The sequence below is a fragment of the Rattus norvegicus genome, chromosome 20, assembly GCF_021556685.1.
Source record: "Rattus norvegicus strain SHRSP/BbbUtx chromosome 20, alternate assembly SHRSP_T2T, whole genome shotgun sequence".
NCBI classification, from domain to species: Eukaryota; Metazoa; Chordata; class Mammalia; order Rodentia; family Muridae; genus Rattus; species Rattus norvegicus.
The window spans coordinates 42,701,231-42,845,409 of NC_141553.1; the positions used below are offsets into that span (position 1 = coordinate 42,701,231).

Sequence of the window (144,179 nt, forward strand, 5' to 3'; positions counted from 1 at the left end):
AACCATCCCTATCACTTGTTAAGTCTCACTTTCACATATCCCTTCCCCTATCATCCCTTCCCCTTTTCTCAAAGAAGGGAACAACCCCCCCTCCTATGTATATCAGCCTACCCTATCACATCAAGTCACATCAGTACTAAGTATAACTGAGGCCAGTTGAGGCAGCCCAGCTTGGTAACAGAGATGCAAAACCACACAATACAGTCAGAAATAGCTCTTATCTCAATTGTTTCAGGACACTCATGAAGATCAAGCTGTCCATTTTTAAAAAAACATAGGAGGATAGGTCGACAAATGCATGTTCTTCGGGTGTTTATTTAGTCTCTGTAAACCCCATGGGCCCAGGTTTGTTGACACTGAGGTCTTATTATGGTCTCCTTGACCACTCCAGCTCCCTCTATCCTTCCCCCAACTCTTCCACAAGACTCCTGACCTCTGAGCTCTGTCTAATGCTTGGCTGTAGTATCTGTTTTCATTACCTGCTGAAGGATGCCTCTCAGAAAACGTTTATGCCACGCTCCTGTCTGCCAGTCTAACAGAGTATCATTAATAATGTCAGTACATCTATCATGGGCTGGGTCTCAAATTAGGCCAGTTATTAGTTGGCTATTCCCTTAAGCTCGGCTCCATCTTTATCACTGCACATTTTGTGGGCAGGGAAGATTTTTATTTAAAGGTTTTGTAAGTGGGTTGTTGTCCCCTCCTTCCACTGGAAGACATGACTGGCTATAGGAATTGGCTACTTCAGGCTTCAGATCTCAATCTGATAGGAGTCACCACCTAGACTTCCTTATCCCAGGATATCCCCTCAACAATTTCCATTCTCTCTCATAGCCCTCTCCCCACACACTCTCACTCCTGAAACATGATTTCCACCCATTTCTACTCCCAAGATACCCAATCTAATCCTGTACAATAAAAGAACTTCTGAAGGTATCACCATCACTGATTTCAAGCTCTAGTACAAAGCAATTGTGATAAAACTTCACGATATTGGTACAGAAACAGACAGGTTGTTCGACTGAATTGAATCAAAGATCTAGAAATAAACCTATGGACCTTTGATTTTTGACAAAGAAACCAAAACCATATAGTAGAAAAAAGAAAGCACCTTCAATCACATGGTGCTGGTCTAACTGAATGTCTTCAAGTAGACCAATAACAACAACAACAAAATCCATATTTATCACCTTGAACAAAACTTAAATACAGGTGGATCAAAGACCTGAACATAAAACTGAATACACTAAATTTAATAGAAGAGAAAGTAGAAAACTGCATTACATACATTGCCACAGGAGAAAACTTCCTGAACAGAATGTTAGTACCTCAGGCCCTAAGATCAGCAGTCGATAAATAGGACCTCATGAAACTGAAAAGTTTCTTGAAGGCAAAGTACAGCATCAGTTGGACTAAACAGTAGCCTATAGAAGGGGGAAAATATCACTAGCTTTACATACAACAGAGAACTAATATTTAAAATATAAATTGAAAAACACAAGGAATTAAACACCAACAATATAAATAACACAATTAAAAAATGGATTGTAGAGAAAAAGCAAGAAATCTCAAATGAAAATGAAAATCTAAAATTCCATTTGAATCTGTCATAATGGGTAAGAAAACTCAAGTGATAGCACATGCTAGTGAGGATGTGGAGTAAGGGACATTCCTCCATTGCTGCTGGGAGTACAAACTTTACAACCATTTTGAAAATTAATTTGGTGGTTTCTCAGAAAATTAGTAATAGTTCTACCTCCAGACCCAGGCATACTACTTATAGGCAAATACCCCATTGATTCTCCATCATCACAAAAGGACACTTGTTCAACTATGTTCATAGAAAATTTATTTGTAATAGCCAGAAACTGGAAACAACCTATATGCCCCTCAAGCAAAGAATGGATAAAGAATATGAGGTAAATGCATACAATGGAATACTACTGAACAATTAAAGACAAAGATGTTATTGTAAAATTATAAAAAAATATGGTGTTCTTTTACCTGCACTAGGTCCTGCACCGCCGTGCCCCAAGATATCTGGTAGATATCTTGCCTGAAACACACACCCAATTCCATGGTGGCCCAGTGTCTCTGCTGCCACACACTATCCCAGTCAAATCGCCACAAGAAAGAAGACACAACAAAATAACCTTTGATCCAATTGATAAGATATAATTGCCCACCTAAACGTACAAAGCCCTGTACACATCCATCCCTTAAGAACATTCATAACAATCTGTAAAGGTACAGCATGGAATTTTAACATCAGCCTCCATGTTCTCTTGGAATCTTCTCCTCCAGTCTCCTCCAGTCTCCTGTCCTTTCCATTCCAGTCTCCTCTGCTTCCCTCAAACTTTTCTCCCGCTCATACTTCTCATACAATGACAGGCACCATTCTAACTTGTACCTGCCTTACCTGTATTACATCATCCCACACAAAGACATCATGAAATTTTCAGAAAAGTGGGTAGAACTAGAAATTATCACCCTAAGTGAGAAAAAAATATGCATGGTATGTACCCACTTATATGTTAGTATTAGTAATGGAGTAAAGGATAATCATGATATAATTCATAGACCCAAAGAAGCTAAGTAACAAGGAGGGCCCACGGGAGAATTCTTGAATCTCATTCAGAAGAGGAAAGAAAGGAGATATTAAAGTTGGATGGAGAGAAGGCATGGGTGCAAGAGGATATATTTTACATGTTCGAGGCCATTGTTCAAAGTTGATTACTTGATTCCTTTTTCCTTTTATTTGTATTTGTATGTACAAAGGTGTGGTTGTTGGAATTAGAATGGATCTAAAAGGCTTACACATTTGAATCCTTATTCTCCAGGAAGTGACACTATTAAAAAAATTATAATATCTGGCCTTTTTAGACAAAGTGTGTCACCGGGGTAAACTTTAAGGTTTTCAAAGCCAATGCCAAGTCCAGTTCTAATTTTCTTCCAATAGAAGAGGAGGTAGCTTTCAATTACATTTTTAGAATCATGCTCACCATGCCTGCTGACATTCTTTGTAGCATGATGGTAATTTACTAAACCACTGAAACTAAGAAATGCTTTCTTTTATAAGAGTTGCCTTGGTCATGATGTCTCTTCACAACAATAGAATAGTCACTATGATGAAAGCCTACTGATTTTTGCATGCTAATTTTGTATAGTGTTACCATACTAAAAGTTTTCATCAGCTGAATGAGTTTCCTGGAATGTTTAAGAGTCATTTATGTATATGGTCTATAATCTGCAAACAAAGACACTTTGCTACTTCCTTTTTTTATTTTATCTCCTTCATTTGTATTCTTGCTCTGCTTAACACTTCAAGTATTATATATATGTCAGTGCCCTTGCCACCATGGTACCAAGAACCAGATGTAGTCCTGTGTGGTCACTTGATTTTTGACAAAGGAGCCAAAACCATCCAATGGAAAAAAGATAGCATTTTCAGCAAATGGTGCTGGTTCAACTGGAGGTCAACATGTAGAAGAATGCAGATCGATCCATGCTTATCACCCTGTACAAAGCTTAAGTCCAAGTGGATCAAGGACCTCCACATCAAACCAGACACACTCAAAATAATAGAAGAAAAACTAGGGAAGCATCTGGAACACATGGGCACTGGAAAAAATTTCCTGAACAAAACACCAATGGCTTACACTCTAAGATCAAGAATCGACAAATGGGATCTCATAAAACTGCAAAGCTTCTGTAAGGCAAAGGACACTGTGGTTAGGACAACACGGCAACCAACAGATTGGGAAAAGATCTTTACCAATCCTACAACAGATAGAGGCCTTATATCCAAAATATACAAAGAACTCAAGAAGTAAGAGCGCAGGGAGACAAATAACCCTATTAAAAAATGGGGTTCAGAGCTAAACAAAGAATTCACAGCTGAGGAATGCCGAATGGCTGAGAAACACCTAAAGAAATGTTCAACATCTTTAGTCATAAGGGAAATGCAAATCAAAACAACCCTGAGATTTCACCTCACACCAGTGAGAATGGCTAAGATCAAAAACTCAGGTGACAGCAGATGCTGGCGAGGATGTGGAGAAAGAGGAACACTCCTCCATTGTTGGTGGGATTGCAGACTGGTACAACCATTCTGGAAATCAGTCTGGAGGTTCCTCAGAAAATTGGACATTGAACTGCCTGAGGATCCAGCTATACCTCTCTTGGGCATATACCCAAAAGATGTCTCAACATATAAAAGAGACACGTGCTCCACTATGTTCAGCCTTATTTATAATAGCCAGAAACTGGAAAGAACCCAGATGCCCTTCAGCAGAAGAATGGATACAGAAAATGTGGAACATCTACACAATGGAATATTACTCAGCTATCAAAAACAACGAGTTTATGAAATTCGTAGGCAAATGGTTGGAACTGGAAAATATCATCCTGAGTGTGCTAACCCAATCACAGAAAGACATACATGGTATGAACTCATTGATAAGTGGCTATTAGCCCAAATGCTTGAATTACCCTAGATCCCTAGAACAAACGAAACTCAAGATGGATGATCAAAATGTGAATGCTTCACTCCTTCTTTAAATGAGGAAAAAGAATACCCTTGGCAGGGAAGGGAGAGGCAAAGATTAAAACAGAGACTGAAGGAACACCCATTCAGAGCCTGCCCCACATGTGGCCCATACATATACAGCCACCCAATTAGACAAGATGGATGAAGCAAAGAAGTGCAGACTGACAGGAGCCGGATGTAGATCGCTCCTGAGAGACACAGCCAGAATACAGCAAATACAGAGGCGAATGCCAGCAGCAAACCACTGAACTGAGAATAGGTCCCCCGTTGAAGGAATCAGAGAAAGAACTGGAAGATCTTGAAGGGGCTCGAGACCCCATATGTACAACAATGTCAAGCAACCAGAGCTTCCAGGGACTAAGCCACTACCTAAAGACTATACATGGACTGACCCTGGACTCTGACCCCATAGGTAGCAATGAATATCCTAGTAAGAGCACCAGTGGAAGGGGAAGCCCTGGGTCCTGCTAAGACTGAACCCCCAGTGAACTAGACTATGGGGGGGAGGGCGGCAATGGGGGGAGGGTTGGGAGGGGAACACCCATAAGGAAGGGGAGGGGGGAGGGGGATGTTTGCCCGGAAACCGGGAAAGGGAATAACACTCGAAATGTATATAAGAAATACTCAAGTTAATAAAAAAAATAAAATAAAAAAATAAAAAAAATAAAAAAAATAAAAAAAGAAATAAACACATACTCACGTCATTCTTGTTACGCAAATGCCAAATCTTTTGCGGAGATATACAGAATATATTCCCCAGGTTCACTGGGTAGAGAAATTCAGGAAGCACAGTGGAAAAACAAATTTATGCCCTCAGTAACAAAGAAAGAGGAACAAAAAACAGGAAGCATGTTATCACCCAGGTGTACCACCCAGGGCAAACAGAAAGGTCAGAGTGTTCCTTTCTTAGGAACAAAAGGCTTCCACATGTATCAGCAAGGCTCAGCAGGGTTCAAACACTGATGGGAGTCCAGGAGGGTCCAACGAGTCTGCCTTTTTAATTTATTAAGTAACACATATCTTAGGACACTTTGGGGGATAACCCCTTGCCTGTCTCTGCGAATATCTGCCAGTCTCAGAGTCCCTGTCTTAGGTAGGTATAAGTCCCAAAGAGTTGCCCATCTTTGGCTAACTTCTTCTCATAAAGGCTGAGCCAGATTTGGGCAGAGGGATTGTCTCCTGCCAAGTAGAGCAACACCTGCTTAGTTGCTACCCAAGACAGGGAGTCCTGTTTGCACATGTGATAAGAAGCACAACGCCAACTACTGTGGCATGAGAGGGCCATAACACTGAGGGCCATTGTAAGGTTTCATCCAAACATGTGTGAAAATAAGAGATCAAGCTGTTCCTATAACAGCACTGATTGTGGATTTAAATTTAGTATTCCTAATTGTCAGCAAGTCCTCCTGAAAGTTTATCTACTGTGCTTGCCTTAACATCAGATTCAGGGAGGACAATACCAGACACTGTAGCCACAGTAGCAACAAAGATGCCAAAGTCTCTCTCTTGATGGTTCAGGATCATCTAACCCTCTCCGGAATGACTGTCAGGCAAGGGAACCATGCCTGAAATCTGCACAACCAGGGCAGAGTTCCCTGGTCCTCAGCAGCTTCACGTAGATGGCATTATTGTCAAAAACAGTCAATACTACCTCTAGCATTAGCACCATTTGGATAACACACAGATCATGAATCCATTGTTCCAAATGTGTAAATCCTCTTGAATACTCAAAACATTAAAATTTTTGTTAAATGAATAACAAAAGTAAGTGTCTTAACTTCTCATGTCGAAGCAATAGTGTTATTAAATAACTATATCACTATACCAGCAATAATCAAACCTACTATCCTATAGCTTCTATTTAAGGCCTAACTCACTTCTTTCAATATTTGTAAGCCTTTTTCAGAATATCAAGGTCCTATAATACTCACAAGCAATAAAACAAAAGCTGGTACATACCAGATTTCAATGCAGTAACAAAATTAGAAAGTGTACAATCAATATAACTTACATTAAATATTGTAGAAGAAACAAAAGTAATTTTAACATGACCAATAAATAAAAGATTAGGAGTTTTAACACATACACTAACATTTGTTCAAAATCTAGATCCTGTATCAATTTTATCTACTGTAAATATAACTTCATACAAGACAATTGTGAACTTTTATTTAAAAGTCTCTGAAAATGTCCAGAACCAATCTTCCAAATGAAAACTGTTATTTCCAATATTGGATTGACCAGTCTACAATTGAGTCAGAATAACTTGTCACATTAAAGGAAAGAGAAAAGTCATAACTTCTCGTTGATTTTCTGAAGGCATTTTCCACATTCTCCAAGTTCTCTGTCTCACAAGGTCTCAAAGCTTGAAGCAAGGCAGCTTGTCCAATCTGAGACATAGACTAGTAAAGATGGGTCAGGAACATACGTCCAAAACAGCTTTCCAATCACCATTGTCAGGGCACTCAGCAAGCTCACAAGTCAACATCATTCTCTGTCCCAGCATCAGCATGTTCCAATAGCCACTCTGGCAGTTAGCATACTCCTGAAGCATCCTGCAGAAAAAAACACAAACATGCCCTCTTCCCCATATTAAATAACTGAACAGGATCATGCCATATGCTAATATGTGGATTCTTCCATTTCACCTAGGCATAAGTATGCCTAGTTATAGGGTGCCATAAACACTCAGAAAGTTCCGTGGCATCCAAATTTTAATATTTAGAATAAAAAGAGCATTATTTAAATAATTGCATGGCATACAGGGAGTTTATTTATTAAGATATTGTTTTAAAATTTTAGAATTCCTGTTTTATAAGGTCTTGTCCTTGAGAATTATAAGGAATCTCAATAATATGGGTAACATATTTGTCAAATATCATTAGGTTGTAACCCTCTTGGGTTAACTCCAGAATTGTGAGAGGAAATAAATGGGGTTCACTGGGGGACTTTGACTGACTATTTGGGCTGTTTACTCTTTAGTTACTCTATTGTGAAACATCAAAGTATTAGCATTAAGATAAAATATTCTATGTATCTGTAAAGCTTTATCATAGGCAGTACTATTTATTTATTGGAAGAACCATCAGTATCATATATAACTGTGGATACTTTTGCCTCAAAGGCTTTAGGGCAGAGGATATATACACCTGACAAATAGTAGGATTATTGGCCATTTCCTGAGATACACAACCAATGATAGCGAGGAGAAGGCTTCTGAAAATTTATGGAAGGAATGCTAAAAGCAAATCTCTCACAATTGTTAGGATCTAGTGGAATAGTAAAGAAACAATCTTTTAAGTCAAAACTATCATATGCCGATTTTTTGATATAGCTACAGGAGAAGGGAGACCAGGCTGAGTAGGTCCCATAAGGCATCATAATTTTATTAATGTCTCTAAAATCTTGTAAGAATCTCCACTTTCTAGACCCTTTTTTAATCACAAAAATGGGTGCATTTCAAGGAGAAGTGGAAGGAAAAATATCCTGTGCTAATTGATGAGCTGCCTCTAATTTTTCCTAGTACAGGGGCCACTGTGGAATCCAGACCTGATCATTTAACTTCCAGATGATGGACAAAGGTTTAATGTATGGAGGCTTATTAACAGTGAGCCTTAGGATAAATTTCCCAAGCCTGTTTTATTTTGAGGATGTTTAGTTCTACACTTACACTATTAGATTTGTCTTGTAAATTTTGCTCAATCCTTTCCCTGGGATGAACCCTTGTTTCTTTGTCATGTTTTACATAGGCTGAGTTGTTAGCACAGCTCTCACATTATTAAGTATATCTCAACCCCACAAGGTGGTAAGTGTTTGTTCTAAAACAAAAGGCTAAAGCCATCCATCATGTCCTTCATCTCTCCATTTAAGAGTCTTGTTGCTTTTTTTGAGGAGCTGCAGCTGTCCCTATTCCTTGTAAAGTACATAATGACTAATTACATTTTTTACTTGCTTCTCCTGTAAAAGCAGTTGCAACCAGAAAGTCTGAAAAAAGTCTCAATAGTCACAAATAAATATTTTAATTTTCCCAAACTAGAAATGAGTAACATCTATTTGCCATAACTTATAAGTCCTTTAGGATTACCACCATTATGTGATACAGGAAGAAATTGAGGACACTGAGGAATTGTATTTACAATTTGACTTATATACCAAAATATTGTCTCCAGCTATTACTGTTTTGATGATATAAAGAATGAGATTGTTTGGCCAACTGTTCCTATGTAAGGCCTATAATCTGCCTGGTACATAAATCTATTGTAGCATTGCCCTCGCTAAGGGGTTCAGGCAATCCGGTCTGAATTCTTAAATGGACTATAAAGGAATAGTAAATTCTCTTAAATCAGTGGTATTAGCATAAATAGTTGTAAAATTCGAGGATTGGCAGTATTTAAAAAAGGAAAAAATTTAATCAATTGCAAACCATAAGCCATACATTGGCTATCAGTGTATGAATTGAAAGCTTAATTTTTTTCAACATTTCAAAAACAGTGGCTATAGCATGTAACTTAATAATCTGTGCTGAAGCAAGGGGTAACTCAAGAGAATAAACATGTGATCCAATTATATATGTTGTCTTCTCATAAGATGAACCATCTATAAATATAGTAATCACATTTCCTATGGGCTGCATGTATAAATTTATAGGAAATACAAAAGCAATTTTCAATTTTGCCTGAAAAGTTTGTATATGTAACTGGCCAAATATCAGTATTCTGTAATAACCAATTTAATTGCTGTTTGGAATAAGGTACGTTTTATCAGCTTCTTTTTCAAAATGCTTCCATGATTCTATCTTACAATTCTGTATTAGTACAACAACAGCTTTATTTCCCTTGAGGATACAAGACATGAAGGCTTAAGTCCTCCTGTGGTAAGCTTAAGGTGAGGTCTTAGCCAATTAACATACCTTTAGAAGCTTTTAAAAATAATTTAAAGTAAGCTATCTTCTATTTTCTGTGCCACAATTTGTTTAGGATTTAACTGATGTCCCAAATATTGAAAAGGATATTGTCTTTAAATCTTTTCTGAAGCAACAACTACTGCCCAAAATTAAAAGCCTACTGTAAGAGCAATGGCTTGCAGCAAAACGCCTTCAGAGGGATCAGCTAATAAAATGTCTACATAATGAATAATATATTCTGAAAGATCCAAAGTCCTAACTTCTTGTATTGAAGCAGTGACAAAATTTTTACATACTATAGGGCCTTAAGTGATTCCTTGAGGCAAAACTTTTGAATGATATCACTTCATGGGCTCTCCAAAATTGTAAGGAAGTTCACTAAATGAAAAACTTTCACAATCACCAGGATACAAAGAAACAACATAAAAACAGTCCTCTAAATCTATAATAATTTGATACATGTTTCTTGAAATGGCAGTTGGGGTAAGCAAACAGGCTATAAAGCTCTTACAAGTTCCTTAACTTCATCAACCCTTCGTAAATCTTGTAACAATCCCTACCTGTTTGATATTTTCTTAATTACAAATATGTGTGAGTGAGAACCCTGAGCCTGTCTGTGATCAAACCGTAAACTGTAGCCAATTTAACGCTGGTAATCTTTAACCACAATCTTCAAGTTTTTCTTGTAACACCAGAAATAACCACAAGTGTGGAAAGAAAAACTCAACCTCCAACAAACATTCTAGTATCTAAATTCAAGTCTCTCCAAAGGCCAATTGAAACTGCTTTTTATTTATTTATTCCTTTTTTGAAATGAGTTTAAACTAAATTAAGTTAAATAAAATTTTAAATTTTCTTTTAAACATGAAACACAGAACAGCATTCAAGTGACGAAACAAAAATCATAAACTTACAGACATAGACAGCTAGGTGCAACCAAGGACAGATACCAGGGAAAGAACTAGATGGTGTCCCATCAAAGGGACCCAGATATAGTACCTAAAGGACCCAGAACCAGAAATAAATCTTTCTCCAATAGGAACCAGCAAGGAGGCAGGATGTCTCCTGCCTTCTTTCTGTGCCTAGGAGAGCTCCGGAAAAGCTTAAACTCATTTTCCTTCTCTTTCTCCAGAGCATCCACAGAGAGTAGAGAACAGTTTTTCTCAAACCCATTCTCTCATGCCTAGGCTGTAAACTGTGTCTAGAAAGGGTCCAAATGAAAGACCCCCGGGGCGGGGAGACCCTCACTCAAGTCTCGGGATGATGCGATCCCCCAAGAACTCACAAGAGATCGATCTTGATGCAATCAACAAGAGGTTTATTGATTGGGACGACAGAAACCAGTGCTCTGGGGTCGAGACTTGTATCCCACTCAGGGGTAGAGGAGTTTGACCTCAAATGGTTGGAAGAAGGGGTATTTAAAGGAAAAAACATACCGAATCACAAGGAAGAACCTCTTGTTTCTCATGATTGTTCTTTAACAGTTTAATCTAACATTACGGTTAACCAGTTCCTGCTACTATGGTTAGTGCTATTATGGTCAGCTGCTATTGTGGTTAGCTAGTTTCTGGAACAAAGTGGCTGAACCAGCTGGTGCAATTGCTCTTTCTGTGATCAGCTAGTTTCTGGAACAGGCAGTTCCAGGGCCTGCTTTTGGCTTCAACTTTTGTCTAGGGGGCAATTTTAATTTTTTTCCTTTCACAAAGACTTCACTTCTCTAGACTTTAACATAACTCTAAAAGAACACATATTCAAAAAACAATTTACCATTATTACCTTGTCCCTTTCTTACAAGGTTTACTCACCACTAGCCAAAATCTTTATTTTTCTTTGCATGTGCTTTCAATTCCTGCTGTGTCCTTCACTGCCTCCCACTTACTGGGGCTCCAAATTTGTGGCCTATTTATCCAATATTTCCCTTCACTTCCTTGACTGGCTCCTGGGATGACCTCGTCAGGGATTCCTCACTTTACTGATCTCTGCGGTACCTCCATTTTTTCGGTACCCATGCCACCAAGGTACTGAGAACCAGGTATCGTCCTTCAAGGGTTAAGAAACAACACATATTTGGTAATTCATGTTATGTGAAGGCCAAAATTTTACTGAGATTCACAGAATATATTCCCCAAGTTCACTGAGTTGAGAAATCCAGGAAACACGGTGGAAAAACAGGATTACACCCTCAGGAACAAAGAAAGAGAAAAAGAAAAAAAAAAAACAGGAACCAATTTAACAGTGGTACCACCCAGGTGTAGTGCCCAGGGCATGCATATATATATATATATCATTTTGATGTGTTCTTGCATTTTCTTTATAAACATTTTAAGAATTTGTATATCTATGTTCATAAGAAAAATTAATCTCTAATTCTCTCTCTCTGTCTCTGTCTCTGTCTCTCTCTCTCTCTCTCTCTCTCTCTCTCTCTCTCTCTCTCTCCTCCCCCCTTAGTTTAGTCTTTATCTGGTTTAGGTATCAGAGAAATTAAAACGTCAAAAAAATTGGGTTGTGTTACTTTTTCTTCTAGTTCATGGGCTAATTTGAAGAGCATCATCATTAATTATTGGAGAACCTGGTAGAAGTCAGCCCTAAAATATATGGCTCAGGGATTTTATTTGTTTTTATTGTTGATAGACTTTTAATTACTATTTTATCAAGGGCTACAGTTCTATTTAAATTGCTTCTCTTATCTTTACTTAGCTTAGTAGGTTTTGCGTGTTAAAATTCTATTCATTTGGTTTCAGTTTTTTAATTTGATGAAGTTCAGGCTTTTTAAAAATTATGATTCTTTCAGTTTGGTCATTGCCTCTTGTTGTGTACTCCTCTTCATCTCTAATTTTATTAATTTGGATATTTTTTTCTGTGTCTCTTAGTTAGTTTAGTTATTTTTATAAGTATTTTTCATCTTGGTAAACAAATAACTCGGTTTCACTGAGTCTCTTTGCTGTGTTTGTTTTTGTTGTCATCGCTTGTTTCTATTTTCTTGATTTGAACCTCGAGTTTGATTATTTCTTACAATCTACTCATTTTGGATATGATTTCTTCTTTTGTCTTCTAGAGATTCCAGGTATGCTATTAGTTCATCAGTATGAGATTTCTTCAAATTTTGGTGTAAATACTTAGTTGTATGAACTTCCCTATTAGAACCATTTTCATTGTGTACACTAACTTCTAAAATTTTGTGTTGTCCTTTTCATTTAATTCCAGGAAGTTTATACTATCTTTCCTGACCTACACATCTTTGTGACATCTATCTGTCTGTCTGTCTGTCTATCTATCTATCTATCTATCTATCTATCTACCTACCTATCATCTAGCTATCTATCTAATTCAGGGGAGAATTGTTTAGTTTCTTTGAGTTTATAAGCTTTCTGTTTTTTTTCCTGTTTTTTCTTTCTTTCTTTCTTTCTTTCTTTCTTTCTTTCTTTCTTTCTTTCTTTCTTTCTTTCTTTCTTTTTTTTGACAGCCAGCATTAATTCTTGTTACTCAAACAGGATACTAGTTATTATTACAATTATATTGTGACTGCTAACACTTGTTTTTTGTTCATTATATTGTCTATTTTAAAGAAAGTCTCTTGTGCTGAAAAAGGGGGTTATTCTTTCATATTAAGGCGAAATGTTCTGTAAATATATTAGTTTCATTTGGTTTATGACATCAGTTAGTTCCTGAATTTCTCTTTCTTCCTTTCTTTCTTTCTTCCTTTCTTTCTTTCTTTCTTTCTTTCTTTCTTTCTTTCTTTCTTTCTTTCTTTCTGTCTTTCTTTCTTTCTTTCTTCCTTCCTTTCTTTCTTTCTTTCTTTCTTTCTTTCTTTTGTTTATTGGTTGGGATAATCTGTCTATTTGCAAGAGTTGGGAATTAAAGTCACTATCACTGTGTAATTTATGTTGTAGAACTGTTTCTTCGATGAAATTAGGTTTCCTTGTGCATGGTGCACGAGATGTCTTGTATTACACTGTCCCCTTGGATTTTTTCCCCTTTTGTAAGTAAGTAGAATTCTTCCTAATCCCTGATTAGTTTTGAATTGAATTCTATTTTGTCAGGTCTTATGATGGGTAACTTGGCTTGCTTCTTGGGTACATTTGTTTGGAATGTCTATTCTTTTACTCTGAAGTGCTGTCTATTCTTGATGTTTCTATTGTTGGTGTTTCTTGAATACAGAATTGTAGATTTTGTTTTCTAATCCCATTTGTTAATCTCTGTCCTATTTCGAGGAAAATTGAAATGACTTTCATTAAGATTTACTAATAAACCATGCTTGCAGATTCCTATTGTTTTCTTGTCAATGTGTTTATTTACCTCTTCGAATTTTTTGATCTGGGATCATTTATTCTTTGTTTTCCTTCTCAGGTTTGATGTTTTCCTTCAAGTAGCTTTTGCATTGCTGAATTTGTAAATAGACACAGATTAAATTTGTTTTTCACACTATTATTTCTACTATTATTTTTTGCAATTATTAGTAACATTTTTCTAGGTATAGTAGTGAGGGCCAGCATCTCTGGTCTCTTAGAGTTCGACTGTTATATTTAATGGTGAATTTCCTTTCTGTCTCAATCAATTCGATGTTTTTTATGCTCCTTCTACCTGGATATGTATCTCCTATTTTAGATTAAAAGTATTTTCTTCTACAATTATATTGAGTTATTTTCCTTGTCATGGAAATGGATTTCTTGCTCCTCTTCCATTCCTATTTATTATTCATAAATTTGATAATTCAGACTGTCCCAGATTTCCTAAATATTTTGGCCTGAAATATTTTTAGATTTTACATTTTCTTTTACCGGAGTATGACTTACTTTCCAAAAATTTCCTTTCCAGTTTGACCTCAGTTTGAGTTTTCTTAGAGATTCTATTTCTATTTTCACGTATTGAACCATTTCTGTAATTTTGTCCCATTTCTGTAATTTTGTAATTTTGGTGTTTTCGAATTTCTTTAATGGATTTAATCCTATCCTCTTTCAAATCTTTGTGCATACACAGGATAGCTATTTTTAAATCTGTGCTTTGCTACAGCTATATTGCATTTTTTTTTCATAGCTTACTGTAGTAGGTGTTCTTGGTTCTGGTAGAGGTATATTGTCTTAATCTTAATCATTGTTTTTTAGTTGTTGTTGTTTTGTTTTGTTTTTGTGTGGGTATCTAGGCATCTGGGTTTAGAATAGCTGTGATTCTAGATATCAATATTTTCTCTTGCTTTTGTTGGGTGGGTTTTCTATTTGATTGCTTTAAATTTTTCACTCTACAACTTAGAAAAGTATAGTGCTTACGACTTGACTGGTGAGGAATTTCTTTGTCCCTCTTAGTTTTATCTACTGGCAGTCCAGAGTAGACAGTGTTTTGGAGCATGACAAAAAGAAAAAAATATGGGCTAGAGGAAGAAGGAACTGAATGGATCTACAGATTGGAGGAATCCTGGGTTCCCCTACCATGAGTTTCCCCAGGGAGTAGAGTCAGAGATGGAGGGAAAAAAATCCCTACAACTGGTCTGTTTCATGGAGATGAGACTAGGGAACTTCAAATTGAGGACAGAAAATAAGAAGGACGATCTTTTACTTGATTCCCAGGCTGTAGCCAGCAGGTACCCAGGGAAAGATTGTTTCTGGAGCTTACATGAAGCAGAACATCTGCAGTCCCCAACAGAATCTGCAGAGATCCTGGGCAATGGAGACATAAGCCCCTGCTGGTAGTCTGCTCAATGGATCTATTTTTGATAGAAATTCGATGCTGAATATACTTTATACCTTTATAGAATAAAAATGTTAATGATGTCAATGCTGAATTTTCAAAATGTAAGTATGTAAAATGACCTCTAACCACTAATAAAAGGGACTACCAAATAGAAAAATTAGAGTTTTAGCTTATTCAAAATATAAAATGTCAAAGACTAAGAAAATTAGAACTAAAAAGGAATAAATTATGTAATAGTATGTTTCTTTCTTCAGAATGTCAAAATGTGAACTGTATTATCAAAAACTAATGTCAAATTCAACACTATTTCAATAGCTATGACATTAGTGTACTCATTATTACTGTGTTGGTTTTAGGTAATGAAGGAAAGTTCATCATCTATTACTATCCTTATATTTAGTTGTATTGCAGCAGAATATCCTCAAGCTTTACACCTTAACAATTTTTGTCTTTATAGCTTTTGTAATGATGGAAATAGTTTGTGATTTAAAAAAATAAGGTTGCATTATTTTCAGAAATTGGAGTTAAAACAAAAAAGTTCTACAACTCGGAAATGTTTGAGCATGGTGTTTATGATTTAAATCACATCAGTGTAACAGCTTATGTATTGACAAATATATTTTATAAATTATTTACACAAAATAGTTTAAAGTTACTTATAAATTCTGCTTATGCAATTTTGAATACATAACTATTAAAATTTAATTTGAATACTTCTGTTTATAAGACTGTTCAGAATCATCCTTCTTTCCAATTGCTTTATCTTTCATTTGACCACTGAATTAAATTTGCCCATAGACTAAAAAATAAACTCATACAAAGCCCCCAACTACATGATAAGTGAACTCACTTGAAATTATGCTTTCAGATCCAAGATAACAATGGGTCACCAAAGTATGACCGTTCAAACAGACATACTCAAGAAGCAGAGATTTGAATTTTTTCCTAAGTAAAATGCTTTCTATACGGATTTTAGAGATAACAAAACTGTTATTTTTTTTAAAAATTGTGATGTTTTAGATGAGAAGAATCCCATATAGGCTCAGATATTTGAACATCTGGTTCCCAGTTTGTGGAATGCTTGTGAGCCATTTAGCAAGTTTAGTATTGTTGACAGAAGTATGTCACTGGAGGCAGCATTTGAGAGTTTATAGTTTCTCCCTACATTGAGTTTGCTTCCCCTCTTCGTGATAGCCTAAAATGACATTATCTCTAAGCTTACAGATCCTGTCATCATACTTTCTGGCAGATGCCATGCTTCCCTGTCATGATGGACTCATCCTCTGGAACCGTACATAAAAATGAACTCTTCCTTCTGTAAGTTTCTCTGGTCATGGTGATTTTTCACAGTAACAGAAAGGTAAGCGAATGCACAAATGATCGAAAGATATAATATGATATTTAAGATGCATGGTATGTCTTTATAAATGTTGATATATAAATACTAAATCTGATGTTTGCTTTGCTTCATTTTCAGTGTTGGAAAAATATTAAAAGCTGAGTAAAACAAATTTATCATTTGCTAAGGTGAATCATTAAGAAAGAACATGGGTAGCTAATTTCTGAATCAGCTGAGCTAAAGCAATTAATTTGACAAAAACATAACTGGAGAGAATGTATCAAAATTAAGTAAATGAATGCAAATGGCAAATAAAAAAAACTTGTTTTATGGACTTTGCAGAACATTTATTAAAATGGTCTGTACCATTACCTAACATGATTACACTGTATTAAATATTGATTGTTCTAGATCCAGAATACTGGTTGAGAATTATGGATATAATATTCTGGGAAGAAAATAAGACTATATATTACTAAGCAACCTGTAATTGCTGATTTAATGACCTCCATGTCTGTTTATTTTCTTCTAGAGACAAAGCCTTGTATCCCAAACCTTGAGTCTCCTTCATTACAGTACAAAAGTTAGCTTTGAAGTATTCTCTGCAAAAATAATCTTAGTTTCTGCTACCATAAAACAGATTTCAGAAGAAAAAGAACTAACAGTCTAAAGTATTGTTATTTTATATCTTTTTCCATTGTCATAGTGCTAGGCATTAGGGAACAAACTCATTTTTGTTGCAGTCAGAGAAAATACCATACAGAATGTACATCTACCATGTGTGTGTTAGTACCAATTTATTTTATTTAAATCAGTACAAACCTATTAAAGTTCATGTAATTAACTATTTTCGGGCAAGAACTAATATTCTAAAATTTTAATTCAAGCAACATTGTTATAAAATTATGAAAATGTAGCAAAATACAAAAGTAGATCATTAAAAGAATAATGAATTAAAATTAACACTTTATAGACAAAAATGTGGAAAATCAAATGATTAAAATACTATTTGTAATGCATCAAATATGCCAAATAGAAATAAAGTTATAAAGATAAATGGATCACAGTTTGTATAATGATTGATAAATGTGTTCAGGTCAGGGGAAGAAAGATATGTCACTCCAAAAGCATAAAGGGGAAAAGGTGAAGAGGGGCCTTAAATGGGGAAAGAAGGGAAGATAGTATAAAAGGAGCAAAAAGAAAAGATGAATTGAAAGATTTTTTTTTATTATACCGCTTGAATGGATCTATTCCCCAAACAGATGTAGACTATCTAACAAAACCCCAGTACTAGGTATGTGAGAAACCACTTTTTGAGTTCCTGGTAAAGCGAGTTCAAGAGATGTCCAAACCAATGCAAGCTATTGCTATTGCCCTTTGTTGCCCCAAAGAAACAGAAGTTAACTCCCTATAACTGATGATACTGCAGTTTTGGATATGATAGTCAGAGGGTTTAAAAGCAACTGACCAGAAAGCCTCCTCCATGCGAAGAGAGGGAAATAGTACCACTTCCATCTAGCTATCATGATTATGAATGACAGCGGTACAGTCATTATAAGAGAGCATTAAGTGTGCAATTAAACACTTAAAGATATAACAGTAGTATCGATAGATGGCTAACATTTTGTGATAACATTTGAAATGTAAATAAATAAAATATTCCATACTAAAGTTTTAAAAATTAAAAAGAAAATAAGAAAAAGGAAGAGACGTAGAAAGATTGTAAGGAAATCGGATGATCTGCTGTGAACCTGTGTCTGCTGGCTATGATAAGAATGTTTCACCTATAAAATCACAAGCACATGACAAACTGAAAAAGCTGCAAAAAAAATGTTAGCACTAGTTTACATTTCAGTGTAAATAAGGGTAATCCTGCACAACTCCACTCACAGATGAAGAGTTACAGGAGATTAGCAACTACTTGAAGAGGGAGAATTAGGAGGATTGTCCTTATAGATGAGATTCTCTCCCCTGAGTAGTTACCTAAAATTGAGTAATGATCTTGTGTGTATATATATATATATATATATATATATATATATATATATATATGCAGAGAGCACTGAAAGGACTCAGTAAGTTGAATTTTTATTTTGATTCATTTATATGTATATGCAACAGCAGTGGTTAAAGATGAGTAAGCCATGGAGTTGGGGGAGGTTAGGGGTAGGAGTGAGGAGAGATTGGGAAGAAATGAGAAAATTATATTTTAATGAAACGAAAAATAAGAAAAATGTAAAAGTTTACTCACGTACAGTGGTTAAGATTTGGCAAACAGTATCTTCTCTGATGAAGGATAAAAGAAGTTTGGTTTTGTGTACTCACTGATAGGTGGATATTACCCCAAAAGCTAGGGTTACCCAAGATACAATTCACAGACCACATGAAGCTAAAGGATGACCAAAGTGAGGATGCTTACGTCCTTCTTAGAAGGGGGAATAAAAATATCACAGGAGGAAATATGGAGACAAACTTTGGAACAGAGACTGAAGGAAAGGCTGTCCAGAGACTGCCCCACCTGGGGATCCAGCCCATATACAGCCACCAAACCCAGACACTATTGCTGATGCCAAGAAGTGCAAGCTGCTGGGAACCTGATATCACTGTCTCCTGAGAGGCTCTGCCAGAACGTGAAAAATATAGAGGCAGATGCTCTTGCAGTCAACCACTGAACTGAGAACAGGTTCCCAAGTGAAGGAGTTAGAAAGGATTAAAGGAGCTGAAGGGATTTGCAACCCCCTAAGAAGAGTAATAACAACTATCCAGTGACTAAACCATCATCCAAAGAGTACACATGGTCAGATCCATGGTTCCTGCTGCATACGTAGCAGAAGATGCCCTGTTGGGCATCAATGGGAAGCGAAGCCCTTGGTCCTACCAAGGCTAGACCCCCAGTGTAGGGGAATGTCAGGGCATGGAGAGGGGAAGGGGTGGGAGGGTGAGTGGGGGAATGCCCTCATAGAAGCAGGGAAAAGGTGGATGGGATAGGGGTTTATGGATGGGAAAATGGGGAAAGCAATAACATTTGAAATGTAAATAAAAATTCAATAAATAAAAGAATGGAAAAGAAATATAAATATTTAAACTGCATTTTGTGCCTGTCAATTTAACTAAACATTTAAGTGCCAAGAGCTATTGACAAATAGAGTATTTTTAAATGTTCAGTATAAAATAACTCTAGAAATCTTATATAAAACATAATATGAAATGTGGTTTAACCAAATTCTATAAAGAAATAGATATTTAATTTAATTGTTCAGTAAGCATTTTTCCAAAAGAGAAAACTACCACAGAGAAAAACCCAGAAAAAGCCATAGGAAAACTATATCAACAAAGTATTATACTAAAGATTAATAAGAAACTTGGAGATGACACAATCAGTAAATGGTTACCATTCATAAAACTATGAGTATATATCATCAACTATCATTTCAAAGAATAGGCATGATGACTCATGCCTGGAGTCTCAGGTTTGGTCAATGAGATAGGTAGATCACATAGCTGCACTATCCAATTTAGGCACTCTGTGAGCTTCTTTATTAGTGAAAGATTTCCTCTAAAAGTAATACAACTAATTGGTTGTCCAGTACCAAACGATCAGCCCAAAAAAACATACACATACAAAGTATATTATATGTACTCTACACATCTATGGGGAAAGACACAAAATATATGTCACAGCAATTAAAGAAAAGGAGGTCATGAATTTAAAGGATACAAAGGGTGGCACATAGCTGGGTTTAGATGGAGAAATGATGGAATTATATTAAAATCTCAATACATATTTCAAAAGACAAGGTGGATTTTGAAAGAGGAAGGTGCTATTGTCATCAGGATTTCTCTCTCTCTCTCTCTCTCTCTCTCTCTCTCTCTCTCTCTCTCTCTCCCATAATTAAATATATCATGAAGATACCATATGCTAAGAAAGAAAGCACTGTCAATAACAAGAAAATTGACGAAGAGTAACATGAAACAGTTCTTGTATTTTATTTGTTTATGGTTTCCAGGAGGTAAAGGACAAAGAAGAATCGAGAGAAAATAAAGGGAGAAGACAAAGGGTCCTGTTGTATCTCATCACCCAAAGTGAAAGCTTTGTGTTTCAAACCATGTGGTTCCCTGTTCATTCATGTTAACATAGAAATGCAAAAATGGAGTTTCATGACCCTTTATCTTACTGAAATATACATAGAAGGTTTATTGTCTAGAAAAGACTTTTTATATAAAATTAAAGTATAGAATTTTCCTTTTTGGCTAGAAAAGTATTCTAGGCAAATAGTATGAAGAAACAAGCTGGAGTAGCCATTACAATATGGAATAAAATCAACTTTGAACCAAAAGTTATCAAAAAAGATAATGAAGGACACTTCATACTCATCAAAGGAAAATTCTATCAAAATGAACTCTTAATTCTGAACATCTATGCTCCAAATGCAAGTGTACCCATATTCATAAAAGAAACTTTACTAAAGCTCAAACCACATATTGCACCTCACACTATAATAGTGGGAGACTTCAAAATCCCACTCTCATCGATGTACAGTTCACAGAAAGAGAAACTAAACATAGAGACAGTGAAACTCACAGAAGTTATGAACCAAATGAACTTAACACATATTTATAGAATATTTCATTTTAAAACAAAGAATATACCTTCTTCTTAGTACCTCATGGTACCTTCTCAAAACTGACCATATACTCAGTCACAAAATGGAACTCAACAAATACAAGAAGACTGAAATAATCCCTTGCCTCCTATTAGATTACCAAAATCTAAGGCTGCTCTTCAATATAATAAAACAACAGGAAATCCACATACAAACAGAAACTGGACAACACTCTACTCAATAATAACATGGTCAAGAAAGAAATAAAGAACTTGAGACTTTTTAGAATGTAGGGAAAATGAGGGCATAACGTACCCAAATTTATGGAACACAATGAAAGAAGTAGTAAGAGGAAAACTCATAACTCTGAGTGCCTCTAAAAAGATGGGAGGGAACATACACTAACAATTTGAAACCAAACCTGAAAGCTCTAGAACAAAAGAAGCAAATACACCCAAGAGGAGTAGACCACAGGAGCTGCCACTCAGAGCTAAAATCACCCCAAAATGATTATGCAAATAATTAGTAAAACTATTAGATTGTTCTTTGAGAAAATCAACAAAATAGATAAACCATTAGCCAGACTATCCAGAGGGCTCAGAGACAGTATCCAAATTAACAAAATCAAAAATGATAAGGGAGAAATAACAAGAGAAATTGAGGAATTTTTTTAAAAAAATTATTAGATTCTACTACAAAAGTCTATACTCAACAACACTGGAAAATCTGAATGAAATGGAAAATTTTCTAGACAAATACCATTTACCAAATTTAAATCAGGACCAAATAAATCATCTTTCAGTTCAATAAACCCTAAAGAAATAGAAGCAACCATTAAGCATCTCCAAATGAATAAAAAGCCCAGGACCAGATAGATCTAGTGCAGAATTTTTTCTGACTTTCAAAGAAAACCTAACACTAATACTCTTCAAAATATCCCACAAAATGGAAGCAGAAGGAACACTACTTTCCACAAACTGAACCCAAGAACACATCAAAATGATTATTCACCATGATCAAGCAGACTTCATCTCAGGGATACAAGGATGGTACAATATGTGGAAATCCATCAACATAATCCACTATATAAACACACTGAAAAAAAAACACATGATCATTTCATTAGATACTGAGAAACCACTTAACACCCCTTCATGATAAACATCTTGGAAAGATCAGGAATTCAAGGTCTATACCTAAACATAGTAAAAAGCAAGATACAGCACACCAGTATCCAATGTCAAGCTGAATGGAAAGAAACTTAGAGCAACTCCACCAAAACCAGGGACAATATAAGGCTGCCCACTCTCTCCCTACCTATTTACTACAGTACTTGAAGGCCTAGCCAGAGCGATCATACATCAATAACAAGTGAAAGGGATACGAATTTGAAAGGAAGAAGTCAAAATATCACTATTTGCAGATGATATGATAGTATATTTAAGTGACCCCAAAATTCACCCAGAGAACTCTTACAGCTTATAAACAACTTCAGCAAAATGGCTGGATATAAAATTAACTCAAACAAATCAGTAACCTTCCTCTGCACAAAGGATAAACAGACTGAGAAAGAATTAGGGAAACGACACCCTTCACAATAATCACAAATAATATAAAATACCAAGACCAATACTCAGACCAAGCAGGCAAAAGATCTGTAGGAAAAGAACTTCAAGTCTCTGAACAAAGAAATTGAAGAAGATCTCAGAAAATGGAAAGATCTCCCATGCTCATGAATTGGCAGGATTCATATTGTAAAAATGGCCATCTTGCCAAAAGCAATCTACAGATTCAAAGCAACCCCCATCAAAATTTCAAATCAGTTCTTCATAGAATTAGAAAAAGCAATTTGCAAATACATTTGGAATAACAAAAACCCAGGATAGTGAAAACTACTCAACAATAAAAGAAATTGTGGTAGAATCACCATCCCTGTACAGAAGCTGTATTATAGAGCAATCATGATAAAAAACTGCATGGTATTGGTACAGAGACAGACAGATAGACCAATGGAACAGAATTGAAGACCCAGAAATGAACCCACACACCTATGGGCACTTGATTTTTGACAAAGGAGCCAAAACCATCAAATGGAAAAAAGATAGCATTTTCAGCAAATGGTGCTGGTTCAACTGGATGTCAACATGTAGAAGAATGCAGATCGATCCATGCTTACCACCCTGTACAAAGCTTAAGTCCAAGTGGATCAAGGACCTCCACATCAAACCAGACACACTCAAACTAATAGAAGAAAAACTAGGGAAGCATCTGGAACACATGGGCACTGGAAAAAATTTCCTGAACAAAACACCAATGGCTTATGCTCTAAGATCAAGAATCGACAAATGGGATCTCATAAAACTGCAAAGCTTCTGTAAGACAAAGGACACTGTGGTTAGGACAAAACGGCAACCAACAGATTGGGAAAAGATCTTTACCAATCCTACAACAGATAGAGGCCTTATATCCAAAATATACAAAGAACTCAAGAAGTTAGACTGCAGGGAGACAAATAACCCTATTAAAAATGGGGTTCAGAGCTAAACAAAGAATTCACAGCTGAGGAATGCCGAAAGGCTGAGAAACACCTAAAGAAATGTTCAACATCTTTAGTCATAAGGGAAATGCAAATCAAAACAACCCTGAGATTCCACCTCACACCAGTGAGAATGGCTAAGATCAAAAACTCATGTCACAACAGATGCTGGCGAGGATGTGGAGACAGAGGAACACTCCTCCATTGTTGGTGGGGTTGCAAGCTGGTACAACCACTCTGGAAATCAGTCTGGCAGTTCTTCAGAAAATTGGACCCGAGGAACAAGCTGTACCACTCCTAGGTATATACCTCAAAAATCTCCAACATATAACAAGGACACGTGCTCCACTATGTTCATAACAATCTTATTTATAATAGCCAGAAGCTGGAAAGAATGCAGATGTCCTTCAAGATAAGAATGTGTACAGAAAATGTGGTATATTTACACAATGGAGTACTACCTAGCTATTAAATACAGTGACTTCATGAAGTTTCTAGACAAATCGATGGAACTGGAAAATATCCTTAGTGAGCTAACCCAGACACAAAAGAACACACATCGTATGCACTCACTGATAAGAGAATATTAGCCCGAAAGTTCTGAACACCCAAGATACAATTCACAGACCATATGAAGCTCATGAAGAAAGAAGATCAAAATGGGGATGCTTTAGTCTTTAGAATGGGGAACAAAATACTCACTGGAGGAAATATAGGGAAAAAGAGTAGAGCAGCAGAGACAGAAGGTGAGGACATCCAGGACTGCCTCACCTGGTGATCCATCTCATATGCAGCCACCAAACCCAGTCACTATTGCTGATGCTAAGAAATGAGTGCTGACAGGAGCCTGATATGGATGTCTCCTGAAAGCCTCTGCCACAACTTCACACATACAGATTAAAATCCTTACAGCTAACCATTAGACTGAGCAAAGGGACACCAATGGAGGAGATAGAGAAAGTAACTAAAGAGCTGAAGAGCTTTGTAACCCAATAGAAATAACAACAATATAAACCAACCAGATCTCCCCCACCACAGAACTCCCAGAAACTAAACCACCAAACAATGAGTACACATGGAGGAACCCATGGCTCCAGCTGCATATGTAGGAAAGGATGACATTGTCTGGCATCAACAGACATCTTGTAAAGGCTCTAAACTCCAGTGTATGGGAATGCCAGGGTGTTGAGGTGAGAGTGGGTGGTTGGGAGGGGGAATATCCTCTTTACAGTATGGGGGTGGAAATGGGAGAGAGGGGCTGAGAAAGGGGGTAATATTTGAAACATAAATTCTTTAACCAATAAAAGAAAGGAAAATGAATTTTCCTTTTTTGTCTATTAAAGATTATATTCATTCTTCAATGACTCCACATATTTCAATTTATATATCTGCTACTATTTGACAACCCTCAAAGAGCTTCTGTTTTAAAGTTTCTTATTATAACCAAAATAAAAGGAAAGTTGCATGAAGGTAATTTTCTTTTTCTTTATTTTTGCTTTTCTAATACAGTACATCCCAAATATCATTTTCAATCCCTCCTCTGTCCTTATTTCTCCCTCATCTATGTCCCCTCTCCACCAGATCCATTCCTTTTTCTTTCAGAAAAGAGCAGGCCTTCTAGTGTTATGAACAGAACACAGCATAACAAGATACAATAAGACTAGCCCCAAATCCCCATATCAGGACTGTGTGAGGCAACCCATTAGAAGGAAAATGTTCCCAAGAGTAGGTTAAAGAGTCAGAAATACCTGTAGTCCCACCATTAAGAATCTCACAAAAATACCAACTAACTACCATGACATATATGTAGAGAATCTAGCACTGACAAAGGCAGGCTCCATGATTGCTTCTTCAGTCTCAGTGAGTTTCTATGAACGCTGCTTTGCTGATTCTCTAGACTTGGAGTTAAAGTGTGTACACATGTGTACATATGTGTGCATGTGCTTGTCTTCTTTTGGTTTTGATGGCATGAGATTATTTCCCGAGTTTTCTTCAGTGAAAACTTTTTGTGTTGGAGTTTATCATTTAGTAACTCCTGTATGGCTGAATGTATTGATAGATATTGTTTACATTTGACTTTATCATTGAATATCTTGTTTTTTCCCAGAATGCTGATTGAAAAGCCCAGGCCTTTCTGCCTTTTAGAGTCATTCATAAATCATATGTAATTCTACGATATCTGTAGTTATATGTTACTTGTTATCTTTTCCTTTCAGCTTTCAGTATTCTCTTTGTTCTGCATGCTTAGTGTTTCGATTACTATGTGATGAGGATACTTTCTTTTCTGGTCAATCTATTTGGTTTTTTTAAAATCCTCTTGTATCTTTATAGGCATAGCTGAGGAAAGTATTCTTGTATAATTTTTAATGAAAATGTTTTCTGAGTCTCTGAGCTGGGACTCTTCTATTGCTATTATTTTTTATTTGGTCTTTTCATTGTGTCCGACATTTCCTGGATGTTTTCTGTAAGGAACAATTTTAGATCTAATATTGTCTGTTTCCTACGTATCAGTTTCTTCCATTGTATCTTCAATACCTGAGATACTCTATCGCATCTCACATTGTATTTTGTTGGTGATGCTCTTGTCTATAGTACCTGTTCACTTACCTAGATTTTTCATTTTCAGAATTTCTTTAATTTGTTTTATCTTTATTGCTTGACTTTTGTATTCAAGTCTTGAACAATTTTATTTTTTCCTTCACTTTTTTTCTTGACGTTTTTGGCTTTCTTTGAATTATTTATTCATTTATTTTTTAAGGACCACTATCATCTGCATAAAGTTGGTTTTTAAGTCTTTATCTTATTATTCAACTGTGTTGAAATATTGAAGCTTGCTGCATTACAATAGCTGGACTCTGGGGGTGACATATTGTCTTGACTTTTATTTTTGGTATAGGTGTGAATATTGGTGTGTATGTTGTACGTTTGTAATTTGTGTATCATGTATGCTTCTGGTATGTGCATATGCATGTGTATATCTATCTAGGGAGTGTGTATAGGTGCATGACTATGTCTGTTTCTGTGTGTGTAGATGGGGTTTATGTCTGTATATATGTGTGATGTATGTCTTTGCAGTATGTATGTTTATATGTATTTGTTTATACTTGTGCAATTCTTCATATGAAAGGTTAAGTAAGTTTCAATATTATAGTATTATTTTATGTTTTCTTTTATCCTTGAGTAGATAAAAGGTATTTTATATGTATTTTGCTTATTTTTATGTTTGTCCCTTAGATGTTAGGGCAACTTACATTTCTGTATAACAATGCAGTGTTATTTCCTCTGTTACCCCCTTTTCTGATTCTTTACAGCTTTATTTCTTTAAAATATTTCAATGGAATATTTGTGGCCGACTTTATGATTCTTTAAGGCATGATCCCATTTTAAGTTTTCCTAATATACCTGAATAACCTGCATTTTACTATCACAGATATGAGGTTCAAATGGTGTGTGTGTGTGTGTGTGTGTGTGTGTGTGTGTGTGTGTGTATGCTGGCATTTTCATGTGTGTGGTTTCATATATATTTATAATGTATGTGCAGTTTGAGACCAGAAGTCAGCTTCTGGGTTCCTTCTTGAGGAATGGTCCAACTGGTATTTGGAAATACTCTTTCAATGGTATTTGAAGCTCATCCCATTAGTCTGGGCAGAGTAGACCTCAAGTCCAGGGGATCTGCTGTATCCACCTCTTCAGAGTTTGGGTTACAAGAGCACATTACCGTTCTACCTCACACATGGCCATTTCATTAAAATTTCTCACCACTAAGAACCCAGGATGAAAATAAAATGCACCCCTAAAACACTAAAAATAAGAGGTCAAATGTTGTTTAAATTGAGGATGCTAGTACAGGGCCATGATCCTAGCATGCAAGAACTAGTGAGATTGTGATTTTGAGGCTAGACTAGACATCATGAGTTTTTGTTTTAAGGAGAAAACCAAAAACCTTTAAAGACAATTAAAGAATACTCTACTGAGATTTCCAGAAAAACACATTAATTTCCCTATAAAATCTGTGATGATAATATACACATGTGTGGAAGTTTACACAAACATATATGAGAAATCAAATCCTCAGTTCATTATTCATCAAAGAATCTCTTATTAATGGCATTATAATTTAGCATTTGAGGTCAGAGAACAGTCTAACATAATACTAAGAATGATTTTTAAGTAGGAAAGATCACAGTTCCCGTGACAGAATGGTAAAAAGCCTTTCAGAAAAACTGTTCCAGAATTTCTGTAGCAAGACTGGAGACTTTTATACAGCTTAATAGCTTTTGTATGATTTCAAAATGTAATTCTTGAGGAAGTAGGATAAATTTAACTACCTATCATTTTTTTTTTTTATTTTAGAACCTTCAAGATATTAGAGAACCTTTTGAGAAAACACTGATGACTACAGAACAGTTACTAACAGGTAACATTTTTTTACATTTGCCTTTTTTATTTGCAAGAATCTGCAGGGTTTCTGCCCCTGTCTTTGCCATTTGTCTTCTACTTTGTATTTATTATCCTCCTTACATGATGATTTTCCCCCTACATCCTGTTCCTAGTAATTGCATAACCCTGGCTTTTAGCCCTTGTACGAGCCACAGGTTTCTGTGCTCATGTGCTCAGTTCTTGTCACCTCCATTCATTTTCTTGTCCCCATGGTTTTTTCCACTTGAAAATCCCAGCATGCAGCTATACATCAGCTATGCTGGACTTCTGACCTCCTAGAGTGAACAGAATAAGAGCATTTGAATACTCACAGTAATGTGTAGACCTCAGATTGTAACGCAGCTAGGGCACAACCAGGATCTACCCAGTGAGTTTGTTGGTTATTTGCTACAAATGAGTAAAAGGTGAAGTGAAGAAAATCAAAGGAGGGTGTGTTCCATTTAAAGTTATGTTCTCCATCTCTACCCCATATCATACAAATGGCTACTGTCCTCCACAAAGGAAGGTCAAGAGAGGACTTGTTTCTGATGAATATCTGTAGGACTTTTTATGTCATAGGCAATATATTCATAACAAGAAACAGAAAAAAGTCTTAACCCACCAAAATGTAGCATCCAGAAGATACTAAAAATAATTTGCCAGTAATTATATAGAGAAAAAATTGAATGATAGAAATTGATAATCTTATACTAACTACAATATAAAACCTTTCTGTTGTCATATGAGATTAATTGTGCATGGTAGGTGGCTAGATACACAGTGTCATTTATACATTTTCTTAGATTTCTTTCTTAATATTTATGAAATGTTCTCAGAAATACTTCCAAATTCTTAAGAATTTTATTTGTTTTTCATTTTAATGCAAAAATTTTCTTTTAATTATGAATTATTATTTATTTAATGAAACAAAACCACAACTATCTATTCTTATTTGTTAATCGTGTCCTCTTTAAAATTGCATTTGCTTAAAGACTGGTTCTATCTGTGTACTATGATAATTTTCTGACTTTTTTCTCATTCTTTTACTTTTTAATTCTTTTTAATCGTGTGTGTGTGTGTGTGTGTGTGTGTGTGTCTTTGTGTCTGTGTGTGTCTGTGTGTATGTCTGTGTGTATAAGAGTGATTAGGTAAATGCTTGTGTGTTAGGTCATACATGTGGAAGTTAGAGACAACATATGGGAATTGATTCTTTCCATCCACTGTTTATATCCTGGGAATGGAATACAGGTCATCAGGTTGGCAAAAACTGCCAGGCCTTTCTGTGATCTTTTCTTTTTCTTTTTTCTCTCTTTCTTACCTGCCTGCCTTCCTTTCTTCCTTCCTTCCTTCTTTCTTACTCTATCTCTCTTTCTTTTTTCAAATTTATTTCCATTTCACCCTTTGCACCCCCTCCCCAACTTCCCAATCCTCCTCCTCTATGGCTTCCAAACTGATACAAACACACCAGACCTCCCCTTCCCTGGAGTCTCAAATCACTCCGGATTAGGCACATCTCCCACTGAGGCCAGACCAGGCAGTCCTCTGCTACATATGTGCCAGGGGCCTCAGACCAGCCTGTGTATACTGCATGGTTGGTGGCTCAGTCTTACGGAGCTCTCAGGGGTTCAGTTTAGTTGACACTGCCGTTTGTCATGCTCTCCTTCACCTCCTTCAATTGTTCCCCTAACTCAAACATATGGGTCCCAGACTTCAGTCCACTGGTTAAGAGTAAGTATTTGCATTTGTTTCAACGAGAAGCTCGTAGAATCCCTCAGAGGACAGCCATGCTTGGCTCCTGTCCGTAAGGAAATAAGTAATAGTGTCAGGCCTTGGTGCCTCTGCCTTCTGTGAGATGGATCCCAAGTTTGGCTGGTCACTGGTCTGCCTTTCCTTCAGTCTCTTCTCTGTTTTTGTCCCTGCAGTTCTTTTGGACACGAATAACTCTGGGACAGAAATTCTGACTGTGGTTTAGTAACCCTGTCCCTCCACTAGAGGCCTGTCTATCTACTGGAGGTGGAATCTTGAAGTTTCCTCTGTCTATTGTTGGGCATTTTGGCTAAGGTCACCTCCATTGAGTCCTGAGGGTCTCTCACCTCCCAGATCTCTGGTAGTTTCTACAAGATCCCCCCCATCTCCCACCCACAAAGGATGCTTTTTCCATTCATTCTAAGCTTCTCTCCTGCTCCCTTCCCCATACATGATTCTGTTTCCTCTTTCCACTCCCTATCTCCTCTCTGTTCCTACTCTCAACCAGGTCCTCTGCCTCCTGTGACTATTTTGTTCCCCTTTCTAACTGGGATTAAAGAATCCTCACTTGGGTTTTCCTGCTTGCTAAACATCTTATGGTCTGTGCGTTATATCATGGGTATTCTGTACTTTTTTGGCTAATATCCACTTATTAGTGAGTACCATGCATGTCTTTTGGGTCTGAATTACTTTACTCAGGATGATGTTTTCTAGATCGATCCATTTGCATGCAAAATTCATGATGTCTTTGTTTTTAATAACTGAATAGTATTCTATAGTGTAAATGTACCTCATTGTCTTTATCAATTCTTTGGTTGAGGGGCATCTGTGTTGTCTCCAGTTTCTAGCTATTACACATAAGGCTGCTATAAATACAGTGGAATACATGTCCTTGTGGTAGAGTGGGGCATCTTTTGAGTATATGCACAGCAGTGGTACAGCTGGGTCTTCAGGAAGAAATATTTCCAATTTTCTGAGGAACTTTCAGTTGATTTCCAGAGTGGTTGTACCAGTTTGCAATCCCACCAGAAAGAGGAACACTTTCTCTCCATCCTTGCCAATATGTGCTATTGCTTGAGTTTTTGATCTTAGCCATTCTGATTGGTATAAGGTAGTATCTCAGGGTCTTTTGATTTGCATTTTCTGATGTCTAAGGATGTTTTAAACACCCATAAACTCAATCAGTATGGAATAAATTTATTTAGTACCATGCAAGAATCTATATTAATTTTTCATATAAATATTATTTCATCATAACTGAAGTCCCAGTTGTTTTCAATGTAGCTGCAATCCTTGAGAAGTAATAGATTTGTCTGACAAGTGTGGCTAATTACCGAATCTTATCCTAGCTCATTAAATCTAATTTCCACATGGACTGTCTTCTCTTTTTCAGGAGTCGGTTGCAATATTTGCTGCCTGGTAAGCATTTGCTTTACTTCTTTTCTTTTTAAAGAGAAGCTTGGTTATAATTAGACAAAACCCCTCCATGTGAATTATAAAAATAAAAATATATTAAGCTCCCCAAAATAAAAGAACGATCTGTTGCAAGATAGTAAATATTTTCATCTCTGTGATATGAATCCTCTCTTCAATGTAAATATTCAGCTCAGTTTTATGGTTTGAACATAGTTGTAGTTAACACATAAATAAGCAACTATGCCTGCATTGACAGGCGGAAACCTGGGACCTGGGAGATTTCTTACTGTGTAAATGCTTTCTGTTCAAGAACGAGGACCTAAGTTTGGAACTCCAGCTTTCATGCCCAGCCAGGCACAGTCACATGTGTCTATAACTACAGCGCCAAGTGCATATGAACAAGTAGACTCCAGGAAGTGACTGGCTTGTCAGTCTAGACAATTCAGTGAATTCCTATTTTAAGACATACTGTAGAGACTGATAGAGGAAGACACTTAATGCTGAACACACACTATCAACTATGAGAGTGTGTCCCTATTTTTCAGTTGCTAATCATTGTGCTTCTGGCACCAAGCTAACAGGTTATATAAATATGTGTTGCTTCCTCAAATGCCCAAAACAAAAAGGCAAAACTGCCATGCAGGTCACATAGTCTTCAATGCCAAAAGGTGACACAGAGATAGATGGACTGGGCACTGTCCTGGTGCTAATTGTTTTATACTGGATGAAACAGGAGTGGATCTTTTTACATAATAAAAGAGCTGACAGCTGGAGCTGGGGCATTAAGACTGGGAAGAGGGACAGACTACAAAGGGAACAGGTCTAGGGGCTAGAGCTAGTGAGAGTCACTTGGAGAGAAGCTGTAGCAGGTTAAGTAAAATGGACTAGCTTAGGGACTACCCTAGCAAATGAGTCAACAGCCTTATACCATATATATGTCTCTATGTCTTTATTATTAGAACCCAAGTGGAACCACAAAAACACTATACCTCCATGCATGCAAGCATGAGCAGGTACATGCTCACATATATATATATATACAAATTCACATAACACACACACACACACACACACACACACACGCAAAACAAAACAAAACAAAAAAAACCTCAAACCTTAACAAAACCACCTCATGCACTAGATTTTTCACGAAGGTTGTTCTTTGTAAATCCCGGTTTACAGAAGTTTGTTCCCTAAAGAATATGTTACCTAGTGTTGCAAAGAGCTTTTATTTAATTTACATAACTATAATTCAAATACATTTGTTTTCTGAGATTGAGAAGACTAGGCTGACTCCGTGACAGACTTCAAATTGGCAGTTTAGGAGACTAGGCCTAAGAGTGGCCAATCCAGGCAAGTCAATTAGTGATAGAAAAGCCCCAGGCTCTAGACTTCTTGCCTGCAGAGTAATGGTTCTGCAATGCTTAGAGATAGAGTGAGATAAAGCTCATCTACTCCAGAATTCCAGTGTGCTTTAAAATGAGCCTGTGAGCTCAGTTGATTGTTTCTCTATCTTAGTAATGGGAGACCCCATCAGGCTGGACTTCTGCAGAATAAAACACTCTTTGCTTTTACATACTGTTTGAGTCTGGGGTATCTCGGGGAACCATGGACCCTTACATTTGAAGGCTTGTCCCAGGATTTGTTGGACATCCCCTAGCCAAAATCGTGGAGTGTTTTTCCAATTGCTAAGTCTGGGTACCAGTTTGTCTTTTGCCTTGTCCACATCTGTTGTTTCTGTTTTCATTTAATTCTGTTTTGGGTTTAATCTGAAGACTGACAGGGAAAAAGAAGATGCCCATTTTGTCATTCAGCTGTGTGCAACAAAGGATGCTCCTGACCCTCTACCAGAGCTGGAGAACTTGACAGGTTTTATCTGGATTCTGAACTGGCTATAGGTCTATGGGTCTCCCATGCACAGGGAGAAAGACTCTCTGAGACAGTCTTTAGGTTTGTTCCTTACCCATTAGGGATATTCTGTGTCTGTGTGTATTCTCTATTTGCTTTTTGTCCTCTTTTACATGTTTTTCTATGATTCCTAGGATGGGACAGGCACAAAGTACCCCACTGGGCTTGGTCCTGAAACACTTTAAGGACATTGGCAGAGGCATAGAGACTCTGGGCTGATAACTTTTTCATGCAAACTAATCATCTTTTGTAGGAATGAGTGGCCCACCTATAAAATAGGGTGACCTAAGGAGGGAACTTTCCACTTCCTCATCTTTCACAGGGTCAAAGTTTAGTTTATGAGGCCTCGGGCCACTCAGACCAAGTGTTATTGGACTCTCTGCTACCCACCCTTCTTACTCTAAAGGAGCATCAGCCTTGCCTACCTGCCTTGCTTCCTCTTTCTGCTCTTAAAGAGGATCTCTGGCCCCCTCCTTATGTTCCTGTACCAGCAGACACTGTCCCTAACCAGCCAGAACAGGCAGAGGAAAGAACAGCTCCTGACTCCCCCCTACTCTCCTGACTCCCCTTGTTGTTCACTACAAGTGAACTCTGGCTTGTACTGTCCAGAGGGCCGAGTCCGTTAAGTCCTTACCCCTCTGGGCTACACGACCGCCAGATTTCTAGGGTAGAAAGTTTGTGATGTACGTGTCATTTGCCAATAATGATCTTTATTTACAATTGGAAGTTGCAGAACTCCCCATTTCTAGAAAGACCATCAGCTCTCACAGCTCTTCTAGATTCAATTATGCTCACCAGTCCACCAATGTTCCAGATCCTCTTTATGACAGAGGAGAGAGAGAGGATCATGGGAGTTGTCCAGAAATTGGTTCTGGGAGCAAATGGCCTGCCCACACAAATCCTGGCTGACACTGATGCAGCCTTTCCTTTGACTCAACCATGTGGGAATTTTAACATTGCAGAAGGTAATGAGAGGCTCTAGGTCTACTGCTAGATTAGGATGCGGGCTTCTGAGAGGCCACAAGACAGCCCACAAATTTATCTAAAGTAAGCCAGGAGGTACAAGGAGAGAAGGACAGCCCCAGGGAACACCTAGACTTTGAGCAGCCTATATGACTTACTCTCTTTTTGACCCAGAAGCCAGAAAGCACCAGTGAGCTTTGGACATGGCTTTTGTTAACTACTCTGCCCCTGACATCCATTGAAAGCTTCAGCCACTGAGCTGCTTTGTGGCCTGACTCTGGCACCCAAATCCAGCCCCTATTTGTCTTACAATGGCACGATGTACAGAGAGGATTCAAGTGACGACTGACTTGGACAAGTCTGCCTCAAGGATTCAAGAACTCATCCAAGGCACTGCATGTGGACTTGGGTGAGTACCTGTGGGCTACCCCAAATAATGTTGCTCCAGTATGTATTGAGGATTCCCCAACTTGGGACATGCCAAGAAGCCACATGAAACCTACTACAGGAACTTAATCAATTCTGCTACCGATACCAGATAAGAATGCCCAGCTTTGGCAACTTGAAGTCACCTATCTGGGGTACATATTCAAGGGGGCGGACCAACACATGCTGTCAGATGCCCGAGAAGCAAATGATCCTTCGCATTCCAGTTCTATCAACCCAAAGGCAAATATGGGCATTTCTGAGATCTGCTGGCTTTTGTAGACTTTGTATGCTAGGTTTCATTGAGATAGCCAAACTGTTAGATGAGGCCATCAGGGGGCAAGAAGAGAATAGATCCATGAGATGCACATGGTGTTTAAAATGCTAGGAACAGCCTTATTGGAGGTGCTGGCCATGGCCTTCCTGGGCATTCACACACCTTTCCAACCAATATATGCATCAGAGAAAGGGAGTGTTCACCCAAACTTTGAGACCTTGGAAAAGAACTGTGGCTTATTTATCTAAGAAGCCAAACCCAATGGCCTAAGGATGGTCAGCCTGCCTCCAGATCATACCTGGCACTACCCTTCGAATCAGGGATGCTGACAAAATAACCATGCAGCAGGAACTTGTTATCCCCACTCTCCATGTTATTGAGAGGACCCTCAAGAATCCACTTAACTGGAGGCTGTCCAATGCCAGACAGGTACACTTTTAGGCTCTACATTTGAATCCCTCTCACATAAGATATAATTCACCATATGGCCCAAACCCAGCCACCCTGCTACCTGTCAGGTCCTCAGATAGGCAGTATGAATGCTTCATAGTTCTGGGGCACATTCGGAATATCTAGCCTGATTTGACTGAAGTACCCTGGCCAGATGTGGAACATATCTACTTCACGGAGAGGAGTAGCTTCATCCAGAATGGAACCAGGTAGGTAGGGCCAGTGGTACTAGACTTGGACTCTGTTATTTGGCCAACTGCTTTCCCACCTGGAACTTCACTTCAGAAAGCTGAACTAAAGGCTCTAACCCAGGCTTTAAAACTGACAAACTGAGCCATAGCTACAGCAGACATCCTTTTCTCTGGCACATGTACATGGATCTGTATAGCAAGAGAGGGGATTATTGACTGCAAAAAGAAAAAAATCAAAAATAAAGGAAGAAATACTAGCTTTATTGGAGGCATTGTGGTTTCCTCTCAAAATGACCATCATTCATAGCCCTCAGCATTAGAAAGAGACATCAAAAAGCCACAAGGGAGGATGCTCATACTTCTACTGTCAACATCCTGGTAGCTGTGGGACTTACCCTCACCCCTTCCCCCAGCCCTGCCCCACACTCCCACCCATCCTTGAATATACTAATGAAGACAAATGACATCAGGTAAAGGACTTTACAGAAGAGACAGATGTTTGCTGATCTCTGAAGTCTGCATCATCCTACCTAAAGAGTATGCTAAGAAACTTAGATTCATCAAGTTTCATACCTGGTCACCAAAAACTGAAGGAATTGCTATGAGGGGCAAGGTATAAAATATTTGACTTAGGATAGTTGGTTGATCAGGTAATCTCAGACTGTGCCACCTGCCAGGCTGTGAACTCCTCAGGCCCCAATCAAGGACCCACTCCAGGAACCAGAATCAGGCATCAATGACCAGGGACTAATTGGAGAAAAGATTATACAGAAATAAAACCAGGAAAACACACACACACACACACACACACACACACACACACACATATATATATATGTGCTAGTTTTTATAGATACCTTTACAGAATGGTTAGAAGCTTATGCTACAAAGAAGGAGACTGCCAACATAGTGACAAAGAAGCTTTTGGAAGACGTCATACCAGTTATGGTTTGCCTACCCTGCTTGGTTCTGACAGTGAAGCAGAACTTATCTCTCACATAACAGGTTCTAGGGACCAATTAGAAACTACACAGGGACAGCTAGAAACTACATTGTATATATACCCCAGAGTTCAGAGTAAATATAGAGGATAAATCAGACCCTGAAAAAGGCCGTGACCAGATTAACTCCTGAAACTGGTGTTGACTGGGTATCTCTCCTACCTTATATCTTATTCAGGGATAGAATACCCACTATACTTTAGGTCACCCCTCCTTTTTGAGATTCTGTATGGGATGAACTCATGATGTCTAAACTCCAGTCTGATATCTTAGCTGAATAAGACAAGCATAAGTTTTAAAAAAAATTCTTAGAAGCCTTCCACAGGGTTCAGAAGCAACTCTAACTTGCCATCACTTATGAATCTGTTCCTCTAACACCCACTGATTTGGACCAGGTGACAATGTCTAGATTAAGAGACATAACCCCAAGACTCTGGAATCTTGCTGGAAAGGACCTCTCATCATGATCCTAACAATGCCTAGAGCTGTTAAGGTGGATAGGGCCAGGACATGGATACAACACTCCCACATTAAGCCTGCCAGGAGAAAGAATATCCAGATGAGGTCCCAGGAAAGGAGACTTCCAGGGAACTGTAACAAGAACAAAAGAAAGTCACCCATACCCTGTCAATCCACTGAAACTGAGACTCCAGCACTCCTTTCTTGCTGATTAGCTTTTGCTACAGTAGCCAGTAACCCCCTCACTATCTGAATACTCCCAGGCAGCAACACAACAACCTTGTCCTCAAGTTCACAGTGGCTGTCAGGAAGGGTGGTTGGACTGCTTGTTCTGAACTCTGGACTTAACCCAGAACTGTTGGTAACGAGACAGGGACTCTGCATTGGAAATAAAGTACCCCCAATCAATTCCAACCTCTACAACCAGACTGTAATGTTTACTGTTGTACGATACATGCTGCACCCAGAGAATGCTTGATGGGCTTGTTCCTCGGGGCTTACTCCATGTATTTATGGCCTGCTTGTAAATATGACTGAGGATATTTGTGTTATAGTATAGCTTGTACTCAGAGTGACTTATTACTCTGAGAAGGATGTCTTCAACAAGCTAGCACCTCCAAACCATTGAGTTAAAAGGGTGGCTGTTTCCACTGTTTCTAGGTTCTCTCTGTGACATACGGTTGGTTGGAGGGGCCTCAGAAACATATCAAGATTTGCAATACAATGTGATTTAAGATGGACAATTACCGTAAGGGGGTGATGAGAAAACTAAGCTGATCCCATGACAGGCTTCAAATTGGCACTTAAGGAGAGTAGGCCAAAGAACTGGGTGGGCATTTACAAAACTGGTATTCAAAATGCTAAGCCAAATCATGTTTCAAATGAAACAACTCAGACAATCATTTTCTACCACATTAGTATGCATCTGACCTGTGGCAGAGAAGGTAGAATATTAACAAATGAAAGTAAAGTCTAAATTACTCTATTGCTATTCCTTTCATTATATGTAGAAATGCTTGAAGGCAGCCTGTCTCTTTTCTACTGAAAATATGTGGATTTTGTTCCTAATGTCGTTTCAATATATTAAATAAAGAACAAAATGTGTTTCCATAATTGTTCTGACTCAGAAATTATAGAAGATTTTTGCCATTCAATTGGATTTCCCTTCCAGAAAGCAGAAATGTACACGTGTTAATTTTTTAAAATGAGAAGAGTAACTGTAGTGGAAATCAAGGGTACATGGACGTTCTGTCTCATTGAATGATCACTGATGCTCTAAAGATTCTTTAGGAAGAAATTATGGTATTTTCTGCCTCAGCAAACACAAAAAATCATGCCATGCTAGCATTCAAATCAGACAGAGTTGCAATACAATGTGTCCCTGGGAAGATTATCAAATGAAGACTAAGTGACCACACACAGGCAGTCATTAGCAACAGCTCTTATTCTGGTCACATGACTGTTTCAAACTGTCCTTTCCTGCTTCCTCTCACCCTGGAAGAAGCATGGGAGAGCCCTCCCTGTGAGCTTTAGCTTCTCTGTCTAAGCAGATCTCTTTATCTTCTACCCTGCAACCTCCAATCAGCCCTGTAAGCTTTCGGCCCAACTTTGAATTTTAGTACAGAGATTCTTTTTTTTCAAAATCTTCTTTTTCATATTCATCTGACTAATATTCCATTATATTTCTGATTTTTAACATTGAATATGCATCACCATGAATAATATCACCATTAATAGTTTTTAAAAGTGTAACTTTGTTTAAAAGAAAAATGTGTGTGCGTGTGTGTCTGTGTGTGTGTGTGTGTGTGTTCATAACATATACAACATTTTATAAAATGGAATAGGTGTAGTCCAATTGGGTCATTAATTCAAGTCCCTGTGAATATATTTGTTGATGGTCAAGAAGCTGTTTCCTGTGAACAAAGAATCTGAATTAACAGTGGATCCCAGGGCACTATTTATAATTTCTCCTCATATATTTAGTGTCGCTAGTTTCTCCTGGGCTCTCTGCATTCTCAGCTTCTTATTTACTATTTTAATATGTTTTAATAAACTTACACACTACAAACTTTATTAGTGGTTTCTTATTAAATATTCTGCTACATATTTTTATAGGATTCATTAGTCATATAGTTTCTTCTGAAGTTTAGGGGGTGTGTGGGGGAGAGGAGGGAGAATTACCATTTCAATGGAATTGGAATGTGTATTTAATTGGCAAGTAAGAGCAAAGCTTCTTTTCTTTTTAAATTTTAATCTTTTTAATTTTACACTCCACATTTTGTTCCCCTCTTGGTCCACCCTCCAACTGTTCTACATGCCATACCTTCTCCCTGCCCCCCCCCGCGTGTGCCCCCCCCCCCGTCTTCACAATGATGTCCCCACCCCTCCAGACCTCTGAACTCCCTGGGCCTCCAGTCTCTTGAGGGTTAGGTGCATCTTCTCTGACTGAACCCAGGCCTGCCAGTCCTCTGCTGTGTATGTGTCTGGGCCCCATATCAGCTGGTGTATGCTGCCTGCTTGGTAGTCCGGTGTCTGAGCGATCTCAGGAGTCCAGGTTAATTGAGACTGCTCGTCTCCTACAGAGTGGCGCTCCTCCACAGATTCTTCCAGCTTTTTCCTCATTCAACGACAGAGGTCAGCAGCTTTTGTCCGTTGGTTGGGTGCAAATATCTGCATCGCTTTCAGCTGCTTGTTGGGTCTTTCGGAGGGCAGTCATGATAGGTGCCCTTTTTGTGCCCCATAGTCTCAGTAATAGTGTCAGGTCTTGGGGCCTCGCCTTGAGCTGGATCCCACTTTGGGCTTGTCGCTGAACCTTCTTTTCCTCAGGTTTATTTCCATCCCTGCAGTTCTTTCGGACAGGAATAATTATGAGTCAGAGGACTGACGGTGGAATAGCAACCCCATCCCTAAACCCTTATGTAGCAGAGGATGGCCTTGTCTGGCATCAGTGGAAGGGGAGGCACTTGGTCCTGTGGAAGCTTGATACCCCAGCGTAGGGGAATGCTAGAGGAGTAAGGCCAGAGTGGATGGGTGGATGGTATAGTATACTCTTTTCGAGGCAAAATGGGATGGGATAGAGGTTTGTGGAGGGGAGGCTGGGAAGGGGGACAACATTTGAAATGTTAATAAATAAAATAATTTTTAAAAAAAGAACAAAACTCTTATCAACGCTAAACTGAATTGTGAAGTTCTTCACAGCCACTTAACCCTTTGTCATTGGAGATCAGATCAAGCCCTTTCAATTTACTCAAAATGATTGACTAGGCACAGTAAGTATGTTACACATTCCTATGGGATTTTCACAGGCAAATTTGCGTGAGATGTCTGCCAAAAATATGACTAAGTGAATTGATTTCAAAAATGATGTGCAGCCACATTCAACGAGATTTTATTTCAAATAACGACAAAGTACATTCTTTGGAGATGCTATAGCATTTCTGTTTAGAACTTTTAAAAGGCGGCTCCTTATTATATGTTTACAATTATTTGAAATATAAAGCCTACCTTTTATTTTATTAAATACAGTATATATCTTTAAATATTCATGTTTTCAAAGATTAAAATTATGAATCCATGACCTATTCAGAGATTTTTGAAATCAATGCTCTCTGTGTCTTAAAACTGTTATTTACATAAGGGGGAAGAAGTGAGCAAGACAAAAGACCCATGTAATTCCGGTTAATATTTTTCAGACCTTTGGTAATAGAAAAAAAAGAATATAAGCCCCCTCATTTCATAGTTGAAAAAAACTGAACTTGAACATTGCTAATGTATTCAGACTGAAGAGGCCAACTTGGAATTGATTTTATTTCTTTTTATCCAATTATAATTCATTCTCTATCCCTCTAAACTTCAGCTCCTGTGTTGAGTCTCATTGTTTTTCTCTTACTTTCTATCTTCCTTCCTGGAGGAGATGATAAGAGACACTTTGGGGGTGGTCCCCCCTCAAAATTATCAAGTGTTCATTTTCCTGCTATCTATCAGATTTGGCTGTACATGTTTACATGGGTTATGTAGCTCTAAAGCCTTAAGTGAGAGAAATTTTGGAACAAGATTAAATGTTGAAAGTAAAAAAAATCTTGGGTTGGAATAGAAGGAAGGATGGGACCTCTTAGAGGTGTGACGGCCAAAAACAACCTGTCAGGATACCTGGTAGCATGTGGTGTGCTGTGAGAACTAAAAAAATCTATTCTTTTAGTAAAGGGGTGATTTTCCAGAAGACTGCTTTCCTAGAATGCATGCAAGGAGGATACTTTAATGTTCCAGAATGTTCAAGCCTTTTATCAGGGACCACAGTGTGAGGAACATTACCAACATTTTGATCATGTTTACCACTTCACTGGGTGACATTGTGTAGATCACTCTACTATGTGGCACCCTACTATTTGTGTCTAGGGATTAGTGTGTTAAATTGAGTGTTTAAAATATGAAGCTTCCACTCTATGTAATCTATTTAATACTTCATAATTACTGTTTTGATAAAAATCCTTGACTCCACATTGTTTATTAGAAGTTCAAAATGAAAGGGAGAAAGAGATTATCGCTCATTTATTTGATGCTGCATATTTGTATAAGTGTTTATGGGAATAACTATAAAAGGAAAGAATGTTTTATAAGTTCTCCTTTATATGAAGAAGCATTATCAAAGATGAGGTTAGTACCTAGAATTTAAAGAGTTGCTAGACCCATTTCTGAAAGGTCTTCAATGGGTTTTAGTCTGATATTATTCTTGATCTTAGCAGTTGTGACCAATTAGATGGTGTCATCTTGTATAATTAAGGCCAGCAGACTCACATTTTATGTAAAAGATGAGAAATAGTGATGGGAGATGCTTTTTAAATAGTTAAATACTCATAACATCTGCACTTTATTCTTCCAGTAAAATCCCTAATGGTTTTATACCTTCCACTTTCTTGTTCTCTGTCCTATTTTAATTTATTTTCCAAACTATAATTTCAATTTCTCCTGATTCAGTAGCTCAGAACATATTTCATTTCTTTATAACCCAAGTGAAATATATATATATACATATATATATATATAATACAATATATAAGAACTCTTGTTTTAGGTTGTGTGTGTGTGTGCGTGTGTGTGTGTGTGTGTGTGTGCATGTGAGTGTGTTCTTTGTATACTTCACATTTGCCTCTATGCCATATTTCTTTTTAAACATACCTTCTCATAGTCAATACTGCAGAAAAAAATGCATGGATTTATTTTTTTTAAATACCCTACAATCTTATCTGAAGTATAGCTGTTCATTTTAGCAACAGAGTTTCTAAATTCCATGATAACTCATCCACTATACTTCTCACAGGAGCTCTTAGAAACCATCCAGGATATCCCATAGGACATTATCAAACACCATCCGTGTTCTATCCTAAGTACAATTTTAATGTTACTTTTGGATGTTAATGAAGTCTAAGTTTTAAGGTATTTTAGAATCTAGCTCTTAGTCACAAAGAACTATCTTCTCCCCCAATTTCTGTGATCAAATAAAATACAAAGAATTGACATACCCTGAAAAATCCTTAGGAAGTTACCACCTCTTCCCTTATAGTCTTTTTTACTCCATGTCTTATTCACTATAAAGTGTCATACATTTAAAACTTGCTGTGAAGTGAGGAGGTCTGCACCAAATACGTTCTGTAATGTAACATAATGGCAAAGGTCTTTGATGACACTGACTTCAGAGACGATGGTAAATGTTAAAACATTTTTATGGTTCATGGTCACCTTATTAATTCTGATCTATTATTCGGTGTCAAATGAATTATAAAGCTTATAAGTGTATTTTATGATGATCAGTGGGGAAAATAGGTGCTATCTACTTTATCTACTTCAAACCTCAAGTGGAATAGTGTGGTTATGATCACGCATGATCAGAGTTCAACAGCCTCGTTCCCATCTAGCTTGAAACCAAACCTACTCACCACAGGGAATGATTTCAATCTTAGTGTCATTAAGAGTGACGTGTGGCTTAGTCCCTGGGAACTCTGGTTGGTTGGCATTGTTGTTCATATGGGGTCTCGAGCCCCTTCAAGCTCTTACAGTCCTTTCTCTGATTCCTTCAACGTGATTGTTGGGGGGAGGGTGGTAATGGGAGGAGGATGGGGAGGGGAAGCCCATATAGAAAGGGAGGGGGAGGGTTTAGGGAGATGTTGGCCGGGAAACCGGGAAGGGGAATAACAATCGAAATGTAAATAAAAAATACTCAAGTTAATAAAGATAAAAAATGAGTGAAGTGTGGGTCATGAGAACTTTCTTTATGACTTTATGTGAGATGATAAAAAAAGTGGAATATTTAGCATTCAATAGAGTACATTACAATATCATTAGAACACAGACATGATACTTTTACTATGTGAATACAACCTTCCTTTATAGAATTTTTTTGTATTTAAAATTTGCAGTCAAATTTGTCATTTGACATGTTATTATAGACTTAATGCACATTTTCTGAAAATATTGAACATAAGATTCCATAGGTTTCACTGTATGAATATTAGCTGACATTTTTATTGTTGTCTTATACGGTTTCAAAGAGCCTTATAAAAGATGGATTTTCTTAATTGTCTATCTATTTATCTGTCTGCTTGTCATTTGTCCTCAGAGAAAAAACAGATTTTAAGCAAGGTATTTATATATTTTATTTATGTATATAATCTTTTTGTCAATATGTTTTCACAAGATATAGTGTAATATATTGAAAATATCTTAATATACATCAGTAATTAGAAATATACAACTCAGTAGAAATACCATATTTTTGTCTGTATTTCACCCAAAATTCTTTTTCCCTCTTCTCTACTACCTCTTATTTCCTTTTTGTACACACACTTTCACACACAAAGACATTTCATGCTGTTTTACACAAATTCATACTTTAAATAATTATACATGAGTATTCTTACAACCACTAAAAAAATTTTAGATTTTATTCTTTATTTTACTATTAATTTTTAATTTATTTTTATTGGATATTTTTTATTTATATTTCGGATGTTGTTTCCTTTCCCGGTTTCCTGGTCATAAGCCCCATATCTCATCCCTCTCCCATTCTTCCATCCATTCTTCTATGAGCGTGTTCCCCCTCCCCAAACACCTACCCCTTCCCACTCCCCTCCCATCATTCCCCTGCACTGGGGGGTCCAGTCTTGGCAGGACCAAGGGCTTCTCTTCCCATTGGTGCCCAACAAGGCCATCTTCTGTTATATATGCAGCTGGAGCCATGGGTGTGTCCATGTGTAGTCTTTGGGTAGTGGTTTAGTCCCTGGGAGCTCTGGTTAGTTGGTATTGTTGTCCTTATGGGTTTGCAAACCCCTTTAGCTCCTTCAATCCTTTCTCTAATTCCTCCAGTGGAGACCCTATTCTCAGTTCAATATTTTGCTGCTAGAATTCGCCTCGGGATTTGATATGCTTTGGCTAAGCATATCAGGAGACAGCTATACCAGGCTCCTATCAGCATGCATTTCTTGACTTCATAAATATTATCTAGTTTTGGTGGCTGTATATAAATGGCCTGTATACCCAAGTGGGGCAGGCTCTGAATGGCCATTCATTCAGTCTTTGCTCCAAACTTTGTCTCCATATCCCCTCCTGTGAATATTTTTATTCTTCCTTTTAAGAAGGACTGAAGCATCCACACTTTGGTCATCCTTCTTGAGTTTCATGTAGTCTGTGGATTTTATCTTGGGTAATTCAAGCTTTTGGGCTAATAGCCACTGATCAGTGCCTTAATATTAATTTAATTATAAATGCATTTAAATGTATGAATATCATAAAATTATAACTCTCTCTTCTGAGTTAAAAAGAAAATTGATAAAAGTTGCCTAATTGCATGAAGAGCTTTGTTTTGGAATATATTTAAATTTCCTTTGTTTTGATTTTTAGGCTTTTTTAAAGGTCAGAAAAGTTTTTGGAGATTTATACATGTATTAAGATTTTGCACAGACTCTGGAAAATTGCAACAGAATAAGGATTCCCAGCAACACCCTGAGCAAATCTCCCTTTTATTTTGCCATTACAGGGTGCATAACTTCTCAGAATTTTATCTCTAATGGAAAGGTTTTCATGCTTTATGGTAAGATACTGCTTTTTGCATAAAATAATGTTTTATAAATAATCTTCCTGGGGGCTGGAGAGTTGACCCAGTGGTTAAGAACAGTGAATGTTCTTCCAGAGGTCCTGAGTTCAATTCTCACCAACCGCATGGTAGATCATAACCGTCAGTTATGGGATACGATGTCTTCTTCTGGTGTGTCTGATTAGAGTGACAGTGTATTCACATATATAAAGCAAATTAGTAAATAAATACAAAAAAAGAAAAAGTAAAAGAAAAAAGAATCTTTCTTATTTCTAAAAAATAATATGAAAAAGTTTCCCACACAAATAATGGAGATTTTTTTGTTTCAAAGAAATGAGTTGAAATGCATAGATATTAAAATTGAAGGACATTGACCTCACATGACCTAGTTTTCTGAAGAGTGGTCTGTGTTACTCTGAGAATTAAACATTTGGCTTTCGAGGCTGTAAAGTCTCTATTTTTTTCTTTAACATAAAGAATCCTTTAATTAGCACTTAGAAGTTCTTGGGGGAAGCTCTGTTGTTTGTCTAAATTAAGCCAAGCAATCTCTGTTTCCTTATGTGTCCTTTTAAATAATGGCCCACTCTTGGTCTTTTCTGATCCTGCTGGCTCTCCACTGACCTGTGAGAGCTTCCGACTTCCTAATTGTGGCCCATACTCCTGGATACAGGCAACAATGTGGTACATCATCAATTCCAACTTTCTAGTTTTAATAACGGTTATTTTTAAAAATATATTAGTTCTATTTTTCTCCTTTTCTATTAATTCGGTAAAGAAAACAGCCACCTTGTTCACATATAAAGTTGCAGTTCTAAAAGTGATTGGAGCATCTGAAGAGATCAATCAGTGGCTAAAGGCATTTGCTGCTCTTGTGAGAAACTGACTTGATTCCTAGCATCCATTTGGTGGCTTCCAACTCCCTACAACTCCAGTTCCAAGAAATACGACCTTTTGTGACCCTTATTGGGTACCAGACATGCTCATGATGCACAGATATATCTGTATGCCCTCACATTAATAAGCAAAATAAAAACATTGTGGATTAAAAACACTTAGAAGTCTTCAGTCAGTTCTCTAGAGTAAAATATTTAAGGGAAGGTTATTTGGGAAATTATATGTATGATATGGTAAAAATCATAATCAGTCTTTCATTAAATTTGCTTCCAAAACACTTGTATCATACTTCAACTGCAATGTGGATAGACAAATTTCAACACTGTGTGATCTGAAAGAACAGATTATCTATAAAGAGAAACTGGGATGGATTGAAATGCAAACACAGGACATCCATCCTACTAATGACAGGGTCTTTATGTGTCCTTATTTTTACCTTTCTTCTACAGCAGTTCAGCTTTTGCTATTCTTGATTCTGTTTGGGGGAAACTTTTTCTTTACTCTTGTCCATACTAGATGGTTCACAGAAAGGTAGTTTTTAACCCAAGATCTCGTATCTCCATAATTCATTGTTCTGACTTTGAACAATTGACTCCACTGAATTGTTTCTTTTTGACCCTTAAAAAGGGAATGCTTGATGGGATTTGATAGGCTTATCTGGACAGATCCATATCGTAGACACCTAAAACATAGTAATTCTTATTAAAAGAAGAGATTGCAAACAGAATTCCGATGGAATTATTCTACTCTTCAAATGATAGTCCCTGACACCATACAGCTCTTTTAGTCTAACAGATGACAATGCAGAAGAAATTTAACTTGTCTATCTCCAACATGATAGGTAACTATAGGTGTCATTTTATCCTTGTGTAAAATCACCAAAAAGAACCAATATGTGTTTACAGAAGATTCTGTCACATGATAAAGCTATGACGAGAGTGAATGGATTTTTATTATACGATGTGTTACTGGATTTAAGAAATAAGTTTCAAAAATTAAAAGAAACCAGCTCTGACAGAACATACAATAAACATGTGAGAAACCCTGGATTTTCCTTCCAGTACTGCTGCAGAAAAGATAATCAAATGCATGAATAAACTTCCTTATTCTATCCCCAGTATAATAAGAGACAGACTGGGTTGGAAGAAAAACAAGATCCTCAGAATACTACTTGTCTACTTTACATTTTGCTTTGTTAAATTCTAGTATTAACTACTATATAAGGTTATTTCATCTTTAAATCATATAATGTATTGTAATCTGGTATAAGTATGCATCTATTGCTTGCAATTACACACCATTTATTATCCAGTAATTTTATTCTCATCCCTGCATTCATTGTTAGCTGGTTAATTCATTTTATTGTTGCCTGTGTTTTTAGTTATTTCAGATTGAAACATGGTTTTGTATTTAGAGCTCCTTAGCTCATAATTTTAGGTCTTAAAAGTAAGTATTACAATAAAAATTAAGTAATTCTCTCAATAGGAACTTTGAATGTCTATATTTTTCTTAATTTTTCCAAGAATGACAGTTAAAGTAAGATTTAACATTGATAACTATTTAATCATTCCTTTCCAGTATTCATCTTTACTTCAATATATAGTAGAGGCTACCAAATATTCTTGAAGTTTCAAAATTATAGAAAAGAGTTAAGAAATTATGAAAACAAAAGAGATAAAAAAGTAGTTTCCATTTATTCTCCATATGTCAGATTCTCTCTGCACATTTCACACTCATTTAATACATTAGTATAAAGAGTTATTTAAAAATAATACAATGTTCTTTATATTTTCTCATGAGTTAACATATATAAAACTGTAATTCAAACATTTATTTATTTATAAAATATTCAGAGAACATTTTACAAAATGTAAAATAAATCCACAAGGCCCATTTTAATGGAATCTCTAAATCAGGCATGCAAAAATTAATATACATAAGAACTTTTCTATAAAGACCGAAAGAAGATATTTTCAGTGTAAAGTATTAGATACAATTGAGAGCAGTATTACTGAACAGAAACCCTAGGTATGGAAGAAGAAGCTATAAATCCTGATTTGTAAGAAACCCAGAAGCAGGACAGGATCCTTCTCATTTCTGCCTGTGCTAGGAGCTGACCTGGTCCCACAGCCCTCTGTACCCAAATCCCTAGAGGGAGAGAGCTGGACTCTCAGAATTGCAGGCAATCCTGAGAGGTCAGGGGAGACCACCAATTCTGTTCACATTCGTGACTCAAGAGGATGCCTAAGGCCCTCTGGACAAAGGAAACTAGGAGCAGTCAGGGGTAGGACCCTTCTGGTTTCTGCCTCTGCCCAGAGCTGAAAGCCAGTCACCAGGAGCCCTGGCACAACTAAGGGCAGAGGTAAGACAAACTCATTTGTTCCAAGTGGCCCAGGACACACAAACCCAGGAGCAGTCTGGGACAGGACCCTTACAGTTTCTGCTGACCCACTCCCACAATTCACTGTACTCACATCCTACTGAGAGAAAACATGTCTACAGGAGTGCTGACACATAGGCTTACAGGAGGGTCAAGCCACTGTCAGAGACAGCAAGACCAGCTAACACCAGAGACAACCTGAGAACAAGAGGCAAGCTCGGGAAACTAAGCCTTAGAAACCAAGACTACTACTAGGCACCATCAGAGCCCAACTCTTCCATCAATGCAAATACTGGATATCCAAACACACAAGAAAAGCAAGATTTGGATTTAAAATCACACCTCATGATAATGATAAAGAGCTTTGAAATGGACACAATAACTTCCTTAAACAAATATAGTACTACACAGGTAAACAAGTAGAGGCCCCAAAAGAGGAAACCCAAAAATCCCTTAAAGAATTACAGGAAAATATACCTAAACAGGTAAAGGAATTGGACAAAACCATCCAGGATCTAAAAATGGAAATAGAAACATTAAAGAAATCACAAAGGGAGACAACACTGGGGACAGAAAACCTAGGAAAGAGATCAGGAGTCATAGACATAAGCATCACCAACAGAATACAAGAGATAGAAGAGAGAATATCAGGGGCAGAAGATACCATAGAAAGTAAATATTGACACAAATGTCAAAGAAAATGTAAAATGCAAAAAGCTCCTAACACAAAACATCCAGGAAATCCAGGAAACAATGAGAAGACCAAACCTAAGGATATTAGGTATAAAAGAGAGTGGAGACTCCCAAATTAAAGAGCCAGTAAATATGTTCAACTAAATTATAAAAGAAAGCTTCCCTTACCTAAAGAAAGAGATGCCAATAAAATACAAGAAGCCTACAGAACTCCAAATAGATTGGACCAGAAAAGAAGTTCCTCCTGTCATATTATAGATGAAACACAACATACACAAAACAGAGAAAGAACATTAAAAGCAGTAAAGGGAAAAGGTCAGGGAACATATAAAGGCAGATGTATCAGAATTATTCCAGACTTCTCACCAGAGACTATAAAGGCCAGAAGATCCTGCACAGATGCCATACAGACCCAAAGAGAACACAAATGCCATCCCAAGTTACTATATCGAGCAGAACTCTCAATTATCATAGATGGAGAAACCAAGATATTCCATGAAAAAACAAATTTACACAATATTTTTCCACAATTACAACACTAAAAATGATAATAAATGGAAAACCCCAACACAAAGAGAGAAACTACACCATAGAAAACGTAAGAAAGTAATCTCCTTGCAACAAACCAAAAAGAAGAGAACTACACAAACATACTTCCAAGAAATAACAATCACTATTCCTTAATATCTCTTAATATCAATGGACTCAATTCCCCAATAAAAAGACATAGACTAACAGACTGGATATGTAAAGAGAACCCAGCGTTTTGCTGCATACAGGCAACACAACTTTGTGACAAAGACAGAAACTACCTCACAGTAAAAGGCTGGAAAACAATTCTCCTACCAAATGGTCCCAACTAAAAGAAATTATGACACGAATGGATTTAACAGATATTTATAAAATATATATATATACCTCCATTGATCTACCTGCCTGTCTCCGTACAAATGCCATATATTTTTATCACTATTGTTCTGTAAAATATATAAAAATATATGGCATTTGTACGGAGACAGGCAGGTAGATCAATGGAATAGAATTGAAGACCTAAAATTAACCCACATACCTTTGGTCACTTGATCTTTGCCACAGGAGCTAAAAGCATCCAGTGGAAATAAGGGAGCACTTTCAATAAATGGTGCTGGTTCTCAGCATGCAGAAAAATGCAAATTGATCCATTCGTATCTCCCTGTACAAAGCTCAAGTCCAAGTGGATCAAAGACTTCCAAATAAAACCAATTACATTCAAATTAATAGAAGAAAGAAATGGGGAAGTGTGTCGAACACATGGATACTGTGGAAAATGTTCCTATCAAAACACCAATGGCTTATCAAGAATCAACAAATGGGACCGAATAACATTGCAAAGCTTCTGTAAGGCAAAGAGTCACTGTTATTAGGAAAAAGCAGCAACCAACAGATTGGGAAAAGATCTTCATCAATCCTACATTCGATAGAGGGCTAATATCCAATATATACAAGAACTCAAAAAAGTTAGACACCAGGGAGTCAAATACCCCTTATTTATAACAGCCAGAATTGGAAAGAACCCAGATGCCCTTCAACAGAGAAATGGATACAGAAAATGTGGTACATCTACACAACGGAATACTACTCAGCTATCAAAAACAATGACTTTATGAAATTCATAGGCAAATGGATGGAACTGGAAAATATCATCCTGAGTGAGGTAACCCAATCACACATATTAATTGAATAATTTTATCTGTCAGTAAATGATTTGGAAAAATCAGGTGCAATTCGCCAGCCATAACTAATAATATGTATGGAAATTACACAAAGCATATACTGACTCCACATTCCATGACAAACAATATTTTAAAATTGAAACAGTTTCATTTATTTTTCTATCATTGTCATCATCATTATTTTTATTACCATCATTATTATTGTATATGTGGGTATAGCACTCACATGCCAGGGCACACGTGTAAGACAGAACACAAACTTGGGAGTGGGCTTTCTCCATCCCCAATGACTGTTAGGTATCAGACTTAGAGCAGAGAAAGGGAGATGTTCTATGGGCATCTTTAGTCAAAAAAGCTAACTTGAGAAACTTAAAATAAATTATTAGAGATAATAATAAATAAGTAAGGATAGACAGAAAAATGTATTGTTCATCTTTGCTCGGACTCTGGGTTGTATACTTTTATTAATAGCTAAGTAGGAAATTTCAGGACACAATACACTCATATTTGTGGCTTCCTTCTAAGGCACCATTGCAATGAGACACATACTGATTTTCTGCATCACTAATGATAAACCCTTACATTTATACAGCATTTCTGAGTTTATAACACATATTTATATCTTATTTAATCTCATTGTCTTCAATATTGCTGGATAATTTAATCAAGTAAGAGGTACTGGTGTCGTCTAATTAAAATTATGATCGTGGTTAACACAGGCAATCTGAACTATCTGTTAAACACAAGTTACACAACACTGGCAGTCAAGTTTTTGTTTGTTTGTTTTCTCATTATGTCCTGGATTTCCTGGTTTTGGGGGGTTAGGAGCTTTTAGCTTTTGCATTTTCTTTGACTATCATGCCAATGTTTGCTATGGTATTTTTTGCCCCTGAAATTCTCTCTTCAATCTCTTGTATTCTGTTGGTGATGCTTGTGTCTATGACTCCTGATCTTTTTCCTAGGTTTTCTATCTCTAGGGTTGTTTTCCTTTATGATTTCTTTATCGTTTCTATTTACATTTTTAGATCCTGGATGGCTTTGTTCAATTCCTTTACCTGTTTGGTTGTGTTTTCCTGTAATTCTTTAAGGGATCTTTCTGTTTCCTCTTTAAGAGTGTCTACTTGTTTACCTGAGCTGTCCTGTATTTCTTTAAGGGAGTTATTTATGTCCTCCTTAATGTCCTCCATTGTCATCATAAAATGTGATTTTTAAATCAGAATCTTGCTTGACCAGTGTGTTGGGATATCCATTATTTTCTGTGGTAGGAGAATTGGGCTCTGATAATGCCAAGTAGACTTGGTATCTGTTGCTTAAGTTCTTATGCTTGACTCTTACCATCAGGTTGTCCTTGGTTGGTTTTGCTGTCTCTGACTGGAACTTTTCCTTCTTGTGGACCTGTGAGTCTGTGAACCTGTGATCTTAGGAGTGAGGGTGCTCCTAGGAGACCAGCTCTGTCAGGGCAGGTCTGGGATCTGAAGCACTGTAAGACAGCCTCAGCTCTGGGTGCAGATGGAGACTGGAAGAGTCCTCTCCTAGGCCTCTTTGTGGCTCTCGTGCCCATGCATTCCTGGAGGGTCTCTCCTTGGACAGTCAATGGAGAGAAAGAGGGGTCTCACCTGTGGGCTTTGGAGTGAGAGCGCTCCTGGCAGACCAGCTCTCTGCAGGCAGGTTTTGTGTCTGAGGGCTGTGGAACAGCCCGAGCTCTAGGTGCAGATGGAAACCAGAAGGGTCCCATTTCAGGCAGCCCTGTGGCTCCCCAGCCCCGTGCACTTCTGATGGGTGTCTCTTTGAATAGTCAGTGGATAGAAAGTGGGGTCCCACCTGTAGACTCTGGTCTTAGGAGGGAGAACACTCCTGGCAGACTCTGTAGGCAGGTTTTGGGTCTGGGAGCTTTGGTACAGCTCCAACTCTGGGCCAAGTTTTTACTTCTAAAGCTTTAGGAAGAATGAATTCAATTACAGTATGTGAAATAAATTAATAAAAGATGCATTAGTACTTGTCAGCTTCCTAAGACAATCAAGATACATGAGGATAAAGGTTAACATACGTTTATAGTTTGGGAAGTTTTTCAAATCTAGAACGGCTGACTTGGGGATCATTCAGTACATGTCAGGGTGGAAGTACAAATGAGAATAAGCTGCTCACTGGAACTGGGAACCATAGATCCAGACATGGATACAGATGAACAGAAGGGGCTTCCAAGGCACTGTCTCCATTGATGTACAGATTCCTATAGGCATTGGGATCTCGATGTTCCACCATGCCCTATGCTGAAAATATGCAGCTTTAACACATAGACTATTAATGAAAACTCACCCAAAACACAGCACTCTTCATTTTCAGAATATGCCACTCATGACATTACTAGAAAATTGAAATGAGTCATTGGAATTTTATTAGATGAATAAAAATTTGGGAAATTGGCTATAGAATATATTGGTATATAAAAGTCAATAGGTTTCCTCATAATTTTAATAGCACATTAGAAATGTAAAAGGAAAAATATTACCTCACGGAAAATAGTAACAAAATTATACAACACTTACATAGTAGTGAAAGATATTGATAAGATTTGGCTGAAGAGCATTAAACAGGACGGCAAGCAATAGATAAATTCTGAAACAGAATAGCAAAAGGTCAGCTTGCAAAATAAAATGATTTCAATAAACATCTCTAATCACTGTAACCCTCATGTACAGTAATTTACAGAATAAATTGCACACACAAATGTGTATATCCTAGAGAGTTTCAGCTACCTACTAAATGACTTTTTCATGTAAAGAAGTTTTGTAGTATTCCAAGTTGAGAATGTCTCAAATCTGAGACAATACCATGTTTTAAGTTTTATGTAAAATAAAATTATGAATTCAATTTAGTTATTTACTGGAACATAATTTTAAAAAATCATCCACAATACTCTATCTATTGCTTTATTGTTAATTTTCTCCTGTATACATTTCTAGTCATGAATATTTGTACTATGTGGCAAATCCTTTAGCTATTCATGGTATCAGAGAGCTTAATGAATTTAAAATATACAAAGTATTTTATGAGCACATTTTATGTTTTCTTTAAATGATTTAAATCAGTTTTAGATATAATTTACACATTGGAGGATACAGAATAGAGAGATTATTATCACAAATATCATAATCGGGTAGTCACTTAAGTGTTTCAAACAATATTCTAACCTCATATCTGTTTCTTTCTCATATCTGTTTTGTTCCATTCCTACTCACATAACTCAGCAGATATTTTTCTTACTGCTCTGGGATCATGCCTCACAGCAAGAACTCTGAGGAATAAGGATTTAGTTTGGTTCAGGGTTCCTGGTGTGTCAGTTGATCATGATTGGAAATGTGTAAAAGAGAAGTGTATGTTTTAGCTATCCTGTGTTTTTCTTATTCCGAATGAATTTGCAAATTGCTTTTTTTTAACTTTATGAAGAATTGAGTTGGAGTTTTGATGGGGATTGCATTGAATTTGTTTTCAGGAAGATGGCCATTTTTACAATATGGATCCTATCAATCCATGAGCATAGAAGGTCTTTCCATCTTCTGAGATCTTCAATTTCTTTCTTCAGAGACTTGAAGTTTTTGTCCTACCAATCTTTCACTTGCTTGGTTAGAGTCACACCAAGGAATTTTATATTATTTGTGACTATTGTGAAGGGTGTTTTTTCCCTAATTGCTTTCTCAGCCTGTTCATTCTATTAGTAGAAGAAGGCTACTGATTTGTTTGAGTTAATTTTATATGCTGCCACTTTGGTAAAGTTGTTTATCAATTTAGGAGGTCTCTGTTGGAATATTTGGAGTCACTTATGTATACTATCATATTGTCTGCAAATAGTGATATTTTGAATTCTTCTTTTTTGAATTTAAATCCCTTTGACCTCATTTCATAGTCTAATTTCTCTGGCTAGGAATTCAAGTACTATGTTGAATAATTAGGAAGAGAGTAGGAAGCCTTGTCTAGTCCCTGATTTTTGTGGGACTGCTTCAAGTGTCTGTCCATTTAGTTTAATGTTGGCTATCGGTTTGCTGTACATTGATTTTACTAAGTTTAGGTATGGACCTTGTATTACTGATCTTTCTAAGACTTTTAACATGAAAGGGTATTGAATGTTGTCAAATGATTTCTCAGCATCTAATGAGAGGATCTTGTGATTTTTTTCTTTGAGTTTGTTTATATAGTGGATACAATAGATGGATTTCCATATATTGAACCATCTTTACATCCCAGGGATGAAGCCTAGTTGATCATGATGGATGATTGCTTTGATGTGTTCTTGGATTCAGATTGCAAGAATTTTATTGAGTATTTGGCCATTGATATACATTAGGGAAATTGATCTGAAGTTCTTTCTTTGTTGGGTTTTTCTATGGTTTAGGTATAAGCGTAATTGTGACTCCATAGAACAAATTGGGTAGTTTTCCTTCTGTTTTGGGGAGGAATAGTTTGGAGAGTATTGGTATTAGGTCTTCTATGAAGGTCTGATAGAATTCTGCACTAAAACCATCTGGTCCTGGGCTTTTTTGTTTGGCAATTTTTTTTTGGTTGGCAAACTAATGACTGCTTCTATTACTTTAGAGATTATGGGCTGTATAGATGGTATATCTAATCCTCAATTAACTTAGGTACCTGTTATCTACCTAGAAAATTGTCCAATTCATCCAGATTTTCCAGTTTTGTTGAGTATATGCTAGTGAAAACTATTCTCAACCATAAAAGAACTGGGGGAATCACTATCCCTAACCTCCAGCTATATTACAGAGCAATAGTCATAAAAACTGTATGAAATCTGTACAAAGACAGACAAGTAGTTCAATGGAATACAATTGAAGACCCATAAATAAACCCACACACCTATGGTCACTTGATCTTTTACAAAGATCAAAAACTCCTCCCTTGTTGGTGGGATTGCCAGCTGGTACAAGCGCTCTGGAAATCAGTCTGTAGATACCTCAGAAAATTGGACCTATTACCACCGGAGGACCCAGCTATAGCACTCTTGGGCATATACCCAAAAGATGCTCCAACATATAACAAGGACACATGTTCCACTATGTTCATAGCAGCCTTATTTGTAATAGCCCGAAGGTGGAAAGAACCCAGATGTCCTTTAGCAGAGGAATGGATTACAGAAAATGTGGTACATTTATACAATGGAGTACTTCTCAGCTATCAAAAACAATGACTTTATGAAATTAATAGGCAAATGGATGGACTAGAAAATATCATCCTGAGTGAAGTAACCCAGTCACAGAAGAATATACATGGTATGTACGCACTGCTTATTGAATGCTAGTCCAAAAGCTCAGAATATCCAAGATACAGCTCACAGACCACATGAAGCTCAAGAAGGAAGTTCAAAGTGTAGATGCTTCAGACTTTCTTAGAAGGGGGAACAAAATACTCATGGGAGGAAATATGGACAAAAGTATGGAGCAGAGACTGAAGAAAAAAAAGCCATCCAGAGACTGCCCTACCTGTGGATCCATCCCATATACAGCCACCAATCCCAGACAATATTGTGAATGCTAAGAAGTGCACACTGGCTGGAGGCTGATATAGCTGTCTCCTGAGATGCTCTGCCAGAACCTGACAAATACAGAGGTAGACACTCTAAGCCAACCATTGACTGAAAATGTGTTTCCCAATGCAGGAGTTAGAGAAATGACTGAAAGAGCTGAAGGTGTTTGCAACCCCATAAGAAAAACAGCAATATCAACCAACCAGACACTTCAGGGACTAAACCACCTAAAGAGTACACAGGGATGGACCTATGGCTCAAGCCGCATATGTATCAGAGGATGGCCTTGTTGGGCATCAATTGGAGCAGAGGCCTTGACCCTCTCAAGTCTCCATGCTCTAGTGTATGGTAATGTCAGGGTGGGGAAGTGGGAGGAAGTGCGTGGTTTGGGGCAGGAGCACCCTCATAGAAGTAGGAGAAGTGGGGATATGATAGCAGGTTTCTGGAGGGGAAATCAGGAAACATTTGAAACATTTGAAATGTAAATTTAAAAAAATTCAATAAAAGAAAAAATGAAAACCAAAGAATATTTATAAAATGTATGAACTGTACCCATTACTGTGGTTCACACTGGCATTTCAAAAGGAGAAAGAGAGAGAGATGGAGGGAGAGAGAGAGAGAGAGAGAGAGAGAGAGAGAGAGAGAGAGAGAGGAAGAGAAAGAGAGAGGAAGAGAGAGAGGAAGAGAGAGAGAGATAGAGAGAGAGGAAGAGAGAGAGAGGAAGAGAGAGAGAGGAAGAGAGAGAGAGAGAGAGAGAGAGAGAGAGAGAGGTGTATGTAAGCTGTAGATGACAGGAAGTAAAGAAGAGAAAACAGGGAGGGGCTGGACAAGAGCAAAATAAGTTGTGTATCCACCTTTGCTTCTTTTAATTTGGATTTTATTGGCCATTTGGAGACTTGGTTAAATATAAAATTATTGAATATAGTTCTATAGTGTACATTATTCCTGCTTTGATAAGGATTATAGTGAATCTGTAGATAGACATTGATAATATGATTTATTTTAGTTTTTCTATTAATTTTTACCTGTTACATTCCAGACTTTAACCCCCTCCTGATCCACCCTCTGACTGATCCACATCCCAAACATTTCCCCCACCCCATCTCCAAAAGTATGTCCCTGCCCCCCACCCCTCCAATCACACCAGACTTCCCCAATCCCTGAAGCCTCAAGTACTCTTGAACATTAGGTACATCCTCTCTGACTTAGTCCAGAGCCAGCATTTCTTAAGTTCTGGGGCCTCACATCAGCTGGTGTGTGCTGCCTGCTTGGTGGCTCAGTGTCTGAGAGATCTCAGGGGTCCAGGTTAGTTTTGACTGCTGGTCTTCCTATGGGGTCTCCCTCCTCCTCAGCTTCTTCCAGCTTTCCCTAATTCAACCACAGGGGTCCCTGACTTTGGTCTATTGGTTGGGTGTAAGTATCTGCATCTGACTCTTTCAGCTGCCTGTTGGAGCTTTAAGGGGGCAGTCATGATAGCCCACTTATTATGAGCACACTACAGCATTAATAATAGAGTCAGGCCTTGAGCCTCCCCTTCAGCTGAACTCCAATATGGGCCTGTCACTGGGTCTCCTTTTCCTCAGCCTCTTCTCCATTTTTGTCCCTTCAGTTCATTCAGACAGGAACAATTCTGGTTCAGAGGGTTTCACTGTGGGATGGCAACTCCATCTCTTCCCTTGAGGCACTGTCTTTTTATGGGACATGAGCTCTACAAGTTCGCTCTCCCAACTGTAGGGCATTTTATCCAAGTTCTCTTGCTTTGATTCCTAATAGTCTCTTACCTTCCAGGTCTCTGGTATACTCTAGAGGGTCCCCCCACGCTCTACATCTACAAGGTGCCTGTTTCCATTCTTTTTGCTGACCTTCAGGGGTTTAGTCCTGTTACCCTCCTCCAATACCTGATCATGTTCCCCTCTTTCCCACCTCGTCCCCTTTCTCATCTATGTCCTTCTCTCCCTCCCTCCTGTTACGATTGCTTTCTTCTTCCTCCCAAGTGGGATTGAGGGATCCTCACTTGGGCCCTCTGGCTTGTTAACCTTCTTGAGTTCTGTGGACTTTATCCTGGGTATTCTGTAAATTTTTAGCTAATATCCACTTATTAGTGAGTGCATAATATTCATGTCCTTTTGGATCTGAGTTACCTTACTCAGGTTCTGGTTCCATTTATTTGCCTGCAAAACTCATGATAACCTCATTCTTAATAACTGAGTAGTATTCATTGTGTAAATGAATCACAATTTCTGTATCCATTCTTCTGTTGTAGCTGTTGTTTCCAGCTTCTGAATATCACAAATGAGGCCACTCTGAATATTGTGGAACAAGTGGTTTTGTGGCATGGTGGGGCATATTTTGAGTATGTGGCTAAGAGTGGAATAGCTGGGTTTTCACGTAGATCTTTTTCCAATTTTTTAAGGGACCTCCAGATTGATTTCCAGAGTTGTACCACTTTGCGATCCCACCCGCAATGGAGGAGTGTGTGTGTGTGGTGTGTGTGGTGTGTGTGTGTGTGTGTGTGTGTGTGTGTGTGTCCGTGTGCACGTGCGTTTGTGAGTGTTATCAGTCCTAAATAAGACATTAGATTCACTGGAGCTGGAAGCACAGATGTTTTAAGCCACCATGGGATGCTGAGAATCAAAACACAGTCCTCTGAAAGAGCAAGTAGTGTTCTTAACTGCTGAATTATCTGTCGAAGTTCATAATTACGTTATTTCCAAAACTATTTAAAAGGACTCTTTTACTGAATTCTTTCTTGCTGCCTTTGTTATTTCTATGTTTAAAAGCTCCTGAGTTTTATATGTTGATTTTGCAAGTTCAACACAGTGACATTGATAGGCGATTTAGAGATTTCTAGTACACTTTTGTTTATATATTTATACATGAAAGATATTTACATTACATTTGCTCTTTTGCTAATAAGTGTTCTCATATACATACTAGTGTATCAGTCTCATGCGAATCTATTTTTATATCTTTTGCAGTAAAATTTATGTCTTACAATATTTTGAAAACAGCTGGAATATTTTCCAAAGTGGCTATCCACTACTTCTGGGCAACAATTACACTATGCATCATGGTTATTTGATTTTTTTCCTAAAATGATTATGAAACACTTCCCTAAGGTGTTTATTTATATTTCCCTGATGATAATGGCATTATTGAGGTGTCAAAAGATCATTTTACATCTACCTTGTCTGAAAATATTTATTGATATTGGCTTATTAGAATATCTCATTTATTGTTGACTTGTAAGCATACTTTATCATTTTAGGCAGAAGTTTCTTATACTATATGTGGTGTTAAATATGTTTTCTCATCCTGAGAAGTACTGATTTCAGGTTTTGTGGGTCTTCACTTGGATAAACTCCTTTAAATTATCCAGAAAAGTCACCGAGCTTAAATTTGCATATATTTGATTTATTTTTGTTTTTTTGTCCTACAGAGTTTTATATCTTTTGAAAATATGTATGTTTGGATATCCAGCATTATACAAGTGCATGGAGGAGCTAAAGAGATTCACTTATATAAGGTTCCTCATTTCCCATACAATCAATACTACTCTCTGGTCATGGCACACAAACCATGAATGGTCTAGATCTTCTCATTGTAATTTTCCATATTTTATGCATTTGCATGAATACTTTTCTTGCTTTTCCTGGTTGTTATTTTTTGGAATTGCTGGAGAGATGATTTATGCTATTACTTTTGGAAAGGTATCAGCTATTATTTCATTAAATATCCGATTTTGTTTGTCCCCTTTATTTCCCATTTTTTTTGTGGGAATTACAAGCATGTTTTCTATTTTGAAAGTTTTCCATGGTTAAGATGTTATGTTCTATTTTTTTTGTCCTTAAATATTATAGTTCCCTTTAGAAAGTCCCCATTGATGTGCCATCAAATCCAAGAATCTCTTACTTGATATTTTCAGCTTTCAATCACAGGTCATTTTACATTTTCTTTATGTTTACTCCTTAAAGACATTTTTTAATATATTCAGTTTGCTTTCGTCTATTCATATGGCTACCTATGTCTGCATATTGCTAAATTAGACACTTTTAAATTCAAATTGTGCTTCTTTAAATTCTGTATCAAAATCTTATATTTTGTGTTGTATCTGAAACTGATTTTAACCCTTACTTGGTTTTCTTTAGAATGCTCTTCCCTTTGTCCACTAGCATGAAATAAGCTTCTTAAAAGTTATTTTAATAAATAAGAATAGAAATGATAACAAAATTTTATGTTAAATTTTCTATTACTTGTACTGACTTATATATATATAAGTCACAACCCCCTACTTTTCCCTAAGCACTCCTAAAACAGAGCATGATCCTTTTTGACCATTTGTCTGGATTCCACTTTTAGTGTAATGAATACCTAAAGATGCAGGGGTAAATCTAGAAATGGAATCCTTTAATGTGGCTTTGTCCTTTTCAGGGTGCTTCATTCTCATGGTTGGTATTAAAAGAAGACCAGACTAGGACACTCAGTGGGAAAGGTTAGGACTTCAATGTTTTTTCATCCACTTTCATTAGTATTTCTCATTTTAATCAGCCTCAACACATTGACATAATTATCCATTTCTTTAAAATCTCAGAGCAAATGTTAAAGCAGAATATTTTGAATATGCTGAGAAATGCATCACTTATTGGGTAAAGTTTGCAAAGTTTACAGTTACTATGGATCTTGGTAATACCAATGTTGATATATAGGGTCAAAAGCTTGGAGAAAGAATGTCAAGGTCATAGGTTATTCCTACAGAGTAAAACACTAATTCCATACTTGTATTTGAAGAGTGTTACACATTATTGAAAACAGATAACTAATGTTTCACTGAGATGAATATTAGATTGAAATCAGAGAGAGAGAGAGAGAGAGAGAGAGAGAGAGAGAAAGAGAGAGAGAGAGAAGTGAGAGACATCAATTTCCCTTTTCTAATTCTAACCAGGAAAAATCAAACTAATCAAATAAGCCATTTTGGTTCCATCACTAAACGTTCATCATAGAAAGTTTATAGAGGTCAAATCTTAACATTCTAGGATTTATAGGTGTCTGTGTTTCGGTAAGTAAGTTGGAAAAATCCATTGAAACCTAAAGGACCATTGGTTAGGGAATCTGACTAGTTCAATCTTATTTTTGTTTGTTTTGTTTTCTTTCTCTACAGCAACCAGAAAAAGAAAAGATGCAATTATCTTCAGCCTATTGCTGAAGATACTTCATCATACTTCACTCTCTCACTCAGTGTGGGCCACCTACGAAGAAATTTCACTCTGAATGGAGAAAGGCATGGTAATGGTATAGCTCCCTTCATGTTGGGTGAGAGAACAGGATACAGTGAAAGATCAAACTACAAAAAAAAAAGATAAAATGCACAAAATTCAACATAATACATAGATTATGTGGGGGCCTTTTGGCACCAATGTTCTCAAAGTGTTACAGACTAGTAATCAGTAAAGAGCCTGAGTGCAGTATTGGGGAACAGAAAGTATGTTTTTTTCTGTTTGCAGTATTCATTTGCAGATCCCAAAAATCACTTTTTGACATGTACTTTGTGCGAATTTTTAAACTTCAGGTTCTGTCCATTGTTAGAGTGTATTACAGTTGTCCTTTTATTCTTAACCGAAGTTCAAGTTATGAACTTTGTTCAGAAATGGGAGTAAAGAAGAGCGTGTGCTGACTCACCAACTTAAATATATTAAACTGTCTCCAAGTAAAACTTGGGTTTGAAGAATATAATTTTAGGTGATTGATACTTTTCCATTTTTGTTGTTATTCTGAAGTTTTCAAATCTTTTTCACACATTGCATAGATTATGCTAGAAGACAATATACATTATATTATTAGAATCTTGTCCCTAATATTGAAAACAAACAAACTGTATTCAAACATATCCTGGTTATACCAAAGGAAAAAAATTCATTCATTTAAGTCCACGTATTTGTATATCCATAGGACATAGACTCCTTTAGTAAATAACAAGATATAGATAGATTATTATATTATGACCTTTAATTTAGTATAGTTTAAAAACCAACAGATACAAATGGCCTCAGAGAACTAAAAGCAATATGAAAGTCATACTAACATGTAGGATAAGTAATACCAAGGATACTAACATACTAATACTGAATCTAGTGATGCTTCTTCCCTGAACAAAAAGGACTTAGTAGATGAAAAGGTGAGGCAGGTAGGCAATTCTGCTTAATTTGAAGCATAATAAATGCAATCAATATTTTTTATTGTTTTTGTTGTTATCATTGTTGCTTACTAATGAAGGAAGAAAGGAAGCTTTGAAAGAGCATAGTTAAGAGTGAGAAGAGCATGAGGAAGAGGTTGGAGTCATGGTATCATAGCTACAAAAAGCTCAAATAGGCAAGGAATTAATTCTGTTGCATCTCAGAAGTGAGCTGAGACCTCTAGGGCAGCAATATGACGACAAACATCTGATAGGAGATTTGGGACTTTAAATCTCAAAGAATAACACATTACTGAATGATAACTCATGAAAAGGAGGAATAGACATATACCTAATAATAAATTATACTTTTAATTCATCTGTGACTTATCAAGAAACTGTGTGAGTGGGCTGCTATTTATGCTGAATAACATCTAATAATGCTGTGAAAATAGAAGTTATTTCTTCCTGCCTCTAGTAATAATCATTTAAAAGGGCTTCTGTAGAAGTCTGTGTTGTATACACAGTTTGTATTGACAGCTGGAAGTAAGAAATCAAAAGTTCAAAGTTCCATTCACCAGGTGGTTGGCAATGTAACTCTCTGGGTGTAACTTGTTTGATGGGCTTACTTGCAGTAATGCTGCTAAAGCAGTTTAAGAATAACCTGTGGGACAAAGACTTTTTACGTCTAGTATCATTTACTATAACTGCAAACATTCAGTCCAAATGCTTTTGTTCTCTCTTTTACAAAAAAAAAATTATCAAAACTTAGACGATGCAAGGGGGACTCAGCAGTTAGGAATGCACATTGCACTTGCAGAGTACCTAAGTTTATTCCAAGTATCCATGTCTGCAGGTTTGTAACTGACCAGAGGATCCAGTAACTTCTGCCACTGAAGGAAAGTGTGTTCAAGTGCATATTCTCTCTCTCTCTCTCTCTCTCTCTCTCTCTCTCTCTCTCTCTCTCTCTCTTCTCTCTTCTCTCTCTCTCTCTTTCTCTGTCACACACACACATGCACATAGACAACACACACACACACACACACACACACACACACTGGGGGGTGTTGGAGGAGATGCATGGAATTCAAAGAAGTCTCTTTTAAAAATACATTAAAATGTATATACTTCCATACTCTATCTGAGAGCTTAATTTTCATTATAAAATACCTTAAATTATAATTTAAATGCAAACACAATCCAAACAACTGTATCTGAGACATATACACACATCCTATTTTAATTACTTAAAACTATTAAATATCAAAAACATGACTCCCTCTCTCCACCAAAAATTCCTACTTTTAATATTTTGATAAGCTCAGTATCAATGTTGTGGATCCAATATTGAATTCCTCAACAATTAAATATATTTATGTAAGCACAGTAAGAAAATAATTTAGACATGATAAATTATGATTGGGCAATTCAGGATAATTATCAAATAATTATTGTGGTAATAAGCAAGTTTAGGCCTAGAAATTAAATCCAGTTAATCATTCGTACTCAAAATCATTTTCTATATTATTTTTGTTTAATATGGTATGTTCAGGCAATAGTCCATAATTATATTTATTCTTGATATAATTTCCAAAGAACAAAGTACTATTTAGATTTCCATAATAACACAATGTATTCTCCATGGTTCAAGTGTCAGCAAACAGGAAAATTGGAAGAATGTGCATATCACTGCAGCATGTCTGCTCACACATATCTGGGAGTTCACAAAAGCTAATAGTCACCTTTCCATGTTTGCAATAACCTCTGAAATTAAGGAAAATATCTCAGAAATGCAGATGTTTAGCATAGAAATTCCTCATAGACTTATGATCATAAGCAAGTAATTTTGCATATATTAAATGCTCTAAAGTAATACATGAGGCGTGTTAAGAGGTTAAGAAACATTAGAAAGTATTAAAATATATGAAATTGTAATTTAATGTTCACTGTTGAAAATGCTATCTGACCTCATTAACCACAATGTGGATCCCCCGCTCTAATTCCACAGTAATGTTAGTGTGGGTGAGATTGTTCTCTAATGGGCCATCTGGCTGCTCTCCAAATGTCATAGCTTTTGAGAGTAGTTGGGCTGGGTTTAAAAATCTAATTTGTTAATTTACAAACTACATAAAATTGGGTGTCTTAAAATTTTTTTTCCTAATTTAATTTCATAGCAGTTGGCAATGAATGTTCATTGACTGGGATTAGAAGAGTGAGCTTAAGTTCTAAACCCTTATATTTGTTTTTAAAAAAATTCAAGTTTGCTGAAAATTTTTTCTTGGCCATAACATTAATACTATTATATTTTTTAGTATTATAAAATTTTTCTACAAACCACATCACAATGATAAAATTTTTTTCCTCTAACCATACAAAATTTCAAACTACTGTATATTATCGAAGAAACAATGAGTAGCAATGATGTGTTCCTTTGTAGAGTCCCTTTCTTGTTACTATGTAGTGAGTAGCACAGAAAGGAGGATTAATAATAACAACCAAGTAGTTATCAATGCGACCAAGTAAATCAGTATCTTTTAAAGAATTTCTTTGTGTTTCATGCTTAAAACAGCAACGAGTTAAGTTTAACTGGTTGATTAGATATAACATACACAGCATATGGAACTGATTCTACTTTTCAAGTCATTGGGGAAGTCTTATCTTCACTGCATTCATATGTGCTCTGTGTCTACCCTAAACTTCTCCAGCTCATGATCTCCCTGTCTTACGGCTTCTCGTTTCTATATAACTCTGTCCTTTCAGCTACATACTCTCGTGATCAGCTTGACCCCCTTCTCTTGACCCTCTGCTTTGGTCCTTTTTTGCTCTCCACCGTTACGGCATGGTCCATACTGTTGGCCATGTCTAGTCTACTTCTTTCTCTTTCAGCTCTCTTCCAGATTCCTTTGGCTGTTCTCTTCCTCATAACTACAATAAAAAACATTCTCCTCAGTCCCGCATTGGAGAAGTCTTCATTCCATTCATCTAGGGCTTGAAAACTGGGAGGGGCATACATGAACCCCCAGGTCTCTCTTTTCGAAACAAAGCTGCTGATTCATCATATTTATCTCCTAATTCTAGATTAAACCTCTGCAATCCCTTCTCCCCACCTGGTATACTTCTGGACTGAGATTCAGGGCATCGCTTTGTGTCTCTGACTCCTGAAGTCTGCCATGTCCTCCTGGACACCTGCCACATGGACCAGCCCCTTGTGTTCCTCACTTACTTTTTCCTTGTCTACTCAGCAAATGTCAGGTCAGTCTCAGTCTCTCTAGCTCCTGTACCAGCTCCATTCTCCTGCCCGTTCACCACTTCCTACTAAGACACTCATGCCTGCCTCTACTGGAACTCTCCCTTTTCCCAGGAAAGGAGTTCTCCCCTCTACTTGTTCTAACCATGTGTCTCCAACCTCTACTGTATGTCACTCTACCTGTTTGTGCTATCTGTTTTTTCTACAAAATCCATACTAGTACTCCAGGGTGGCTCTTTCACCTTATCTAAAATCTGACAGAATCATAAATCATGTATGTACCAGGAAACATACAGTCATCATAGCCTTGAAGGAAGCAGACAAGGCAACAGATAAGTTCAGTATCCCACCCAACCCACCATAGGAAAACAAGAATAGATAACAGCACCTAGAATTTCAGACACAAAGCCTCTACTCTATCTGTGAGAGTGTGTCTCAGTTAGATCCCAGCAATCATACTACAGTAAGTTCTGAGAACTCCAGCACAGATGAAGCACAAGACAAGGAACATAAAGTACACATTATGAACATGACAGAATTCCTTAATTATGAAATAAACAAACCCCTTAAAATATCTGTGAGAGCAAAAACAAGCACTAGGAAGAAATGAATAAAACAATTCAAGATCTGAAAATTGAAATAGAATCAATAAAGAAAGCCCAAACTGAAGATTGTAATGGAAATAAAAAATTTAGGAACTTTAGAGGCAACTCTCACCCACAGAATTCGAGAAATGGAAAATATAGTTAATAGTTTTTTCCATTGATGTAATAAGCGAATTCAAGGTGAATTAATCATATAAAAACAGGTTTACTGGGGCACACTTACCCTGTCTCTTAGGGATCAGGGATCCCTGTGGAAGAGGAGGCAGAAAATGTGTAAGAGTCAAAAGGGATGGAGGACACCAAAGAAAAACAAGGTCTTCTACGTCAACAGAATCAGGGCATAAATAAACTCAGAGAGACTGAGGCAAAATGCACTGGGTCTGCACCAGTTGGTATTCTAAAGCACAAAAAGTGGACACGCACCCCCATGCTTAATCCGAAAGCAATTTCCAATTTATTACTACTTGCAAATGAAAATTCAGTATTTCCCAAGGGAGTTTCATTGAGAAAACAGAATACAAATAAGGATAAGCCACATGCCCAGCTGTAGATGATTAATAGAAAACAAACTCAAAGGCAACTTTGCAGGTTCTTTGTCTCAAAATGTCATGTCAGTAGATTTTTCTGTTTCATTCTTTTTAAAATTTTATCCTTATAAATTTTAATTACTTTTATTTTTATGTTTTTTCCTTTTTACTTTTCATCATAAAATCCTTTGCTATATATAAACATATATATACTTTTGTGTTTTTCTCAGATCTCTTATCAATTTCATGTCCCTTTTCTTTTCTTCGGCTCTTTTTTTTTCAGTTTACTTGTTTTGTCCTATTCTAATATGTTTGTTTTTGCTTTACCTTATTATATATTTTATTTTCTAATTGTTTCTTAGAAACCTGATTTTTTTTCGAATGAAAATCAAAAATGAGTGGATTTAGATGGTAGGTGAGATGGGAAGACCTGAGAGGAATAGAAGGATTGAAAAATCATAATCACGATACATTATTTGAAAAACAAAAATTCTTTGAATAAAATAACTATATGAAAACCAAGAGAGAGGAGATAGATTCAGAGATTAGGCAAAGAGAGAAGAGGGTAGAAAGGATAACCACTTACAAAACGCATGAGTAGGAAGGCAAGAGTCAGGGAGTTATTCTAAAAGTATTTCACTCAGTTAATGGGATGAGTGAATTCTAGTGATCTACTTTATAAGATAGTGACTGTAGTAAATTGTATTATACCCAGTGTCTTAATCTTTTCTCACTGTAGACAAAGCACTGTGTTATAATAAATATATTATGTAGCTTGATCATGCTAATAATTTTATGCTGTACTTATGTATTGCACATGATGCTGTAAATGTTTAATATAAGCCATTTTTATAAGTAAAACAATGAAATAAAATTTGAAAATTCATTATATTTTTTATATTATAAAATTGATTATATGGTAATAGACTGTAATACTGTACTACTAACAGCCATTCAAAAATGAAATACTTGTATGTAAAACTAACAATTCATGCAGATGACATCTGTGCTTAAAGATAGAAAGCAGAAACCAAACAAGTAAAACCTGGATAAATAGTCTCATGGATTCACTACTGAAAAAAAGGTTTACAGAATGAAGTCAGCTTTCAAAGGGAAGCTTGATGTAAAATTACAACCTCTCAATATCCAAGGGTAATTATTTGCAAGATAAACCAAGCAATTTTTTGTGGAAATATTTTAATTAGAGGATTTGTAGATACAGTGGTTGATCTGTTGCCCACAATTCCTTACCAATGAGGCTTCGTTCTAGGATACCCTTCTCCCCACCATCTTAACACAGGATGGTCACAGACCATATTCTCATGTTACAAGATTCACATTTCTGGCAATTCAAGGACTGTAGTACAAAAGGAATACTTTATACCTTGGGTCACTACAGTTTGCTAGAAACATCAGTTACTTTAGAATACTTTAACTATAAAATATATTGGATTTTCATATATTAACCATATGCATGTGTACTTATTATTAAATGTAGTCAGTTGTTACAAAATAAGACATTCTGAGAGCAGGCTACACACACACACACACACACACACACACACACACACACACACACCAGCCTGAACTCTCCAGGTGAGGCCCTATGCTATTAGCTGCAACTGTCCATCCAAACTCAGCTCCTCAGTCCTCAGCCATACTTATGGCTAAACATACCCTCAAGGCAGTGGCAACCCAGTCCATAGCTCACCAGTTGTGTTAGCAAAAGTCCCTCCAATTCCAGAGTGAAGATTCCTGGCTTTAGACCTGACCACCTGTTGATTGGTCCCTGAACTTGAGTCATGGGTGTCTGGTTCCCATGTCAAGGGCTTTCCAGGGGGCCTCAGGAACAAGTCTGATGGAGACTGATCACTGCCTATGTCCACTGCACCTCCATGTGTTCTGTAAGCCCCACGATCATAGATTCAGCCCAGTCAGTCCAGGCGGACCACTACCAAGAGCAGCTTCATCCTAACTAGCTCCAGCAAGCAGAGTATGTGGGCCGTAGTGCCTCAGGTCTTCCTGTGCTGAGGCTGATCTTCTTGGCCGTTGAATGCAGGAGCTATTTGCTCAAGTGCTCTAGAGGAAGGACCCGCTCTTTCCCTGGTCTGGTGTCATGGTTGCCTCTTTCAGGTACAAGGGCAGGGCATCGAAAGGCATGAAGCTAGCATGGAGCCCACTGTACAGCTGAAAGGCAGGGAGATCAATGCAGGACACTTTGTCCTTGGCTCTCACCTGGCATCAGCCTTGGTCTAGATTAACCAGTCTTTCATTTTGCTGATACAAGGCTGGATACAGATTCCAACTTCATGAGGATCTCAATGCTGCCTGGTACCTTAAGGCCCAAAGGTCCAGGTGAGGAGAACAGAACACATCTCTGTCCACAGTCCTATTTACAAAGAACCAGGTAGAGAAGGAGCTGCATGGGGCCTGGGCATATCCTTAGCAGAAACTGTGAGACCTCCTAGGTGCTGGTCCTGGGGCTCAGCTTAGGTGCCTAGCAAGGACTGCAGCCATGTATCGAGGGCCAGACATACTGAGATACCTCCTCACATTAGATAATAATGCAACAAAAGCCTTTATGTAAACAGTTTATTTACTCTAAACAGTAACACAGACAAGGTGTCATATAAATACAAAGGAAGTGGTGCAGAATGGAGATGCTGGCCAACATTGGATCTGAAGCTCATAAGCAACAGCCCAGGTCTCTGAGAAGGACAAGGGTAGAGATGGAGGGACAGTGTGGTTCTGTCATACAGTCAGCTGGAGAAGAGCTCTGAGCAGTGGGAAGCACGCATGCATCCGAGCACGACACAAAGAAACTAGCTCCTGGGGGCTTACCAAGTACAAAAGTTTATCATTTTACAGCAGTTGAAATACTGACATCAATATAAAAATAAAAGCAAGTTTTACTCAATAATCAAAATTACAAAAGACCGAATATGCCAGTGGCACAAATGGAAAATGGCACAAATGGAAAATAGCGCCGACTCAATCCTCCCAGGAAAATAGTAACTGTACAGAGTGACTTAGATATGCAAAATGTTGTAAACAAATTCTTGCCAAGCTAATCCCTTCCTCCTCATGGAGCCCGGGGCCACTGCTTATAAAGGGGCAAACTTCTTTGCTTGTGCCCGAACCCTTTTCTCATATTCCACTCTGTTTTGGCAGTAAATTGTACGGGTCTCTGCTTGAGCTGGGTCATTTTAGAAGTTCTTGTATTCCTAATAAGATCTATTTGATCGTGATAGATGACCTCAGTTTTGTCTTCCTCCAGCATGGACAGGTACACTGTGCCAGAAAGATGCACGTTTAGATGGAACAGGGGTGGCTCAAATTTACATTTTGGAGGTGAGGACAGATAGTCATCTTTGAAAAGCAGCTGTAGCTTAAACAAGCCTCCTTCCCTCAGAGTCTCCTTCTTTCCAGGGATAGTGACTCCAAGATCATTAGGTTCATCATGCCATCACTGTTCTTTGTTGGGACAGCCACAAAGCCAAAAGGGTAGTCCTTCCTTCAAGCTTTACTCTCCTGCTCAAGTCCGCTGAGGGCAATCCCTACATATTCAAAGTCTCTGTGCAACCAGGGCCCGGACCTTCGCAGAGTGGGAACTTCGCAGCGGCCGGACCTTCACAGCAGCCGGACCTTCTCGGCAGCCAGACCTTCACAGAGGCAGAAGAGGCAGAACTCCTTTGTCTCAGGGCCCAAGTATATGTCAAAGCTCTAACGTATGTGACAATTGAGTTTCTTGCAAAAGATTTGGGGTTATATATTAGATTAAAAGACAAAGTCATGTTAATCTGTGAAAACAAAGATAGTCAAACTTTCATTTCAGTGAAGAAATTAGTCTCTGGGTCACCTTGGCAGGTGTTAAAAAAAAGAGAGAGATTTGTTTATTAATCCCATAGCAGACTGACCTTTAAAGACTTTTGTTCTCCATATGGCGATCTAATATAAATGTCCAACAGAGGGGAAATTATCTTTGAAGTTGGAACTGAAAATTCTGTGTCTTGAAAATGTATAAAAGAATGTTGTTTAAGGAACAAAATGATGTGCTGTGAATGAAAAAGAGTCTATGAATTCTCTGCAAATTATCATGCATAAATACTAATATATTTTTCTGTTGAATTTTACCCATCTTACTTGAAAAATAAAACATATTGTATCCATTGTGGTATTCATGGTCATTCACATGGAAGCCTGTGTCTGTCACTGGCAGCTTCCCTCACATAGTTTCTCTTATATTGTGTACAACAGTACACTCCTTTTACCTGTGAGTTTCTGTGCTCTTTGCATCTACATCATTAGTAGTACTCCATGGACATTCTTTCCTCTTTATGTTTTCTTGGGAAATATATTTGTACTGGATGAAAATTAAGGGGTTAAAGATAAGAGGTGTAGAAGAGAGCGAAGATTCCCATGAGGGGCCAGTAAATATCTTCAACAAAATTATGGAAGAAAACTTCCCTAACCTAAAGAGAGAGATGATCATGAATATACAAGAAGCCTACAGAACTCCTAATAGATTGGACCAGTAAAGAAATTCCACCTGTCACATGATAGTCACAACCTCAAATGCACTAAACATAGAAAGAATAGTGAAAGACCAAAGGGAAAAAGGTCAAGTTACATATATAGGCAGACCTATCAGTATTACACCAGACTTCTCAACAAAGTCTCTAAAAGTCAGAAGATCCTAAACAGATGTCATGAGACACTAAGAAAACAAAAATCAACACCGCTTCATGATAAAAGTATTAGAATGATCAGGAATTCAAGGCCCATACCTAAACTTAGTAAAAGCAATATATAAAAAACTAGTACCCAACATCAAGCTGAATGGAGAGAAACTTGAAGCAATCCCACTAAAATCAGGGACTAGACAAGGCTGCCCACTTTCTCCCTAACTATTCAACATAGTTGTTGAAGTCCAGCCAGAGCAAATAAACAACAAAAAGGTTGAAGGAATACAAATTCGAAAAGTCGTCAACATATCACTATATGCAGATGATATGATAGTATACTTAAGTGACCACAAATGTTCCACCTGAGAACTCCTACAGATGATAAACAACTTCAGCAAATTAACTCAAATAAATCAGTAGCCTTCCTCTACTCAAATAATAAACAGGCTGAGAAAGAAATTAGGGAAATTACACCCTTCACCATTGTCACAAACAATATAAAATACCTTGGTGTGACCTAATCAAGCAAGTAAAAGATCTGTATAACAAGAACTTCAAGTCTGTGAAGAATGAAATTTAAGATCTCAGAAACTGGAAAGATCTCCATGCTCATGGATTGGGAGAATTAATATATTAAAAATAGCCATCTTGAAAAAGAGAATCTACAGATTCAACGCAATCTCCATCAAAATTTCTAAGTCATTTCACAGAGATAAAAGATAAAAGGAACAATTTGCAAGTAAATCTGTAATAACAAAAAACATAGGATGCTGAAAACTCTCCTTATGAATAAAAAATTCTGGGGGAATCAACATCCCTAACCTTCAGCAGTATTACAGAGCAATAGTGATAAAACTGTATGGTATTGGTACAAAGACAGGCAGATAGATCAATGGAATAGAATTGAATACCCAAGAATGAACCCATATACCTACACTCACTAGATTTTTGACAAAGAACCTAAAACCATCCAGTGGAAAAAATCCAGCAATTTCAATAAATGGTGCTATTTAAACTGGTGATCAGCATATAGAAGAATGCAAATAGATCAATTCTTCTCTCCTTGTACAAAGGTCAAGTAAGTCCATGTGCATACAGGACCTCCACATAAAACCAGATACACTGGCATTAATAGAAGTGGAAGTGGGTAAGGATCTTGAACACATGACACAGGGTAAAATTTCCTGAACAGGACACCGATGACATGTGCTTTAAGATCATGAATTGACAAATGGGACCTCATAAAATTGCAAAGTTTCTGTAAGACAAAGAACACCGTCATTAGGACAAAATGGCAACGAACAGACTGGGAAAAGATCTTTACCAATCCTACACCTGATAGAGGGCTAATATCCAATATATACAAAGAACTCAAGAAGTTAGATTTCAAACAATCAAATAACCCTATCAAAAAATTGGCTACACAGCCCAATAAAGAATTCTGAACTGAAGAATATGGAATGCCTTGGAAGCACTTAAAGAAATGTTCAATCCTTATTCATTAGGGAAATGCAAATCCAAAGAACTCTGAGATTCTACCTCACACCAGTCAGAATGGCTAAGATCAAAAATTCAGATGAAAGCAGATGCTGGTGAGGATGTGGAGAAAGAGGAACACTCTTCCATTGTTGGTGGGATTGCAAGCTTGTACAACCACCATGGATATGAGTCTGGATGTTCCTCAGAAAACTGTTCATTAATCTACCTGAGGACCCAGGTATACCACTCCTGGACATATGCCCAAAAGATGGTCCAACATGCAACAAGGACACATGCTCCATTATGTTCATAGAAGCCTTATTTATAAAAGCCAGAAGCTGGAAAACCCAGATGTTCTTCAACAGAAAAATGGGTACAGAAAATGTGGTACATCTACACAACTGAGTACTACTCATCTATTAGAAACAGGGACTTCATGAAGTTCTTAGGCAAATGGATGGACCTAGAAAATATCATCCTGAGTGAAGTAAGCCAGTCACAATAAACACACAGAGTATGCAGTCACTGATAAGTGGATATAAGTCCAAACTCTAGGAATACCCAAGATACAATTCACAAACCACGTGAAGCACAAGAAGGAAGACCAAAATTTGGATGCTTCAGATCTTCTTAGAAGGGTGAACAAAAATATTCACAGGAGGAAATATCTAGACAAAATTTGGAGCAGAGACTGAAAGAAAGGTCATCCCAATGCTGTGCTACCTGTCCATTCTGCATGCAGCCACCAAACCCAGACAATATTGTGGATGCCAAGAAGTGCATGCTGACAGGAGTCTGATATAGCTGTCTCCTGAGAGGCTCTGCCAGAGCCAGACAAATACAGAGGTAGATGCTCACAGCCAACCATTGAAATGAGAATGGGGTCCCCAGTGGAGGATTTAGAGGAAGGAATGAAGGAGCCAAAGGGATTTTCAACCCCATAAGAAAAGCAAAATCAACTAACAAGATATCCCCCCCCCACATCTTCCAAGGACTAAACCACCATGCCAAGAGTACATAGGAATAGACCTATGGTTCTAGCCACATTGGTAGCAGTGGATGGCCTTGTTGGGCATCAATGAGAGGAGAAGCCCTTGATCCTGCCAAGGCTTGATACCCCAGTGAAGGGGAATGTTAGGGCATAGAGGTAGGAGGGAGTGTGCGGGTGGGTGAAGGAGCACCCTCATAGAAGCAAGGTGAAGGGGAATTTCATAGCGTTTCTGGAAGGGAAGCCCAGGAAAAGGATAACATTTAAAATGTAATTAAAAAATATCCAATAAAAGAAAATAATAAATTATGCATTAATTATGAAAAAAGAATATTTACATTGGACTAGCCCAAGGCTGAAGATGAATATAGTCAAAGAATGTATTATATTCCTTGTATCTTGGCCATTCTTATAAACCCCTAGATACAATGAACTGGGGACTTTGTTTACTGCCTTGTTTTTTCCTCAATTGCTTTGCCTTTGTTTTGTTTGTTTCTTGACTGCTTTGTTTTTGTTTTGTTTGTTCCTTGACTTCTTTGTCTGTGATTTGTTTGTCCCTTGACTACTTTGTCTTTGACCTAGAACTGACCCTATTCTTTGCATATGCCTAGAGTTATGGTATAAATACAGGCTGGAAAAAAGTAAACGTGCTTCAACTCTGGCTGGAGCCATGTTTATTATATACTGTACACTGTAGCTGTTCAGACACACCAGAAGAGGGCATCAGATCCCATTACAGATGGTTGTGAGCCACCATGTGGTTGCTGGGGTTTGAACTCGGGACCTCTGGAAGAGCAGTCAGTGCTCTTAACCACTGAGCCATCTCTCCAACCCCTGGAGCCATGTTTAAAAAGAAAAAAAACCAAACAAAACAGAACAGAACAAAAAGAAAGAAAGAAAGAAGACAGGTGACCTTACTTTATATGCCTTGTGTTCCCCAACTTGCTTTAGAGCAGTGGTTCTCAACTTTCCTGTCACTGTGGTCCTTTCTTCATGTTGTGGTGATCCCCAACCATAATATTATTTTCATTGCTACTTCATGACTGTAATTTTGCTAGTTATGAAACAATGTAAATATCTATGTTCTGATGACTTTAGGGGCACCCTGTGAAAGGGTTGTTTGACCCCCAAAAAGGTTGCAACCTATATGTCGAGGGCCACTGTTTTAGAGATGTTCTTCTGAGCCAGGTAGCCTAGCAGCTCTTCATGACAAATATGACTTTCAAGAACTTATGTCTCCTGCTAACCAGAAGGATCTTATCACTTTCCGTAACTGTCAGCTGAGATGTTTCTATTTTGTATCCTTGCTTCCAACTCATTAACTCAGCAATGAAGAATTCAGGCCCATTAAAGCAGTACTACCAATATCTACATCAGCTTTCAAGCCCAATTTCTTTCTGTGGAGGGAAAACAATAAACTTGTGGAATGTTTTTATTTTGTGGGCACGGAATCTTGATATTGCCTTCTTTGTGTGGTTGAAGATGCCTCTCTATTTTTCCAGCCATGCCTTCTTTGTGTGGTTGAAGATGCCTCTCTATTTTTCCAGCCAAACAGTCAATGCCTCCTTGAATTTGTAGATATGAAGATAAATAATGAGGACTTCATTATAATGAGCTACAATTTTAAGTGTACTGTAAATATTGCAGAATACCTCCCACATGAAATAGAATGCAATCAGAGGAATGAACATGTACCTGACACTGCAGTTCTAGACCTCACCCTTACGCCAAAGTGACCTGTGTCCAGTAGCACAGAAGAGATGCGGAACTGTCCTGAGTCACCTCTGTCATGTGTGCCCCAGGAACTGTGTGGAGGTCAGGGGACAACTTGTGAGAGTCCATTCTCCCTTTTTACCAGGATTGAAGTCACATTATCAAGCTTGGGTTCAATGTCAGACACCTTCTGAGCCAATGCTATTATAAGCCTCAAAATTACCCATTTTCTGATAAGTCTGAAGAGATGTTATTGATTAAGCTAACACTGCTATCCTTACCATTGGGCCCCCTAGGCCACTAGATGTGGTAATTCATCTATCATGGATTGAACACATAACAAATGCATAGGGTTCTAAGGCATTGTGATTCCTGTCAAGAACGATTCCACCTGTCTTTTGATGAGGGAGACATTACTCTTGCCCTTGGAAAATTAAATACATGAGACCTTTACCTCCAAAAAAAGCTATTGTCACATACCTCTGTTGACACTTTTTAGGTTACAGCATTGCCATGCCAATCCAACTGATCAAACCCAGCCAGACTGGCTCTAGCAATCAAATTACATTATTCTTTTCTGTATCTTCTATCACTATTAATCAGAAAATAGCATGCATTTTATTGGAAAGGTCACCCAACAAGGAGCCAGAGGTCAAGCTACTTGATGGACATTCTATACACCCTCCTGTGTAGGCATTAGAGATTTCAGAGTACAGAAACCAGCCCCCTCAAATATCAAAAAACTTCTGGCTCAAAAAGTGTGCCATAAGATGGTTCACAAAACTGGAGTGACCGCGGAACATGTCACACAAAACATCTCATCCTGGACAATGTACCTGATGGATGTGTTGAGGAGCTATGGAAATCCATTCTGTAACTTCAGTAGTCTACCCACCCCATGCCTCAGGATGATGACTATTTCTCTCTTCTAACAGAATCCAGATCAGTTTTACTGGTACATTGCCCTGGTCAGTCAACTGGGAGGCTTCCATATATGAACTGAACTCAGCTTCTTAGATTCTCAGTCTGAGATCATAACTGCAACTATTTGGCTGGGACGCAGCTCTTAGGTCCCATGGAAGCCAGATGGATAACTTATCTCAGTAAGTATATTTTCAAAAGAAAGAAACAAACAAAACCACCCTTTCCACTTGCCTTTGATCTTTCTAGACAAAATGTTAGGGAGTAGCTAGGAAAAAAAATGTGCTGTATAGCTATAGGAATGAGACATGATAACTTCATGACTACTGAGAGAAAGCAATAATCCTGATATGCATTCCATGATGTGGGAATAAGAGCAATAATCAATGCTATAGTGTGCCAAAGAAATCATATGGTCAAGCTGGCATGAGCAGTACAGAGTGCATACAATAATCTGACGCTTTAGCGTGTTTTTCATTTACATCCATAAACTATAAATAAGAGACTCATTGAGACGTTGCTGGTCTGATATCACAGGGAATGAACACAACAGTCTTCACACCTGGACTGCACACTTGGTTTCATCTGATGATACAAACTTACCTTTATCTGACTCTTTGATGGCTTTGACATGTGCTCCATCAGCAGAGTGGGGTGTAACCATTCGACAATACGGCCGGTACGGCTTAACCAAATCTACACGATGCAGATGAGCGCCAAGTTTAGCAACAAATCCTGAACTAGAGTAGCCTGTGCATTTTTATAATTATTATATTTAGGCGAGTGAATGACAGTCCCAGTGGGACATCCCTCGACTGGGAAATGGGGCTGGTTCCTTTTCTTGTCCACATAAGGCCACCTATAATTATTGTCAATGACCTCTGTGATAGCTAACCTTAGTTGTCAACTTGGCATAGCTGGGAAAAGACCTCAACTGAGGCCTCCGTTAGATTGATCTGTAGGCAAGTTGGTAGCATTTTTCTTCATTAATGATTGGCGTGGCAGGTCCCAGCCCACTATGGGTGGTGTGACTCCTGAGTAGGTGGTCTTGGTTGGTACAAGAAAGGCAGGGAAACATTAGGCTGGGTACAGGCTAGTTAACAGCATCCCTCCATGGTCTCTCCTTTAGTTCGTGCCTCCAGGTTCCTGCCTCAAGCTCTTGTTCCAACTTCTTTTAATGCACGGTGACATGGAAGTAGAAGCCACAAAGAACCTTTCTTCTCCTAAGATGTTTTTGGTCATGGTGTTTATCCCAGCAACAGAAAAATCAAACCATTGTAATGCCAAAGATCAGCAGATTAGTCTAAATTCCCATATCCAGATCATAATGAATAATAGCAACTTTAGACTGTATGTTACCCAGATGGGAAAAAGTATCCACTATCGCTCCCTGGACTTTTTCGAGTTATTAGAGTTGCCAAGAAACTGGAATACTTGTAGAAGACCTAAAGCAACCTGTGTCTGCAGAAACCTTAGTCCTATATCAGATGAGACATATAAGATAGAACTAGTCCCCGACATCTCTCTGTCCAACTAGTGAGCAGGATCAATGGAGTTACATTTCTTAGGCAAAATTTGACAGAAAGCAAGGGATTAATTACCGGGACAACTAGTACGGGGATCTTTGAGATTCCTGAGGATGCACCAAATGCAGTTGTGTTCTCTCTGCCTAGACCATCTCTCCAAGGAGCATGTCTGAGGTAAGAAACCTCTCTGACTAAAAGAGTAGTCTTTTTTTTCTTTTTTCTTTTTTTTTGGAGCTGGGGACCGAACCCAGGGCCTTGCGCTTGCTAGGCAAGCGCTCTACCACTGAGCTAAATCCCCAACCCCAAGAGTAGTCTTACTTACCATTTACTATCCTCAGTATGTTGAGAGAATATCGTATGCATTGTATGGATGCCTCATCTATCAATTTAAAATAAACCTATGGCCTATAGGAAAGCATAGAATAGAAGGCAGGACATCATGGAGGAGAAGAATTCTGGGACAGAGCCAGGTGCAGGAGATCTTCCTGGGATGATGTAACAAGATGGACATATGGAAGCCATGTGGCAGAATGTAGATTAAAGTACATTGGATAATTTAAATTATGATATAAAAATGAGGCTAAAAATTTGCAACACTCACCTTACTATACCAGTTTAAAAGCTACATATTAATTTAAGTCTTCTGACTTAGATTTTCCTTAATGCACTTAATTGGCATTTCTTGTACTTATTTACATTTTTAAGTTACTTAACTTTCTCTTTAAAACATGTAGTGTGAGAAGAAATTTAGGAGCAATGCTCATTATTAAATTGTGATAGGTATACTTGAGAACAAAGAATAATTTAGTTCCATAATTTCTGTGCACTCAAAGTTGTGAAATTCAGTAGGTACCGTGGAGAAATAAATATGAGTATCATTAATTGACACAGTCATAATAAAGAACTTACCATCTATCATTCATTGTCAAATAATCATTTGTATAATTTTGAGAGTAAGAATTTATGCTACAATTTTTTCTGTTGAACTATATATTCTTTTTTGTAATGCTTAAAATTCTCACTCCAATAATTTCACTTTCATTTAATATTGAATACATAGAACTAAGTCATCATGAAATTGGACAGAGATGCCTTGGCAGTTTAGTTAAAAACATTGCCTACTCTGGCAGAGGACTGGAATTCTTAAGTTTCCAGCCTTAACATCTATGCTCATACCTTCTATAACTCCAGTTCCAGAGAATCAGACACAATCTTATGGCTTCAGTAGATACCAGGCATGTAAGTGGTGCACATAAATAAAATATAAATCAAGATAAACTACTGCTGAGATTTTTTTCTAATCAAATAGAAGATCCTCTAATAACTTCACAACAATGGAAACAATTTCAATTTTTACATACTCCCCATGCATTTGCAGCTGTCATTACACTTCAGTTACACGCCATTCTTCAAAAATCTCAAAGAGAGGAAGAAGAAACCTGTTTGGAGGATAGTGTTTGTTTTCAGCAAAATGTCAAGGAAGTTCTCAGTTATTTCCCTCACATTCACTTACTGACAAAGCATATTTCCAAGCACAGCATTATTATTTTGTTCTGGTTTTATTCTGTTACTGGAATTCTCCTCACTTAATAAGATCATGACCTAATGCCAAGCTATCAGTCTATAATTAGGGAGTATTCTTGTCCATCCATTTTTAAAATATATCCTCACATTTGGACAAACTGTTTCAAAAGATCATGCTTTGTGTTTAGATATTTGTGGTTCTATTTAATAAATACTAAGGATGTTGGAAAGGGCTCAGTCAGCTTGTCTGGGCTTACTTTTGATTTGCTTTTAAATTGCTATAATGGCAAGGAAAATGTTAGAGGAACCATGACCCTCCTATCTTCTTCCAATTTATGAGGGAGAGTTGAGAATTGTGCAAGAAATTACTTTAAAGGTTTTCATTGTCAAGCAGAGGTGCATCCTATATAGTGTAATGCTGCTACACGGTGTCTTTCTGAAACATGAGTTGTTTCTTTTGGGGTATCCACTTATTATATCGCTCAAGAATTCTCTTACAAGAAAATTCTCAGGAAACAATGCAATTCATCATTTTACAGGAAAGAAGAAGCATAAATCCATGGTGCTTCTCTTATAGTCTTCAGAAAAGTTCACACATTTACATTTTTCAATGGCAGATGAACAAGTACAGAGAATAGCATGAATTCAAATAAAATTTTATTTATGTTACGAAGAGAGAAAGAACAATGCATGCAAATGAGACAGGAGGAAAATATCCTAAGTGAACAAAAGGCAAGTAATTAGCAATATGGCATGGAGAAGAAAGGAAACAAAGAAGATAGGAATGGAAGCTGGATAACGTGAGAGAAACAACATTCAGAGAAACCAAGGGCAGAAATTCCTCATTCCCTGAGATAGACTATGACTGAAATCAGACCGACAAATCAAAGCCTTTGTATCCTTAACCTCATTGAACTACTGAACTGAAGACAGGGAATTCAAATGAATGCTTTATTCAACCACGTCCTGAGCATTAGTCTCAACCTTGACTAGAGCACAGAAGGAACTAGTCTGATTTGACTCATTCATACACTAACCTTCTTTAATTCTCTTTTATGAATGATGTTTGTCCCATGACAACTTCATATATGACTAGAGCAAAGGTTCATGACTCTGTCCCACATTTTCTCTTGCCTCCCTTTCATGTGAACTACAACAGTGCACCCAAGTCACTTTCTGAGATTCATAATTTTGCTTTTTTGTTCTTGTTATTACATATTTAGTTTAGCCAGGGATGTCTGTGTGATCTCTGGGTTGGACCTATGCACTGAAACTTTGTGGAGTCATCAGTTTGAACAAAAGAGACCCACTTTGTCCCAGAACATATTAGTAGCAAACAATTCAGTAGCAAATTCTAGAAACCCCTACACTTTTGTGCAGACCAGTGAGGGCAGCTGGCTTGAGTTCCTGATTGAAATGGCTATGTCTTGCCTCTGGAACATGGCATATTTCAGTCTTATTTGTCTTTTGGTTTCTGCATACTTTCTGTTCCCTTTTCCTATTATTTCCCACCTAGCATTCTGTACTCGTTTGGCACCAGTTGCCACATGTTTAAGGAGGACATGGAATCAATGTCAGGGGAAATGCAGTTTTCCTAAGAAATAATTTTGCTTTCATGGGTTGAATTCTACAAAATTTGTAAAACTCTGTATTCTGTAGTTTATTAGAAGTACTATACAAAATTTGTGTCCTAAATTATCAAATATATTTGTGTATCAGAACAAATATTGTGGACAATAACCTTACTGCTAGTTCTAAGCACTCACTGCTCACCTCACTCCTTGTGAGAATGCCAAGACTGTCACACAATTTAGTAGAAAGATAACTGATGGCCATGAGAAATTACTTAGTGAGATTAGGGAGTACAGGTGAGAAAGAGTATTTTGGTTAAATTTTTCTTTACTAGTCATGTTAAGTTTTTTAAGATTTGTTTTCATTTGAATCCATTTTTAAGTTGATCTAGATGATGATGAAATCTTTATTTTCACACCAGTTAATACTGAGTGTGGAGGAATTTTAACCCAGCAGCATTGTTGCACTAGCAAGGGATCACATCCAAAGATATGATACAAGTGGAATGCAGACATACCACACACATTAAATCCCCCTGCCTAGAATACGGGCAAGCCTTAAGTACACACCACTAATCCCAAACAATAAAGTTTGATTAATAGGCACACAGGGTGATGAATGAGAGAAAGATTTGACAGAGGAGTCAGAGATGGGATAGCACTAACTCTCATGACAACCAACAGGAAAGAGAGGCTACTTAAAGAGCCATGGGGAGAGAGAGAGAATGAACTGAGTTCAGTATAGTTCAAAGAAGTTCAGTTCAGAGCAGTTCAGTCTGTGGTGTTCAGAGGCAGTCTTCCAAGCAGAGAAATCCAGTCAGAAGCTAAGAGAATCCGATTTGAATCAGTCATCTTGGAGAGGAATTTGAACCAGAACAGCTGTATTGAACCAGCCAGGCAGAGTTAAGAAAAAGTTGGGAAGAGTGAGTTTATTCAGCAGTAGCCCTCAGAACGTGGAATATTTTAGGCCTAGTTTATCAGACAGAGGATGGGAGCTGTAACTTTCAGGATCAGGGCTTGCAGATGATTAGACTGTACAAAGGCTAAAAGCTTCCAGGCCTACTGCTCTTCCTACCTCCTCTCCCATCCACATCCAATCCTTTTCTGTATGTCTCATTATAAAACGAACAGGCTTTGAGGGGATAATAATAAAATATACAAAATAAAATGTAATAATATAACTACTACATTGAAGTTGGACAAGACACACAAGAAAGAGCCAAAGAGAAGGCACAGCAGTCAGAAATCCAGTCAAGCACACACTAAATTCCATAAAGACAGGAAATGGAAGCAGAGGACCAGGTACAGATTCCCACAGGCCCTGAGCATGCTCCATTGGTTTCTGTTACTTCTCATATGCATTGATCATGTTGATTTAGGGAGAATTGTTTCTTGGTGTTTTCTATCCTTTCTCTATTATATTCTTTTTCCATGTTCTTCCACATGATTCCTACAGATGTGAGAAGAAGAATATGATACAAATATCCTAGTTAGGGCTAAATGTTTCATCAAGATCTCCCATTCTCTACATTGTCTGGCTATAGGTTTCTATTTGTTCAGATATGCTAATAGAAGCATCTTCTTTAATGATGGTGAGAAAAACATTAATCTATGAATATACAAGAATGTGATTAGGCGTCCTTTTATTGCTAAGGAGAAAAGCAGTATTTGGTTGTACCCTAGGTCACTAGTCTATCTAGTCTCTGGTTCTTGGTCACCCAAGCATTTCTGGGTATGAGTTTTATCTCTTGCAATAGACCTTAAGTTATTAAGATGCCCATTGGTTAGTCTCACAAAACTTGTGCTACCAGTGCCCCACTATATTGTGTGTCGCCAGTGAACCGTTGTAGATTGAAGGATTTGTGGCTGCCTTGATGTTTGTTTCTCTTTTGCTGGTGGGTAGAGTAACTGCCTGTAACAACGACCTTAAGAGTTAGGAGTGAGGTCTTTTTGGAGTCACCAGTTTGACGTTTCCATGGTCAATGAGTTGCATCAGTTCTGTCTTCAGCAATGGGGCCTTGCTGTCTGTTTGTGGAGAGCAACCTACTGCTTGGCAACAGCCTAGACTATTTGTGGGTTCCCATGGGAGCCCTTTAAAAGTAGGTTTCCTACCTGCTTTACAAAAGACAAAATATAGACAAAAATGGCTAACCTTCCATAGGAACTTCTTCTTTGGCTTAGTTTAAAAAAATTGTCATTAGGCACTCATGGTTTTAGAAAAAGAAACCAAGAAAATCAATTATCCTATGTTTCTTTTTCCATAAATGAAGATAACTGAAATGAATCTTAGACTGTCATAGAATGTGCTAAATATATGGAATGCTGTATTAACATTGATGTTTTAGGAAAACTCATAAAGGCTAATTTTTAATCACACATGCACTAATATAGTCACCAAAGAAAGAATACAGATATAAATGAAAATTTTAACAATGGGTAATTGTAATGTACAAATACGCATCAATATTTTTAACTCCTTTCTAACATTTTCTTTAAATTCTCTTGTTTCTCACTTCAAAACACACACACAAAAATGTGTTTAAGAAAAGCAATCATCTATTCTGACATAGAAGAATATCTACAACAAAAACTGGTCACTGAGTTTAAACAATAGGTTTTCACTTTGCTAAAATACCGGCTACTTGAATGGCCCAGGCTATGTATCATTTTGAGTTCTCTCTCTCTCTCTCTCTCTCTCTCTCTCTCTCTCTCTCTCTCTCTCTCTCTCTCTCTCTTTCTCTTTCTCTCTCTCCTGCAAAAGGTCAATTAATATAGTGTAATGTGCACTTCTGAATAGTATGGGTAATGTGCACAAATCTGAAATATATTACCTTAAAAGTTTCCAAAAATAGAAAAAAACACACATGCAAATCATATCTGTACCAGAGATCTAATATAAAAATGCCTTGATATTCCTTCTTCTCATTGTCATATCTTCATTTCAGTTGTTGATAGCTTTGCAATGCCCCTCTAGGAGAAGAAGAAATGCTAAATAGAATGTCTTGATGTAGAGTTTCAGACAAGAAAAATTATTTCCTAAAAGAATATTATGAAATCAATATATTTTTACAAGTGACCAAGTTAATCATTCAGCCCTCTAGTGAAAAGGACTGCAATTGATCTGGATCTTTACTCCTTCAAAACTCAGACGCAACTCAGCAATGCATTGACCACCACATAGAAGAAAGTGGATCCAGAGAGTTATGTATTAACTTTAATGGAGGATATTGAATGCCTAGCCAGAAGGCAGTAACACCTGCGTTTTAAATATAATTGATTAAAAATTCCATTTACACTTCTCTTTATTTCTATCCAGCCCATTTGACCCTTTACATCCTAAAAACTAGAATAAATACAAGACAAACTTTTCTACAGGATAAAGTGTTATTTGCCTTTACAAACTTTAAAGTGTCTGCAGAAAACTAAAATGAAATCTTTTTTCTGCTCTAATAGTTTCCAAGAAAACACCATGGACTCCAGACAAAGATAACAACATGTACATGGAATTGTTACAGTATTTTCAAGTGTCTTTCAAAGCAGACGTACTTACTATGCTATAATAGACTACTTGCTAGGAAGAGAAAATAGCATTTTACTGTTCTTCTTTTACCCCTCAAATCCTGGAATAAAGACCAGTGTGACATAACCAAGATTCAGCTGAAACATCACTTTCTCTGTTTGCCTGGCCCTGCTGACATGCATCTGTACCTTCATTCCAACTGGGAGAGAACTCATTTCTCTTTTTCATATGACCGAAGAACCATTCCTTTTTCTGAAATTGACCCAGAACCATGTGATACATGGTCTGCAGGGTCCTCCGTGTGGAACTTCTGTTCTGATAAAGAGAATAATTGTGGCGATAACTGTTTTGGGGTTGCTTCTCAGAGTTGTGTCTCCACATACAGTCAACTTCTTTCATGATACCATGTACTACTAGCCCGGATGAACCCATCAATCAGTCCATTTCTTTTAAAGTAGGCTTCTGTTTGTCAATCATTCACTCAAGGACTAAGTAGCCCAAACAACTACATAAATAATAATAATAATAATAATAATAATAATAATAATAATAATAATAAACATGCTACAAACATTCTACACATTTAATTTATATATATTTTTTAGTTTTTATGGTGGGGTTATCCTATTTACTTTAAATTCTTGACATCTCTTTTAACGAGCAATGTCTGCCACTGCACCTGTGACAAAAACATAACACATAAATAGTGTACAAAGAAGCAAGATTTATTTTGATTTACACTGTCAGAAATCTTTTATAGTTGATTGGCTGCACCATTGCAGGGATATAGTACGAAGGGCAGAAAGAGGTAGTTACTTCATAACAGCCAGAAATGGCAATGGAAAACAGATAGGGTCCTGATTATCATAAATAGTCCAAGAAAACATTCCCAGTAACTCACATTGTTTTGTCAGGAATCACCCCTGAGAACTTCCAGAACCTCCCAAAATATTACCAGCTGTGAGATGAGCCCTCAATACTGGAGACTTTGTCACGATTGCTTCACTTTCAACCCTTGTAATAATATCCTTGCATCAAATTAATGTGGAGAAGTTTTCAGCAATCATGAGATGTATTACTTTTAATGAAAATACCAGGTGGGATGCACTCCCAACTGAGACCTAGATCAGTATCTGTTTGATTCACCTTTTCAGTAGAAAAAAAGTAGGCATTCATAGCATGCTCTTCATTTGAAGCGGTAATGATCAGATACCTGTATAAATATGGCTACTTTGTGGGAGTAGCATCTGTAAAGTGCTTGTTTATGTCACCAAAACAGGGGAAAGTGGGAATTCTTCTCCAGAAACAAGCAGCTATACCAAGACAGAAGAAGCTCTAAGTTGCTTTACATATCCCCATCATATACCTCCAGGACATATGGAATAGCTTTTTAAAGCCAGATCAAGCTTATAGGCAAGACTAGAGAAGTTGTTTGATAATGAAAGTTTGGGGAACTTGAGGAAGTTTGGAGGCTTGCTTGTGTACAAAGGAACACTAATTAGGGGACTTCCCTTGTAACTAATGTGATCATTTTGTAACAGGAAAGATTTCTCAATGCGTAAAGAAAAGACTAGAGTTGTACAAAGGTTACTAATTAGTATTAATTTGTCTATCTTTGTTCTTTCATTTTTAATTGGTATCTCTGCTTTTATTTTATTTTGATAATCATTTAGATAGAGTTAGCTTAAAAATTTAGGGAGAAGTTCTTATTAAGAAATTACGCTCACTTTATAGCATCAGCATCCTAATCAGTCTCTTTCCACAAAATGGTCCTACTTTACTTTTTCTGTAGGTTCTTGAATTATATTTGAAGATCAACATGACTTACATTTTTTTACTAAAATAAAAGTGTCTGAGTGGTTTATAGGTAGAGTTTTCATTTGTCCTAGCCGCGTGATTATTCTAGCTCATGTCTGCTTGATAAGTCCTTTATTTGCTAACAGAGATACCTGTTTGGGCAACATTGGGGATTGTGATTACAAATGAACTTTGAGCTGAAGTAGCGCAATCATTCTCTTGTTTTTTCACTAGGAGTAAGTTTGGAAGTGAGAGTAAAAGATTTTCAGAAACTAGAACTGATATTACTGCATGTATGGCTTGATGTGTGGCTCGAGGGATCAAAGGAATATTAAAATGCATGTGGCTACATCCAAATGGAAATCAATGCTGAATATTCTAATTATAATAAGCAGTTTATATTAAATATGAGAGCAGCTGATATCAGTCAGAGAAGGAATTCAGGAGACAAGGTTAAAATACGGTGCTTACGCTTCCTGGTTGCTGCCGCTGCAGAGAGCCCCTGGGCAGCACCCCACGAGCGAACTTGAGCCTCGGGACCACAGGTAAGACCAAATTTTCTGCTGCAAGAAAGCTGCCTGGTGAGCTTGGGACACACGGAAGCAGAATTTCTCTAGAACCGGGCACGTTCTGTGTTTACCGGAAGTCCCACACCCGCGGATCCCGGCCCGCAGCAGCTCTCTGCTCCCAGACCCGGTGAGAGAGAGACCCAACCGCCTGGTCAGGTGGGCACTCCTGAGGCTGCAGAGCGGAAGAGACCACCAACACTGCTCACCCCTGCCCACATCCCTGGCCCAAGAGGAAACTGTATAAGGCCTCTGGGCTCCCGTGGGGGAGGGCCCAGGAGCGGCAGGACCCCTGCCAGAGACACCGCCGGACCCTGAAGGAAACAGACCTTATAAACAGTTCTCTGCACCCAAATCCCGTGGGAGGGAGAGCTAAACCTTCAGAGAGGCAGACAGGCCTGGGAAACCAGAAGAGACTGCTCCCTGCACACACATCTCGGACGCCAGAGGAAAAAACCAAAGACCATCTGGAACCCTGGTGCACTGAAGCTCCCGGAAGGGGCGGCACAGGTCTTCCTGGTTGCTGCCGCTGCAGAGAGCCCCTGGACAGCACCCCACGAGCAAACCTGAGCCTCGGGACCACAGGTAAGACCAAATTTTCTGCTGCAAGAAAGCTGCCTGGTGAACTCAAGACACAGGCCCACAGGAACAGCTGAAGACCTGTAGAGAGGAAAAACTACACGCCCGAAAGCAGAACACTCTGTCCCCATAACTGACTGAAAGAGAGGAAAACAGGTCTACAGCACTCCTGACACACAGGCTTATAGGACAGTCTAGCCACTGTCAGAAATAGCAGAACAAAGTAACACTAGAGATAATCTGATGGCAAGAGGCAAGCGCAGGAACCCAAGCAACAGAAACCAAGACTACATGCCATCATCGGAGCCCAATTCTCCCACCAAAACAAACATGGAATATCCAAACACACCAGAAAAGCAAGATCTAGTTTCAAAATCATATTTGATCATGATGCTGGAGGACTTCAGGAAAGACCTGAACACACTTAGGGAAGCACAGGAAAACATTAATAAACAAGTAAAAGCCTACAGAGAGGAATCGCAAAAATCCCTGAAAGAATTCCAGGAAAACACAATCAAACAGTTGAAGGAATTAAAAATGGAAATAGAAGCAATCAAGAAAGAACACATGGAAACAACCCTGGATATAGAAAACCAAAAGAAGAGACAAGGAGCTGTAGATACAAGCTTCACCAACAGAATACAAGAGATGGAAGAGAGAATCTCAGGAGCAGAAGATTCCATAGAAATCATTGACTCAACTGTCAAAGATAATGTAAAGCGGAAAAAGCTACTGGTCCAAAACATACAGGAAATCCAGGACTCAATGAGAAGATGAAACCTAAGGATAATAGGTATAGAAGAGAGTGAAGACTCCCAGCTCAAAGGACCAGTAAATATCTTCAACAAAATCATAGAAGAAAACTTCCCTAACCTAAAAAAAGAGATACCCATAGACATACAGGAAGCCTACAGAACTCCAAATAGATTGGACCAGAAAAGAAACACCTCCCGTCACATAATTGTCAAAACACCAAACGCACAAAATAAAGAAAGAATATTAAAAGCAGTAAGGGAAAAAGGTCAAGTAACATATAAAGGGAGACCTATCAGAATCACACCAGACTTCTCGCCAGAAACTATGAAGGCCAGAAGATCCTGGACTGATGTTATACAGACCCTAAGAGAACACAAATGCCAGCCCAGATTACTGTATCCAGCAAAACTCTCAATTAACATCGATGGAGAAACCAAGATATTCCATGACAAAACCAAATTTACACAATATCTTTCTACAAATCCAGCACTACAAAGGATAATAAATGGTAAAGCCCAACATAAGGAGGCAAGCTATACCCTAGAAGAAGCAAGAAACTAATCGTCTTGGCAACAAAACAAAGAGAATGAAAGCACACAAACATAACCTCACATCAAATATGAATATAACGGGAAGCAATAATCACTATTCCTTAATATCTCTCAATATCAATGGCCTCAACTCCCCAATAAAAAGACATAGATTAACAAACTGGATACGCAACGAGGACCCTGCATTCTGCTGCCTACAGGAAACACACCTCAGAGACAAAGACAGACACTACCTCAGAGTGAAAGGCTGGAAAACAACTTTCCAAGCAAATGGTCAGAAGAAGCAAGCTGGAGTAGCCATTCTAATATCAAATAAAATCAATTTCCAACTAAAAGTCATCAAAAAAGATAAGGAAGGACACTTCATATTCATCAAAGGAAAAATCAACCAAGATGAACTCTCAATCCTAAATATCTATGCCCCAAATACAAGGGCACCTACATATGTAAAAGAAACCTTACTAAAGCTCAAAACACACATTGCACCTCACACAATAATAGTGGGAGATTTCAACACCCCACTCTCATCAATGAACAGATCATGGAAACAGAAATTAAACAGTGATGTAGACAGACTAAGAGAAGTCATGAGCCAAATGGACTTAACAGATATTTATAGAACATTCTATCCTAAAGCAAAAGGATATACCTTCTTCTCAGGTCCTCATGGTACTTTCTCCAAAATTGACCATATAATTGGTCAAAAAACGGGCCTCAACAGGTACAGAAAGATAGAAATAATCCCATGCGTGCTATCGGACCACCACGGCCTAAAACTGGTCTTCAATAACAATAAGGGAAGAATGCCCACATATACGTGGAAATTGAACAATGCTCTACTCAATGATAACCTGGTCAAGGAAGAAATAAAGAAAGAAATTAAAAACTTTTTAGAATTTAATGAAAATGAAGATACAACATACTCAAACTTATGGGACACAATGAAAGCTGTGCTAAGAGGAAAACTCATAGCGCTGAGTGCCTGCAGAAAGAAACAGGAAAGAGCATATGTCAGCAGCTTGACAGCACACCTAAAAGCTCTAGAACAAAAAGAAGCAAATACACCCAGGAGGAGTAGAAGGCAGGAAATAATCAAACTCAGAGCTGAAATCAACCAAGTAGAAACAAAAAGGACCATAGAAAGAATCAACAGAACCAAAAGTTGGTTCTTTGAGAAAATCAACAAGATAGATAAACCCTTAGCCAGACTAACGAGAGGACACAGAGAGTGTGTCCAAATTAACAAAATCAGAAATGAAAAGGGAGACATAACTACAGATTCGGAGGAAATTCAAAAAATCATCAGATCTTACTATAAAAACCTATATTCAACAAAATTTGAAAATCTTCAGGAAATGGACAATTTCCTAGACAAATACCAGGTATCGAAGTTAAATCAGGAACAGATAAACCAGTTAAACAACCCCATAACTCCTAAGGAAATAGAAGCAGTCATTAAAGGTCTCCCAACCAAAAAGAGCCCAGGTCCAGACGGGTTTAGTGCAGAATTCTATCAAACCTTCATAGAAGACCTCATACCAATATTATCCAAACTATTCCACAAAATTGAAACAGATGGAGCCCTACCGAATTCCTTCTATGAAGCCACAATTACTCTTATACCTAAATCACACAAAGACACAACAAAGAAAGAGAACTTCAGACCAATTTCCCTTATGAATATCGACGCAAAAATACTCAATAAAATTCTGGCAAACCGAATTCAAGAGCACATCAAAACAATCATCCACCATGATCAAGTAGGCTTCATCCCAGGCATGCAGGGATGGTTTAATATACGGAAAACCATCAACGTGATCCATTATATAAACAAACTGAAAGAACAGAACCACATGATCATTTCATTAGATGCTGAGAAAGCATTTGACAAAATTCAACACCCCTTCATGATAAAAGTCCTGGAAAGAATAGGAATTCAAGGCCCATACCTAAACATAGTAAAAGCCATATACAGCAAACCAGTTGCTAACATTAAACTAAATGGAGAGAAACTTGAAGCAATCCCACTAAAATCAGGGACTAGACAAGGCTGCCCACTCTCTCCCTACTTATTCAATATAGTTCTTGAAGTTCTAGCCAGAGCAATCAGGCAACAAAAGGAGATCAAAGGGATACAGATCGGAAAAGAAGAGGTCAAAATATCACTATTTGCAGATGACATGATAGTATATTTAAGTGATCCCAAAAGTTCCACCAGAGAACTACTAAAGCTGATAAACAACTTCAGCAAAGTGGCTGGGTATAAAATTAACTCAAATAAATCAGTCGCCTTCCTCTATACAAAAGAGAAACAAGCCGAGAAAGAAATTAGGGAAACGACACCCTTCATAATAGACCCAAATAATATAAAGTACCTCGGTGTGACTTTAACCAAGCAAGTAAAAGATCTGTACAATAAGAACTTCAAGACTCTGAAGAAAGAAATTGAAGAAGACCTCAGAAGATGGAAAGATCTCCCATGCTCATGGATTGGCAGGATTAATATGGTAAAAATGGCCATTTTACCAAAAGCAATCTACAGATTCAATGCAATCCCCATCAAAATACCAATCCAATTCTTCAAAGAGTTAGACAGAACAATTTGCAAATTCATCTGGAATAACAAAAAACCCAGGATAGCTAAAGCTATCCTCAACAATAAAAGGACTTCAGGGGGAATCACTATCCCTGAACTCAAGCAGTATTACAGAGCAATAGTGATAAAAACTGCATGGTATTGGTACAGAGACAGACAGATAGACAAATGGAATAGAATTGAAGACCCAGAAATGAACCCACACACCTATGGTCACTTGATTTTTGACAAAGGAGCCAAAACCATCCAATGGAAAAAAGATAGCATTTTCAGCAAATGGTGCTGGTTCAACTGGAGGGCAACATGTAGAAGAATGCAGATCGATCCATGCTTATCACCCTGTACAAAGCTTAAGTCCAAGTGGATCAAGGACCTCCACATCAAACCAGACACACTCAAACTAATAGAAGAAAAACTAGGGAAGCATCTGGAACACATGGGCACTGGAAAAAATTTCCTGAACAAAACACCAATGGCTTATGCTCTAAGATCAAGAATCGACAAATGGGATCTCATAAAACTGCAAAGCTTCTGTAAGGCAAAGGACACTGTGGTTAGGACAAAACGGCAACCAACAGATTGGGAAAAGATCTTTACCAATCCTACAACAGATAGAGGCCTTATTTCCAAAATATACAAAGAACTCAAGAAGTTAGACCGCAGGGAAACAAATAACCCTATTAAAAAATGGGGTTCAGAGCTAAACAAAGAATTCACAGCTGAGGAATGCCGAATGGCTGAGAAACACCTAAAGAAATGTTCAACATCTTTAGTCATAAGGGAAATGCAAATCAAAACAACCCTGAGATTTCACCTCACACCAGTGCGATTGGCTAAGATCAAAAACTCAGGTGACAGCAGATGCTGGCGAGGATGTGGAGAAAGAGGAACACTCCTCCATTGTTGGTGGGATTGCAGACTGGTAAAACCATTCTGGAAATCAGTCTGGAGGTTCCTCAGAAAATTGGACATTGAACTGCCTGATGATCCAGCTATACCTCTCTTGGGCATATACCCAAAAGATGCCTCAACATATAAAAGAGACACGTGCTCCACTATGTTCATCGCAGCCTTATTTATAATAGCCAGAAGCTGGAAAGAACCCAGATGCCCTTCAACAGAGGAATGGATACAGAAAATGTGGTACATCTACACAATGGAATATTACTCAGCTATCAAAAACAACGAGTTTATGAAATTCGTAGGCAAATGGTTGGAACTGGAAAATATCATCCTGAGTGAGCTAACCCAATCACAGAAAGACATACATGGTATGCACTCATTGATAAGTGGCTATTAGCCCAAATGCTTGAATTACCCTAGATCCCTAGAACAAACGAAACTCAAGACGGATGATCAAAATGTGAATGCTTCACTCCTTCTTTAAATGAGGAAAAAGAATACCCTTGGCAGGGAAGGGAGAGGCAAAGATTAAAACAGAGACTGAAGGAACACCCATTCAGAGCCTGCCCCACATGTGGCCCATACATATACAGCCACCCAATTAGACAAGATGGATGAAGCAAAGAAGTGCAGACCGACAGGAGCCGGATGTAGATCGCTCCTGAGAGACACAGCCAGAATACAGCAAATATAGAGGCGAATGCCAGCAGCAAACCACTGAACTGAGAATAGGTCCCCTATTGAAGGAATCAGAGAAAGAACTGGAAGAGCTTGAAGGGGCTCGAGACCCCAAAAGTACAACAATGCCAAGCAACCAGAGCTTCCAGGGACTAAGCCACTACCTAAAGACTATACATGGACTGACCCTGGACTCTGACCTCATAGGTAGCAATGAATATCCTAGTAAGAGCACCAGTGGAAGGGGAAGCCCTGGGTCCTGTTAAGACTGAACCCACAGTGAACTAGTCTATGGGGGGAGGGCGGCAATGGGGGGAGGGTTGGGAGGGGAACACCCATAAGGAAGGGGAGGGGGGAGGGGGATGTTTGCCCGGAAACCGGGAAAGGGAATAACACTCGAAATGTATATAAGAAATTCTCAAGTTAATAAAAAAAAAAAAAAATACGGTGCTTACAGGAAAGAAACATGTTGATTCTGCCTCTGCTGTTAAATGTTCATTTAATAGAATCCAAGGTCAGTGGAACAAAATTAATAAAGACAAATAATAAATGACAAACTAAGGCTTTGTTTGATATATCCTACTAATAGAATTAAAGGAAAATGTCTCTATCTGATGTTTCTTGGATAGAGTCACCTTGAAATTTTCACTCCTTCCTTTATACTTAGGACATCATGGAATTAATACTTGCTCTCTCTATATATATCTACACAGAAAAGTACAAAGGGCATTGGAAGTGAGAAACTTACCAAAGCTGCATTTTAAGCACCACATTTAACTATAAAAGGTTAACAGCATAAGTTACATTACAATTCTGTAAAAGACAATAAAATAATTTTTAAAAGTAGCTATTTTGGGCCGTATTTATTCAAGTCCTTTACTAAAACAGAAGTGTTGAGGAAATGAGCCTAAAATTCTGGAATATCAGAATGAATTGTGTAAAGGAGAGTGACGAGGAAACTGACTACCCCCATTACACACAAAGAAAGTAGTTCAAATCGTAAAAATTCAAATGATGAATGAGATATAAAAGTTGCTGACATAATATGAAATTTTATGCAAGAAAACTACCAACTTTTGAACCAGGGCCCAGAGTTTGAGATAAGGACAGAAAGATATTGAGCAAGGATAAATTGACAAATAACCATCCATTTCTATGTGCCCGCTCCCACATATTTCACGGAATTCCCTGATCTGATTTACATGTTTCCTTAACCTGAATTTTCAGTAAGGTAGCAGAAAAGAGGATCACCCTACAGGAACTTCAGGAAGGAAAGGAAAAAACAGAGGGAGCCAAAGGGGGCAATTTTTATCAAACCAATGATTTTATTTTGACTATAATTGATATACATGTGAATAAGTATATGTCTTATATAATTTTGAATAATTATTTTAAACATCAACAACATGTGGAGATATCTATTGGTAAAACATTTGAGGCTTATTATAGAAAACAAATTCTTCATAAGGCTAGACACTTTAATTGACGGTGTTTATTATTATTTTATACATTGATCATTTTGTTAGTTCTTCTATTGGATATTCCATAATTAGCATTGGCGATTTAAGCACAGTGCAGTGAATTTCATGCTTAGTGTTTGAAATAAATGCTAAGCAAATAAAGTCTTAGGGTTAACTTGCTTAAACGTCATGAGGCTTCTCTATTAAAAAATGGGAAGTGATGAAACTTTACTTAGTTTTTCCAAGAAATATGTATCATGCATTATAGTTGGACACACATTTTTGAAAGTCCCAAAGAAAGCTCGGATGCTTGCTTTTTTTTCCTGGTACAGGGGACTAAGCCTAAGACTGCATACACTCCATGTCATCCAGCTACCACTTCATTCTTCATAAAAGAACCATGAGTCAGTAGCATGAACATCCAGTCTCCTAGGTGGGTCCCCCATTCTAGAAGCTGAGGCTAATGCAATGATTAGGCTGCTGGTCAACTCTCCTATATGTGCATCATATTTCTGCAAACACATGGAAGCAAGGTGTGTGTGAAGCATTACACCAGAAGAACAACATCTAAAGGGAAACAGGTTCCTCTTTCATTCTGGGTGGTATGTTGTGAGCAACTATAAAGTACACTGGGAAATTGTTCACTAGAAAGGTTTGGAGAATAAATCATAAACTAGGACGAATTGAAGAAGAGGAAATCAATAGCAGGGAAAATACTGTAATGGTAAAGCATCTTAAACAACCTCACTATGGTTCATCCAAATAAGAGTGGGAGAGACATAAATCTTTGTACGTAAGAAGTCTAGTGATGTTTTCCCTAGGTATTATCATGTTTGTATATGACAAATGGCAAGCTATAATATTACATGGGTAGGCCTTTAAATAAGAATGTCATTCATGGGCTCATATATTTGAATACTTGGTCCCCAGTTGCTTGAACTGCTTGAGTAGGATTAGAAGGTGGGGCCTTTAGACCTATAAGTCCCTGGGGCCAAACTTCAGGGTTTCAGAAGCTCACTGAATTCAAAGTTACTTTTTCCTGCCTTGTGTTTGTAGATTAGGATGTACATTCTCAGGTACTGCCTCAGTGTTATGACCATCTGTCTACTATGACTGTGTTCCTTGCAATGATGGCTATAACTAATTTTCTGAAAGTGTTAGATCCTTAAAGGTTCTTTTAGACATTGCTTTGGTTGGAGTCTTATCACAGCAGAAGAGAAATAACTTGGACAATACCTTTCATTTTCTGATAAATTCAGATTTTAAAAATAATTTTAAAGCAATGAAAGGCATTATCTTCATTTATAAAAGTGAAAGCTGCAAAAAAATAAGCAATTACTGGAAAATTCTCTGCTGACTACTTACAGGCATAAAAATACGGGGTTGGGGATTTAGCTCAGTGGTAGAGCTCTTGCCTAGCAAGCGCAAGGCCCTGGGTTCGGTCCCCAGCTCCGGAAAAAAAAAAAAAAGAAGAAAAAATAATGCCAGTGCACCTAAAAGTCACTCTTTAAGGTCAAGACTAAAACAAGAAATTTCTTCATGATCATCACCATCATCAATTATTATTATAATTATAACATTGCTGAGACCATTAATTTAATAAAGCAATCATGAAATATCCCTGCAAACAAATGAACATTCTCACATTGGTTACACATACTCAAAGAGCATAACCTTGAAAAAAGTAACATTAATGTATCTAACAAGTTATAAAATTGTACTTATTTAAGGGCATAGGAAGGGATTTTTTATCATGATGAAATTTTTTATTGCACTTTCTGCTTTGATGATACCAAAATATGCTATTTAAAAGTTAAGAACAAAATATGAGTAATTCTTTGGGCAATAGCATGCTTGCTTTCTATATAATGCACTCTGTTCCTATTGATTTTTTGCCTTAATATTTTCCAAACCAATTTCTAAGCTCACTAAAGCACAACTTTAGTATTGTAAGGTATTTTAGAACTTCACTATCTAGACCTAAGATTTTTTTCTATTTATACTTAAGGAAGTGTGTGTGTGTGCGGGGGGTACACGCAGAAGATTGAGCACTTGTTATATATAAACACATACACACATACAAATAATTTTAGTTTTATTCTTAATGTTTATCATAATGAATTTTCCAACGTGTACTAATGGCACTAACATTGGTCTTAATCACTTTTGCACTTGCATTGGTAACTTTTGGCATTTTAGTAGAATGATGGCAATATTTACAGAATACGAATCTTCCCGTGATTGTATATCATTCCAATACCACACTACTTGGTAGGAAGATAAATTATACCATTTGTATTGACAATGTGAAGGGGCGATTTATTTTATGCTGGTATGGAAACAAAGTCTCACCTTGCATAAAAGAATAATCAATTATCATTTGTATATTCATAATGACATGAATTTATTGACAAATAGGCCATATTCAAATATGTACACAGTTTTCCACAAAACTTCAGAGGCATAATGAAGGTCTTACTGATAGAATCTTTGAGTGACTCTTGATATCGACATTACAACCAACACAAAATAAGTTTGTTTACATACCTCGACAGCAGTGTGAAAATCACAGATCTTGAATTTAGAATGTTTTCCTAATAAGATATATCATGTATATTGAGCCCCAAGATTGTTTGTTATGTGCCTAGGAAAGTGTGTTTGTGTTTGTTTGTGTGTTTGTGTGTGTGTGTGTATATACAACTCTTTATTTTTAATCTTATTCTATGTCTTTGCTTCACTGAAATAACTGTTTACTGCTCAGTAATACTAAACCAAAATGTTTACTTTCATAAAGCATATTTACCTTCTTTCTTCTAAAGTTCTATTGAGTTATTAATTAATAAACTAATGGCTGAAAATACAATACTTGATGAGAAAAATACCTTTTTAAAATATATACTAAATGAAAACACTCTTATGAAAATTAATATTTCCTCTCTGTGTTTTTTTATGCCTTCAGTGCTTTTTGGGTTCCTTAGACTATTCACACAAGGGTAGGGGCATTATGATTCCAGCTAAAACCATAGTCCTTAGGTCAAACTCAAAACTTAGTCTCTTCTTGTTAAATGACAAAAGTCATTGAAATCTTTCTATCTTCATATTACTGTTTGAGAAATAGATAGCTTTGAATAGTTTGGAAAACATAGCGGGCCCTCTGACTAGACCTGTGGTACTGTTGTGAATTAGCATATAAATAATTCACCTGCTTGGTATGTACTACAGATCTACTAGCAATTTTTCTTAGAAAAGAGCTTTTCTATATTTATTTTAGAAATCTTCACAGGTAACTGTGAAAGCCATTCCTACTTGGTAACTTTTCTTTTTGTACTTAATCAAAAATATATCTCTGTACTTACTAATCAAAGAATTCACAGCAATTGAAATAAAATGTACAAGACCTGTGCAAACTCATGCCAGTCAAAATCCTAACAGAGCACAGGGAGGGGGGGCACTAAAGCTTACCCCTTGTTAATGATTTGTTGATAAATTGCCAGTTGATAAAGCTTCTGAGTGAAAGAAAGTAATTTTCCTTTAAGGGCATGTCCCATGGTGAAATGACCATACTCCAGTGGAAGGTCACACAACCAAACTCTATGGGCAACACCAACTATAATTGACAGGTTTAAAATCTATTAGTACAATGTTGGGTGGGCAGGGAGGGGGCTAGAGTGGACCTGGTAGAAGTGAGATGTATAGAGGATAATTATGAGCAAGGAACACTTATCAGTATCTCAAAAACAAAATGAGACAGGGTAAAGGAAGTATAGAACTATGAAATGAAGTTTTCCAAATGTAACCTTGTTATTTTATTCCTATATGATATCAGAAGAGTCCACTTCCCTTACCACACTGTGATTCCTACAAGATTTAAACTGTTTCACCATTTATTTCTAGTGATTAAAGGAATACTCTTATGTCTCAGCTTTGCTATACTGGTTGTGTTGTCTTTGCAAAATTTGACATTTTTCCCATATTGCATACCCTGTTTGATTCCTAGATGTTCTCCAGCAATGAATCACTGTTCTCCATGGTGGCCAATATTGACAAGCATATCATTTGTTTTGTCATCAAATTTGCTGCCAATTATAGCAGCTTGGAACTCATGATGATAAGAAAAATGTAGTTTCTGTTTCCTCCATCAATAATTGCTTCTACCATAAAGTAATTAAAATCACTTTGGAATGCAAGTGTCCTTCCTCTACATACAGAAAATTATGGAAAAGTCTAAGGGCACATGTGTTTAAGTATTTTTGTGAGGCAGAGACTATTGTTTAGAATTAAAATATTAATAGAAAGGTATCGAGAACATTATGTTATATAAATCACTTTAAATTACAAATAGCATTACATGGAAATTGGAATGGGGAAACCAAAGGATATCACTTGATCACTTGAGTTATTAGAAATAGTATAGTAGAAAAGAAATGGTAACAATCTTTCAACTCATGGAATTTTATAAGTAAATATGAATTATTTCATAGATGAATGGTACCATAAACTTTCAACTGTTGAAATTTATAAGTTAGCACATATTATCACATATATTAGAGATCAGCTGCATCATTCTAACCAAAAAATTAAAAATGAAAACAAAAAGTAATTAAATTTCTGGCTAAAGATACATATTTAGACAATGGCAAAATTTGTGCAGATTCAATGACCGCAGACAATATAATATTTTTATAACACTTAACTGCCAAGAAAATTTTAAAATGAGTCTATGAAAGTTGGGAATTTCAATGGTAAAATTAAATTTAGTACTACTTATTTTCTTGCTAAAGCTTCATACATCACCTAAAAACAGTAAATTCTTATTGGTGAAAATACATCATCACTTATTCTTATCTTGCTGTTCTCAGAATTTGGGGAAAATACATGTCTAACTCAAATAAATCAGTAGCCTTCTTCTACACAAAAGAGAAACAATCTGAGAAAGAAATTAGGACACCCTTCATAATAGTCCCAAATAATATGAAATACCTTGGTGTGACTTTAACCAATCAAATGAAATATGTGTTTGGCAAGAACTTCAAGTCCCTGAAGAAAGAAATTGAAGAAGACTAGAGAAGATGAAAAGATCTCCCATGCTCATGTATTAGCAGGATTAATACAATAAAATTGGCCATCTTGCAAAAAGCAATCTACAGATTCAATGAAATATCCGTCAAAATTTCCACTAAATTCTTCATAGAGTTAGAAAGAGCAGTTCTCACATTTATTTGGAATAAAAAAAAAAGCAAAACAGGAGAACAAAACTAATCCCCACAATAAAATACTTTTTCGGGGAATTAATAACCCTGATCTCAAGCTGTACTATAAAGCAATAGTGATAAAAAAAACTGCATGATATTGGTAAAGAGACAGGCAAGTAGATCAATGGAATAGAATTGAAGACCCAGATGCCTACACCTATGGTCACTTGATAATTGACAAAGGAGCTAAAACCATCCAGTGGAAAAAGACAGCATTTTGAATAAATGGAACTGGTTCAACTGAAGGTCGACATGTAGGAGATTGCAAATTGATCCATTATTTTCTCCTTGTAAAAACTCAAGTCCAAATGGATCAAGGATATCCACGTACCCTGATTCTAATAGAAGAGAAAGTGGGGGAAGAGCCTCGAATGCATGGCCACAGGGGAAATTTTCCTGAACAGAACACCAATGGCTATTGCTCTAAGGTCAACAATGGACAAATGGGATGTCATAAAATTGAAGAGCTTCTGTAAGGGAAGGGGCATTATCAATAGGACAAAACTGCAACTCATACAGTGGGAATAGATCTTTGCCAACCCTCTATCTAATAGAGGGATAATATCCAATATATACAAAGAACTCAAGAAGTTAGACTCCAGAGGATCAAATCTATTTTAAAAATGGGATAAAGAGCTAAACAGAATTCTCACCTTAGAAGTCCCATTGCATGCCTGAGAAGCACTTACAGAAATGTTCAACATCTTTAGTCATCAGGGAAATGCAAATCAAAGCAATGCTGGACTCAGAGTGGCTAAGATCAAAAACTCAGGTGCCAACAGATGTTGGCAAGGATGTGGAGAAAGAGGAACACTGCTCCATTGCTGGTGGGATTGCAATCTGGTACAACCACTGTGGAAATTATTTTCTCAGAAAATTGGACATTATACTACCTGAAGACCCAACTATACTGCTCTTGGGCATATATCCAAAAGATGCTCCAACATATAACAAGGACATGGAGTTCACTATGTTTATAGCAGCATGACTTATAATAGGCAGAAGCTGGAAAAAACCCAGATGTGCTGCAACAGAAGCATGGATACAGAGAATGTGATACATTTGCACAATGGAATACTACTCAGCTATTAAATCAATGACTTCATGGTATTTGCAGGCACGTGCATTGAACTAGAAAATATCATTCTGAGTGAGATAACTCAGACACAAAAGAACACATATTGCATAAACTCACTGATAAGTGGATATTACCCCCAAACTAATAATGCCCATGAAAAAAACTCACAGACCAAATGGAGCTTAGGAGGAAGGAAGACCAAGGGTGTGGATGCTTCAGTCCTGCAGTGAGGAGGGAACAGGATGATTGTAGGAGGTGGAGGTTGAAGTGGGGTGACTTGAGAGTGAGAGGAGGTGGAGGAAATAAGGGTGACTGTATCAAGTACTGTAGGGGGCAGGAGATAGTTATGGAGAGGCAGGATATCATATTATAAATGTAGTAGGAGGGTGATGAGAAAATGTGGATATCCACTGGAGGGTCCCACATGTAGGTAAATGAGAAGCTCCCAGGACCCAGTGGGGATGATTTTAGCAGATCAGGGGGCACAGAATCTGTAGAAACCACCTCCAGTAGGTAGCCATGGTCCCCAGTGCAGTGATGGGGCCATACACCCATCTGAAAGTTTTTAACTCACAAATGTTCCTGTCCAAAGGAAGAACAGGGACAAGAAATGAACAGACTGAAGGAAGGGCCATCCAGGGATTGCCTTACCTGGAGGTCCATCCTGTTTGCAGACACCAAACCAGACACTGTTGCCCTTTCTAGAAGCACTTGCTGACTGGAACCTGGTGTGGCTGCTCCTTGGGTGATTCAGTCAGCCACGACCAAAGCAGATGAAGATGCTTGGAGCCAACCATCAGACTGAGCAATCTAGGGGTGGGGAGGACACATTATCATCTCACTTGATGCTAAAAAATTCTTTGACAAAATTCCACACCCCTTCGTGATATAAGGCTTGGAAAGATCAGAAAGTCAAGGCCCATATCTAAACATTGTAAATGCAATATGCAGCAAAACAGTAGCCAGCATCAAACTATGTGGAGAAAACCATGAAGCAATCCCACTAAAATCAGGGACTACACAAGGCTGTCCACTCCCTCCCCAACTATTCATATAGTACTCGAAATCCTAGCCAGAGAAATTAGAAAACAAAAGGAGGTCAAATGGATACAAATTGGAAAGGAATAAGTCAAAACATCCCTATTTGTAGATCATATGATAGTATACTTGTGCGACTCCAAAAATTCCACCAAAAAAAAAAAAAAAAAAGAAATCCTAATCCTGATAAACAACTTCAGCAAAATAGTTGGATATAAAATTAACTCAAACAAATCAGTAGCCTTCCTCTACTCAAAGGTTAAACAGTCTGAGAAAGAAATTAGTGAGACACATTTAACAATAGTCACAAATAATATAAAATACCTTGGTGTGACTCTAACCAAGCAAATGGAAGATCTATATGACAAGAACTTCAAGTCTCTGAAGAAAGAAGTGGAAGATCTCAGAAGATGGAAAGATCTCCCATGCTCATGATTGGCAGAATTAATATAGTAAAAGTGACCATCTTACCAAAAGCGACCTACACATTCAATGCAATCCCCATCAAAATATCCACTAAATTTTTCATAGTTAGAAAGGGCAATTTGCAACTGCATTTGGAATAACCCAAAATCCATAATAGTGAAAAGAATCTTAACAATGAAAGATGCTGGCTACTGGTATGCTGCATATTGCTTTTACAATGTTTAGGTATGGCCTTGACTTGCATTTGAAAGTCAAGTGTATTCCATATTAGAGGTCGACTCCAGTTTGTTTCTTGGGACCATTTGCTTCTACTCTGAGGTAGTGTCTGTCTTTGTCACTAAGTGTACTTCCTGTATGTAGCAAAATGCTGGGTCTTGTTTACCTATCCAGTCTGTTAGTCTTTTTCTTTATTTGTGAATTGAGTCTGTTGATGTTAAGAGATATTAAGGAATAGTGATTGTTGTTTCCTATTATTTTGTTGTTAGAGGTGGATTTATTTTTGTGTGGCTATCTTCTTTTGGGTGTTTTTGCAAGAAATTTACTTTCTTGCTTTTTCTAAGTTCCCCTCTTTGTATTGGAGTTTTCCTTCTATTATTCTTTTTAGGGCTAGATTTGTGGAAAGATATTGTGAAATTTGTTTTTTTCATGAAATATCTTGGTTTCTCCATCTATGGTAATTGAGAGTTTTGCTGTGTATAGTAGCCTAGGCTGGCATTTGTCTTCTTTAAGTGTTTTATGGTATCTGCCCAGGATCTTCTGCCTTTCATAGTCACTGTTGAAATGTCTGGCATAATTCTGATTCCTTCCTAGGTTTTCTGTCTTAACAATTTTTTTATTGTTTCTATTTCCATTTTTATATCCTGTATGGTTTTGTTCAATTATTCCCCAGTTCATTTGTGTATTCTTATAATTCTTTAAGGGACTTTTGTGCTTCTTCTTTAAGGGCTTCTACTTGCTTTCCTATGTTCTCTGTCCTTCTTTAAGGGATTTATTTACACTCTTCTTAACGTCCTATCTCATCATCATGTGATCTGATTTTTTAAACTTGAATCTTGCTTTTCTGGTGTGTTGTCATATTCAGGTCTTGCTGTGGTGGGAGAACTGTGTTCGGATTATGCCAAGGAGCCTTCCTTCCTGTTTCTTAGGTTCTTGCACTTTCCTCTTGCCATCTGATTATCTATGGTGGTAGTTGGTCTTGCTGCCTCTGATTGGAACTTGTCTTTCCCGTGGAGCTGTGAGCCTATGTTCTTAGGTGTTTTAGCACTCCTATGAGACAAGCTCTCTCAGGGCAGTAATGGGGTTTAGAATGCTGTGATCTTAGCTATGCCAACACTCCTGGGAGAGCAGTCCTCCTCAGGTGGTATTTGGGTGTGGAGTGCTATGTCTTGGAGTGAGCTCCAGGATGCATATGGAAACTAGGAACATCCTGACCCTGGCTGTTTGGCAGCTTCTGTGCCCTGTGCACTCCTGTCATGTCCCTATTTGGTCAGTTATTGAAGCAAAAGTGGTGGTCTCACTTGTGAGCTTAAGCATGACAGCACTCTTGGGAGATCAGCTGTCTCCAGGTGGAATTTGGTAGGGAGAGTCTTAGCTCCAAGGCACAGATGGAAACAGGAAGGCCAAATTCTTTTTTTTAAAAAACATGCTTAAATTATATATCTGTTCATATGTATACATAATATTCAGTCATATATTAATTTCAAACATTATTTTTATTTTATCATAATATTTGAAGTAATTTTATTAGCTAGTTATATTCGTCTTCAATATTAAGTTAATTAAAAACAATATTGTAGCTTCTCTTTCTTCTCCACATTGGTAGAAATGAGTCATGTATGATATAATAGACTATAACTCAAACCTCTGGTTCCTACAGTACTGAAGTTAGGAAAATGACTTTCTTTTAAACATTTTTTTTATTTTGGGCTTAAAATTGTCTCCATGGTGATTGGTCTCCATAGTCTAATGACTAAATTTAACAGAAAATCCCCAAAGTCCACCTCTAGTGACATAGTTCCTTCAAAAAGGCCATACCTCTTAATCCCTGTCAAGTAATGCCACTCAACGGTGGCCTAACATTTGCATATATGAGCTTATGGGGACGTTTCTTATTCAAATAACCAGATGGTGCTCAGTTATTCCAACATATACAATGTTAAGGATTTTATCTTAGGATGAAGAAAAGGTGGGTAGATTTTTGTCAGTGTTTAAGTCAAGGAGATATGGATATCAGACTTTTTATAGTATTTGAGCCAATTGCAAATACAACACATTTTTAAACTAAATTTCCTAACTCTATGCACTTTAAGCTGAAAATTATTATTTTTCCAGTATGTTAATCACATATCCATTATAAGCCAAATAAAACATAGGACTAGCTATGTATTTTTATCCCAACTTATTCATTGCTTTAACTGTAAGAAGACACATGCCCAGGGAAGATTATGGATTGGGTAGGGCACCCAACTCCTAGTTGACAATATAATGCAACACATTATTTTTAAACAGAGGAAGACTTCAATGGATAAATAACACTTGGTTTTAAGTGTTCTATTCTGAAAATACTATAGAAAAATACAATTACTCTATATACTGACATGACATTGTTAAATGTTGAATATATAGAAATATACACCTTAAATAGAGCTTGTTATGATAGCACGTTGAAATCAAAGCAATTTAGATACATGATTGGTTGAGCATATCATTGTGATACCACAATCACTACACAGTGCAATGTGAACAGATCCTGCCTTTCATCTGGAAAGGCTCTACATTCCATAAATGTTAAGGTAAGTGTGTAATGGGCTGCCTTTAAAATGAAGCTCTCTAGCCTTCTCTTCTGTCTTTTCTTTCAGTGAAAGTAGATTGAGAACACCTAAGTGATATTTAAAAGCAAGAATAGAAGAACATTTAGCCTGAAAATTACAGATACTGCTTCAAACAGCCCTTGACTTTAAAATAAAAATAAAGTAAAAGTCTTAATGTCAACACTGTGTGTCTCTTCCCATTACTTCATATTCACTCTGTGCCCTGCTTGCTTTGCCACCTGTTGTGACCATGAACATATTTTAGAGTGCCAACAGTTTGAAAAGGGCAAGCTGATGGAGTATTTCTTTTGTTTGCATTATTTAGGTACCTAGCCATATTAACCAGAGTTCTTTAGCTTTTTATTTTATATCACCTTAGTTTCAACTAACTAATCATTTTATTATTTTTGTAATGCAAGCAGTCAAACACAGGGTTCCTCACTTGCTCAATAAGGTCTCTACCACTGAGCTTAACTCTTAGACCCTCAAGTTGAGTTGGAAGCAGACTTGAACATCTAGGTTTATCACAAGTCAACTCAAGACTTTTTATTCCCATCCGTCTCTGTTAATACTCTATCTTTTCAATAGTGTGCATTCTATGTACAAAGCAAAAAATTTTGAATGCTGTTGCCATATTCTCTTTGCAAAGATTGGTCAAGGACATTCTTTTGAGTACTAACACTAAAATAAAGGAACACATGTCAGAGATAGAAGGAACATTCAGAGTGGCACAGGTTGTTGCCTCTCTTAGGTCTTCACAAATCTCTGATTCAGATCAGGATTCAATCTCAGTGGAGGATGAAGAAGAGACATTAGGAAAAGAAATAGAGGAGCTTAAAAGGAAGATCAATAAGTGCAGGGTTGCTAAAAAATGAGAATCTTCTTCTCCTAGCAAAAAGAAATCCCTTCTTTAAAGAAGAGAGAGATACTGCTTCTCTTGCTTATGAACCCTTTTCTTCCTTGGAGTGGTGTTATGGAGAGAAGGCTCTCAGGAGAGGGGTAATTTTTCATGAGCCTCCCCAATACAGCACCATCCCACATAAGCAGAGACTGCTTCTTTCAGGTGTTCTAATAAACTGACCTGCATTGTTGGGGTCCAGGAACTCAACAACAGGATATACCACTCCCTGTCCATCCTCTGTGTCTGATGAGGATGTAGTTACTCGAGCCCATGAAGATGAGACAAGATTAGAAAGTTTATTATTGGGAGCCACTGCTAAATTGCTTCCTATCCTGTATGGATGGATCAGTGGCCCCTTTTCTCTGAAAAATTGGAAGCAGCAGATAAACTTGTACAATAACAGTTACAGGCAGGACACATTGTTCCCTCCACTTCCCCTGAAATATTTCCTTGTGGTCCTCTTACATGCCTAGGTGCTGCTCCTCTGATGTTTAGACACTGGGTAGCTATAAATTCCAATGTTTCCTGGAATATATCTATCACCTTTGAAGGTTCCCTTAAATTTGAAAATTGAAAGTTTAGTAAAATTTTAATATCCCTTCCTGTGCAATTCCTCCATTTTTCTTTGTGGTTTGGAATGGCACTAATGCTGAAGATAGTCTTGACTATTCTTCACAGGAATGCCATCTACGTGAAGCTACTGGGGACCAGAGGACTCTGCCCTGGTTGTGAGGATACCAGGCACAGTTCCATTGCCTGTCAATCATTCTGGAGAAAATCAACTCATCCTGGACTGTTATAAGAGAGACTTTGACATCATCGCTGCTATTATAACAGCCATTGCCCCTGCAGCCACTGCAGCTGCAGTATCTGGGATTGCCCTCTCCCTATCTGTTGTTAAGGCAAGCATAGTGGGTAAACTTTCAGAAGTTGCTGACAATTTGAGATTCTAAATTTAAATCAACAAACAATGCTTTTACAGGAACAGCTTGATCTCATATGGTCTTCTATTCTCCTATTTTCATGCATGTTTGTGTGACTCCAGCAGGACTTCAAAAGCTTAAGTGGCCCTCTCTCAGCTTTATAACTATTGTGTGCATTTTTCTTTGTTGCTTGGCCAGAGAACAAACCCAAAGGCAAGCTGTCAGATGACAGATAATGTTATCTTTGGTGAAAGGCAACCTATCAGCTCAGATATGGCTGAGTATATATAAATATTAGGCAGCCAAGGACTGGTAAGACCATGGGGGTGTCTGTCAACCTAAGACAGGGGGTTCATGAGGCCTGGGTGAGCTGCCCAATGACAGGTAAGGCAGACACTGATGTCTGTGAGTCACCTAAGACAGATGCTAATTTATAAATAAAAAAAGGGGGGCTTACTGGGCTTTGGCCTTATCCCTCTGGGATGAATTGCTCATCTAGCATGTTTCCCAAGGCTGTAACACACAATATAGCAGCTGTGGTTAAAACAACCAAAACAAGTCCTGAGTGCTTTCTGTGTTCCTGTTTTTATCCTGAAAACATAAATTTGTTATTCCACTGTACTTCCAGAATTTTTCCAACCAGTGGACTTGGGTTGTATATTGTGTAAACCTCAGTAAAGCCTTTGCATTCTCATAGCACAAATGACCTGAGTATCTGTCTTTTGTTAAGTCCCCCAGGCCTATGACTGGTTCTTGGTACTGTGGCAGTACAAGTACCATCATATACATGTGGGCATGATGACAGGGTCTAAGTGCATGTGTGCCTGACAAACATCATATATATTAGATCCTCTGATGCTGGACTACCAGGCAGTTGAGAGCCACAAGATTCAGGTTCTGGGAATCCAACTCTGGCCCTTAGTAAAGATATAACTTACTCTTAACCACTGAGTGATCTCCCCAGTCAGCACATTTTTGTGTTTTTAATAAGTAATTAATCCACTAATATTTGATTTCTTAATTCTGAAAAATAAACACAGAATCACATTTTTAAAAATATTTATTATTTTTATTTATATGAATACACTGTAGCTGTCTTTAGACACACCAGAAGAGGACATCAGATCCCATTACAGATGGTTTTTGAGCCACCATGTGGTTGCTGGGAATTGAACTCAGGACTACTGGAAGAGCAGCCAGTGATCTTAACCACTGAGCCATTTTTCCAGCCCACAGAACCACATTTTTAATCATATTAAAAGTGGTTTTTGAATCATTTCACTGTTTATTTTGATTGTGTTTGTTTGTTGTTTTGGTCAGTCCTGTTTGATTTTATTCTATATCTGTGGGCCAGTTTCTGGCCATCCAATTAGCGCTCAGCATGGGCTCCCTGTCCTAGAGTGGGCCTTAGGTTAAAGCAGACGTTAGTTGGCCTCTCCTTCATGTTCTGTATCATCATTGCCCTTGCATATTTTTCAGGCAGCACAGATCATAAGTCAAAGATTTTGTTTTGCTAAATTGGTGTTCATAGAGTACCTTCCTATACCAAAGCGACTAGATCATAGATGTGAGGGTTTTATGCAGGGAACAGTTTGACATTTTCATATTCGATGAGTTGTGTGGATGTTGTCCTTAGCAATGGGACCCACTGTCAGTTTGTAGAGAGGCGAACAGTCTATCGTAGCATCAGCCTCAGTTGTTTGGGGATCTTCACTGGAAACCTCCAACAACTCAACAGATAACAACTTATTCACATGACTAGAAGCCTTGGTTGGTTACAAGAGATGGCCACTTGAGACTCTATATCCATCATTACTAAAAGTTCTCACCCTCAAAGATGCCAGGAAGTTTGTACTGCATTATGTTTCCACCTCAGCTTCTGAGAATTCCTCATAAAAACAACAATGAAACTACTTGTAATGATATTCTGCTATATTCATAGATAAGCATCTTGTGCCATCATCATCAGTGTTTCTTCAGGCAGTAGGTGGGAGTAGATGCAGTTACCCATAGCCAGACAAAATGTTAAAAGAGAGTCCAAGTTGGAAATCTCCATTGGGTCTCTCCTTTTTAAACTTAGGAAATCCCATGGAAGGCATGAGAAGGAAAGATTATAGGAGTCAGAAGGGATGGAGGATACTAGTAGAACACAGCCCGTAGAATTAACTAATCAAGACTCACATGTGTACACAGAGATGGAAATGGCATCCACAGGTCCTGCATTGGTCTCTATCAGGACCTCTGTGCATATGTTGTGGTGCTAGTTCAGCATTTTTTGGGCTATTAGCTTGGTATGTCTGTGAGACTCCTAAGTGTGGAAGTGGGGATGAATCTGAGTCTTTTGCTTACGTGTAGGACTCTTCCTCCTTTTGGAGTTCCATGTCCTGCTTCAGCTTTAGAGCTTTTGACTGGTAGTACTACATTTTGTTTTGCTTTTTTGGGGTTATTTGGTAGTCTTTTGGTGACCTCCTCATTTTGGATTAAAGATATATAGGGAATGAGTAGAGGGGAGGTAGAGGGAAGCTGGGAGGAGTTAAGAGAGGCGAAATGTTGCAATGTATTATATGAAAGAAAAATCAATTTCAATATAAAATGGTGCTTGAATGTAGATTATGAATGTGCTTATAGTAGTTTTCATCAACAAATTTCAGAACTCAGTAAATACCTTTTTATCAATTAATCCCAAGTGAACAGCTGAATAAAGTTTTCATGTAATTTTTTTCATGAAAATTTTTCCTGCTCTTTCTCCTTCCTAAAAAGTCTCTAGTTTCCAGATTGCAAAGTCTTCATTAACCAGTTTTCTGGGCCTGTAGTGATTTTCATTTTGGGATGGGGAAAAAAGTCTTGTTTCACTATGAAGATGTTTTCAGTGGGTCCTCACAATTGGGTGACTTTGGTTAAAGGATCAAAAGCTGAAAGAAAGTCCACACATGGAATTCTGGTGAATTGCTATTTTGAGCAAGTCTATTTTGATCACCTCAAATTCTAGGCCTTTGTCTCATCCTCAGTTGCAGTCACAAGAACTAGACAGCAGAGGACTAATAACGTAAGAAAATTCTAAGGATGGTGCTCTAGAATGCTGAGTGAAAGAGGGGTTTGGGATAGGTATACCTAGAGGTGACTGTGGAATACTGAGTAAGATAGGGACTTGAAAGGGAAACCCTTTCATGCACTATATGGGGTATCATAGAAGAGAAAGAGTTACCATGCCACCAGAGGCCTGAGCAAAGTTTGTGCTTACCCTTTAACCTACACTTTACCACTTTTCTCCCTAAATGGCTGAGAAGAAGATGAAGATCATGATTTCTGATTGGTCTGCTTCTGAAGCTTAGAGCATGTAAGGAGAACAAAAACAGGGTGGCTTCTTCATAGGAACATCTTAGAAAGACCTCAGCATCTTTTGGCTAAAGAGCCAGCCCATAGAATAGAGAACTCTTTTATCATAAGAACTAGACATGGTGCATTCCTAGAATTGGACTTCAACTCTGAACCATAACACATACACACATGTACACACATATTTTAAAATAATAATGTAAAAAAGTATAAATTAGTGGCTATAGTTCCTCACCCTTATCTCTATTAATGGGTCTCAGCTTTCTATAGCAGATACTGAAAAAAAAAACCTTTTTTAGCTTACCAACTTAAAATTATACATGGCAAAAACCATAGTATCAAGAGGGGAAACTTGGCAAAATGACAGTCCTAAGCCTTTTACTATGTTATATTAGAGTTGTGTTAAGGCTTATGAGTTCAAACTTTATTTTTGACATATCACATTAACATGGAATAAAGTATTAACCAATTTACAATCTAATGTACTCTTGGCAGAAGAATCTATATTTCAAAAAGTCAAAATATCACAAATTGTATAATACTGGAGATTATCAAAATGTAAATATTTCTAGTAATGTTAGTAACACCATGTTAAAATTTCTGTAGACTTTACTTGTCTTGTTTATTAATTTCTTAATGTGTCTATTAATCATATAACTAGAAGTGACTAAACACAAATAAGTATGTAACTATGTTGAAGAAAAGAAAAAATACAGATTACATAGATAAACATATTATATAGATTTACTAATATGTTCATTATTTTTACAAGGATAAACAGTAGTATTTTGAAAGATGAATGATTATTATATTAAGAATAAAGGCTTTTAACATCCCAACTAGATGCTACATTTTACCAAGTAAAATTCCAAGTACTAAAACGGTTTTGAGCTATTGTTTCTTCAGTCCCATTGAGCTTGTAAAATTCCTAAATTGGTTATAGTCAATACAGTTGGTTTCTTTTCAGAACCTGACAGTAGAGTTTAGTGCTGAAGTAACCACACATTTATGCCATTTCCATAGATCATAGATAAACCTATCTGGTACTCTACTGGAACTTTCACCCATCTCATGTATCTCTCATAACATTGGAAGTTATTATATGTACTACCACAGGAATAAATTAGTTATTAATGTCATCTAACGAACACTCTGAAAACTATAAGAACTACCTATGTAGCAAAATATCCAGCTGGTACATTGGTATTTAAAATGTTATGGGAATAACAAAGCACTTTATTTTAATTGATTAAAAGTTTATTCTATTTGGTGGAACCAATACCTGATACTATCAATGAAAACAAGAGCATAAGAATAGGTGTATCATGGGTCTTAGGGGAGAACTTACTACTATGCTAATAAAGGTGCATAGCAATAATAACATATTTATAAACCCATAGAAAATTGAATCAATAAACTCTTATTAGAGAACATGGAGATTAACACAGAAACCCAAAACCAATTAATATACAATCAAATAATAAGAGACAGTGGAAGGTTTAGTCTCCAATGGGATGCCTATATCACTCCCTTCCATGAGAACTCAGGGACCAATGTAGAAGTGGGGTTGAATAGATTGGGAGAGGTAGAGGTGGTGATGACTACAAGACAACAATCTTTTTCAGATACAACTTGATAGATGCATAAACTCATAGAGACTATGGAAGCATGAATAAGATCTGCATAAACTCAAGGTATAAAAATCCCAGCATAAAGGAAGGGAGAGAATACAAAGGAGCAATATAAAGTTGAAGTTGCAGGAAGAGAAAAAGCTTCTTCAACAGAGTGACACCTTGTCTATAAATTATATTCCTGGCCAAGCTCTAATCCTAATGGTAGTTGGCCAACACAGAACAGATACAATGATTTTTGTTTTGTATTTTCATTTTTTTTGGACTTTTTAAAATTTTAATTTCAAATGTAACCCAATATCCCGCAAGAAAAAAAAACCACTTGATAATTTCATTAGATACTGAGAAAGCATTTGAAAAAATTCAGCACCCCTGCATGATAAACATCTTGGAAAGATCAGGAATTCAAGGCCCATACACAAACATAGTAAAAGCAATATACAGCAAACCAGTAAACAGCATCAAACTAAATGGAGAGAAACTTGAAGCAATCCCACTAAAATCAGGGACTAGACAAGGCTGCCCACTCTCTCCCTACCTATTCCATATAGTATTCAAAGTTCTAGCCAGAGCAATAAGACAACAAAAAGTGGTCAAAGGGATACAAATTGGAAAGGAAGAAGTCAAAATATCACTATTTGCAGATGATATCATAGTATACTTAAGTGAACCCAAGAGTTCCACTAGAGAACTCCTAAACCTGATAAACAACTTCAGCAAAGTGGCTGAATGTAAATTAACTCAAAAAATCAGTAGTCTTCTTATACTCAGTAGGTAAACAGGCTGAGAAAGAAATTATACCCTTCACAAATAATATAAAATACCTCAGTGTGACTATAACCAAGCAAGTGAAAGATCTGTATGACAAGAGCTTCAAGTCTCCAAAGAAAGAAATTGAAGATTTCTGAAGATGTAAAGAACTCCCATGCCCATGGATTGGCAGGTTAATATTGTATTTTGCCCAAAGCAATCTACAGATTGAATCCAATCCCCATCAAAATTCCAACTCAGTTCTTAATTGAGTTAGAAAGAGCAATTTTCAAATAAATTTGGTATAACAACAACAACAAAACAACAACAACAACAACAACAACAAAAACAGGATAGTGAAAACCATTCTCAACAGTAAAAGAACTTCTGGGGGAATCACCATCCCTCTTTGTCATTATTACAGGATAATAGTGATAAAAACTTATTGTGGTATTCATACAGAGACAGGCATGTATATCAGTGGAACATAATTGAAGATCCACAAATGAACCCATAAATCTATGCTCATTTGATCTTTGACAAAGAACTAAAACTACTCCGTGGAAAAAAAGACAGCATTGTCAACAAATACTGATGGTTAAACTGGAGGTCAGCATGTAGAAAAATGCAAATCATTTGATTCATGTCACCCTGTTCAAATATCAAGTCCAAATGGATCAAGGACCTCTACATAAAACCAGATTCACTGAAACTAATTGAAGAAATATTGGAAAAAATCTTTGAACACATGGGCACTGGCGAAAATTTCCTGAATAGAACACAAGTGGCTTATGCTCTAGGATCAAGAATAGACAAATGGGATTTCCCAAAATTGCAAAGCTTCTTCTATAAAGCAAAGGACACTGTTATTAGGATAAAAGAGCAACAAACAGATTGGGAAAAGATCTTTGCCAATTCTACATCCGATAAAGGCTAATATCCAACATATACAAAGAAATCAAGAAGTTAGACTACAGAGAATCAAATAACCATATTAAAAAATGGGTTGCAGAGCTAAATAAAGAATTCTTAGCTAAGGAATAGTGAATGGCTAAAAAGTACCTAAAGAAATGTTCAACATCCTTAGTCATCAGGGAAATGCAAATCAAAACAACCCTGAGATTTTTCCTCACACCTGTCAGAATGGATGAGACAAAAATCTCAAGTGACAACAGATGCTGGTGAGGATGGGGAGAAAAACAATGAAGTTTAAAAGTTAAATAAGTTACAAATACATACAGGAAGATTTATGCTTGTCAGGAGTCCTTGATCTTCTGCCTGAATAGTAATTTTACCACAAAGTATTTGCTTTTATCAAAAGTATACCTATATGTGTGTCTTCAAGAAATTTCAAATCTAGTCAGGTTGGTTATGATTAGCCCTCACAGAAATCAAAGCAATGAATCACTGCATATACATCAATTAGTTTCTTAGGTCAGTAGTTTTGATGGTAGTACCAAACTAATGGTATATTAAAGGTTTTTTAGAGGAAGTTAAAATCTATAGGGTAATGTGATTTAACTATTCTGTGAACTTGGATCAGATTGCTTACACACAGCAGAATGGTTGAAAAGAAAAGGAAAACAAAATCTAAAAACCAAAGGAACTTTTAACTTACTTTGGGGAAGCTGCCCAGTTCTTTTATTTTATTGCCCTGATTTGTGTGTCAGAAGAAGAAACAAAATAAGCGTCTGTTCTGTTCTATTCATTTTTCTTAAAAATATATTTGACAAATTTCGTGTAATGAAATACACAAACTCAAATCACAATGAAATGAATATTTTGTGTTAATGACTCAGAATTTTATTTAAACACATAAACAAAAATCCTAAGGTCTTGCTATTAGGTCTGAAAATTTCCCTATTGAATTGTTGCACACACACAGGCACACAGACACACAGACACACACACACACACACACACACACACACACACACACACACAGAGGCACACAGACACACACACACAGAAACACAAACACACAACACTTTCCAAGGACCAGCCTCAGCTTGTAGAGGGGTTCTGTGAGAACGGGTGTTTGAGAGTGATGAAACAAACAGCTTGAAGTCAATTGTGGGTTATAATCTGACAAGTCTATATTCTGATTGATGCAGCTTTCCAGATTGCTCTCTTTAAGGTCTATTTCCTTTGGAAATTTCCACAGAGCACTCTTGCTTAATACAGCTTTTTTGCAATTCTAAAAAAAAAAAAAAGCAAAACAAAATAAAACAAACAAACAAAAAAACGGTTCCCTTTGATTATCCCATGAATCAGCATCTCATGACCTCAGCTCCTTGATTCTTTGAGACACCTAGGACAAGCGCAGACAATAAGATCAAGAAGCCTACCACGAAATTACTATTTCTATTATGCCTTTGGCAGAACCTAAACTTCCTCATTCCCAGGCTGATCTGGAACTCAGGAATCTGTCTGTCCTTGTGTCTGTCTGCCAAGCCTGTTTAAAGTGCAGCTTCATCTGTTCCTTTAAATACGTGAAGTTACTTATACAATTTATATTTACATTCTTATGTTTTGCATAATTAAGAAGCTATATACTTTTGTAATTATATTTTTAGAGGTCTTTCTGATAGCCTTAATGGCTGTCCTGGACGTTACAACATTCTACCATTTTGCTGAGACTTAGATGTACCATTGCTCACGTGCTCTGATTATCATGGAGTCATTAACTTGGACAGAAAGGACATTCCTTATATGAGGAACATGACATTATGTACATTATTATACAAACAAGCCTTATCCCTATAGCCATCAACATTCAAGGAGGCCCACACCCTGCTGGCTCTGTTCCAAGGATAGAAAACCATGTCATACTCTTCCTTACATGGCCAGGTCAGACTCAGCACACACTCACAGAGACAGACAGACAGACTGACAAAGACAGACATGAATTTATAGGCTAATAATGACATAGAGTTTAAAATACACCACATATTTTACTCTACTTATACTTATAATGTTTATATTATTTTTTAAATATTTAAGCAAATATACAGGAGAATTGTGTTCAAAGTAATAAATCATTTCTTTATATCTTAATCCCACAAAAGCAATGATTTAAAAAAATAAACAAAATGAAACAAAGACTGAAGGGTTGGGCAAGACAAAGCAGAGGGTGGGGTAGATAGAACTACAACTAAAGATATTTGAAAAGGCTATATGGTAAACTATTTTATGAGTTTCTAAAACAGGTACTTATATGAAATGAGTTTAAATGTATTTACCTCACACTGGGACAATGCTCTTCACAGAGGCCATGAGTTGCTAAGTAAAAAGCCCAGTGCAAAGTGTGAGCAAACTACATTTAATTAAATTTTCAAAGAAATAACAAAAATAACAAGTAAGCAAACACTTGTTAAGTCTCTTTGGTAAAATTTTTTTAGGTTATAGATAAGTAATGATAAGTAACAGAGAAATCAACTGAAAGAAAAATTGTCACGGAGATAGATGCAGAGTGATCCGGAGAGATATGTCAGTTCCTGTAGAGGAACTTTTAATCCAACAGCATGGCTGCTCTAACAAGAGATCATAACCAAAGGCCTTCTAGGTCTATGTGATCTAGCAAGAAGGCAGGTGAACTCTTGATTACAGTATGATTTGACTATAATACAGACACATCCCTAATGATACCTTCAATCCCTAACAATCCAGGTAAGGTTAGTTTATAGAAGGAAGGAGTCTTGTTTGAAAGTGACATCTAATTAAATAACAGAAGAGAAATCAGACAAAGTTTTGACAGAATGAGTTAGAAATAGGATAAGCCCAATTCAAATGAAAAGCACAGGAAAGAGAGACTTTTTAAGAGCAGAGATAAACAGGTGTGGTTCTGTGTGTGTGTGTGTGTGTGTGTGTGTGTGTGTGTGTGTGTGTGTGTGTGTGTGAATGAGAGAGATAGAGAGAGAGAGATAGAGAGAAAGAGAGAGAGAGTTTTAACAGGACATTTTTAAAAAGGAGACAGACACAGGTGAAGACAGAATGGACCAGAGAATGAGAAGGAGCCAGAAGATTAGAACATATTGCCAAAGTTAATATAAGTCCATGCAGAGCAATTTAATGAGAAATCAAGAGAAACCAGATAGTTAAAACAGAGAAGGAATTGTGTTGGGTTCAACCCAAGTTGTGTCTTCATCAGAGGAAATAAAAGTGCCCAAACCCATATTTGTAAATCTAGCTCCTGGGGATTGAGCTCTTTTCTGGACCTTGCTAGCAGTGGAATATATGCAAATACATAAGAATTGTTTTTAGCTTTTTTAAAAATAGAACATAAAAAAGCTGTCGTATCATACAAATTATACTCAAATATATTTTAGAAATTTTACATAAATATAAAAAAAGTTTAAAAAAATGGCCGAACAACTTTAATACAGAAAAATATCATTGTTAGTTTCCATGCTGCAGCTCCATGGACAGTGAGCTGATTTTAATCTGCACTGCATATTCTCCTCCCTGCAAACTAATTGAAATCATGCATATGTAAAGAGATATGTAAAAATAAAAAATATTTTAGAAAAAATAAAAATGTACAGGCCCATAAGGTGACTTTAAAAAAATTAGTTGACAAACCTTCCACTAATCACAACAAGTGGTGGAGATTAATATAAATATTATGTGTGAAAGTATGACCATTAACCCTAAAAACATTTTGAAATAATGAGGAATATGTCCATCTTTATGGGATGAATACTGGTATAGAAGAAACTGCAGTGGTATGAAAGGCAGAGGTGTGAAAACAAAACCCATTTCACCAAGTCAACAGAAATGTGATACTCTGTGACTGAAGTGCTGCATGTAGATAATAAATATATTACACTCACTCCACTTATTGACAATAAAGAGATTTCCCCAACTCATCTTTGCAGTAATATTCTCACTTTTATTTTTTTTTTATTTATTTTTTTTTTATTAACTTGAGTATTTCTTATATACATTTCGAGTGTTATTCCCTTTCCCGGTTTCCGGGCAAACATCCCCCTCCCCCCTCCCCTTCCTTATGGGTGTTCCCCTCCCAACCCTCCCACCATTGCCGCCCTCCCCCCATAGACTAGTTCACTGGGGGTTCAGTCTTAGCAGGACCCAGGGCTTCCCCTTCCACTGGTGCTCTTACTAGGATATTCATTGCTACCTATGGGGTCAGAGTCCAGGGTCAGTCCATGTATAGTCTTTAGGTAGTGGCTTAGTCCCTGGAAGCTCTGGTTGCTTGGCATTGTTGTACTTTTGGGGTCTCGAGCCCCTTCAAGCTCTTCCAGTTCTTTCTCTGATTCCTTCAATAGGGGACCTATTCTCAGTTCAGTGGTTTGCTGCTGGCATTCGCCTCTGTATTTGCTGTATTCTGGCTGTGTCTCTCAGGAGCGATCTACATCCGGCTCCTGTCGGTCTGCACTTCTTTGCTTCATCCATCTAGTCCAATTGGGTGGCTGTATATGTATGGGCCAAATGTGGGACAGGCTCTGAATGGGTGTTCCTTCAGTCTCTGTTTTAATCTTTGCCTCTCCCTTCCCTGCCAAGGGTATTCTTTTTCCTCATTTAAAGAAGGAGTGAAGCATTCACATTTTGATCATCCGTCTTGAGTTTCGTTTGTTCTAGGGATCTAGGGTAATTCAAGCATTTGGGCTAATAGCCACTTATCAATGAGTGCATACCATGTATGTCTTTCTGTGATTGGGTTAGTTCACTCAGGATGATATTTTCCAGTTCCAACCATTTGCCTACGAATTTCATAAACTCGTTGTTTTTGATAGCTGAGTAGTATTCCATTGTGTAGATGTACCACATTTTCTGTATCCATTCCTCTGTTGAAGGGCATCTGGGTTCTTTCCATTTTCTGGCTATTATAAATAAGGCTGCGATGAACATAGTGGAGCACGTGTCTCTTTTATATGTTGAGGCATCTTTTGGGTATATGCCCAAGAGAGGTATAGCTGGATCCTCAGGCAGTTCAATGTCCAATTTTCTGAGGAACCCCAGACTGATTTCCAGAATGGTTTTACCAGTCTGCAATCCCAACAACAATGGAGGAGTGTTCCTCTTTCTCCACAACCTCGCCAGCATCTGCTGTCACCTGAGTTTTTGATCTTAGCCAATCGCACTGGTGTGAGGTGAAATCTCAGGGTTGTTTTGATTTGCATTTCCCTTATGACTAAAGATGTTGAACATTTCTTTAGGTGTTTCTCAGCCATTCGGCATTCCTCAGCTGTGAATTCTTTGTTTAGCTCTGAACCCCATTTTTTAATAGGGTTATTTGTTTCCCTGCGGTCTAACTTCTTGAGTTCTTTGTATATTTTGGATATAAGGCCTCTATCTGTTGTAGGGTTGGTAAAGATCTTTTCCCAATCTGTTGGTTGCCGTTTTGTCCTAACCACAGTGTCCTTTGCCTTACAGAAGCTTTGCAGTTTTATGAGATCCCATTTGTCAATTCTTGATCTTAGAGCATAAGCCATTGGTGTTTTGTTCAGGAAATTTTTTCCAGTGCCCATGTGTTCCAGATGCTTCCCTAGTTTTTCTTCTATTAGTTTGAGTGTGTCTGGTTTGATGTGGAGGTCCTTGATCCACTTCGACTTAAGCTTTGTACAGGGTGATAAGCATGGATCGATCTGCATTCTTCTACATGTTGCCCTCCAGTTGAACCAGCACCATTTGCTGAAAATGCTATCTTTTTTCCATTGGATGGTTTTGGCTCCTTTGTCAAAAATCAAGTGACCATAGGTGTGTGGGTTCATTTCTGGGTCTTCAATTCTATTCCATTGGTCTATCTGTCTGTCTCTGTACCAATACCATGCAGTTTTTATCACTATTGCTCTGTAATACTGCTTGAGTTCAGGGATAGTGATTCCCCCTGAAGTCCTTTTATTGTTGAGGATAGCTTTAGCTATCCTGGGTTTTTTGTTATTCCAGATGAATTTGCAAATTGTTCTGTCTAACTCTTTGAAGAATTGGATTGGTATTTTGATGGGGATTGCATTGAATCTGTAGATTGCTTTTGGTAAAATGGCCATTTTTACTATATTAATCCTGCCAATCCATGAGCATGGGAGATCTTTCCATCTTCTGAGGTCTTCTTCAATTTCTTTCTTCAGTGTCTTGAAGTTCTTATTGTACAGATCTTTTACTTGCTTGGTTAAAGTCACACCGAGGTACTTTATATTATTTGGGTCTATTATGAAGGGTGTCGTTTCCCTAATTTCTTTCTCGGCTTGTTTCTCTTTTGTATAGAGGAAGGCAACTGATTTATTTGAGTTAATTTTATACCCAGCCACTTTGCTGAAGTTGTTTATCAGCTTTAGTAGTTCTCTGGTGGAACTTTTGGGATCACTTAAATATACTATTATATCATCTGCAAATAGTGATATTTTGACCTCTTCTTTTCCGATCTGTATCCCTTTGATCTCCTTTTGTTGTCTGATTGCTCTGGCTAGAACTTCAAGAACTATATTGAATAAGTAGGGAGAGAGTGGGCAGCCTTGTCTAGTCCCTGATTTTAGTGGGATTGCTTCAAGTTTCTCTCCATTTAGTTTAATGTTAGCAACTGGTTTGCTGTATATGGCTTTTACTATGTTTAGGTATGGGCCTTGAATTCCTATTTTCCAGGACTTTTATCATGAAGGCGTGTTGAATTTTGTCAAATGCTTTCTCAGCATCTAATGAAATGATCATGTGGTTCTGTTCTTTCAGTTTGTTTATATAATGGATCACGTTGATTGTTTTCCGTATATTAAACCATCCCTGCATGCCTGGGATGAAGCCTACTTGATCATGGTGGATGATTGTTTTGATGTGCTCTTGAATTCGGTTTGCCAGAATTTTATTGAGTATTTTTGCGTCGATATTCATAAAGGAAATTGGTCTGAAGTTCTCTTTCTTTGTTGTGTCTTTGTGTGGTTTAGGTATAAGAGTAATTGTAGATTCGTAGAAGGAATTCGGTAGGGCTCCATCTGTTTCAATTTTGTGGAATAGTTTGGATAATATTGGTATGAGGTCTTCTATGAAGGTTTGATAGAATTCTGCACTAAACCCATCTGGACCTGGGCTCTTTTTGGTTGGGAGACCTTTAATGACTGCTTCTATTTCCTTAGGAGTTATGGGGTTGTTTAACTGGTTTATCTGTTCCTGATTTAACTTTGATACCTGGTATCTGTCTAGGAAATTGTCCATTTCCTGAAGATTTTCAAATTTTGTTGAATATAGGTTTTTATAGTAAGATCTGATGATTTTTTGAATTTCCTCTGAATCTGTAGTTATGTCTCCCTTTTCATTTCTGATTTTGTTAATTTGGACGCACTTTCTGTGTCCTCTCGTTAGTCTGGCTAAGGGTTTATCTATCTTGTTGATTTTCTCAAAGAACCAACTTTTGGTCCTGTTGATTCTTTCTATGGTCCTTTTTGTTTCTACTTGGTTGATTTCAGCTCTGAGTTTGATTATTTCCTGCCTTCTACTCCTCCTGGGTGTATTTGCTTCTTTTTGTTCTAGAGCTTTTAGGTGTGCTGTCAAGCTGCTGACATATGCTCTTTCCTGTTTCTTTCTGCAGGCACTCAGCGCTATGAGTTTTCCTCTTAGCACAGCTTTCATTGTGTCCCATAAGTTTGAGTATGTTGTATCTTCATTTTCATTAAATTCTAAAAAGTTTTTTATTTCTTTCTTTATTTCTTCCTTGACCAGGTTATCATTGAGTAGAGCATTGTTCAATTTCCACGTATATGTGGGCATTCTTCCCTTATTGTTATTGAAGACCAGTTTTAGGCTGTGGTGGTCTGATAGCACGCATGGGATTATTTCTATCTTTCTGTACCTGTTGAGGCCCGTTTTTTGACCAATTATATGGTCAATTTTGGAGAAAGTACCATGAGGAGCTGAGAAGAAGGTATATCCTTTTGCTTTAGGATAGAATGTTCTATAAATATCCGTTAAGTCCATTTGGCTCATGACTTCTCTTAGTCTGTCGACATCACTGTTTAATTTCTGTTTCCATGATCTGTCCATTGATGAGAGTGGGGTGTTGAAATCTCCCACTATTATTGTGTGAGGTGCAATGTGTGTTTTGAGCTTTAGTAAGGTTTCTTTTACGTATGTAGGTGCCCTTGTATTTGGGGCATAGATATTTAGGATTGAGAGTTCATCTTGGTGGATTTTTCCTTTGATGAATATGAAGTGTCCTTCCTTATCTTTTTTGATGACTTTTAGTTGGAAATTGATTTTATTTGATATTAGAATGGCTACTCCAGCTTGCTTCTTCTGACCATTTGCTTGGAAAGTTGTTTTCCAGCCTTTCACTCTAAGGTAGTGTCTGTCTTTGTCTCTGAGGTGTGTTTCCTGTAGGCAGCAGAATGCAGGGTCCTCGTTGCGTATCCAGTTTGTTAATCTATGTCTTTTTATTGGGGAGTTGAGGCCATTGATATTGAGAGATATTAAGGAATAGTGATTATTGTTTCCCTTTATATTCATATTTGGATGTGAGGTTATGTTTGTGTGCTTTCATTCTCTTTGTTTTGTTGCCAAGACGATTAGTTTCTTGCTTCTTCTAGGGTATAGCTTGCCTCCTTATGTTGGGCTTTACCATTTATTATCCTTTGTAGTGCTGGATTTGTAGAAAGATATTGTGTAAATTTGGTTTTGTCATGGAATATCTTGGTTTCTCCATCAATGTTAATTGAGAGTTTTGCTGGATACAGTAACCTGGGCTGGCATTTGTGTTCTCTTAGGGTCTGTATGACATCAGTCCAGGATCTTCTGGCCTTCATAGTTTCTGGCGAGAAGTCTGGTGTGATTCTGATAGGTCTCCCTTTATATGTTACTTGACCTTTTTCCCTTACTGCTTTTAATATTCTTTCTTTATTTTGTGCGTTTGGTGTTTTGACAATTATGTGACGGGAGGTGTTTCTTTTCTGGTCCAATCTATTTGGAGTTCTGTAGGCTTCTTGTATGCCTATGGGTATCTCTTTTTTTAGGTTAGGGAAGTTTTCTTCTATGATTTTGTTGAAGATATTTACTGGTCCTTTGAGCTGGGAGTCTTCACTCTCTTCTATACCTATTATCCTTAGGTTTGATCTTCTCATTGAGTCCTGGATTTCCTGTATGTTTTGGACCAGTAGCTTTTTCCGCTTTACATTATCTTTGACAGTTGAGTCAATGATTTCTATGGAATCTTCTGCTCCTGAGATTCTCTCTTCCATCTCTTGTATTCTGTTGGTGAAGCTTGTATCTACAGCTCCTTGTCTCTTCTTTTGGTTTTCTATATCCAGGGTTGTTTCCATGTGTTCTTTCTTGATTGCTTCTATTTCCATTTTTAATTCCTTCATCTGTTTGATTGTGTTTTCCTGGAATTCTTTCAGGGATTTTTGCCATTCCTCTCTGTAGGCTTCTACTTGTTTATTAATGATTTCCTGTGTTTCCCTAAGTGTGTTCATGTCTTTCTTGAAGTCCTCCAGCATCATGATCAAATATGATTTTGAAACTAGATCTTGCTTTTCTGGTGTGTTTGGATATTCCATGTTTGTTTTGGTGGGAGAATTGGGCTCCGATGATGGCATGCAGTCTTGGTTTCTGTTGCTTGGGTTCCTGCGCTTGCCTCTCGCCATCAGATTATCTCTAGTGTTACTTTGTTCTGCTATTTCTGACAGTGGCTAGACTGACCTATAAGCCTGTGTGTCAGGAGTGCTGTAGACCTGTTTTCCTCTCTTTCAGTCAGTTATGGGGACAGTGTGTTCTGCTTTCGGGCGTGTAGTTTTTCCTCTCTACAGGTCTTCAGCTGTTCCTGTAGGCCTGTGTCTTGAGTTCACCAGGCAGCTTTCTTGCAGCAGAAAATTTGGTCTTACCTGTGGTCCCGAGGCTCAGGTTCGCTCGTGGGGTGCTGCCCAGGGGCTCTCTGCAGCGGCAGCAACCAGGAAGACCTGTGCTGCCCCTTCCGGGAGCTTCAGTGCACCAGGGTTCCAGATGGTCTTTGGCTTTTTCCTCTGGCGTCTGAGATGTGTGTGCAGGGAGCAGTCTCTTCTGGTTTCCCAGGCTTGTCTGCCTCTCTGAAGGTTTAGCTCTCCCTCCCACGGGATTTGGGTGCAGAGAACTGTTTATCCGGTCTGTTTCTTTCAGGTTCCGGCGGTGTCTCAGGCGCAGAAGTCCTGCCGCTCCTGGGCCCTCCCCCACGGGAGCCCAGAGGCCTTATACAGTTTCCTCTTGGGCCAGGGATGTGGGCAGGGGTGAGCAGTGTTGGTGGTCTCTTCCGCTCTGCAGCCTCAGGAGTGCCCACCTGACCAGGCGGTTGGGTCTCTCTCTCACCGGGTCTGGGAGCAGAGAGCTGCTGCGGGCCGGGATCCGCGGGTGTGGGACTTCCGGTAAACACAGACCGTGCCTCCTAGAGAAATTCTGCTTCCGTGTCCCAAGCTCACCAGGCAGCTTTCTTGCAGCAGAAAATTTGGTCTTACCTGTGGTCCCGAGGCTCCGGTTCGCTCGTGGGGTGCTGCCCAGGGGCTCTCTGCAGCGGCAGCAACCAGGAAGCATATTCTCACTTTTAAATACTTTCAAACTCCAATGGTCAGTGAGAAGGCTCAGCAGGTATTAATAACCCTTACCAGGAGTGTTTGCTCATCTCAACCCCCATGATGGAAGGAGAGAAACCAATAGGTGCTAAATATTAGCAATATTCAGAGTCCTGCACTCTTCTATGAAACTTACTGATTAAAATATAAGTTAAATTAAAGCATACATTAAGTAAACTTAATTATATCTTGTGAACAGCTGCAAAATGATTGACTTATTCATCAGACCAAATGCTATATTTGGAGCAATTATCAAGATTGACAAAGGTTTATTGTACAAATGTCAGGTTGAATTTTAAATGAAAATGCAAGTCAATTATTTTATAGCCTATGGATCTTTTAGATATTATAAAACTTATAAAACTATCATGACAAATCTTGATAAACACTATTTTGTAATTTTTTTTAAAGTTTTTCTGACAGAAACCAGTGGGCTAATGGTTGGATAACTGATAAAGCAGAAATCTTAATAACAGAGACCTACCCTCACAACAGAATCTTATACATAATTAGTTATCATGCAAAGTATTGTTGAGAAATTTGTTTAAAAGGTCATAACTATTCAAGGTCTTAAAGTAGGATTTTAATGAGTGGGAAAATCTGGTGTTTCAAGTGGAAGAAATAATTTGAAAAAAAATCGAGCTAAATGGCAAGAAAACTAGACAAAGATTTAGAAGAAATTTTTGGATGACATTTTGTAGATGTCATTTAGATGACATTTTGTAGACCTCATTGCTAACATGCTATCCATCAAATAAGTGGATAATCAAGGCAATGATTACTTTCATTTCTTGAAATTCAAAGCTGATTTAGTTCTCTTTTGCTTAACTTTTATCCTCACTAGGTTTGAAATTTGCTCTGTAATGTCTGAGTGTACAGAGTTTATTTTTAAAATTATATCCTCTTCCACATTCTTAAGCAGGTATAACTTCGATCGCAGATATCTAAACCTTAGTTTAAAATATCGAATTTAGATATTCTCCCTTTTTTCACCTTTTGTTGGGGAAAATATTTTCCAAATAATTATCTCAGTGAGATGAATATGTTAGTAACATTTTTATTCATGTTATTAAAAATGAGAAACGTCCTCCTTTTGGTCTTGGTATAAATACACAAGCCAGTTTTCACGCAAATAAAAGAAACGTGGTAAAGGAAGCTAAACGTGAGAATTACTAATGCACAAATGCTGGTTGTTGGGAAGTGCCCAGGGTCAAACACAGCCCACTGGTCTGCAACGACTGAAGATGGAGTGCTTTAATTTGCAGAAAACCATTACATTGTCCGTGTTACAAAGCAAACGTATCATAATGAGTGGAAAGTTCTGACGGCCACAGCCTTGCCTTCTTCTCAAAACACAAGCTGTCACCTAATCAATATGTAACTGTAGGTTACCCGTCCATCTTCCTAACCAGGGAGTCTCACTATGAAAGGCATCAAGTTAAAAATAAACAGGGGTGATTCATTTTACCTCTAGGCAGACATTCTCACCAAATATTTAAATGTCTACCTCGGATGAGGTCATATTCTTCTGAACCAATAGGGTTTTCTATCCTTTGGCTTCAAAGGTTACATAACTGGACTATTACCTCAAAACTGTTTATCTCTGAGGGCCAGTCACTCTCATTTCCTCATGAAGAGTTTAGCACTGATGATGCAAAATATGTCACTATAATAGCATAACCCATTTGAAAAAAAAGTTTGATATTTGTTGTATTTAATGACAAGCTAGAGCTTTTTTTCCAGGAATATTTATTCAATTCTACAACAAAGCTTGATGAATCTTCACTTAGGGGGAAAAAGACACTTTCATAGGCTGGAGGGGAGAGAGAGGCATTTACAGAGTGGCTTCAATTTAACTAAGCCAGGTAACAATAAAAACTACAGCACATCACAGATGATAATTAGCCTCTAGGAACTTCCCGAAAACCTCAGGTGCTTAAATTAGATATTAATGTTCCTAAGTTACATCCCAATGATCAACTGGATGTGGGGAAATGGCTTCATGACAAGGATATATATTGATATATATTAAGATAAGTATTATGTAGATGTGTAGCACACAGAGTTTAACAAACTTGGATGCCAAAGATTGTTCCCATGGAACATACATCCCCATAGAATAAACTTCAATTATCCATTTCATGACTAATATATCTGGTTTAAAAAATATAGGGAGTCCAATTCTCAGTTTAACATTTTTCACTTGCTGAGGAATTAAAATCTCTCCCAAATGCAATTTTCTCACCAAAAGTAAAGTGTTCATCCTCCTTGAGGCACTGAAAAAGAATTACTTGAAATGTAAAATCCTAATATTTTTTTGGAAATCTTAAATAATTACTTATTTTTTTTTACCAAAGAGGACATTTAATTTAATTAGCATCTACGTGAAACAACGTTCCCCATAGCATCCTTGTTCCATATTATACATTAGAATATTGTGCATGTTTATTCCACTCATATCTTCCTGATTGAAAACAGTGAGCCATCTGATTGTTTTCTAATACCTTCCATAATTCCTTCTTTGACTACTTTCCTGATAACACTATCATGCTCCCCACACTCTACTAATTTCCAAGAAAGGTATTTGTGCTAAATAATAGGAAGGAAGCAAACCCCAATGTCTGCTAAATTGTGATTACAGTCTTATAACCCTGTCTGGGACTACAGGGTTTTCCGTAGTCAACCAGTCACACTATTTTATGATATGTCCCTGCAACCTGTTCTGTTCTGCACTTAGTGAACTTCTCTTATTCTTTCTTGTGCATATCAAATGTCCCTTCCTCTGTGAATTTTCTCTGGCCATACTATTTCAGTATAACCGGTTCCGTCATTGTCATGAGCATGCCTTGTTTGTCCAGCACATCTGGCCCTCTGTGGCTCTGAGCCAGTCAGTCACCCATGCAAATAATAGTCACATCATATTTTAAGACAAAGTTTCATGTTCCATCTATCATTGTCATTCTTCCCAATTATATCGCAATCCTGGAAGAACAAGATTTCCTCCTTGACCAAATAAAGAATGAAAACATGACTCGTTTTCATTCTACCTCATTTCATTCCTTTCTTTTTGTTTTGAAACAGTCATTACCAGTTACTCCTTATATGCATTATTGGTTTCTACATTCAGTTCTTCTCAACCTGTGTAGATATTTCTACTAGTCAAAGAAGAAACTGAGAACACTGACATTTTTCTCACCACCTCCTGCCAAAATATTGACTATCTGTCAGTTTAAGATGATATTACATCAGTTGAGTAATTTTCCCACCAGGGGCTATTTCTCTCTGTTTTATAGTACAGATAGTACACTGCAGGCATGGGGGATTATGATTATTATCATAACAAAAGGAACACAGTCGTGTATTCTTACAGCAAAATTGAAAAGCAGTGGAAAAGCTTGGCTAGCCAAGATCAAGCTGGGAAGCATTTTTCTAGGTCTTCAGTAAATCAGAATTGCATGCATGGGTATTAACAAATATTTGTTTCGTAGAGTGCCCCCTCTAACATAATAATATAAGTATTTGATAAAAACATATCTAGAGAAAGGGAAAACTCAGGATGCTATGCTGATGATAAAGAAAATTGTTCAAATATCCACACAGCGGGAAGTGAAATGAAACTCTATGAATATGGAGGAAACAAGAGACAATTCAAATCATATATAAGAGGATTGTCTCTGGTTAATAAGGTTGTCTTGTCCAGGGAGCCGCATAGACTATAACATTATTACTATAGCCATTAGCTTCCAAATGAATGAGACTTGGACAGTGATTTTGCTATTTAGCTTTGGCACAAATTACTGGGGGGATTAGGCCTAGTACATTGTTTTTTAACTCTAGACTGACTATTTTCCCAGCTGTACTCCCCAAATCCTTGGTGTTTATGTCCCTTCTGGGCAGTTTTTGCTTCACCATCCCATACTCGAGGTCCATTCTACTTGGCATATGCTCCTGGTCCACCATATTTAATGGAGATCTTCTGTCTTCTGCAGTCCTTCTTATCTCCTTTCTCTTTCTTTGTAGCCCTTATCTGCCTCTCACCCCCAGCCTGATAACTAAAACTCTACCTATTTCTATTCCACCCAGTAATTTGCTGTGGCCATTTTTATTTAAGCAAGAGCTTTAAATTGGGGAGCAAGATTTTCACTGTGTCCCCTGGTGTACATGAGGATCTGCTTATAGGGGAAAACCCAAATGCGTTGGGGACAGGATTTAGCATTTGAATATATAGCAGCAGGAGACCAATCTCCATCAGAACCCCAAGAAGAGGATGAAAGATTATAGAAGCCAGAAGGGTTGGAGACACCATAAGAAAAAGTCACAGAATCAATCGAGTAAGGGGGCTGCAGCAGGAAACACATATCCTGTGTGAGTCTGACGTTGGTCCTCTGCATGTAACTTATTGTTGTGTAACTTGGTGTTCTTGTTGGACTCGCAACAGTGGAAAGGGGATTTCTCAGATTCTTAACTGCATTTGGGATCCTTTTGCTTTTACTGGGTTTCCTTATCCAGACTTGATATGAAAGTTTGTATGTCCAGTGTTATTGTAACATGTTATGTTATGCCCTTTTGTTGATATCACTGGGAAGTCTGCTTTTTTCTTTTTGCTTTTTTTTTATTAAACAAAGGAAGAGTGGATCTGGGGAAGAAGAGAAGTAGGGGAAAGAGACTGGGAGGAAATGAAGGAGAAAAAAGTGTAGTGTGGATATAATTATAGTATATGAGAGGAGAGACAGAGAGGGAGAGAAAGAGTGGTATGAGGGTTTCAGTTCTTACACAGTTGTTCATATTTTCTGAGGTTTTCTCACTAAATATGCTTTGCAATCGTAGATAGAAAGTGCCTTAATAGAACAAAGAAGTCATGACACACCAATAATGAGAATTTTTCACTCTTTTCTGGTTCTTCCCATCTTCACTTTAGCTTTTATTTTTCCAAGGTATGGGTGATTGACCCTCAGTCCTAGAGCTTAATAGACAAATGATTTATCACTATGTTGTATCTATAGCCCAAGTCTTTTCTCAGGTAGAGTCAAGAACACTAGGACTTTCACAATACAGGGTTGTCTAATATTTCTCCAAGACTGGCTCAATACCAGATATGTTCTGCGCTCCCCACACCATCAACGTCACCATGCTAAGTCACGGATAGCAATGATGAGGACATTGCTCAGGGTTTCACATTCCATAAATCAAGGGCTTGCTACTTTGGCTTCCTTGTTATTAGCAAACTGAGAAAAATAAGCTAAAAAACATTTATTTATTTATTTATTTATTTATTTATTTATTTACATTGTAAGTCCTGACCTTCCTTCCCAGTATCCCCCTCACAGAGTACATCCTCCCATTCCCTTTCCCTTGTCCTCTGAAAGGGTGCCCCACCCATGGGTATCACCTCACCTCCCAAGTTGTGTCATGTCTCTGCAAGGTTAGGGGAATCCTCCCCTACTAAGGTGAGAACAATGTTCCAGGTTCAGTTCGATTTATATCTCCATGCAATTTGCTTCTTCTTTCCCACATAGACAGGAACAAATGAAAGTCAGAGAAGACAGGAAAGGAAAAGAAGAGATTGCTGATTTATTTTACCTCTTAGAAATGGCAAATGTAGGTAGACCTCTACAGCTTGAGGGGACTCTCTAAGAAGTGTGGTGGCTGAACAGTTTGCCTGAAAAATTTCAACTGGAAAACATTTAATGAGGCCTAATTTCAGGTTTTTCCCTGGAAGAAAACAAGACATGAGAGAACACAGCAAACAGCCCCAAATGGAGACATCTAGGGGACTCACATATCAATGAGCAAGTATTACCATAGTACTTAGGACAGGCTTTTGATTTCCCTTATCTGTCCTCTGAAGCCCCAACACCATAAAGTACATATGGATGACAGGGAAATTCTGTCAAATTGTTGGAAAACTGGAAAACTAAACCTTAGGAACTTTAGACTTAAAAAGAATAACTTACTTTCCCTGTTATTTAAGTCTGCCACTCTCAATTCTATCACTTTGTGAACTCTTAAAACTCCAGAGGAATGTAGGACATCTGGACAATTTCCTTGGCTCACCTAGTTTTTCTAGCACCATCAAGTGTTCCATTAAAAAAGAAAGGAATAACAGTCATCTTTAGTATGGAGCAACAACTCGCATAGAATTACTTCTATCTGCTGCTCAAAGGTTAATCAGTAGTAGAACATTCTAGATTCAAATAGGCAGTCTGTCCAAGTTCTTTCGATGTAAGAATCAAAGTACCTTATAGTCACCATTGTTCCATTAAAGATTGGAAGTTAGCTAGAAGAGAGACAATAACAAAAGTAAATGAATAGAACAAGGATCCCTTTCCAAGACAGATCTTTCCTTTCCTTTCCTTTTTTCTATCTTTTTCTATTTTAAAATAAGGTCTCACTATGTAATCCAGCCTGGCCTGGAATTTACTATGTAGGTCAAAACAGCCTTGAAATCACATTGATCTGCTTGTTTCTGGCTCTCTAATAATCTGGTTCAAAGTGTAAAACTTCACACCCCTAGCTCAACACAGATATTTAAGTTAAGACAAAAATGGTACAGGTAAATAACCCTTCATTCCACATCAAACTGGAATTTAACACAGATCAGATCAGATTGCATGAGATTCTTAGGCTTGAAATCATTTAAATAAAGGAGCCCTGACATTGGCTCACCTTATTTGAATCTAGGAATAGAGAAATACCTGAACATTAAGTGTCTGAACCAAACAGTAACAGTGCAGGCCAAAAAAAAAATTGTTTTTTTCAAATGTTAATTGATCCCAGACAGTCACATAAGTGTGTTTGTGTATTTGTGTGGTGTGTATGTGTGTGTGTGTGATTTTGAAAATAGCCTAGTTACGTAACTTCTTTACTCATATAACTTATCTGTATAAACTATGTATTTCTTTAATTAATATTAGCTAATGAATATCAAAAGCCAGGTAATAGACCAGATTAGATTCTGAATTTTAATATAGGCTATGTGACTCCATATATCTGTGTTTCCAGTGTCTAGATAGAAGCATGTTTTTTCATAATGCTCAGTGCTGATAATAATGTCAAGATTGTGAGTAAAACCTAACTAGAGCTTTGGAGTGTCCCAGTGAAGTATGTAGCACATAAATTGTTGGCTAATTCCATTTTTAAATTATGTCTTTGAATCATAAATGAAATGTTTCTGAGACATTCTGGGGATATTTGAGTATAGAAAAAAACAACCTAACTTGATGAACTAAATTTCACCAATTAGCATCCTCACAATATTATCCCAAAGGTCATAGAATTCCATGGTGCTTTCCTGAAATTCAAAAGCAGCTTCTGTGATAAGGGAGAAAAGATGAGTCTGATACACAGTAGGTAGATTTAAAAAATTCCCCACTCACCCAAGGAGAAAATTCTCTGCTATAAAACTTTAAGATTCAAGAAGTGAGATACTGTCCAGGTACTCTCAATAAAGCAGAAGTAATTCTAACTATTTCTTAAATATTGATCAACATTCCCTGCCCTGGCTGAGCCCTTCCCATGTCCCCCCCCTTGCTCTCTCTCAAATTCATGGCCTCATTTTCTTTCACTGTTATTGTTACATACAACACATTTTTACATATGTACATATAATCTTCTGTATCTGACTGTGTTTATTGTATGAATATGATTTCAGGTCCACCATTTGCTATTGGATTATGCTAGGGGATAGGAATTCATCCCTGGAAAAGACTAATTTTCCTTCTTGGGGACCTTAGTTTCTTCTTGTTTCTTGTTCTTGTTCTTGTTCTTGTTCTTGTTCTTGTTCTTGTTCTTGTTCTTGTTCTTGTTCTTGTTCTTGTTCTTGTTCTTGTTCTTGTTCTTGTTCTTGTTCTTGTTCTTGTTCTTGTTCTTGTCCTCATCCTTCTCCTTTTTCTTTTTCTTGGTCTTGGTCTTGGTCTTGGTCTTGGTCTTGGTCTTGGTCTTGGTCTTGGTCTTGGTCTTGGTCTTGGTCTTGGTCTTGGTCTCGGTCTTGGTCTCGGTCTTCGTCTTGGTCTTGGTCTTCGTTTTGGTATTTTTGTTCTTGTTCTTTTCTTGTTCTTCTTCTTGTTTTCTCGTTCTTGTTCTTGTTGTTCTTGTTCTTGTTGTTGTAGTTGTTGTTGTTGTTGTTGTTGTTGTTGTTGTTCTTCTTCTTCTTCTTCTTCTTCTTCTTCTTCTTCTTCTTCTTCTTCTTCTTCTTCTTCTTCTTCTTCTTCTTCTTTTCTCCTCCTCCTCCTCCTGCACCTCCTCCTCCTTCTTCTACTTTATCATTTGTGGGAACCTATGAGACTTAACCTTTCCATGGTAGCATGCCTTCTGGTGTTATACTTGTGTAGGTCAGGTTTAGGAAGCTATATTGTTGAAAAAATCATGGGTGTAGTTTCTTTTTCATTTTAGGAGACACAAACTCACAGCAGGTTTTCTCATCCTCTGCTTTTATGATCTTTCTACTTTCCCTTTCATGATATTTCCTGAGCCTTGGATACATGAGTTATATTTTAGATGAATCAGATGGAGCTGGGCTCCAGACCTTCACTTAACCTTGGCATTTAGACCCATTATGCTTTTCTATAATGGTCTCCATCTATGGCAAAGAGTAGTTTCTTTGATGAGGGGTGAGTAACACATTTGTGCTATACTTGTTATGGGTGGGAAAATGCTGGTTTAGTGATATGGCAGGGGTAGTTTCTGCTCTATTGTAATCCATGTTCCAAGCATTATAATAAAAAAGGATGTCTCTTGGGGGTGGCATTATCGTATCATGTGACATTACTTCCTTGAAACTATACCTATGTGTATTACTATGAACTTGTATGTGTTATATGTAATTCTAAGTAAATATATAATAATATGATTTATATGACTTTTTCAAAGTTAGTGTTATTTCTCCCTCTTCCCACTTCTCCAGTAATCTCCCTTCTGCTTCTATAATTACCACGTATTTAAAATAGAAACATTTAAAAAAGCCTCTAAATCTCAAAAGATTATTTCTTCTATTGCAAATAATTTTGAGGAAAGCCATGGCCTGAATAAATCAATGGGATTTTTTTTAATGGGATTTTTTTAAATCCAATTTTTAATTCTTATTCATAACACCAAGCATAAAGGATATGAGTATCTGTGTGTGATTTTATGTGTGCTCATGCATACGTGTGTGTGTGTGTGTGTGTGTGTGTGTGTGTGTGTGTGTGTGTGTGTATTTGTTTTTAGCAGAATCACTGGTTAAGGGCTAAAAAGCAAAGTTTCCACAAAATACGTTTCTTCTTAAAAGGCCTTGTTAAGAGCCTAGAATTTTAACTCAATAGCAGAGTTTTGTAATTTAAATTTAGCATGATTTCACAAAAGTGTGAATGAAGTGAGTTTTACTCATTCCCTGATGTAACCAGTTTTCTCTTTAAGAAGAAAATGAAACCACATTTGTTTCATTAAATAGATGGAGATAATCACCAAAGATATCTCAATACAAGTAAACTTGTGACATTACAGGCATCCTTTTTTGTGCTAATTAAAATTAATTCTTTGAAATATTTGTATCTCTGAAAATCAAAAATAATTGAAGAGAATTTTTTTATCTTTATTAACTTGAGTATTTCTTATTTACATTTTGATTGTTATTCCCTTTCCCGGTTTCTGGGCCAACATCCACTAACCCCTCCCCCTCCCCTTCTATATGGGTGTTCCCCTACCCATCCTCCCCCCATTACCACCCTCCCCCCAACAATCACATTCACTGGGGGTTCAGTCTTGGCAGGACCAAGGGCTTCCCCTTCCACTGGTGATCTTACTAGGATATTCATTGCTACCTATGAGGTCAGAGCCCAGGGTCAGTCCATGTATAGTCTTTAGGTAGTGGTTTAGTCCCTGGAAGCTCTGGTTGGTTGGCATTGTTGTTGATATGGGGTCTCGAGCCCCTTCAAGCTCTCCAGTCCTTTCTCTGATTCCTTCAATGGGGGGTCCAATTGAAGAGAAATTTTAACCCTGTTACATGGCTACTCTGATCACATTCAAAACCCTCTAGGTCTGTGTGATCCAACTGGAATGCAGACATGTTCTTAGCATATACCTTTAATCCCTATGGTTGAAATCCTTTAGTACAAAATTCAAAGCAATAACATCTAACTGAAGGACAGATAAAGTGACAAACCAGAGAAGGATTTGGGAGAATGTGTCATAAGTATCATATGTCCAACTCTCACAAATAGAGCTATTTAAGAGCATAGGGAGAAAAAGTCAGTTAAATCAGTTCACTTAAGTGGGTTGAGACTGCTGAGTCAGCTGTGAGTCAGTACAATAAGTACAATGCAGTGGAGCTGAGCTTGTTGCTGAGTTCATGCAGTGCAGTGCAGATCAACAGAGGCAGTTGAAGCCAGAGAGTAAGAAGGTGCCAGAAGATTAGAACAAATTACCAAATTTAGTTTGGGGCCAAGAAGAGCAATTCATTCAGAAGAGAAAAGAAGCCAGATTGAATCAGTCAGGTGGGAGAGGAATTTAGACCAGAAAAACTGGGTTAAACCAGCCAGCCAGAGTTCAGAAAGAGCTAAAAAGGGTGAGACAATTACTTTTAGTGAATAAAATCTCCTAAGGGATTGATTTAATGTAAGATCAGAATTATTAGGAATGAAAAGAAGATATGTCCATGTAAAAACCACAATAATTACAAATACATTTTATTTCTTGAAACACTTGTTTATTTACCTTTCACGAATGGAGGAAAATTATAATGCTTGCCACTGTGTGACATACAAGATAAATGATGCTATTATATCTTTTTTCTGCTTTATCTTATTGTTTTAGAGATTCATGTTAGAGTTACATAATTTCTTTTCTTTCTTTTATTGAATTTTTTTATTTATATTTCAAATGTTCCCTTTCCCGGTTTCCTGGAGATAAGGCACCTATCCTGTCTCCCTCCCCTTCTTCTTTAAAGGTGTTCCCCTCAAAATATGCCCCCCTTCCTGCCCCTTCCCAACATTGCCCTACACTGGGGATCCCAGCCAGGGCAGGAACAAGGGCTTCTCCTTCCATTGGTGCCAAACAAGGCCATCCTCTGCTACATATGCAGTTGGAGCCATGGGTCATTTCATAGTCTTTGCGTAGTAGTTTAGTCCCTTAAAGCTCTGTCTGGCTGCTTGGCATTGTTGTTCTTATGGGTTAGCAAGCCCCTTAAGCTCTTTCAGTACTTTCTCTAATTCCTCCAACAGGGATCCCTTTCTCAGTTCAATGGTTTGCTGCTAGTATTCGCCTCTGTGTTTGATATGCTCTGCCTGTGCTTCTCAGGAGTCAGTTATATCTGTCTCCTGTCAGCATACACCTCTTAGCTTCATTAGTCTTATCTAGTATTGGTGGCTGTATATACATGGGCTATATACAAATATAGGGCAGGCTCTGAATGACCATTCTTTCAGACTCTACTCTAAACTTTGCCTCCATATCCCCTCCTATGAATATTTTTCTTCCCCCTTTTAAGAAGGACTGAAACATCCACACTTTGGTAGTCCTTCTTCCTGAGCTTAATGTGGTCTGTGGCTAATATCTTGGTAATTCGCACTTTTGGGCTAATATCCACCACTGATAAGTGGGTGCATACCATGTGTGTTTTTCTGTGATTGGGTTATCTCACACAGAATGATATTTTCTAGTTTGCCTATGAATTTTCACCATTTGCCTATGAATTTCATGGATTAATTGTTTTTGATAGCGGAGTAGTACTCCATTGTGTGGTAACATTTTCTTTATTCATTCGTCTGTTGAAGGGCATCTGGGTTCTTTCCAGCTTCTGGCTACTATAAATAAGGCTGCTATGAACATAGTGGAGCATGTGTTGTTGTTATATGTTGGAGCATCTTTTGGGTATATGCCCAAGAGCGGTATAGCTGAGTCCTCAGGCAGTGCAATGTCTAATTTTCTGAGGAACCTCCAGACTGATTTTCTGAGTGGTTGTACCAGTCTGCAATCCCACCAGCAATGGAGGAATGTTCCTCTTTCTCCACATCCTCGCCAGCATTTGCTGTCACCTGAGTTTTTGATATTAGCCATTCTGACTGGTGTGAGGTAGAATCTCAGGGTAGTTTTGATTTGCATTTCCCTGATGACTTGCACATTTCTTTAGATACTCTTAGCCATTAGATATTCCTCAGCTGAGAATTTTTGTTTAGGTCTGTACTCCAATCTTTTAAATAAGTGTATTTGATTCTCTGGAGTCTAACTTCTTGAGTTCTTTGTACATTTTGGATATTAGCCCTCTATTGGAGGACTAAAGATCTTTGCCCAATCTGTTGTTTGCTGTTTTGACCTAATGACAGTATCCTTTGCCTTAGAGAAACTGCAATTTTATGAGGTCCCATTTGCTTATTCTTTATCTTCGAGCATGAGCCACTGATGTTTTTGTTCAGGAAATTGTCCCCAGTTCTCATGTGATCAAGGCTCTTCCTGACATGTTCTTCTATTAGTTGGAGTGTATCTGGTTTGATGTGGAGGTTCTTGATTCACTTGGACTTATGCTTTTGTGCAGGATGATAAGAATAGATAGATTTGCTCTCTTCTGCATGCTGACCTCTAGTTGAACCAGCACCATTTGTTGAAAATGCTATCTTTTTTCAGTTGGATGGTTTTAACAACTTCGTCAAAGATCAAGTGACCATAGGTATGTGGGTTCATTTCTGGGTCTTCAATTCTTTTCCACTGATCTACCTGCCTATCTTTGTGCCAATACCATATAGTTTTTATCACTATTGCTCTGTAATCCTGCTTGAGGTCAGGGATGCTGATTTCCCCAGTTCTTTTACTGTTGAGAACAGTTTTCGCTATCCTGGGTTTTTTGTTATTCCAAATGAATTTGTAAATTATTCTTTTTAACTCTGTGAAGAATTGAGTTGCAATTTTGATAGGGATTGCATTGAATCTGTAGATTGCTTTGGAAAGAATGACCATTTTTACTACATTAATCCTGCCAACCTATAGGTATGTGAGGTCTTTGCACCTTCTGAGATCTTGAAATTTCTTTCTTCAAGACTTGAAGTTCTTGTCATACAGATCTTTCAATTGCTTGGTTTGAGTCACACTGAGGTATTTTCTCTTGTTTGGGACTATTGTGAAGGGTTTCATTTCCCTAATTTCTTTCTCAGCCTCTTTATCCTCTGAGTAGAGGAAAGGTACTGATTTGTTTGAGTTAATTTTATACCCAGCCACTTTGCTGAAGTTGTTTATCAGACTTAGTAGTTCTCTGGTGGAACTTTTGGGGTCACTTAAGTGTACTATGATATCATCTGCAAATAGTGGTATTTTGACTTCTTCCTTTCCAATTTGTATCCCTTTGATTTCCTTTCATTGTCTGATTGTTCTAGCTAGGACTTTGAGTGCTATACTGAACAAGTAGGGAGAGAGTGGGCAGCCCTGTATTGCCACAGATTTTAGTGGGATTGCTTTAAGTTTCTCTTCATTTGGTTTAATGTCAGCTACTGGTTTGCTGTATATTGCTTTTACTATATTTAGGTATGGGCCTTGAATTCCTGATCTTTCCAGGATTTTTATCATGAAGGGATATTGAATTTTTTCAAATGCTTTCTCCTCATCTGATGAAATGATCATGTATTTTTTTCTTTGAGCTTGTTTATATATTGGATTATGTTGATGGATTTCTGTATATTGAAACATCCCTGAATCCCAGGGATGAAGCCTATTGATAATGATGGATGATCGTTTTGATGTGTTCTTGGATTTGGTATGTGAGAATTTTATTGATTATTTTATTTATTGCGTAGATATTCATAAGGAAAATTGATCTGAAGTTCCCTTTCTTTGTTGGGTCTTTGTGTAATTTAGGTATAAGCATAATTGTGGCTTCATAGAAGGAATTGGGTAGTGCTCCATATGTTCCTATTTTGTGGACTAGTTTGGACAATATTGGTATGATTTTTTAATGAAAGTCTGATAGAATTCTGCACTAAAACCATCTGGTCCTTGGCTCTTTTTGGTTGGGAGACTTTTAATATCTGCTTTTATATCCTTAGAAGTTATGGGGTTGTTTATATGGATTATCTGATTCTGCTTTAACTTCGGTACCTCATATTTGTCTAGAAAATTGTCCGATTCCTCCAGATTTTCCAGTTTTGTTGAATATAGGCTTTTGTAGTAGGATCTGATGATTTTTAAAATTTCCTCACATTCTGTTGTTATGTCTCCATTTTCATTTCTTATTTTGTTAATTTGGACACTCTTTATGTGCCCTCTTGTTAGTCTAAGGTTTTACCTATCTTGTTGATTTTTCTCAAAGAACCAGCTCCTGGTTTTCTTGATTCTTTGTATAGCCTTTTTTGTTTCAACTTGTTTGACTTCAGCCCTGTTTGATTATTTCCTGACTTCTAATCCTCTTTGGTGTACTTGCTTCTTTTTGTTCTAGAGCTTTTAGGTGTGCTGTCAAGCTGCTAATGTATGCTCTCTCCTCTTTCTTTTTGGAGGCACTCAGGGCTGTGTGTTGTCCTCTTAGCATTGCTTTCATTGTGTCCCATAACTTTGGATATGTTTTGACTTCATTTTCATTAAATTCTAAAAAATCTTTAATTTTTTTCCTTTATTTCTTTCTTGACCAAGTTATCATTGAATAAAGCATTGTTCAACTTACATGTATATGTGGGCTTTTTGTCTATTTTGATGTTCTTGAAGATCATCATTTGTCTTTGGTGATCTGACAGGATGCATGCAATTATTTCAATCTTCTTGTATCTATTGAGGTCTGTTTTGTGAACAATTATATGGTCAATTTTGGAGAAGGTTCCATGAGGTGCTGAGAAGGTATATTCTTTTGTTTTAGGATGCAATATTCTACAAATATCTATTAAGTCCATTTGTTTCATAACTTCTATCCATTTCTCTATGTCTCTGTTTAATTTCTATTTCCATGATCTGTCCATTGATGAAAGTAGGGTGTTGAAATCTCCTACTATTATTGGGTGAACTACAATTTGTGCTTTGAGCTTTAGTAAGGTTTCTTTTATGAATATAGGTGTCCCTGTATTTGGAGCATAAAATATTAGATAATTAGGATTGAGAGTTTGTCTTGGTGGATCTTTCCTTTGATGAATATGAAGTGTCATTTTTTGTTGCCTTTACTAAAATGTAGTTTCCCTCCTTGTGTTGGAGTTTCACATATGTTATCATTTGTAGGCCTTGATTTGTAGAAAGATGTGCAAATTTGGTTTTGTTATGGAATATCTTGATTTCTCCATCTATGTTAATTGAGGGTTTTACTGGATATAGTAGCCTGGGCATTTGTGTTCTCTTAGGGTCTATGTGACATATGCCTACGATCTTCTGGCTTTCATTGTCTCTGGTGAGAAATCTTGTGTAATTCTGATAATCCTGCTTTTCTATGTTACTTGACCTTTTTCCCTTCCTGCTTTTAAAATTCTTTTTTTTTTGTTGTTGTTGTTCATTTGGTGTTTTGACTATTGCATGATGGAGGAATTTATTTTCTGGTCCAATCTATTTTGAGTCCTGTATGCTTCTTGTTTATTTATGGGCATCTCTTTCTTTAGGTTAGGGAAGATTTCTTCTATAATTTTGTTGAAAATATTTACTGGCCCTTTAAGTTGGGAGTTTTCACTCTCTTATATACCTATTATCCTTAGGTTTGATCTTCTCATTGTGTCCTGGGTTTCCTGGGACTTTTGCTCTAGGAGCTTTGTGCATTTTACATTATCTTTGACAGTTGTGTCAATTTTTTCTATGGTATCTTCTGCCCCTGAGATTCTCTCTTCTATCTCTTGTATTCTGTTGGTGATGCTTGCATCTATGACTCCTGATCTCTTCCCTAGGTTTTCTATCTCCAGAGTTGTCTCCCTTCATGCTTTCTTTATTGTTTCTATTTCCATTTTCAAATGCTGGATGGGTTTTCATTTTCTTCACCCATTTGGTTGTGTTTTCCTGTAATTTTTTAAGGGATTTTTTAACGAATTTTTGTGTCTCCTCTTTAAGGGCTTCTACTTGTTTATTTCTCTTGTCCTATATTTCTTTAAGGGATTTATTTATGTCCTTATTAAAGTCCTCCATAAAATGTCATTTTAAAACCAAATCCTGCTTTTCCGGTGTGTTTGGACATCCAGTGTTTGCTTTGGTGAGAGACTGGGCTCTGATGATGCCAAGCATTCTTGGTTTCTGCTGCTTAGATTCCTGTGATTACCTCTCAACATCAGGTTGTCTCTGGTTTTAGTTTGTCTTTCTGTCTCTAACAGTGGTTTGACCCTTCTGTAGACCTGTGTGTCAATACTCCTGTAGATCTCCTTTCCTTCAGCAGGATCTAAGATCAGAGTGCTGCTCCTGGATTTGTTTGACATGAACTGTCCAGGCAGGTTGCTTGGCCCAGTAGAGTTGGTCTTACATCTGCTCTTAGGTATGTAGGTGGTCCTGGGGACTGGCTTTCAAGGGTCCTGCCCCTGACTGCTCCTTAGACCCTGTACCCAGAGGGCACAGATTGCCTTAGGTGATTTCCTAGTGGGTCAGGAATGTGGGCAGAAAATAGTTGTCTCCTTTAAGTTGTTAGGATTGTCTGCATTTCTGAGGGTCTAGTTCTCTCTCCCACAGGATTTGGGTGCAAGTGGCTGTGGGACAGATTCAGTTCAGTTCTGGGTACAGGCAGAAACTAGCAGTTTCCTGCAGCTAACTGCTTCTATATTCCTGTATCCAGGGCCACTATGCAGTTTCCCCTTGGGCCAGGGATGTGAAGAAAAGTGGGCAAAAGAAGCTGTCTGTCCTGAGGTCTCAGGATTCTTGGAACTTCTGGCTATTCGGCTCTCTCTCGCATGGAATTTGGGTGCAGGGAGCTATGGGATTGGTTCAGTTCAGTTCCAGGCACCTACATTGTTTCTTAATGCTAAAATTAAATTATGAGCAAATTTATCAATAAAATACTTTTATATCAGTAAATTATTTAGTGGTCCTCAAACAACCATAAGTCAAGGGTTTGTTGTCCTAGTTTACACTTTTTTGAAAAGAATTAATTTTGGTTACATTTTTTGGAATAAAAATGCAAGTATATAATTAAATACTCCTATTGAAAGTATGTATGCAATTGAATAGTATTTAATAAGAGAATGAGAAAATTAAGCAGAAAAACTGACACCCTGCAAAAAGGTTTACCATATGTTTTAAAACATAGTAAGATAGTCTAGAAGAAGAATTGTAGTAATATAGTTTGTTAGGAACAGAAAAACTAGTGACCATTGACACACACACACACACACACACACACACACACACACATATCAGCAGAGACATCAGTATCACTCTCAGGTCACCTCTGGGTTTTCAAGATACTTTGTGTCGTATATTTCTGAACTGAAGAGACTAATCAGTAGAAAATTGCCATTAGACTATTACTCAATGAATTATTTTGATGTGACTAAAATTACTCAACATGTAGGCCTAGGTGTGTACATCAGCTGTTCCTGGATTTTGTAGGGGACAGTGCAGTACACCAGTGCAGAAAGAAGGTAATTGTCTAAAAACTTATCAAACACCTATATTTGGATTGGAAAAGCTAAATGAAACCTCAAGGAAGCGAGGATAAAACATTTGCAACATGAAATAAATTTTCTGCCTTGTGTTATGTCTCCCATGTCTAAGAAAGAGAATGTGTTTAAAGATGCCTGATAAAGCTTATAATTTAATGAGCACAAAGCAGTCTGGCTTGAAAATGACTTTCCAAAATTGTGTTCCTTTAAAGTGGCTATATCATTATTATAACAGAAGTTGGAGTCAGGAATGGTAGGCTCTTTGCCTTTTGACAAGACCTTATCTATGAGAATTAACCTTTTTTTCTACTGTGCTTTCAATTCTAACTGTAAAAGTACCACAATAGACACTATTAAGGCTTAAAATTACTCTTGTACATAATGAGCAGATGATGTCACAAATAAGTAACTGCACAAAATTACTTTTCCACTTCAAACTTTAGTGTACCTCTGAAGCAAATTGCGAAGTCAACATAAGATGTACAGAACACTATGTTGCTTGAGGTTTTCCTATTCTGCCTGACATAATTCCATGAGAATCAAATTGTACCCAACTGTGACTAATGAAGTGACACTAGCTCTCTGTCTGTCATGGTTCCTGACAAATGACAGTCAGTCACAACTGGCAAAATATAGTAGAGTAACAAATATGGCTGATAGTAAATCCCATCTCATGATCGTTTTCAGTCCTATTTTCCCTCAATAGTCAAGCTATTTCCAGAATGCAGAAATACATAAACTGCAGAATCAACCAACCTTGATATATAGAGGTTGTTTATAATTTTTATAAAGTACATATTAATTAGAAGATATTATTGCCAGGTTTTACTAGGTATTTCTCTGTAGCTTACTACACAAAAGGCTTTGCATTTTTATTTTCTTTCATCTTGGCATATCATCATCTCTAATGAGCACAATAGCAATATGGTTGCATTGTTGCTATTTTCAAATAAACTATTTTAGATTAAAACTGAATTCTACCTACATAGTAATGTCTTTATTAATATAGTTAGATAAGTAAATATATTAGTACTGATTGCCTCTGACAGACAAAAGAAAATCAAATAGCACTTCTATCACTGTGTGAAATGAGAACAATTCTGTCTTCTTTTGGATTCACAAAATGTATGCTATACCAAGGAAACTACTTCTTAAACATCTCATAAACCCATATGGTCTAATAGAGGCTACTGATTGGCCACCCCTCTGTGGCATAATAATCATTTCCATCTGTGCCACCCATAAGGCACTCTATTAGCTTCTTTTCCCTAATTCCTCACTACCTGGACTGTCTTTGTCTGAGAATGTCCAAAAAAATTTAGGTTCAATTCTAGGTTTTCCAGGCAGTTTCCTGGGAACGGTGCAACCCTTTTCATGCATTCAAACCACCCCATTAGCTGAGTTAAGAGAGAAAGTTCTAATATTGTCGGAATATCATTCTAAGTAATCATAAATACCTACAAGTATTGCACTCAACAGAAGTGATATTTATTACTAGCCATATTTCAGATAAAATGTGTTTAAAATTAAACATTAAATATATTAAAAGTAATAGATATAATAATTTCATTTACAGATTATTACATCGCATATTGTATCATCCTTTAATATCATAAACAAATGAGCAGTGCTTGTTTGTATATGTGGATCCAAGACATCAGCAGATATGAACTCTCCATTCTCTAGCCAGTTATTCCTAGGTTTCATGAAACTTTAGCTAAAAACATTGTACAGAGAAACAGTCTTAGTATAACACTAATCTAAAAATAGTCCAGTGGATGAATTTGACGGTCACTTAGTCTTGACAACCAAAGTTAGTATTTGGTTTGATTTGATGGTCTGTCTGAGGATTCAAACTGCAAATATGTGTAATATTCACATAGAACCTCTAGAAATGCTCAATGAAACACAGCGCCACAGTAAATATAAGATAAGGTAAAAGCTCCTAAGGCAACAGCATCCTATGGGTTTAGTTTATCATTTTTCTGTCAACCTTTAAATCTTAGGTAGTTTTATACTGCAAAGGTTACTCGCCTATATTAGATCTCACAAAGAACAAAGCCCTTATTTTCAACAAGATATTGAAATATCTTAAGAAATTCTGCTTCAGATGCCTCTTAGACTCATCACTGAAGACAAGAATATCATCTACTTTTGGGTCTCAATATGAAGGGTTTTGATGAATCGGCCCCAAATCATGTGAGAATGCATTAAAATAAGACCAAAATAACCAAAAATCAAATAATTGCATTTTTCTTTTTCTATTTTATAACAACATATATGTATGTGTGTATATGTATGTGTGTATACGTATGTGTGTGTGTATATATATATATGTATGTGTGTATATGTATGTGTGTATACGTATGTGTGTGTGTATATATATATGCGTGTGTGTATGTATGTATGTTTGCATGTACATATATAGAGAGAATATTCAGTATATCTGTAAGTGTGTGGAA

General features: G+C 37.4%; 1 long non-coding RNA gene and 1 pseudogene across 1 annotated transcript; one reads left to right on the forward strand and one right to left on the reverse strand.

Moving 5' to 3' along the window:
* Positions 1-33,989: 33,989 nt before the first annotated feature.
* LOC147998705 (uncharacterized) lies at positions 33,990-105,315 on the forward strand. The gene is made up of 3 exons (XR_015646020.1): positions 33,990-34,477; positions 61,329-61,453; positions 105,184-105,315. It is a non-coding gene; the product is annotated as an uncharacterized LOC147998705 (long non-coding RNA).
* LOC108349019 (SUMO-conjugating enzyme UBC9 pseudogene) lies at positions 69,821-75,661 on the reverse strand (annotated as a pseudogene).
* Positions 105,316-144,179: the final 38,864 nt, after the last annotated feature.